Genomic DNA, 140,867 nt, shown 5'->3' with positions numbered 1-140,867 from the left:
AGGAATTTGTGATAGAAACTTTCCTCCTGGGAAAAGTACTGCCTTTCTATACTGTCATTTCCTTTCACTGTTATTAACCAAGTTCTGACGTTCTCTTTCCTTTTTCTTGCCTATTTTGTTTGACCCTAGCTTGAATGTTAAAAGGGAAGCTTTTTGCACCCTCAGTGATAGAGATTTTCTTACTCACCATTCCTCTGGCTTTGGAGAAGATTCTGTTAGGCCAGTTTTTGCTTTTGTTTATCGCTGTAACAATAAACCCTTCCTCTAAAAAACACTCAGCAGAAAGGTCTGTCTTGTCTGTTTAAAAGAGAAAGCACTTAAACATAAGAGTTCCTCATTCTTAGTTTTCCGACTCTAGAGCTAATGATTTCTAGGCTATTAACTGTATAGTTTTGAAATCAAAAGCCTGACACACCATTTCATAAGGACCCCTGGATGTTGTTTATCAAGACTTGCTCTTTTTTTGTGCCACAAGGAGTCTCTCTGGGCCCACACCAAACCTTCTTCAAGCAAAACTCAGATGTATTCTCACTATAATCATAATTCTTGTGCTTAAATTCTAAAAGAGCACAATTCCACTAAGCATGATTTAGAACTGCAAAGGCCATTATGGGGAACTTTTCAAATGGCAAAGACAAAGCATTTTGGAGTAGCTTCTGGAGAAGGAAACATACCAAATATTCAGAAGGCAATTTTTTGGATCGGTATGCTGAGGGCTCAACACAAAATTTTGATTCCATTACAGTCTTCCTCAAAAATTCTCTGGGAAAGTTAAGAACACACTTTATTCGTATCATCATATGCTGGTCCTCACTGTGGCTTCTTATGTTCTACCTGCTGTGACATCACCACTGAGACGACTCTCCTCAAGGTCTTGCCCAAAAGACTACTGCTGAATGGGTCATTCCTCACTTCAGATTGCCAGAAGGTAAATCAGTGGAAGATGAATATAAGAGTCATGTTAGAGACTTTGAAAACCACAGAAAAACCAAAATATTGCTATGGGTTTTTTAATTCTTTTAGTCATTTACTGGCCACTTGATCTTCCTCAGATAAAGACAAAATTTATTGAAAACTATCATGTGGGAAAGTTAAAACGATTTTTTAAATTCCATCATGGAAAACACTTACCAAGGCCTAGAAACAGGAAGAAAAGAAAAGTAGGTCATTTTTGAAGTCTTTCCTTAAGACTAATAGCTACCATTATAAACAAAGAAAAGACAACTCTAGAGAAGATTCTAGAATTCTGTTTCAAGAAACTTTAAAAAAATATTCTTGGGTAGACTCCCAGCTAATGTAAAAGGATCCCTGTCCTCTCTGTATAAATGCGCTGAAACCTGAAATAGGGAACTTGGTCAGAAATTTGTATAATAAATTGTAGATCCGGGGGATCTCCAATATTTGGCTGAACATTTTCAGATGGACCTAGAAAAACTGATAAGCTTAAGGCCAACAGCAAACTTATGCCATTGAGATAAAATCACTGGTCCCTGAAGCAGAAATGGAATTGAAAGGCCCTCCATCATCTAAGAATTATAGGACTGTTAATGAGGACATGTGCCGTTATAGAAGCAAAAAAGCAATGGGAAGAATCAATGACCCTCATTATTTAAGAGCAAAACTAATCATCCCTTTCTCTAGTCATTGTAATACTTCTGTTTTATCTCCAAGGACCAAATAGATACGACTGTGGCTCTGTTCAGTATTTTGTGCAATTAATGCAATAGTATACGTTGGGGTTTTTTTGTTTTGTTTTGTTTTGTTTTGTTTTGTTTTATATAGCCTCGTCCAAACAGCATAGTTTCTTTCCTTAGGTCTACCTGAGGATAAATTTTCTGTAACAGACTTGTGCTCAGCATTCTTTACTCTCCCAGGAGATAAAGACAGTCAGTATTGATTTGCTTCACTGGGGGGAGAGTTACAAAGCACTGGGACAGTGATGACTCCGGGACGTATTACTGAGCGCCATCTTTTATCTCCTGACTTTGAGACCAGGATATCCAAACAAGTGTCCATATTCATCCACCTTGATACAACATGTCGATGATCTCCTTCTGTGCTTCACTGATTGGCTCTTCTAAAACTGATTCTAAATATCTATTAACTAAATTGGTTTTAAAAGGATGCAAAGATTTTAAGGAAAAGCTTATCTGACAGCCAAAGGTAGAAGTTGTTTGGGGGAAGATTACTGACTTCAAAATTATCCAAAACTATTTTCTAAAAGACAGCAGAGAGAATTTCTTGGATTTACTGTTTATTGCAGATGATGGGGTCCCAGTTTTTCTGAACCATGAAAGCCTTTCAATGAGCTTCGCTCCTGTGGAATGCAGAAGTTAAATATGCTTTTAGTAATATCGGAATGTTCCTTCAACAACCACCTTTGCTGGGTCTTCCAGGTGATGATAAACTTTTCTTCCTGTATGTCCAGGAAAGTTCAGGCCATGGTCTAGAGGCACGAATGTAAATACACCCATTAAGGACACATCGTATAGCATCTGTCCTTTGACCCAGTAGCTAAGGTTTATTTTTCCTGCCTCTGAACAATTGCAGCTATAACTAAATTTTTTCTACTAGTGAAACTGGCCACTCTTTTCCCCTTACCCAATGACTGGGCATGTTGTGTTTTTAATGGGATTATCTATGCCCAAAAGCTGGTCGTCAGGATACCCCCTCCAAAATCTTGGTGTGATATTATTTCCTGATGGGCTTTATCTTAGAAGTGAAAAAGGTTAATACCACATGTGCTTTCTCCTTTGTCCAAGCAAGAATTTGGAAGTAAAGCTGTGTAGGTTTGAGTTGATTTCCTTTGGTACACAGCTGCATAATATACCATCAGATGACTGTGCCATACAGTTCATTATTAACTGAAGCCATAATTAGTAGAAAAGAATGAAACTAAAGGCTTCATATTCAACTACATAAAAGATTAAGATTCTATACAGCAAAATATATTTTATATTTATATATAAACAAATCAGGTACAAAATGATAGGTTGAAAGAAAATATTTACATCATACCTGACAGATAAAGGTTAGTATGCTTTTTTTTTAAGAGAGCGAGAGAGTGTGCAGGGGAGAGGGACAGTGGGAGAGGGAGAGAGAATCCCAAGCCAGCTCCATGCCTGCTGCGGAGCCCAACATAGGGCTCAATCCCACAACCCCGAGAGCATGACCTGAGCCGAAATGAAGAGTCAAATGCTTAACTGACTGAGCTACCCAGATGCCCCAGGTCAGTATTCTTAATATATTAATCACTCCTAAGAGAAAGACAATTCAGTAGACAAATTAACAAATAATATAAGGGACAATTCTCAGAAGACGAAATGTGCATGTCAAATATACTAATAATCAAGAAAACGAGAAGTAAAATAATAGTTAATAGTGAAATAACATTTTATCTATCATATTGGCCAACACTTAAAAGAATTACAACAGTTAGTGCAAGCTAAGGGCACTGGAAAAAGGCCCCATTCCTCTGCTGTGGTTGTATGAATTGCTACAACCTTCATGGAATAGAACTTGGCAGTACCTAGTGACATTTAGAACACACGTACCCTTTGTCCCAGTACATAAGATCTGTGTATCCAGACTCGGTATCCATGCTAATAAGTTGTTGCTGATGATGTGTTCTTTTTGAGACCAAATTAGTTATCACCATTAAAATATGTGGCAATGTGGAAGTAGTGTGGGATTTCCCAAAGAGGACACCACTTCTCCTAGTCTGACTTCTCACACATTATCCTGTGTACTTGGTGTTTCCCATAGCACAGCACTCAGCAGGAGCAGCAAGGAAAGAACAGAAGGAAATAACCTCAGGGAATAGCAGAAATAAATTCAACAGTCAAGGAGAGAAGGCCATGCTTCCTCAGCCCAGGATGGAGACACCCTGGAGGGCCACCTCCTGGAACTCTGGCTCACTAGTCTATTGATGTTTCTCTCAAAAGTTAATTACTCCCAGAAAGTTTGGGGTAGGGTGAAAAGAAGCCTCTGGATCTTGGAGGCAGAGGGTGAGCCCTGGTCATTCATGTCTGCGGGGATCCTGGGGTCTGGCCATTATCTGCTTGTCACTGATGGCTTTGTTATCTCACGGAGGTGGATATCCCAGTGGGTACTTCCAGGGAACTTGGAGGCTCTGGGGCAAGGTCTCAGGGACTACATCTAGCCATAGAAGACTCTGGGAGCCTTTCTTAAATCTCCCCTCGTAGATTAGAGACATCACATTGGGGATTAAGCTTCAGCATATGAATTTTGGGGGGACACATTCATTCATTCTATAGCATTCTCCCAAGGGCCTGCCTTCCACTTTCTGAGATTTCTTCCAGTAAATTCCCTATAAACACATTCTTGCTTAGGCTCTGTTTCTGATGGTATCCAAAGCCAGAGTAAGTTTATTTTTCCCTTTTTATTCCAGGGGAGTATTTCCTTTCCATTATTCCGCATTATGTGCCAATGACCTGAATGACTTGGAAGCAGATTCTTGTCCAGAGTCTCCAGATAATAACTCAGACTGGATGACACTTTGGTTTCGTGAGACCCTAAGCAAAAAACCTAGTCAAGCCTATCCAGACTGCTGACGAACAGAACTGTGTTGTTTTAAGCTGCTAAATTTGTGGCACCTTGTTTTCTCACTGATCTTGAGTCAAGGAGCAGGTTGAGAGATAGAACCTGTGCTTTTTATATATATATATATATATATATAATTTTTATTTTGTTATATTAGTCACCATACAGTACATCCTCAGCTTTTGATGCAATGTTCCATGATTCATTATTTGCGTATAACACCCAGTGCACCATGCAATACGTGCCGTCCTTACTACCCAATACCAGCCTACCTGTGCTTTTTAAGTGTCTTTCCAAAATTCATGTCCTTCTTGGAACCTCAGAATGTGACCTTATTTGGAAATAGGGTCACTGTGGGTATATAGTTAGTTACAATGAGGTCATGCTGAAGCCAAGTGGCCCCTTCATCCATTATGACTGTTATCTGCACAAGAAGAGAGAAGAGACAGACTCAAACAAACAAGGGAGAAGGCCACGTGAAGGTAGGGGCAGAGTCTGGGGTGACACTAAGGAGCACCAAGGACTGCGAGCAACACTGGAAGCTAAGAGGAAGGCATGGAGCAGATTCTACCCCAGAGCTCTCTGAGTGAGAGCACGGCTCTGTTTACATCTTAATTTCAGACAGCTAGCCTCCAGAAATGTGAAAGGGTCCAGTTCCATGGTTAAAAGTCACCTAGTTTGTGCTGCTTTGTTACGGCAGCCCTGGGAACTGCAGAGAGGACCTAAGTGTCTTCCTGCCCTTTTGGGCGGTTTCTGTTTCATCGATCAAAGCCTGAGCTTTCTGTGAAATGAAGCCTGTGCTGTAGTCTCCTTGATGCCGCCTCACCTGCTAGCCAGTAGGTCGTCCGTCATTCTCAGGTTTTAGTGAGACTGCGAGTTTTTATCCTCACTGCTGGTTCAAGAAGAGTCAGTGGGAGGTCGCAGGAAGCCACTGGAGCCTGCTATGCAGCACAGCTGTCCTCCTGACTGCTGTTGTTGATCTTGCAGGTTTTTGAAAACTACCATAAATCTTTCCTAGAATCAGGTGAGGTGTAAATTAATTATCAAGATAATAAATTTTGCTAGAAGGTAAGAGAGCACTTCGATTCAGTACATAAACTTTGCCTTGGCTATGGGGCTTTGAAGGGTTAAAAGGCCAGCCCCAGAAAGGAAAGGCATAAACCAGTCAATTTCCCTTCAATCTCAGAAAGGGAGGAAAAGAATTTATGATTGTCAAGTGGTATCATTTGGAATAACACACCTCAGCATCAGAAAATGGGTAAGCAGAGGAAATTGAAAAGAATCTGAAACATACATCAGGCCGCATCCTTGAGACATTCTATGCAGAAAAGAAAAAGTCCATCAGAATGCAAATCCGGTTCTGCCTTGTCCCTGCTTCCACCCCTCTGATGGCACCACACTGCCTTCAGGACATCAGGCCACACTTCTTCGCTAGGCATTCAAGCCTCTCCGTGATCTGTGCCCTCCCTAGCTCCCCATCCTCATCTCCTCTACTCCCCAGCATATGCTCTCAGCAGCAGCCACGCTGGGCTACGCACACCCCCCTGAATATTCCATGTTCCTTTACCCCTCTGCCTGCGCACGTTTCCACATGGCCGTGCCTTCTCCTCCTCCACCCCTCTCCCACTCTACTGGCAAATCCTTCCCTGGCCCTCCCAACCCAGGTGGCCCCCCCGCCCCCACCCCTAGTGCCTGCTGGAGCCAGCACAGGTCTCTTTTTGCACATGTCCCTATCCTATGCAGTACCTCATCTCATGGTTGACTTTTCTACTATGCAGAGAGCTCCCGGGCAGGGGCTGTGGCCCAGTGAACTCCCCCTTGGCGCGACCGGTACAGTGCCCGTCAGTGTCGGCTGACTAAGTGATACGAAGTAGAGCCCTGACTGCACTTTCAGAGTCGCATCAGAGGCGAGCGGCAGCTTGGTGTCTGTAGTGGAAAACCAGAGAGGGAGACAAAACCTCCACACATAGGCTGGGAAGGCCATGGGTACCTAACTTTTTAAGCCGAAAGAGCACATGGCCTTAAAAGTCATGCCTTTTCCATCTCTGTGACTCACGGGCACCACAGTAACCAGAGTTTATCTCCAGTATGATTTCCCAGCAAGAGGAGCTGAGATCCCTTAGAGAAAACTGAGTCCACGGCTAGAAAGGAGATCACAGTGGGTCTGGACTTACTGATAACACAAGGTGAGGATGCTTTCAAGCTGTCAGGGGGAGGGGCTCCCACTAAGGAGGATGAAAAGTCAGAATTATAATCATGATGAATTAGAACAAGTTAAACCAGTGAAAGGCCCTGAGTTAATAAAATATTTAAAAGAGTTGATATGATGTGATAAAAAAGTAGTTGTAATGTCAAAACAGATGAGTGCAATAGGATGAAAACAAATTTTTTATTTCAGTTAAGTATCAGAATAATAATATAAGGAATTTTCCCCCTCCTAATTATATGTTAGTAAAAGGGTTTTGTGTGTGTGTGTATATATACACACACACACACATATATAAGAATATACAAATACGTATTTTTTATCTAAGTAAACAGGAAAGAAAGAACAAAATGTGTTCCGTCTGGTAATGTGCAATCTGAAGGGCAAAATAGATCTTCAATAATTCTGCCACAGAGAATAAGGTTTAAAACTAGTACTTGAGTTAGCATCAGATGTTTTAAGGGAAAACTGCCTATGATGAACCTTTCTAAATTCAAGTGTGAGGTTAAAAACAAATTTAAATAAATTCACTCTTATTACTTCTGAGTAGATAATGATTTACTTACCGGACATCTTAGAAGACCTGAGTCAATACATGTGAATATTTACTAGTATCTTTCTGTGAGAATGGATACAAAAAAATACACACAGAGATGAATTATTGTTTCTTTTAAAGTAGTCGCATCAGAAAGTATGTGTTCATTGCAATGTTCCCATTACTTCAACCATTGTTAGACTGCTAATTTAGAAATTTGGATATTGTTTTCAGAGCTAATTTATAAGTTTTAAGAATATAAGTCCTGTTCCTTTACTCATTTTTCTTTTCTTGTGTCTTTTCTTTCTCTCCTCTTTTCTCAACTCCCTCCTCCCCTCCCTCCAAATGTTAGAAATGGCATTACTCCTCCCCTTGCAAAACACATCCATTGGAACCGCCATAGAGCTAGCAGGCAGAGAGTGGCTAGACCTGAGCACTTCCAACGGCAGCCCCCCAAAGATCTGCCCATGACTCGGAGGTCCCTAGAGCTGCCCTGGCTGACCTTCCTTCCTAAGGCCTAGTGGCTCAATTCTTTCTTTAACCATCTTTCTTTACTTCTCATTGGGCTCTTTTAGTTAGCCAAAGTTGGTTTCGGCAGCTTGCAGCTATAGAATCATAACTGAGACAGTTTTTACTTGTCAGTTTTGACTTCTTTTGACAAATGGGAAGACTTAGGGTCGGAGAGGAAAAATGAATTGCCTGAGGGTACATGGACATTCTACAGCAGAGCTGGATCTGGAACTCAGGACTAGTCACTCCAACTCAGAGATATTTCTCTTATATGCACTACCTCTCACATTCGACACCCTTCTTCCCTTCCACCCCCACCCGAGGTGCACCCAACCACTGAACACAGAGATGTTCTCATACGTGGGCTCTGTGACATAATTCGGCCTTTTGGAAGTGGGAGAAAGAAATGCACCAGGAAAAGGATTGCAGGAATAAGTACCAGATGAGATGGTAAGTTTATGAAATGCAGTGTTACTTAGGACTTCTTGTCCACCAGGTAAAGGTGACAAAGTACCTAGGCATTGCTCTGGGACCCCCTCTCCTGTTCCCCCAGAATGTTCCAGCTACAGGAATGTAATTGGCTTTACGTTTATATTTTAATTATAAGCATAATGCATGCACACGCTCAAGAGTCCAACCTCTGGAAAGCAAACCGCTCTCCCAGCTCTCAAGCTCTGGCATCAGTCAACCTCTACGACCTCCATTCCGCATGGGGTCTAGCCTTGCCTTTGAACCTTCCTCTCAGCGGCCTGTGCTGCACAAATTTGCATGGAGAATCCTTGAAAAGAGTGTTTCAGAGCAGAGGGGCAGATAAAAGCATGATGACTGAGGGGAGAATGCCAGGTAAGGAAAGGGAGGAGACAAGCACAGGCAGATCTTTCAAGGAGAGCAGAGGAAAAGGAGAGAAAATAGCTATGGTTTGCTTAGCCAACACTTCAGATGATTTCTTTTCCTCTTCTATAAGAGAGGGACTTACTTATCCCTCTGTGCCTTAGAAGTTATTTAATATCCAAGTTACTGTAGAAATGGAATGAGAATCAGATAATTTTACTGAAATGTGCTTAATTTTAAAAATTATGCTTGCATTTCCAAAGATGTTTCAGTGAATCCCAGCTGACTGTAAAGGGTGGCGCTAAGTTTTCAACATCTCGAGTATGGTATTCTCAAAGGAAAATACAAAGTGAATGTGGGTCAACTACCGTCTGGTTCCCATTATAGCTCCTTTGCTGCCATGCAGTGACAGTTCCAGGAAGTACAGGACTTCCGACGTCCTAGAACAATGAAAACTTTCGTGACTGAGTACTTTCTATTTTCTTTGCCCATGTGGTGCCTTCATTGGGTGGAGATATTTCTGAGCCTACGGATTCAATCCGCCGACTTGCATCAGTGGTGACCATCTCCTGGAGAGCACTTACTAAACATGTTTCTGGGTCTTGTACAAAGCGAGGCAAGCAGACCCCTGAAAATGGCATGTGGTCCATCTCTGGCTCAAACGAAAAGCCATGAGGACATCATGAAAAGTAAGTTCATCACTGAATACCTGGGTTGCTTCCATATCTTAACTATTGTAAATAATACTCACCCTTGCCCCCTTTGTTCCAGAACACTCTTCATGGCATATGGGCTTTAACCTGCATTAGTAAACTACACAGCTTTCAACATTGGAGAAAACAAGGGAGGGTTCAGGGAATTAAATGAGGAAAAGAGGGCTGGTGTTTGTAATCCTGTCCCTTCGCTGGCCGGTCTTCTGTTGGCCTGTGAGGAGACCCAGCCAACAGGGGGCAGCAACACCATTTTGTTTTATGCTCACTTCAGAGTGGATGCTGTGTCTACTGCAGGCCAGACCTGATTAAACCTTTGGTCCCATTGAAATACTTTCCTACAGATGACGTCCCCATGCTCGTCCCCCTTGTGAGCGGATAGAGGCAGCCCTGTGCCTCTCCCCAAACCACCATTCATTTTTATCACATCTTCAGGAAAAACCATAGGTCAAGACTTGTAAAATTGTCCTTGGAGTAGCAGTGTTGAACGACCAAGGTCTACCTGTAAAACACAACCTAGGTTTAGATCCCTTTGGTTCTCAAGGGGCAAATAAATCCAAATTCATGGGTGTCTGTGCTAAGATAGACCCAGGCACGGAACCAGAAGAGCCAGAGGAGTAGTAGTCAACGCTCATTCCGTCATTCTCTATTCTGGCAAGTCTCCTCTCTCTTTGAGGAGAAGAAGTCCCAAGAAGTTGGGACTATTACTTTTATTTTTAATAGCCATAAAGATGTATTCATCTCACATGATCTAGGATGGGGTAACAAGATTTTTAAATCAGACATCCAAAAGGCCATGGACCTTTTTGTCCGGTTTGACCTTAAGTAAGTTCCTTGAACTCTCTCAGTCTGTTTCTTTATCCAGACAATGGGAATAATATGTTTTAAATTGAACTGTGTCCTCCCAAAATTATGTTTAAGCCCTAATCCCCAATGTGAATGTTATTAGTAGACAGGGCTTTTAAGGAGGGAATTAAAGTTAAATGAGGTCATAAGGGTGATGCCCTAATCCAATAGGACTAGTGTCCTTATAAGAAGAGGAAGAGACCCAGGGAGCATTCTCCTCTCTCTCTTTCTCTCTCTCTCTCTCCATGCATAAGGGAGAGGCCTTACAAGAACACAGTGAGAAGATGGCTGCCTAGAAGCAAGGAAGAGAAAAACAGAAAACAACCCTGCCAGGACCTTGATCATGGGCTTCTGGTCTCCAAAATAGTGAGAAAAGTCTATTGTTTAATACATGCCATCTGGTATCTCATTATGGCAGGCCAAGCACACTAATACAATACCTAATGTTGGCACAGGATGGGGCAAATAATTTCCTTCTTGAATATCTTTCATGCTGAGACATAGATATTCAATCTCCTGTTGCACTTGTTCACCCAGATACTACCACAAACATCTCAAGATCAGCATTTCTTAAAACAAATTCATCAACTTCTTCCCCAAACCTCCTAGCTACCTAGGCTGGAAACCACCATTGTGTTCCTCTCTTGCTTGCACCTCAAATCTGATGTGTCTCCAGCCCTGTCCATTCTGTCACCACAGGATCTCTTACTTCTCACCTCCTCAGCATTCCCCACTCCAGAACCCCACTTTAATTTCTTCCTGCATGGACTATTCTAAGAGTCCTGTTGACTCTCAGTGACAGCAAGTGGTCTCCTTGACCCACATCTCTACATTTTAAATCATCTAGAAAACATTTTTTTCCAAAATAGCAACTTAAAATCTCTTCCAAAAACTTTTCAGACTTTCTAATTTTGGAGGGTCTGTTATTGCTTGGCCACAAAACCAATACTAAGAAATGTGTGTGTTTTGAAGTCTGCCAAGTCCTTAAAATGCTCTAGATCTGGCTTTAAGGTGAAAAACACAGAGTGTTGGCTCATTGAAAAGTTGGAAATGACAGTCTTCTAAAATGATATAGACTTTATGTATGTGTATTTTATAATTCAAAGAGCATAAGAGAAGAATTGGGTCATTAAAAAACAATCATCCAATTTAGGGGCAGGTGAGGTAGGTGGCCTTCCAGGTCCCATCAGACCATGAGAATCTCTGATTCTTTAAAGGTCGATGCCATTTTACACAGTTGTTTATTCATTCATTCATTCACTCCCTCAACAAATATGTGTACCTTGTACAAGGCTAAAGAATGAATTACACAATGAGCAAGGACCTCCAAGAGAACAGAAAGACTGAAGAAGAGGGATAAGGATGGCAGATGGGGGAAGAAAAGTTCTAGGTGGGACTCTCCAGCTAGGTAGGTATGGTAGCTGACAGCTGGGCTAGAAACTCCCCAGAACTAACTCCTTCCCTCTAACCTTCTTCCTGTACTTCCCTCTTGGCCATTCTTCATTAAAACTTTGACTTGAATGACTACTATAAGCCAGGAGTTCACAGTCCAGTAGGAGAGAGGAAGAATGAGAAAGATTGAAACATGGAACCTTACAATTCAGTTTAAAGAAGAGCGTGTAAGGAAGATTCAAGGCTGACTTCTTGGAGGTTTCTCAGAGTAGGTATTGGTCAAAGCAGGGTAAGTGAAGTAACAGAGGAGCTTGGAGTTGCTGTCACTCAGCGTGAAGGAGGGAACAAAAGGAGGCCCTGTAGGTCCAATTAGCCAAGTGGGTCTCTTCTGGGGGAGTTTTTCTTTTAGCAACGTGTTGCTCTGTTTCATGGGATCATTGCCTTCCAACCTATGCCCTAAAAACCTTTATGAAACTCATCTTAATGGTTTCACTCCTAAGTTGATATTTAAGGCTCTCCTGGAGGCCCATTCCAGCCGTTATCTCCCACACCTCTTGCATGAAGCTGGGCTCTCAACAAAGCAGCTACTTGCTGTTCCGAGCTTTCTTCTGTGCTTTACAGCTTCCACTCCATCATGTGGCTCTGTCTGTCCCCTCCTTGCTACCCCCCTCCCCCCATCATGCACAGAGGCTTTACATCCAGTCCAAGTGTGGTACGCTGGAAGGGTAGTGGCTTAAAATCTGGATTTTTGGTTTCTCTTGGAAAGTCAGGAGCTGGTATACCTGGGCCTGAATGTCTGTGTGGCGACAAGCGGCTGGAATGGAGTCGAGTTATCCTTCAGAGGTGCGCGTGCACCAGTTACAGCCCGGGTCTCTCTGGCGTAGCTGCCTGGCCTCTACAGCCTTGAGGATTTCCATTCCTTAACCTAGTAAATATCATCCCTTCCTTCCTGCCTTCAAGTACTAGATGTAAATTCTCCCAATCTGAATGGCAATCACACCATACAGTCATCACCTGTTTTAATATTACTTTAAAAAAATATATAACTTATCTTTTTTTCTCTCAGTCTTTTATACATGGCCAGTGCTCAACAAATTTTTATTTCCTTAACAAAATGAAAGCACTTTGCCTCCCTGATATGGAGTATAAGTATTATTTGTGGCTATGTACTTATTTGAAGAAGGACTCCTATTACTTGTCAAAACATTCGTGAATTCTTAAATTTCCCTTGGAGACTTATTAGATGGTTCTTGCCCTTTATAGGCATCCCTTTCTCTGAGAATCTTGACTCAACTGAAGTAAAAGAGAATTCACCTTTACATTTATGGGATTAATACTTTTGTCACTGACAATTTTAGATTCCATATAATAGCTTCTCTGCCTCTGGCAACCTAATAATCAGTAAATTCTGAACAATGTTCTAGGCTCCATGCTAAGCTCTCTAACTGCATTACTTCATTTAATTCCCTCCACCATTCAACCATAGGTATCTTCTCCAATTTACTCAAGAGCAATTATTCAAATTGCCCAGTTGCTAGGTAATTAAGATGTAAACCTAAGTAGGCTGACCCCAAGGCTGTCTTCATCATTAAATCCTGCCCACCCTTACCAAGGAATAGTATTTGGTATCTGACTTAGACACCCTTGTATGGAAGCACATCACTACCCTCCAGTTACAGCAGCCGCTCTCCAGCGTATCCTGGACCAGCGTATGGGCATCACATAGGAGCCTGTTAGAAATGTAAATTATCTGGCTACAGCCCAGACCTGATGAATCAGCAATTCTGGGAATGGGCCCAGAAATGTGTTAACAAGCCCTCCGGGTGATTCTGAGGCACCCTGAAATTGAGAACCACCGGGCAGAGATCCCTGTACTTGCTTTCCTAGCTTCTCAGTTCCTCTACTTGACTACTCACTTAACCAAAGTTCCTTAAACTAAGGCTGCCTTGATCAGGTTTATCTCTACCATACTTACGAAATGACTGAATAAACGAAGGTGGCAGGCAAACAGTTAACAACACCCCTTACTCATTAGTGTAATGTAAATGAAATTTCAGCAATACGTAAAAAAACCAAAACAAAACAAAAAAAACTTGGAGCTTTTATTTTCTTCCCAAGTAAAACATCCAGAGATTGTGTAAGAAAGGAGCCTGCCAGAGGAGTAAAAGGATTCAGTTTTGTAACCCTGAGTCATGATGGAAATTCAGAGTATTGAGAGGCAGCGTATTGTCATGCGAGACTGTACTCAGAGGCAGTGCCTATCAGATTCACATTCTCCTGTAACTCAATTTCTAGTAGCAGAACACATCCTTTAATCCATTAACTTAAAGCAGCTGTGGTATTTCCCTCGTAAGATGCCCGTAAAAGGAGGTGAAGGCTGCCGCAGTGCACGTTAGTGACTACAGAAGGCTACCGTGTTACTGACCTACCCGCTTCTAGTTTTAGGGCTCTGAGAAGAAATGCATACCATAGGCAAACTGGGAATACATAAAAATCTGAAGAGTATTTGCTTTACTTCTATACAGAATATGGAAGTCATTCAGGGTAAAAAATATAAATTATGAAAGCTAACAATATACAGAGGTCCTTCTGTTGCACGTTGCTGTCAAAATTGGCGAATTCTTAAAGTGGTGTTGGTCCCAGTCAGAAGTTACTCCAGACACAAAACTGCTGTAATACTGATGGCAGATCCTCGAAATGGCCCTACAGCCATGCCCCTGCTGCAGTGACCTGACTGTGATTAACAGGACACTTGCTAAGTGGTCACGGTCGTCTTTTGTAAAAGATAACTGCAATCAACTCATACTCACGAAACGCTTTGTGGATATTTTGTTGGACAACTGTTGTCAATGAGACCATCTTCTATGACTTGCACTCAAAAGCAAGGCCAAGAGGCAGGCAAAGTTCAAGCTTGAGGAAATCAAAAACAGGCAAATCAAGTGATGCTTCCAAACGCTGTGATTTTAAGTGTTGTCTATATCATTAAAACAATTTCCCAGGAGCAAAATAAGCAGAGGATAGTAGTATGCAAAATATTCCATTTTGTTTTATTTTTATGGATAACTGTCATTAATACAGCAGGAGCTGGTATGATTATAAAAGATACAAAAAAAAAATCAGAAGAATGTTAGCATTCAAGAGAAATTAAAACCTGAGCTGAAGGCTGGTCAGAAAGTCTGACACTTGGCACTGTTCTGATGAAAGTTAAGAAACATGTATGCTTGACTTCATAAATAATTCATATTAATGCAGAGAAAGTTAGCTTACATTTCAAAATCTACACACGGAGCTACAAATGCACGGACACTTGAATTAAATGACTTTCACTATTGACGAACATTTGTTTAAGATAACCAGTGTTACCCAAAACTCTCAAAGGGGGAAAACAGGGAAATGTAGATTGTAGATTTCTAATTAACAAGTTGAGGTGTGTTGGTATATGGTTTAATTATTTATTCAGGTAGATCTAAAAGGCTAGCTCAGTTTGTCAGAGCATAAGAGAATGCCAAAAGACAAAGGCATGGGGATGGACCAACATAAGTCCACCCCAACTTCTGGAAAACAAGTGACCCAGTGTAACACCACCTCAAAGAACTGCGCTTCTAAGAACAGAACTGTGGTCTAATTCAGTTCTTACTTTGGCTTCTAGAATATCTCTAAGAATTTGGTGAAAAAGAGGGAAATTCAATTCCTTTAATTAATAACTGTCCATAAGCAGAAGGGGAAAAAAACAACAACAACAAAAAGCTAACAGAGTGATGGGCTTTGTGGATTAAAAATCTGTGAACATGAATACATATTAATACGCTGAATTTTGAGTCATACTTACAAACCAATGGTTAATATACTACAAAACTTTACAAACATAAAATCTCCTCATCAGTTGCGGAACTTCCAAACTAATGGAATTAATTTCTTCTCCCTTTTAATGATGCCTTCCACAGGAAGTCCTAAAGCTGAGGAGTCATCAGAATACCTGCACTTTTACATGTGTCATCAAAACATGGTTGTTTTTGTCCAAGTGATGCAGGAAGCAATATCACATGAGGTCACGAATCTTATATTCTCTCAAAACATAGTTTCAGTTTTTTGTACTCCAAGTTACATTAAAAAAAAAAAAGATGAGAACAGCTGGACTCATAGCTTCTTTCAGCCCAATGTCATTACAGTGTCTCCATGCCAGGAAAGGGTATAGTATTTAAGTGTCTATGACAAAATATCTCCAGTTCTAAAAGAGACAGCTTTTACTTATTTATTTTTTAAAGAAGCCTGAAGCGGCGCCCTTTCCTTAGCGGAGACCAGCCACTGACTTCCTACCTGTACCGGCTTTCCAGGATGACACTAAGTGAGTTTTTGACCTGATATTTTTGCCGCGGGTTTTACGAGGTTTCTCTTCTTTGTGCACCTTCAGGTGCTGCCTAAGATGAGAGCTCTGGCTGAAGCATTTGCCACATTCGCTGCACTGGTAGGGCTTCTCCCCCGTGTGGGTTCTCTGATGTTGAATAAGGTGGGAACTCTGGCTGAAACATCGACCACACTCATCACACTGGTAGGGTTTTTCTCCAGTATGGATTCTCTGGTGCTGGATGAGATTTGAGCTCTGTTTAAACCTTTCTCCACACTCATCACATTTATAGGGTTTTTCCCCGGTATGGATCCGCCGATGCTGAATGAGGTTAGAGCTCTGAAAGAAACTTTTCCCACAATCAGCACATTTATGGGATTTCTTTCCAGTGTGAATCTTCTGGTGTTGAAAAAGAGTTGAGCTCTGACTGAAACTCTTCTCACATTCAGTACATTTATAAGGCTTCTCATCCAGGCTTCTTCTCAGTCTACTCAAGCTTGAGTCAAATCGAACAGTCATTCCCCATTTTTGCCGCTGCCGCCCTGTCTTGCGCGGGTTCTCATAGGCTTTTCCTTGGCTCGCGCTCCAAGAAATACCTCCCTTTGGTTTTCCTAACCGCATGGTGATGAGCCAAATGTATTCTTAAGAGTCTGCTCTCTTCTTCTGAACTGAAGTTTCACCTCCTAGAGCTATACAGCTCAATTTTCTGTGTAGAAGAAAATAAAAGCCAAAGCAGATCACTCGTTATTGTTATTATTCAACTTTAACCCAAATTATTCAATCTTCAACCCACTGAAATTGCATCCATGTGTAAATTAAAAACGTATCCAATACATATGAAAACAAAGACAATTCTGGGAGGAAATACTTGCAAAATAATTCTAGTAATTCCCAAGATTTCAACTTAATAAATATCCCCAAATTTTGACCAAATTTACCTATGGAATTTTTGTCTTTTGGGACAGGATAAAACTGATAATGTGAAATATAAGTTTTTATTAGGCATTATCAAATGAGTACATAACTGAAGGATTAAAAGGTGGAGACAACAAAATATCTTATGGGAATAGAAGAAATAACTCTGAAAGACAATCAAAATTTGGGTAATAGACTATCATTACATTTTAATATTTTCTCCCATGTTAAAATTCTACTTACTTACTGGTGACTATTTAAGGCATCCAAATTAGAAAGAAATGACAAATCATACTACTTTATTAAATATTTTTGTTTATCCTTGTTTCGCCATTCTACTTTCACAGCATGGATACAACTTGACTAACTTTGTAGCGTAGTTTTGAAAGTAGGAACTACCCTATAAGGCATGGCAAGTTTCTGTGAGTCAGTTCAGTAATACTTGATGAGAAAAACTAAGTGAAAAGATGATTTATTGTTTTTTCCCCTTAGATTCTAATGACCCAAGAAAGAGGACAATTCTTTGAAAACCTGAAACAAGTGAATTGTTTCTGGAGAAGAAAAAAAATTCAGAAGAACTTTTACTGGAAAGTGGAATGGCAACTGAGTAGAAACAAAGGGTGGTGAGTAAAACAAAAGAAAAGGAGGGGGAGAAAGTAAGTTTACATGCAAAAATAGGAGAGAAGTTTTAAAATACCCAAATGCTGCAAAAATTCAAATAAATTAATTTCACTTATTTACTTATAGTTATTTAAAATAATGGCCATAAACAAACAAGCCACAAACTCTAAACAGGTGACAGTGTGAGATAAGCTAGATTGAAAAAGTAATAGAATTACTGAAACTATTTTTCACATCTTGTGTCAGGAAGTAGACTTTAAAAAGGGGATAATTACCCTGGGTCTCTGCATAAAAACTTACAATGCAAATAACTGAAAATACAAATTACATCACTGTTCTTGCCTTTCCTTCATCCTTTTGTATAATTCAGACTCCAGGCCTGCTAGTGCTGAGGACTTTATTTGGATATTTAATAACTATCTCTGTTGTAATCATGGTTGAGTATCAGAAAGAGCAAACTGCATTCAATACCAATCACTGAGAGAGCAACACTCATTAACTTTAGTCAATATCTGCAGAATATCTATTACAGAATATTTATCTATTTACAGAATATCTGTTTCAAAGAGACATTTGTTAGATACATGGTGTTGATGTTCAAAAAACAGCTATAATGGGAATTATACATTGAAAAAAAATTTACTTTTTAATACTATAGAAGTCAGATCTGGTAGGAAACTCTGAGACTATGTAATCCACCGAGAACACTACAGATGAGGAAATCATACTAAGAGGCAGCCTTAGTGGTATGCCAGACACTGTTCTATGATATTTAATTCCCATAGCAGCTTTATGCGAGGCTCTCCATTTTACAGCTAAGGAAAGGCAGGCCGATTTCGACCAGGTCCCCAACCCCTAGCACCCTGATCCTAGAGTCTGTCCTCTTGGTGGTAGAACTGATGTGCAGCCACAACTTTCAACACCAAGACCAGCGCCGCGACCGGTGCTCAGCATTAATTCCTCCGCAGGTGCGGGTATTATGGTAAACCTGAGCGATGGGAGCTGTCGCCGTGCGAACGCGCGTATCCGGAATGGACCTGCTTTCTCCTACATAAAATCGGGAGGACAATAAAGCTGCGACATCGTCGGGGTGTCAGAGGGGTAAAGGAGTCAGTAACTGCAGCTCGCTCCTAACAGCCCTGTGCTACTCAAGCATTTGTTCAAAGTACTTAGTCCTGAAAAGCCCCGGGCGACGGCCGGCGTGGGGACTGCGGCCGGACTCGCAAGAGCTCCCATGCAGGCCTCCGCCCTCCCCAGGCCTCCGCCGGCCGCTCCTCGCAGGCCGGGCCCGCCCAGCTCCCTCCGCCCCCGCCCCCGCCCGGCGCCGAGCCTTCCCAACGGCTCCGGGAGCGGGGGTCCGGGTCCGTGCCGCCCCGCGGCGGCCAACCGGCGCCCGAGCCGCCTCCGAGCACCGGGCGGCGCGCCCCCGGCCCACTCACCGCGCAGCGGGCCGCCAGCAGTCTTGGCTCGCTCGCTCGCTGGGGGCCCCTCGCGCCGCCGGAAGTGCGGGCCTCGCCGTCAGACGGCGCCGCGCGGCCGCTCTAGGAACGTGGCGGGGGCGACCCTCTATGGTGCTGGGCCCACCGGAAAGAAACCCTTCGTTTCTTCTTGTTTGTTTCCCTTGCCTGCCGCGCGGACGGCGTCCCGAGGTTCCGCAAGACCTGTGGCCGGGGTCCCTTTGTGTGCGCGCCGTGGTCTCCGGGGCCGGCTAACTGCAGCCCGCTCAGTCGGGGCTTTGGAAAAGCAGCACCGGCCTGCCCAACCCCAAGACTTCATTCTTCCTACAAGTACTGAGCACTTAGTAATTATAAAGAGGTACTCTGGAGAGCCCAAACTGTTACTGAATACACTCGACTGTGTTTAAAAAAAAATTTTTTTTTAACCAAGTAAATGTCAAGTTTTGTTTTGGTTTTTTTTTTTTTTTTTTTTTTTTTTTTTTTTTTTTTTTTTTTTTTAGTTCCAGTGTAACTTACAGTACTATATTAGTTTCAGGTAAATTTTAAGATCTCAGTTGGTTTGGTTAAGCAATTCACGAAGTGGAGATGTTCCAAGAAGTTGTACAAACCGGAAGGTTTTTATAGGAAGGAGGGTGGGACAAAGAGTTATTAGCAAAAGAAAAAAAAGATTGTTACATTTTGGTGGGGAGGGAAGGAAAGGCAGTTTTTGTCCTAAGGACGACCTCATTAGTGCCTAAGGAAATTTCAGATGTTACAAGGCCACATTCCTGGGATAGGCTGAAACTGTAACTAAGTCATGGGAAGGGGGGCCAAGGGCGAGGGACGGGGGCAAACGACTCCATTTGGGGCTTATTTAACACCTGAATTACAACCAAAAGGCCTCTGGAAGATGGGAATGATCATACTCTAGAGAGAAGGAAACCAAGGCTTAGAGAAGTTTGTTCAAGTTCCCGCAGTGTTAAGTGGAAGATCAAGGTTTGGGAGGAGTCTTTTCCACACCAGAGTCTCCTGATTTTTCAGCATACTCCCTCGTTTCTCTTTAATAATGATCTCTCCTGGTTCTCCTCTCTTACAAGCTCCTCCTCCTCCACCAGCATGGCAGGTGCTGGGTCATCTGACCTCTCTTCCTTTCTCTGTGCCCTCATTCCCCCGTAGAGCTGCCCCAGTCTGATGGCTTCCAATACCATCGGTTTATGCTGAAGACTCCTGACTTGGTAACTTTAGTCTACCCCTGGGATGCAAGTATTACTGAACTCCAGACCCATATATCCAATTGTTTACTCAGCTGCCACTCGCATGTGTGATGGACATCCTGAACCTAACCTGTTCCAAGAAGGAACTTTTTTTTTTAATTATCATATGTTTTTATTATATTATGTTAGTCACCATACAGTACATCCCCGGTTTCCGATGTAAAGTTCGATGATTCATTAGTTGCGTATAACAACCAGTGCACCATGCAATACGTGCCCTCCTTACTACCCATCACCAGCCTATCCCATTCCCCCACCCCCTCCCCTCTGAAGCCCTCAGTTTGTTTCTGAGAGTCCATAGTCTCCCATGCTTCATTCCCCCTTCTGATTACCCCTCTTTCTTTATCCCTTTCTTCTCCTACCGATCTTCCTAGTTCTTATGTTCCATAGATGAGAGAAACCATTTAATTGTCTTTCTCTGCTTGACTTATTTCACTTAGCATTATCTCCTCCAGTGCCGTCCATGTTGCAGCAAATGTTGAGAAATCGTTCTTTTTGATAGCTGAGTAATATTCCATTGTATCTATGGACCACATAAGAAGGAACTTCTGACGTTCACCCAGCCTGTTCCTTCAACAGCCTTCATCCCAGCAGTTGATGGCAACTCCTTTCTTGTTGCTCAGACCAAAAATCTGGATGTCATTGTTGTGTCTGTTTTCACCCCAAACCCAATCCAATCCTGAATTCTGGTGTCTCTGTCTTTAAAATATATCCAGAATTGAGCTGCTTTCAATGCCTTCACTGCTATAACCTCCACCGAGCTGCTGTCATCTCCTGTTGGCTGAGGCTTCTCTGGGAAACCAGCCAGCAGGCACCAGTGTGCTCTTGAGCCTGGTTGTATTTGAAGAGGTCGTTCTAGGAAGAAGGGCGTACACACATGACATGGAAAAGCCCCAGCTCAGCAGGGAGCGCTGCTGCATTTGGCAAGAATGTAAGGGAGGCTGGTTACGTGTGTGGCCCAAGTGCACTAAGAGCAGTGGTCCATCTCCCACAAAGGGACCCCGAACAATGGTTCTGTCCACCAAGCCTGAGACTTTGCTTTCTGTTCCCTTTGGATTCCCTGGGAAAGGAAACTCTGGGGATTCCCATTCCTGGGTTTGCAGAAAACATCTCTGTGAAGAGCATGGCCAGGAGGGAGCAGAGCCCCACCCTGCATGTTGTGAGTCCAGGGGCAGGTCAGCAGCTGGCTTTCTTCCAGGCAACCTCAGCTTGTGGGGCTGAAACACAGCACGTGTACATTTGCTGTTTTTATACTTAGAACGGCTTGGCTCTGACTGCACTTCCTGCTTGATCACGGCTGAGGGACTGAGAGGCAGGGGGGCTGCTGCCCACCCGGGCACCTGAGAAGGATATCCCACTCCTTCCCCACAGCTGCAGGGTGCCTGCGTCCTGCCCACCGTGGCACACATTGTGCCTTGCTGGCTTCTCCACAAATCACCTGGTCAGACTGGATAAGCCTTGTGCTTTGTTTCCCTGGGACTAAAGGACCAGATGTATCCTGGGTGAACACATGGCTTTATTGTGACAGTGGGAAGGCCTTTAATCCATTTTCTGGTAAACATTCCTGCAGGTGACATAGGGTTATCACATGAGAAAAACAAGCTGTTTTTTGGTTCCTTCTGATAATTTGTTCTGGGCAAACCAGCCTGTTTTTCCCCGAGTCGAGTCCTTCTTTTGCAATCATGTTGATTTCATCCTGTGTTTATTATTTTCTCTGGTCCCTGAGATCTGGCCTGGGAAGACAATTCTGTTTTAGGAGAGGACATTCACTCATAGGAATCCTTACTTTGTTTTTGGATACTTTTATTGCCTGAGATACTAGTCGGTGAGGGAGCACATGAGAAATACGGTCAGCTCTACGGAGAGAGGAAAATAAAACTCCCACATAACCTAGCAGGAAACCACAGAGCCTAGCAGAGAAAGTCTGCAATTGCGGTAGCACGGTGAGCTGAATTAGCAGCTTTTCAAATTGCCTCTGAAAAGCAAATATACTATTGATAAAAAGATTGGCTAACTAACCCCTTAGATGACTATAGAAGTGTACATTTCTCCCTTTCCTGTGCAACTTGCTCCTGCTTTTTCTTAGCTATGATATTTGGAAGTTAGTTCTGATAATGTCTATTTCAAAAGTGATGCTTATCTGGGCAGGCCTTAAATAATATTGTAACAACTGCAAAAAAAAAAGAAAAATCCTAAACATGAAAAAACTGTAAAACAAAACCAGCGAGTGCTTTCAGAGGGCCTCCTGATCCGAAGGCTTCCCATGTGCAGGGCCCTGTCCTGCTCCTAAGCTGCCAGATGTTTCTCAGATTGGAAAGCCACCTATTCCAACCTGGGCTCAGCCTCCAGGCTTCTTTCCAGGGACCTACAACAGCTCTATCCTCTGTTGGTCCCCTGACCCTCCTGGGTGTCCAGCTTGCTTCTCTGATTGAGGATAACGCTGAACAGCTCCTGTTGAGGTGATCCGTGGCTCTTTGTCCCTCCAGGACTGAGCGCCAGCCTGGCCCAATTGCTGCTGAACGATGGATTTGCAGTTGAACTAGACCTGAGCTTGTGAATATGGGTTAGGGTGTAGAACAAGCTGGGGAAGCCGGTTTAATTTGTTTTCTACCCTCCCTGAGGTGCTACTGCCGTCCCATCTGAGCCCCGGCCTGGAAGATTCCTATGGTCCTCCTGATGCTGAGATTCTGTGAATCAGGGTGACCCTATTGCTCAACCTCCAGGCTGCCCACAGACCCCCAGCAGTGATTCTTCCTCTGTGCCCTTTGGCTGCCTTTGTCCTCAGGCCCCACACACGTCCTCAGGATATGCACTGAAATGAAGGAGTCGTGTTGGGGTCCAGAGCAGCAGGCTGTGGCTCAGCTTGGGCTCTTTTGCCAAATTTGGCCACACATCCTGTAGGATAAAAGTTTCAGAGGTTAGAGCTTGGAGTCAGGGTGGACACATACACAAAAAGAAGGCTTGGTCCGAACTCTTCAGTTCAATACAGCACACCTTTATTGAGCACCTAGGAGACTAGGAAAGGGAGGGAGGGCAGAGATGACAGATACTGACTGCAGGGGATCTCCCTGGGGCACCTCTGCACGTCTCTGTGACGATGGAGCTAGGCCGGGGAAATCCTGGCATGAAGCTTGTCCGGAACAGTGGGTCCAACGCAGCATGGCTGCTCCCAGGCTCTGCTCTTTATGGGTGTTGGGAAGGAGCCATTGCATGGAGCAGAGCTGGAATGTCTCTTATACTGGGAAGACTTTATAGTTCTTCTCTTTATATCCACTATCCACAGGCCTCAGTGGGGAAAGAATTTGGTTTAACTTGTTCTGTTTTGGACAAACACTTCACATGACCAATGTAAACTGTTGCATAGTTTTGCAAAGGCCTTCCCATTCATTCCAGAAATTCTCCATCGGTTGACAAATCCAAATTGTTCTGGCCCCAGGGAATTCAAAGCCCTTTCTCCTCAAATAGACATTTCTCCTCATTGTGCCCCTTTGATGGGAAGTGTGGAGGGTGAAAGAATAAGCCCAGAAAGGGCAAGAGGCACATGGGCACCCACGGGACAGCGGCTATGGGGACTGAGCAGTGCCTTCCTGAGCCCCTGCCTGAGCCCTGGGCTCTGCCGCACTCGGGCTGGCCTCCTTCCCGTGCCATGTGGGCCACCTCCTCTGTGTGATAAGAGTGCCATATTTTCTGCAGCAAGCTCCTTATAAGAATTCTTCAGGTCCCAACAAGAAGTTAGAAGCCAGTGCTGCAGAGAGAGGATGGGATGCTCATGGTCTTATCCCGGGTCTGACCTCTGCTGCCGGGGCGCCAGGCTGTGTGATGCTCACAGGGTGGCACCAAAGTCTTGGAGCCCAGGGATGCCATGGGAAGTGATGGCCAGAAGCAGGACACATCCCATATCTGCTGGCAGCCCCTGCTTTTCGCAGCAGAGTCTCGAACAGCAGCATGAGGTGAGGGCAGACAGGGTTCTCAGGGTTCACGTGGATGAGGAGGGCAGGGGCCTGTGGCCAGGCAGAAACTCTGAGCCCAGGCACTGGGAAAGCAGATAGAGCACACACCCCACAGGCTCGATCAGATACTGCTCTCCTGAGCAAAAGAGGTGTGGCATGAACAGGACCGGCCACGCTATCCAGCCACATAATGTGGCCAGTGCCCCAGCTTCAGGGCTGCTTACTGCCCAGGCAAGCCTCACACATAGACCCCACCAAGCAAATTCATGGCTCCTCGGGCCTGGCTCTGGGCCCAGTGAGTGCTCAGCTTGGAGCCAAGAGCCAGGGACACGGGATGCATGGTACTGAGGCAGACAGACATGCAGAAGCGCGGGGGCTAGATTCCTCAGCCGGTGGCTCTCAGTCCGTGTGACCAGTCAGGGCCCGGCCACCCGCACGCAGTGTGCACTGGCTGTGGGGGGCTGCAGGGGAGGCCGGTGCTGGCTGGCTACTTGGCCTCCACCAGCTGCTCCAGGCGCTGCAGCATCGTTAGACGCAGGGCTTGGAACCTGGAGAGAGACACAGCCAAGAGGACTCACTGACACGGGAGGACACAGGGCGAGGGGGACAGAGCCAGGGAGCGCACAGATGGCTGGGCCAGTAGACCCAAGGGGGACTAGCAGCCCCCACCTCTCCTCCGCCAAGGAGAGGGCAGACCCAGGCCCACACCCTGCAAGACCAGCAGCTCAGAGGAGCGGTCAGAGGGGCTGCAGACCCTGTCAAGCTTCGAACGCAGAATGTGCTGTTTCTATTCCAAAGATTCTCCAGTACAGAGAGCAGCATGCTGGGGGGCGGGGACAGGGTGGCAGAGCAGGGATCGGGAAGCCTGCATTCAGGCCCAGGCTCGTCAGTGACCTGTGCGGCAACCTTCCTCACCTCGGGCCTCAGTTTCCTCTCTGTGCCCTGAATGGACCGGCCAGGTGACCCCCAGGTCCCCTTCCAGCTCCCAGACCCTTCAGCAGACTGCATGGTGGACTGTCCCTTCCGATCGGGGGTCTCTGCTGACCTCCCGAATGGGGCCTCACTGCACAGACGGAAGGTTAGGGTGGGGGATAGGGGGAGGGCTGTGGCTTTCCAAAACTCATTCAGCCAGAAACCGGAATCCAAACGAGCGTCCTGATTGCAGGCCTCTCACCGTGAGCAGACTGCCTCCTTCCCTTCCTGAGGGCACTCCAACCCTGGCCCTGGCTGAGTGCCCCACATGCTCCCTCCACCCCACCCTTCACTCTGCAGAGCGACAGGTCAATCATCAGTGGATGCAGCTTGGCTAGCCTCACCCGGCCAGGCCTTGATGTAGCTTCCCCAGGAGCCAGCAGGTGACACCTGCTTGCCTTCCCACTGAACAGGTCCCCTGCACCTGAAAACCCCCAGCTGATACCGAAGGTTCCACCAGCCACTGCTTTTTGGCAGGTTCAGACCAGGCTGAATGTGCCCTGAGCAGGCCCTCTCCTCAGTTGCTCCTCCAAGGCTGTGTCACTAGGAGCTCGTGACCCTGGTCCAGCGCCCACCCGAGCTCCTGCCTGACTCTCCCGAGCTCAGTTTCAACAGCAGCGACCCTCCCGCGCTGCTGAGGTGCTGAAGCCAGATGGGGGGGTTTGCCCTGCCACCTGCCCTTTCTGCAGGCTGTCACCCCAGCTTGCCCGCACTACCGAGCAGGGGGCCAGCGGGCGGTGCTGGGGAGCCAGGCTGGGCAGGCCTCCCTGAGTCGGGCAAGCGTCGTGCCCCGGAGGGGAGAGCTGCCCAGCCCCGGCCTGGCGTCTCTGCCCTGCGCACTTGCCCTGCTGGTCAGGACCCAAGACTGGCTCCTTATGTGCGGCTTACTTCATGGTCAGTTTGATTATTTCTCTTTCTTCCTCTTCTTTTAATTTTTCAACAAAACTGTCCAGCACCGGCATTTCAAATTTAATGTACTGAGCGACCTAGAAAATCCAAGAACATTTTAATGTGCTTTAAATTAGAAGCCAAAAATGTGTTTTCTTTTCCTCAGGGCCTCCACAAGCAGCCAATTGAGCAATGTCTTATAGCCAAGGACGTGGCTGCCCTTCTCCCCACCCACCCCCAACACTCGGTCTGTACTAGGACGGAGGACAGAGAAGCCCTGCTCACCTCACAGCCTGTTATCCCTGGGAAGAAAGATGAAGCTGGATATTAGGAAAAGTATTGGACTGAGAGCAGAACTACACAGGGTGGTCTCTGGGGTGGGGGAGAGGAGCGCTGGGAACGCCATTGTTTCTCACAGTGGAATGAAGCTGCACTCCTCTGTGAATGGTCCGAGGGATACAGGGTCACTGGCCTTCCCCTTGGGTCCAAACCTTACAGGCCTTTTCTGTGCAAGGGAGTTCGGCAACATGCTCTTTCCTAGCCCAGGATGCAGGCTGTGGTGGGACGTAGCCACCTGTTTCCCTTCCATAGGCCCGGGTAGGCCCTACTTAAGGAGCACTTGTGTGGGTCTTTAGTGTAAGGACAACTAAACACGCCCTAACAGAGGAAAAGTTTCTGCCTGCCTGAGGGGAAAGCACAGGCAGTGGTTTTTAGGACCCCACTTCCGTTTTCCCTAGGCCAGCTGCTGGAGCTGGGGGGCACTGACTGACAGGAGGAGGGAGGCTGCAGCCCTCACTGTGCTGGGCCTGGGGCCCTTCAGGACTGCTGTGTGAGACATCGCTCCAGAGGGCTCTGGCCAAGCTCACCTCCAGAGCCCTGGGGAGTCCCCGATGCCGTCATCCAGCCCCTCCCTCAGGAGCAGGCCTCCCTGAGCCTCAGCCCTGACTCACATCGTGGGGAACTTCCTCGCCCAGGTCGGCTTCCATCAGGAATATCCTGGCGATCTTCTCACATGGCCCATGCAGGATTCTGGAAATCAGTGGGTACTCACAGTCTTTTAATTTTGTTCGCTCTGAAAAAGAAGGCCATTTACAAAATTCGTGGGGCATTAGGATTGCCCCTCTTTGTTCCGGGATGGGAATGTGGTAGAAAATGGATGTCCAGGGGGCCCGGGAGCCTTCTCAGACCTTGAAGAGAAGGTTTCCCTGAATGATGTGTGATTGTGACATTCAGCAAAGACAGGTCAGAGAGGAACAGGAGCCCAGGGAGTAGGAGACAGGGGAGAGTGGACACGGGGAGGCCAGGCTGCTCAGTTCCTGAGAAGCAGAACCCTGCACAGAGGGACAGGTGGGTTCTACAACAGCTCTCAGGGGTCGAGGGGCTTCAGCTCCGGCTCACAGCCCGTGATGTGCATCCCCAGCCCCTCCCAACGGAGTGAAGTCAAAGACAGTGGCTTCCCTTGTGGGTTTGGCGGGATTCTGAAAGGGGCAGCGAGTGTGCCTGGGTTTGGGCCCGGGAGAGCATTCACGGTGGCCCTCAGAGAAGGAGCATGGTCAGTGAGCTTGCCAAATGGACAGAGACTTTGGTTTTTATGATCTGGAAGCACAGGCAGACACTTACCCCCAGACTCATGAACAATGTAGAGCGCAAACTCACTGGGGCCGTTTTCCACCTGTGCGGGCAGTGACAGGAAGTCAGACCAGGGCTTTATGAGATGAGACAGGAAGGGATCCCTGGCAGGAACCACACCCCCAGTGCTGCACACAGAAGTGCCCAAGGATCCTCCCCTCTCTCTGCTTAAAATCCCAGGGACACCGCGTCAGCAGAGGAAACTCTTCTAGACCTTCTACCCAGGAACCGTAGGCAGCTTCCCCAGTCTTGGCCAGCTCCCCCAACAGGACCGCAAACCACCAGCATCCCGGGGCAAGGCCGTTCATGGCCAGACTCACTCGGAACTTGTTCAGCAGCAGGGTGAGCACGCGCACGGTGGTCATGGTGCTGTTGACCCTCACGTTGGTCACGGACCCATAGGCAGGAGTAAACACCGAGGTCTGCAGGGGGAGGTGGGCAGTTCAGAGCTGACACGGAGCTGACATCACGCAGGGTCTGGGCACACTGTCAGCCAAATGGTCTGGAGCGACAGGTGGACCTGGGCTCTGGAAAAACCTGTGTCTGTCTAGTCACAGATCCCCACACAGCTGTGCCCACATGTGGTGCACTTGGGGAAGCTGTAGCAGCTCCCGTCTTACAGAGGCCTGTAAGAAAGACGCCTCCAGAGCTATCAGGGCCAGCTCTCTGACCCTAGGGGCCAGGCCCATGGAAGTACTTCACAGGGGGTGAGGGAACCAGTCTCCTGCTCACTCTTTCTTTGGCTCAAATTGCCAAGTGTCTGTTGATTCTAAGACTGAAAGTTCTGGAATCTGTGTGCTCCTCCCCATTCTGCCAGTGGTAGAGGTTCTCAGTTTACACTGCATCAGTGTCCCACCTCTCCCCTTCCAATCTCTGCGCTTTCCATCCATTCTCCATGTTGCCGCCCAAAGGAACAACCTTTCAAAAACCTTGCAACTCCAAGTGTGTTCTGGACCAGCTGTATTAGCACAGGGTCTTGGCTCCCAGCCCCAGACTCCTGAATCAGAGTCTGCATTTTGAGGAAACCACCAGGTGATTCTCTCCACATAGTACAATTTGAGAAGTACTGTCTTCTGGCATAGGTCTAGTTAGAAGTATCTGAAGGCTTCCCATAGCCTAAAGAATACCATTGTTTCCTCCTCTCACTGTTTGCACGCGTGATACACTGATTCTCTCCATAATGCCCTGTGGTCCAGCCACACAAGCTCTTCATAGTTTGGGGGTCCCATTATACTCCTGCAGGTATCTTGCCTTTGCCTGTGAGACACCATATATATAGTCAACCGGGGCATCGCCTGAGGCTTAATAAGTCCTCAATGAGCACTAGCCGGGTTATAGACCTGCTAAGCATTTCACCTAAAATCTTTGATTTAATCCTTACAACAGCTTTTTGAAGTACCTGTCACTAGTACTCCTTTTAAAAAAGGACACAGAGTCTTGGAGAGACTTGTAGCTTGTCACGGTCACCCATCTAAAAAGGGCAGAGCCATTGGAAACCCCATGCTTTACCCCCATGGCACTGGAACCTCCCTGTGAGTCTCACTTCCCTGAGGTGAGCTCTTCCTTGCTTTCCAAAACCAAATTCAAATTTACACATTCCTCCTCTATGGTCCTAGCTCTGCTTTCCCAGGGATGTAACTGGGGCTCAGGGATATGAAAGACTTGCTCAGTGTCCCCAAGTACCAGAGTCAGGCTCAAACCCAGACCTGCTTCCTTCATAGTTGACATGCAGAATGACTCTGGGTTACACAGAAAGCCAGACTAGGCTTCCAGTCCCCAAGAAATATGGAATAGAGGAGTCAGGCTCTTTTAAGGAGAAGAAAGGTCTTGTCAACAAGACATCATTAGTGTTTCTTCTGCCTGGAGCCTTATCTCAAGATGATACTGACCAGCTCCAAGTAGTAACAAAGGTCCTATAGCTACTTTGCCATCTCTAACCACAATGGTTTCTCTCCAGTAGAACACATTTGAATCTAACAGCCAGGACAAAACAATGGGACAGGTACCAAGTTTCACTGAGTCTGGAAGTCATGCCAGCACTGCTGTGAATCAGAATAGTTTGGGAAAATGATTGAGTGAAGTAATGGTGTGCCGTTCTAAGAAATAAATCCAGAATAACAACGTCTGGAAGTCAATTCTAGGTGTTTTTGTTTTTATTTTACTTGTTGCCTGTGACTCAAGTACTTTGTCACCTGATTTCTCAGAACACTGATTCCAAATGGATTGCAAGTAAGGGAGAGAGAAGGAGCCCCTTACTCGGCCAGGAGATGGGACTCAACTGTCCAACACGCCTAAGGTACTAGTTCCCGTCCTGGAAGTTAGTCAGTTTGCCTGGAAGAATGAACCCACCTTCTTTTACTGGGAGAAAGAGCTGCCCAGACTGGAATGCAGGCTAGTGGGTTGAGGAGCCCTTCTTGCCAGGGGGGCTCCCATGGACACGAAAGGCTCCGATAAAAGCCCTCACTGTTCGTTTCTGTTCATTTCAAAGGCTACAGACCGCTCAGACATCTCCATGTCTCTGGGACATTTGCAATGACGACAATAACGTTTAATGTGCCAGGTGCACCTCTTAGAAATGAATGATTCCCTTAGCGGAGAGGGTGAATGTGCTAGAGATAAACCCTGCTATTTGTTACCTTGAGTCATGGATCAAAAGCTTCCTTTTTTAGGAATGTAGAAATACGAAGAGCCTAAACCCATGCAAATATTCTTTTAAAAATTTTTGAATAATTCCTCAAAATAGCATATACATGGCTAATATACTTACTGAACACTTTACAGACTAAACCCCTTTGGAACAAGATTTAAAGAATATTCAAGTCAGATCGTCGGTCCTTTGGCTAATCTAAACCATCCTTAATCTCTGCTTAACTTCAACCCTACACCCTCTCGGGAAACTATTCTCAAATAGTCCTGGGTTTCCGTGCACGTCGCAAGGATAACCTAGTGTCACCCATGAACACTTATTGCAGACCCAGACCAGAGTGGGGGGGAGGGGGTCCTGTTAGTAAGGCAGGGTCCCTTCTGCTTGCCTTGATGAATTCTTCACCCCAAAGTCCAGGGTACTCCAGAGCACTGGAACGGCCCCTCGCAGACCTAACCTGTGCAACTGTTCTTCAGATCTGACCCTGAGAGCTGCCTTTGCCAGGCCCCCTCCCCGTCCCGTGAGTCATCGCCTATCAAGACGGGCAGCTGCTTCTACTGGAAACCTCTGCCCCCATTTCCCAGCGCTGCAGGATGTGGCCCTGTTACAGGACACTCCATCCACGGCCTCACCCAAACTGCCACTCATGCCATTTATAGAAACAATCAACTTCTCCTTTTACAGTTTGGTTTGTTTAGGGACTGATGTCATCTGGGGAGGGAGATCTTTTCCTCAGGTCAGTACAATACATACTCGGACAAAAGGCTAAGTGCTGGGAACCAGGAGCAGTGCGGGTTCTCTGGGGCCCAGAAACACGTGCCCCTGGGCACACCTCAACCTAGGGCTTAAGCTACCCAGGGGGAAGGCCAGCAGCACATCGTGTTCCCGTGAAACCATCAGTTGAGCTCGGGTGGAAACCTCAGAGAAAATTGCCTAATTAGACATAAATTTGGCATTACTTTCCAAAGATCCATACAACTTATGAAAATGGATTGACAGTGAGTATGTGGTAAACAAAACAAAACAAAACAAAACAAACAAAACAAAACAAAACAAAACACCACCAACAAACCCAAAACAGGCTTTGGGGTCACCAGCTAGAATGTGGATTTTTTTGGGGGGGGAATGTTACTTTGCTGCGACTTTGTCGGCCATTTCTCCTCCGAGCCCCTGTCTCCGCGAGGACGCAGACAGGAGCGGGCCAGCACGCAGGGCCGCGGCCCGGCGAACGCTGACAAACCAGGGCGCCGCCTGGCCTTCAGAAGGCCCAGCAGCTGTCCCGGGCTTGGGGCCGCCTCCCTGCGGCCTCGGCTTCAGGGCCCCGGGGAGAGGCCGGGCTGGAACCTCACCTTGTGGTTGTAGAAGTGCCCGTTGATGGAGAAGCGATGTCGCCGGATCCTCTGGGCCTCGCCGGGCGCGCGGGCCCGGGGCCTCCTCTGGATCACGCAGGCTGCGTCGCTCTTGGTCCGCATCAGCTGGGGGGTCTCCTCGTCCTCCTCCAGGGGCTCTGCGGTGAGGACGGGTGAGAAGGTCAGTCCGGGCTGGAGCGAAGGGGCCAGAGCCCTGCTGTGGGCTGCGGTCGTGAGGCGCGTGGGCCGGGTCGCGGGAGCTCTGAGGTCATGCCTCCTGCAGCAGACGGGACTGCGGGTGCTGTGCCCGTGACAGTGGCTGCCGTCTAGCGTGGCTGATGCCCACTTCGCAGACGGGAGAGCCGACCCCCAGACAGGATCACCTGGGCCACCACGCCGTATGCCCGCGGCCTGGGCCTCCGTCTCTGGGCGCCCAGGGCAGGTGTTGGGCCGCCCCGCCCTGTCCTCTGAGCCCCCACTGAGTGTGAGGGGAGGACGCAAAGATGAGCCGTCTGGGCTCCAGAGTGTGAGGAAGACGCGTCCTAGAGGCCCGCAGGGCCAGGAGGGAGCCATGCCTGCTGCTGCTGTTCTCTCCTTTCTATAAAGCAGGGGACTCAGGCAAATTACGTCCAACGATGTCACCTCTGCTTCCTTTTCTTAAGTGAGGAGCAGAGGAGCGTGTCTTGTCCCGAGGAGGTGTTTAGCAAGGGCGTGAAGACAATACAGCCGCTCTGTGCTCCTCCACGCAGCTGGTCTTTCTTTTCTCTTTTCTTCTTAGAGACGGAGACAGACAGCAAGGGGGGAGGGGCAGGGGCAGAGGGAGAGACAGAGAATCCCCAGCAGCCTCCACGCCCAGCATGGAGCCCAACTCAGGGCTCAGTCTCACAACCCTGCGACCATGACCCGAGCCAAAATCAAGCGTTGGACGCTTTGGCCGACTGAGCCGGCCTGGCGCGCCAACACAACGCTGTTCCTCAGAGATGGTGGTCAGGAGCCGAGCCCCTCCTCTCCTACCCCGGCCAAGTGAGCTGGGGTCTCAGGCAGCTTGAGGGCCCACTTACCTGAGCTGTCTCTGGAACTCTCGGCCCTGTGTGTTGTCTGAGCGCTTGGCTCCTGGGCAGGGACCCTGCCATCCTGAAGAAGCGGCTCCTTTCTGAAAAGACAGCCAAGGTGCTCAGAGAGCTGCTGACAGAAAACAGGAGCTCAAGTCGCAGCGAAGAGGCTGGCTGCCTCTGTGGACAGGACACGGGCGAGAAGCAGGGCTGGCCGAGGTAAGGCTCTACTCCACACCGAGTTAATGTCAAGGATTAAAGAGCGGCAGAGGACTGCCACAGTGTCTGCTGCAAGGAGAGGGAGTGTGCCCTGCACACCCGAGCAGCTTCGTCCCCGCGGCAGACACAGGGACACACGCCCTGCGCCCGTGCGCTCCTGGGCCCCGCGCTGACTCGCTGACGGCGGCGCTGTCTGTGGCCCAGTGCCGGGCGGGCTCTCCGGGCTTCCCTCAGGCCTGAGGGCGAGTCAGGCAGGGGCAAGCTGGAGCGGCCAACCTCTGGGCTCTGGGCAGGGCGGAGTCCAAGCCCGGGAAGCTGGGGCCGGGCTGGGGAAGGCCATGAGGGCCTGCGGGAGCCAGGGAGGGGCAGGCGAAGAGCTGAACCGGGCTGAGAGGCCTCGGCGGGCCCTGCGGCCTGACTGCTCCTGCGGCCTGACTGCTCCTGCGGCCTGACTGCTCCTGCGGCTGCTTCTACCCTGGGGAGGGGGACTCACGAGTCACACCCGTCGCCTTTCTAGGAAGCTGCTCCAAACGTTCTACTCTAAGTCTGTATGGGGTGCACAGGGGGTGCCAAGGTGCTACGTGCCCTCAGAATAGCAACTTTGCTTGAATTTTTGAAGGGGAAAATGTTTTGAATTTTTGCCTCTTGGAAGGCTTCATTACATGCAGAAGCAAGTAAAACTCAGCAGCTAACTGCCCTTTTTTGGGGGGAGTCGGGGGGAGGAGGCAGATGTTTGTTAAGCGGTAAGGTAGGAAACGGTTTCATCATGATTAAAACATATTTCTGATATTAAAATAAGTCTGACATTAAGAGCTAATAAATTTATAAAAACAAATTCTGGTATTAAAATGAAAGTAGAGTAGTAGGAGGTTACATTTGTGTGAATTTTTAAGGGAGAACAGGGATGCTAAGAAACGTTTGTTTTGCCCAGGATGCTGGAAGCTCCCTGGCCACAGCTCCTTTCCTTATAGATAAGGCGGCTCCTGTGAATGTATGAGAAACACAACCGGAGGTGATGGGAGTCTGGAATATTCTCCAAGAGTGAGATGATTTGGTCATCATCTAGAAAGACCACTGTTGGCAGGTGAGGCCACGGGCTTAGGCAGTCACGGGGTGACGAGGATAAGGCTGGCTTGTGCTCTCATGTGTCCCATTTGGGAGCAGGGCTTTGCCCCGAGGCTGAGGACACCACCCCCTGGAGACCCCAAACAGTAAGCTCATGTTGAACAGGTGCCAAGGGAGCCACCTGGCCCTGCCTCAGCCATCCCAGCACTCACAGGGGGCAGCCAGGCTGGCCGGGTGTCCAGGAGGCTGAGGAGAGGTGCACTCGCTCCCTGTCGTCCTGGATCTGGAGCCGGATAGGTCGCCTCAGTCCCCAAGCAATGTTGAGAAGCCCCTCGATGATCAAAGCACCTTCTTCCTGTGGGGAACCCACACAGGTTAGCCTCTTTCCCCAGAGCAGCCCTCCTCAGGGGTCACTGCCCACCTTCCCTGAGTCCCCTTAAGGCCCAGCCTCTCCCCCATGGGACTCCCCTGATCATTCTTGCCCCAAACACACTTCTCCTCCTTGGGGTCCCGTCCTCCCTTGGGTGTAGGCACACGAGCCTCTATGTGCTCCAGGGCGTGAGGCCATGGGGCTGACCAGAGGAAGCCTGAGGCATGCCCTTCTACCGCTCAGTTCACGTCTGGTCACGGGCATGGCCTGGGACAGAACGGCTGAGTCAGGCGTCCCACAGGAACCCAGCTGCTATCCAGCAAGCACGTCCACACGGGTGAGGAAACACGTTCCAGAGAAGCATGTCCACAGTGACACTGGTGTTAGGCAGGGCTGTCTTTCCCCACCCCTCCCCACACTGCATCTGGGGAGGGGCCCCACGGTCACCAGGTCCTACTGCAAACGTGCTGAGGGCACTGGATTCCATGCCCACCAGAGCAGGGGTGGCTGCTCCTTGGAGCGGGGTCTCAGCCTCACCCTTCTCCCCATACTGCTCCCAACTGTCACAGGAGCCACTCGAGTGGGCTGGGCCCACCCTGATCTCTAAGCTGCCTTCTCTCCCGAGGGCTGGTCTTGCTTTTCTCACTACCTGCACGTTGCCAGCCCCCACGTTCCACTCCTGGCATGAACACTCAGAGTGTCTACAACAGCTTTCACTGTGTCCCCAACCAGCCTTGATTTCCCAAGGTCTGCACACAGCACAGCTACCGTGCTCCTGCCAGGCCCTGAGGTCCTAATAGACAGAACCCTCCGGAGGCACCCTCAGCCAGTTTCCCCTCCCACCCTTCAGGTCTTTGATTCTGTTTCTGACCTCTTTCAGGTTCCTATCCATGTGTGACCACCTCCAGGCTCTCTGCGCCCAGCCAAATTGCCCCACGCGTGTGCCTGGCCAGGCTGCTTTCAGAGCATCTATCTGATACCTTCTCAGCCCCACTGCCCCCAGAGCCGTGGTCCTCCCAGCTACCTGCCCCCAAGCTGCTTCGATACTAGCCTTTTGGCAATGAACGTGAAACATCATTCTCCCATTGTTATCTTATTTTTGGGCCCTGGGTGCTATACTCCCATTGCTATCCTGAACACTGCCTTAGATTCACGAATTCCATTTCTTTCTCCTTATAGGCATTGAAAGCCTTGTGAGAATAAGGGACCTCGTGGAAACATCTTCGTATCCCCGGAAGGGCTTACAGAGCTGTCCTGCAGGATCGATTTCATGGTAAGTTAGTAATCGCTTATAACACCCTATTATCCACAGAGAAAATAGTTCCACTCTGTTCAAGGTTATCAAAAATACACATAGCTTTTGCAATGAATTTGCACTTTTTGTTAAAAAAAGAAAACAACAACAATAAAAACAGAGCACTTTTTGATAACCACTGACATTACACAGTCCCAGGCAGGTAACTAACGCTCCCTGCAAAGGAAAGCCTGGATTGATTCACTGGAGTTAAAGGGGGCAGGAAGAAACCCCAAAATGGGGTTCGGTTCTTTGTTTTCTGTCTTGGCCTCAGATACCTCTGTCAGAGGTCAACACACTGAGAGAGATCCCCCCCGCCCCATCCGACACAGTCCGGCAAGCTCATTCACAGAGCCCCACTGCCTGCCAGCCCCACGCCGGACCCTGCGTGGAGGGAGATCAAGCAGTCACAGTCCCGGGTCTGAGAGTCAGGAGAGCATTTAGTGCTCGGAGGGGCAGAAGAAGACAGCGCCGCTGGGCCAGGGCCAGTGCGGCCGGACACGCTGAGGCTGGGCCTTCAGACATGCCATAGGAAGGCTCTGGAGACCTCTCAGTGAAGGAGATAGGAGGAATTGCTCTGGGTCTGGGAGCAAGGGGCAGAAACCAAGCTGCAGCCTCCGAGGTCAGGGATCAGCGACGCTGGGGTCTGCTGGCCTGATGTGACTCAGGCCCCGTGTCCCTGCACAGACAGCACATGTGCCCCCAAGCTGCCCCCCAACCACTGTTCCACTGTCCCTCAGCCTGGCCCCATCAGGGTGGAGGGGAGGCCCTGTCGGGCTGCAGCTGTGTCTGGTCAAATCAGAGGAAACTGAGGGCAGAGCAGAAGGACCTGCAGGCTCCCCACCGTACAGGTGGGGAAGGGCACGCGGGCCGGGGCAGGACTGGAATGTGGGTCCCACAGCCTCACATTTCCTTAAGTGGGGAAGTCACTCTGGGTCCTCTGACTCTGAGTCCCAGTGAACACGTCCCTTCTCACTGGGGCTCCTTACCTCTCCCTGGGCCTGAGGGGGCAGGAGCGGTGCCACGCCTCCCCTGCCCGGGAGAGTAAACATCCCCAGAGCCTCCCACAGCTCCAGGCTGCGGGCTGGGCCAAACCCCGCCCGCCAGGCTGTTTGCCTCTGAGAGCCTTCCTGTGTACTGCTATTTTTGGCCCTCGTGACAATAACTGATGGCCGGTGGGGAAGTATAAAAGCAGCTGCCAGGCCTCCAGGTTCACCGGACAGCTCGGGGAGGCTTGCACGCCGGACAGTGGCCTGTCGTCCCCACCGTCGTGCTCACCGTCCACCTCCTGGCCATTGCACACTGGACACCGGGCTCAGACTGCTGGACCCCCAACCCTCCACCCTGAGCTTCCTGGGTCTTCCCAAGGACCCTCCTTGGCTCATCCAGCAGCCCTGTGATCCCCAGCTTCCGTCAGCTACAGGTAAGAGAGAGCAACTTCCTTCTGGTTAGAGAAACGACAAAAAGGTTTTGTTGGACTTTGAGGGTGGGGACATGCAGGGCCTCACTGTGGGTCGGAGACCAGGGCATGCAGTGGATGGCAGTGATAGTGGCCGCGGAGGGCTTCGCATTCCTAGAGGGATTTCATTCCATGCGTTTCTTACAACACCCTTTCCAGGGGATATTTACAACCCTGTTTGATGACGGTCGCGGAAGGCTTGGAGAGGTGAGCTTGCCAATGGTCCCCAGGTCAGGAAGCAGCAGAGGCTGGTTTCACACCCAGGCTCCCTCTGCCTCCAGTCTGTTAGGCCGGGTTCTCTGATTTGTACGGGTTCTTAACAACAGTAACGTAGATTCTTGAGCACGTGGCTTTCAGTGTCAGCAGGAAGGAAGACTCCAGGAGTCCGAGCCTGGGCGTGGGTCTGCAGACTTCACTCCACTCTCAGGCCCGTGAATCACCCAGGCAGCCTCAGCTGAGAGAGGGGACACACGAGGGGTGACAGAATGGCAGACCCTCACCCCCAGTCCTCTGTTGATCAACAGGTCGCTGCTTCCAGTCGCCGCCGGCCATGAGGTCCCGGCTACTGCTTCCCGTGGCCCACCTGCCCACGATTCAGGAGACCCTGGAGGAGATGCTGCCCGGGGAGCCCGGGCAGGAGCCCCCGGCCTCCCCCAGCCTGGATGACTATGTGAAGTCCATTTGTGAGCTGGCACAGCCCACGTCAGTGCTGGACGTGGCCACAGCCGGGGCCCGTCCCAGCAGAAACCCCCGGCCGGCCCGGGCCTCCAAGAAGAGCTGCCCTGCTGAGTCCCTACAGGACATTACTACCCGCTTCAGTGGTCAGCAGCCGGCACCGCCCGGGGACGGCACTGTCGACCCCCTGGACTGGCTCTTCGGGGAGTCCCAGGAAAAGCAGCCGAGTAGGCGGGACCCACCAAGGAGGACTGGCTCCTCTGCGCACTCCTGGGGTCCACACAGACAGATGGACAGTGGCAAGGCCCGAGGGACCCCCAGAGGGAGACTCTGGGACGCCAGGGTGCAGGGGCACTCTCCGGCAAGACCCTCAAGGGACTGGCACCAGGACTCCTGGGCTTCCAGGCAACTCTGTGGGGCCGTGGCCTCCCCCCCAGCCCCCCGCCCCAGCAGCACCCTCAGAACTCTCTATCTGCGCCTCCCAGTGATCCAGGAGCTCTAACCCCTCCCCAATAAAGGCTTCTGTACAGAGCACGCTGGTCTGTGCACCTCCCCACCCTCCTCACCAGGTCTCTGAGAGGGAGACACCTTTCTGCAGGGGCTGCCTGGGCATTTCATAGCGAGACACCCCCGGCCCCATGAAGAGCGAGAACAGCCTATCTGGCCGCATGTGGTGCTACTGATCCTGCTTGCACTGTTCCTTGCTGGCTGGGCACCTTGAGCAAGCTACTTAACATTTCTGTTCATTGGTTTCCTCGTGGGTAAAATGGGGGTAATTAAAGGGACCCACTTTCTAGGCTGTTCTGATGAGTAAATGGGATAAAAGCCACATTCATCATGGGGCACACATTATAACCCCGCACACAGGCTTATATACACATCTGTGCAGTTGTTTCACAGGGAGGGACGTGAGGCCGGTGGCCGATGAGAAGCGGAGCTCTCAGCCACACCGGGACTTCAGAGCGAGGCCCTGCGCCCTCCCAGGTCAGCCTCCTGGCCCCCACCCTCAGAGCCTGTGCTCCATGCAGCCCAAGAGAAAACATGGGGTTTCCCCAAATGTACCTGCTGAGTTTGGGGGAAACCTGTCATGACGGCACCTGGGGTATCTTCGAGGCTTTAGCTCACAAGTCCTGTTGTGTCATTGGGAGAGTTTTGCCTATGCTGAGGCCAACACAGACCCCACACCAGCTCAGCTGGCGGGGTGCCAAACCACAGGACCAGGTGGCCCTGTCCCCACCATCCCCATCCCTCCCTCCACCCAGGGGGCTTCTAAGCTGTGGGACGAAGTGCAGGCTGTTGGCCCGCTGCCCTGCTCCCAGGCAAGTCCAGTGGCCAGGGCCTCACTCCCCTGGTCCTAAGGTCTGAGCCAGCCCTGGGTCCTCCAACCCCAGTGCCTAGAGGCATCTCGCAAGGAAGGAGATGAAGGTGAGGAATAGGGGAGGGGGGTTCCTCTTCCTCAGAGAGGCAGGTGAGGCATGAGAACTCAAAAGAATCAGGCCTGTTCCCTCGGGCCAGGTCAGAGCTGGCTGACCCCGATCTGGGCGGAAGGGACAGAGGGCAGAGGAGGACAGAGCTGGGGTCTCCACCAAGCTCACACCCTGCTTCAGCTTCCTCCATCTCCTTGCTCTGAGGATTATCAAACTATTTTCTTCCTTCCTTCTTCCTTTCCTTTTTTTTCTTTCTATTTTAAAGTTGCTTTGCACTTTAAAAATGTTTATCTGCCCTCTTTTGTGTGTATTTTGTGGGAAGACAGAACTTAAACCGTACATTTAAACATTTCAGACAAGTAATTTACTCAGTCTCCTTATCTGTAAAACGGGGACACCACCCCTGCCCTTCCCAGCCTGCAGGGGTTGAGGAATGGGGCACGTGCCCTTGGGGATGGAGTAGAAACAGCGCAGAGGAATGCCTGCGTCTGCCACAATCTGCTGGGTCTCTGGCCTGCCCAAACCCGCAGGTCTCTGACCTCTGTTGGCAAATAAGTGCGGGGCAGCCTTTAGCCAGAACACCAAGAAGGCGGCGGGGGGCGCGGACCTGGGAGCGGTGCTGGCCGTGACCGCGTGGGCTGGGCTGGCCTCACTGAGCCCCTTCTGCGAAGCTGTGTGAAACTGCCAGAAGGAGGCAACTAGGATGAGGTTGGCCAATTCCCCCCACGCTCAAAAACCACACGGCTATGTTTGGGAGGTCAGACAGGGCTCTGGGCTCCTCTGCTCACATCCCCTGATGTAAAAGAACCTAATGGCACCTTCAGGAAGTGCCAAAAAAAAAAGATAATAATAATAATAATTGAATAGAGGGCAGGAAGAAGGGGGTTCTGGCATTATTCCAAGCTTCCCATGGGACAGAACAGCCTAGCAGAAAGTCCCCGTGATGGGGGTCCTATAGAGCAGTCTCGTCCTCACTCGCCCCTGGAGTAGGGAAGGGACGCAGTGCCCTGACCAGGGGGCAGTCTGGGAAGCACTTGGGAGCTCTCAAGGGAACATATCCACGCTGAGTACTCAGCCGGGGGCCAGTGGTCGGTCAACTGCCCGTCATCCCTGCCTTCAGGCATTAAAGGAAGGGGGACCCTTATAAGAGGGAAGGGGATCCTGACTTTCTCCATCCTGGGAGAGGCAGAGACCCTGAGTGAGGGGATGCTCCTTCCCTTTCTTGCTCTGTGCAGGAGCCTGGGACCAAGCATGGGGACTGGGCGTGGTGCGCGCTCACGGCCACCAGGGGGAGCACGAGAGGCCGGCTCCCCTCCCGGGCCACACGCTGGTGCCCAACAGGAGGCTCCTACTTTCCATCACAGTGATGTATTTACCCACTGGTATTTCTGGGTGCTCCATTTTTCTTGGGAGCAACCAAACAGCCTGGTGAAAATGCCTTGCTATCTTCAAAAGGCACAGACTGCTCCAGGTTGCCCGTGCTCTCCGTTGTAATACAAGCAGAAGTGTCCCAAAGGCCAAGTTTCCGATACAGGAGGCTAGTGCCTGGGCTCCTCCAATCGAGGCGGTGAGTACGGGGAATCCCTTGCCCTTTGGAAGCTGGGGGAGAATTCGCAGGGGAACACTTGCCCCAGGGCGTGGCCCCTGCTCCCTGACACACTTCATCGTGCCACGTTTTATGGACCCCAGAAGAGACCAGGAGGAGGTGTCCCCAAACTTCAGCCCTCAGGCCACCGTCACTCGGGGGGAGGCCTAGTGACAGCAGGGAGCGTGGTCTCTTCTGGAGCCCCACACGGCTCTGGGAGGGCACAGGCGGTGCTGAGCCCCTCCGCAGCTGGAAGTCACCCTAGCTTGGTGACTGAAGGTGACAAACAGCTCCCTGCGTCCTTGAGGCCTGTCAAAGCCGCATGCTGGCCATGGTGTCGCTGTGTGACAAACGCCTGAGCTCAGGTCTTGGAGCCACGCTGGCCTCTTCCACCTCCTGCAGTGTTGTTACCTTGCAGGAGAGACTTAAACTCTGAAAGCCTCAATCTCTTTGTCTGGAAAATAGCCATTCCCATGTCACACCGCTCTTGAATCACAATAAATAACAGAGGGGCAAAGTACGTGGGGCCTGGTGCCTGTCTGCCCTGCCCTCAGGGCCCGCAGTGCCTGAGGAGAGGCCAGCCTGGGGCCCTGCGGCAGGGGCCTGAACGGTGAGTTCCCCAAGGCCCCCGGAGGTCCCGGATCTGCACTCGGAGAAACCGCAGAGGCCTGAACACAGGGTGGTGGGTGGGCCATGGAGGCACCTGGTGTCCAGGAATCAGTCATGCATTCAGCGTCAGACCTCTGTGCTGCCCAGGCCTACAGTGCCTTTGTGGTGGCGGTCACCTCCCCCCCCCAAATGCATACTCCCTTGCGCTGGCACCCCTTGGCTCTTCAGGCTGCGGAAGTTTCCTGAAAGGTACTTTTTGGCTCCAGGGAGACCAAGTCAGATCCTCATATCTTCTTTAGGTTAAGAACAGGAAAATCCCCGTCTGTGGGGCGTTAACTTCTTCCTACAGGGGACTGGTGAGAACTCCTCTTCCCCTTTTTGGGGTCTCTCACTTTTCCACGTGGACTGTCCCATCACACACAAACACAAGGCATAGGTTTGGGGCTTCCCAGCCTACGCCCCACACGACTGTTCCCGCAGAGGGGATTGTCACGGGGAATCCCAAGGGCCAAGGCCAAGCTCTTAGAGGAGCAGTTCTCAAACTTGGCCTTCATCGCAATCCCCTGGAGGGCTTGTTAAGACACAGATGGGAACAGAAGAAGTTTCTGATTCAGCAGGCCTGGGGGCAGGAGGGCCGTAAGAATTTGCATTTCCCATCAGTTCCCAGGGACCTTAGGGCTGCTGGTGTGGGGGACAATGGGTTGAGAGCCGCCAAGTCTTAGATCAATCACAGAATGGCCCAGGGCTGGGGAACGGGGCCCAGCCAGAGGACCCCAGGCCCGCCTCCAGCACAACAACTCCTCACTCAGCAGCCTAGATCAACACTGCCCAGCACGCTCGCGCTCAGGACCCATCTCAGCTTGCCGGGGCCTGTGCCTTCTGGTTAGTCACCCAACACCCATGCTGGGGTGGCACCCTGTGCGTGGCCTGGGGACGTGAAACCAGCCGGGCACTCAGGTAAGAAAAGAAACAGCAAAACCAGAGATAGCAGGGCTGTGGCATCAGGGCCCAGCTGGCAGCAGTGAGGAGCAGGGCTGCGGTGGGCTGGTGAGACAGGTGTCAGAGAGCGGCTCTGCAGAAAGAAGCCCGGGGCAGGCCGAGGGGGCTGAGCGGGCCCAGGGGATGTGCGGTGTGGGGCGTGTGCCCTTCCAGGTCATCCCAGCAGCCCGGTGCTGCCTGGACCACGCGCCAGCAGCTTCCCTCCCATCCAGGCTCCCGGGCCGTGGGACAGTAGCCTGGCCTGGCCTGCACTGCACCCATGGAAGAGTTTTGTTTAGCCCTCATGGTGTTTTGAGGTTTGGGAAATTCCACATGAAATTCCAGATATCTACACTTCTTTTGAAAAATCAGAAAGAGTCTGGCTATCTGCAGCCCCCGCTCTTGCCCAGCAGCGTCTGCAGACGGGACGTGCTCTCCCGCGTCCTCCACTCCCCAAGCCTGCCGGGCCTCTCACATTCTGACCTGCCTGGCCCTGTGAGCACCCTTTGCGGAGCTCTCCTCCATTTCAAGGCTTTCCTCTGATGTTTATTCTGACTGGCAAACACAGAGACTGCTTTCACTTCTTGTTGGCCCTGTGACCTTCAGCAAACCAGAGCCCCGTGTTGAGTTCCTTATTTGTGCTGTGGGACGGGCAGAGAAGGGACCGGGCTGTGCGGTCTCGAAGATTGCAAATTCCGGTGTCCCCTGGCAGTTCACCTAGGCAAAAGTCCCAGGTGGAAGGGGGAGACCCGCAGGTGATTATTTCCACCTGCTCTGAACTCCTGTTGAGTGTGGAGGGGATGCTCTGACCCACAGCACCCCCTACAGGACCTCCAAGGAGACGGCCTGGCTGCTGGTAACCTGGTCTCTAACTCAGAAGATGGGCGACCTCATAATTCGTCACCCAAACTGGGACACTTCTGAGAGTGAAGGGAATGGTCTCACTAACCTGGAATAACAGGTATAAACCAGGACTGTCCTCAGCAAACCAGGGTAGCTGGTGGCCTATGAATAAAGAAGAGAAACGGGCCTTACCTCTCGGTGTCTCAGCTGAAAGCTTCTGCCCTCATGGTAGCAGTTGTAAGTTTTTAGCAAGCTTAAGAGCTCCGACCTGAAAAGGTAAAGACACACATAATCGTGGGGCGTGGCAGGGCTTTGGAGCATAATGACAGATGTCTTGCCAGCTACACACAATCAGAGACTAGACTCTGCCATCAGACACACGCCTTTCAGTCTTCTAGAGGTTTCCCACGTCAGCCCTTGTGGAAGGTGTAGGGGTGGGAAGAGGACAAAGAGAAACTCACAGACGGCCCACGTAGTTGTGCAAATTGTGTGTGCACACTTTCACTATCACAGATGAGAGCTCCTGACAATCTACCTGTACTTCACCTCTGAGTCACTTCCTCAATAAATCCCCTGAGATTGGATTATTAGCCTTTTAAAGACTCTTGCTCTTTCCCCCATATTACTTCCTCTAAGGGCCTGGTGTGGCTGCTGTGGGGGCACCACGAGGGGAGTCTGGCTCTTCCTCGTCCCGCCTTTATGGAGGTATGATCGAGAGGGGACGCTGACAGCTGTGAGAGGAGATCCTGAAGGTCTGAGGGAGGCCACTCTGCCCCAAACGCCCCGCCCCCGGAATAAAGAGGGGCCGTGGCAGACAGAAGACAATCCCTGCACCCCGGCGGGGCTCTGCAGGTGCGTGCAGGCCCGCACATAAGAAATGCGAGCCACGCATGTCATTTTAAATCTTCTCGTAGTCACATTCCAGAGGAAAACAAAACAGGGGAAATTCGTTTTCAGAATGCATCTTATTTCACGACACAGTGTATCTAAAATAGTATCATGCCCACATGGAAGCAATATAAAAATGACTAATGAGATCTTATCCATTATTTTATTTTGTAATGAGTGTTCTCTACCTGTCCAGCCATACGTCATGGGCTTGGCAAGCACCGTGGCTCGCAGCTCCCCTGCTGGACAGTTCTAGAACCTCTTCAGGCAGTGCCTTTGCTGACCCTGGAGCGACCCAGGGTATGGATGAGCAACATGTGCCGTTGGTGGTTGGGCGTGCTGCCCGTTGTGGGGGCGAGGGTGCCTGACAGGGGAAGGGATTTGCCTGTGATTCAATAAACATGACGCCGTTAACACAGCAAGAGTCAATGTTGCACGTTCACTGTGCCCGTAAGTGTGTAAGTGCCGACCATGAACTTGTTAGGACACATATACGTGAAATTAATCATGTTATGCTTATGATTATGATGTTTCCCAAAGTTCTATTTAATATTATTCTTATTATAAAATTTAAACAAGGAAAATGAGGGTGTGGGCAGCCCTGGCCATGGAATGCCGTCTGTTTTCCTAGGTCTCTGAGAGGAGGACCCTGGAAGGAGGACAGTGAAAGCTAGGAGACTGGCTTGTCTTCAACGTGGCAGATAGGAGCTGCTCAAATTTAGAAAATATTTGGACTCAGGAGTCAAAATGCAAGATAAAATTTAAAAATATATACTTTTCTTTAGTTCAGAAATGAATTTGGAAAAGTATTCTGAACACTTTTTATGGTAAGACAGATAGTAAATAAAATTAAAAGTAAGCAGAGCTAAAAATCATTATCAATAAAATACACTTTTTTTCAGTAAAAACTCCAAACCTGTATTGAGTTTTTTTTCCCTTTTTTTCTCCCTGAACTGCTTAACACGATAAGAATGTTAGAATTTCTCTAGCTTTTGAATCAATTAAATGCCATCTGTGCAGAGTCACAGCGGACATTGGCATGCCTCTCCTGCGTTTGTGGGGCTGAGGAGGCAGGGGTCAAACCCACATCCCAAAGAGATCCTTGATCTCTGAGGAGACAGGCTTTGAGAAGTGCCCCCCATCAGTGTCCCTGGGGCAGACACATCGTCCTATCTATGATAGGTGCCCAGAATCCCTCCACCCAAAGTCTGTCTGTGGCAGGGAGTGGCCACAAGAAGATCCCTTCCCTGGACGCAGAGGCTTACTTCAGGATGGACTTGCAGTCGCTGATGGGGACATGAGAACTGGGCGGACAGTCTTCCTTCATCTTCCCCTCTCGTCTGCAGACTCGGAAGTTACCTGCTAGGAAGAGGAAGAAAGACAGGTGAGCCTGGAGAAGTGCTGGCCAGTGCCATGTCCAGAGCCCTGGTGTGCCAGCCTGTGGCTTCAACCTCACTTCCCACCTCCCATCCTGCCCGCACCCCTACTTCCTCCACTCCTTGGCACAAGGTGGCCACAGCTGAAGGACCAGGCTCAGAGGACTTAATGGGGCCCCACACCCTCCCGGGGCAGCCAAGCTCCCCTGGTGGGTGGGAGGGAATGGTCAGAATCGCTGAGCTAGCTGGCTCCCAGGACCCGCCCTGTCAGCCCCTCTCCCAGAATCTCTCCATAATCCCGAGGGATCTGGATCAGTCTCGTAAATGTTTCAGACCACAGGCTCTCTTCCCTCAGCCGGGACACCCTGAAGGATGGTTTCTGCCTCCATTGCTCCTCCAAACCCCAAAGCACCCTGGGCCTTTCTCCTCCATTACCATTGAGCCCAGGCTGGTGGCCCCATCACTGCCTCTGGAGCCAGCCCACCTGGCCCAGCTCTCCTAGTGATGGGTTAATCGGTACTGTGGTCACTACATGCGGGAGACTGTGTTGAGCATTTCTATGAGTTATCTTATTGACTCCTTACAACAACAATATGAGGTAAGTACTATCCTATTCCCATTTTATAGATGAGAAAACAGGGACAGAAGTTGAGTACCTTGCCAAAGATTCCCAGCGAATCAATGGCAAAGTCAGTATTTGAGCACAAGCATTTAGATCCTAGATTCTGGCCTCTTAACCCCTTCCCTGTATTAATCTTGCACAATGACTTAAACCCTCCAGCCTTTTCTCAGCTACGCAATGGGGTGATCTCTGCCCTATAGGATTGCTAGTCGATTCACACATGAAACTGTGTCTTCACAGCCTGGAAAGCTTTGTGGAGCTGCTGAACCCTCCCGGGGAAATCCACTAGAGCTTTCTCTAGCTTGTGGCTACCCTGCACAGATTTCTACTTCTCTCCCTCTCCAACTTACTCTGGCCAAGAACTCTCTTCTCCAGGCACGCCATGTGTTGGGCAGGGAACCACAGCTTCCCTCTCTCTCTCCCCAGTCGTGGCCCTGTCTCTCCTCTTCTCTCAAGTTGCCGCTAGGACTCCGAGGGGTTAAGTCACACTGGGAAATGGCCCAGACAGGGCACACAGCTTGTCCTTCACATCGCAGAGTGGCTCCTTCACAAAACCCCAACGTCTGTTCACAAACACCTGGCTCAGTCAGGTCTTCCCCACCTCTGTGTGCGTGCACCTGTTCCCGGGAGTTCAAGGTCAGGTTCCACTGCTGTTGCATTAATGTCCTCAGAGCGCTCCGTCCCCTTTGGCCCTGACTCTGACCAGCCGAACACCCTCTCCTCCCACCTGTTTGACACCATCCACAAACAAGACAAGCCTGCCTTCTGTGATGGCATGAGGCCTGAATGAGCATTTGATTCTGGAAGCAGGGAAACATGGAGAAGGGGGATGAACTGAGACAGGTGGGCTTCTCGGAGACCTCAGAATCCTCCTATAAATACCTCCGCTCCGCCTGGGTTTAGAGGGAGGCAGAACATGGCCTAGAGAGAGGTTAGGCCCCTGGCTGTCGCCACGGCGAGGCCCTACCCTGCAAGGGCGCAGGGTTAGGCACCACAGGGGCCGGGTGCGGGGGCCTCGTTGTCGGGCAACAGGATTTCAAAACCGGGTTTCAGTTCCTCAGCTCCGCAGTCTCCAGTGGAAAAAGTGATCAGCCAGGCTCCCTGTCTGGGGAGTTCCTCACACACTTCCACGCAGAGCTGGCTTCAGCCCAAGAAAAGTATCTGGCTTTCTCACTCCACGTGGCTTCTGTGGGCCCATGGCACAACTGTGTCTTGCTTCCTGCAGGCTCATGGTGGCAGGGCCAGATTTGCCCAGAAGTAACAGCAGGAGGTTTTTTCTCTCGCCTCCTCTGTAGCCAGCTTCTCTCCCACCCTCCTCACTCTCTGCTCTGAGCGCCAGCCTCCCTGAGCTGCCCTCATTTCTCCTAACGGGCTTTCTGCTTTGTCCTCCTTCCGGGTCTTCACGGTGCTGTTCCCTGTCCTCCCTGCCCTACACTCTGCTGTGGGCTCCACCGGAACCCCTGCCACAAGAGCCACCTCCTCCAGGATCGGGAGACGCCTTTCCGGTCCAGCCCTGCTCTGGGCTCCTGGCTGTGCCGGGTCTACATGGCCTGACCCGTGTGTGAGGGAGCTGGGGGGGGGGGGGTAGGTGGGAGGGGAGGTTGAAGCTGTGGGCCTCCACACCAGGGACAGGACTTTTCTGGCTCACCTCCTGTTTCCAGCCCCACACCTGAGCCTGACACCCAGCAGGAGGTCCACGGTGGCTGTGAAATTATTGGATGACTTTGAGAAGCCTCACGGGGTCCTCCAAAGTCAACGTTCCCAGAGCCGTGCCTATCCAGCTGGAATAAAACATGTAAACGTCTCCAGGGGTCAGGGAAGTGCCTCAGCTGAGCCACTGGTCAGTGGAGTCCACGGGGAATTGGGGGACACATTCCTTCTCTGGAGTGCCATGAGAAGCCAGAAGTCTGGATGCGCGCGGGCTATATTTCTCTGTGTAAAGGTGGACGCTGTGGCCGAGACATTGACTGCCCCCGGAAGTCTTTCCAGGGGAATGACCTGTGATGGCTCACGTTCCTCAGCCCCCTGTGGGGCCATGTGACTAGCACGTCACATGTCACATACAAGAAGGGTGGTGTGTCACTCTCAGGTTAGTGCCTTCGAGCCGTGTGTGACCCTGTTCTCTGCCATGGTGACCCAGAAAGCCACATGTCCCAACTGGTGCAGCTTCCAGATGGTCAGCCTGGGTCTCCGAGTGCCTCTGTGGACCAGAGTCCTCGGCCAACCCACTGTGGAGACGGACTGGGAAAGCAAAATCATGCTCTGCTGGGAAACGCTGCTGGTGCCCCAGGGATTTGTTACTGCAGCATAACCTAGACTATCCCAACTCATGCAGGAAGTTATTCAATTAAAAATATACAGTTAAAAATAAAATGTAGCCAGACAAAACCCACTTGCAAGACAGATGTCTGTAGTGGGGCTCCAGAGTGGGACTTCTGATTCAGCACAGGACCCAGTTTACAACACTGATTCTCCCACAGCATGTGGGGAATATGCCGACACTGCTATGTAGCAGGAAAACTTGCAAGTGGGGCCTCTGTAAGTCATGCAATGATTAGTGATTAACATGCTTCCTGAAGAGCTCTGGGCCGGGAGTGGCTGAAGACCCTCATGGCTTCAGTTGTCGGCCTTTTCCTCTCTGTGCCTTCATTTTCCCATCTGTACAATGGGACTATTGATCTCCAATTTTCTCAACCGTAGAACTTTTTGTTCAAATGGAATACTTATGTAAATCAGGTTAAAGGGGGCTGCTTGGGTCAACCGTGAGGTGAGTGGTGGGGAGCCCCATCCAGGGCTTTGCCTAAGACTCTGGATAGTATTATTTGTAAAGCACAGTACTAAGTAACACGTGAGACCTTCCCTGCACTGACCTTCCAGAGAGCTTTACTGTCTAGAATCTGCTCTTTAAAAGGACATGACCAACATGCTGAGCGACTCCAGCTGGGGTTGGGTGGCACCAGCGGGGGAAGGAGTCAGGAGGAAAGTGAAGAATGGTCTGGGATTATAGATGGTCAAGTGAAAGGAGAAAGGGGAAGGTGACCCATGGGGCTAATAGCTCAGCTCAGCAGGGATGGAGAAGGGGGCATGCCATCCCAGGGGAGGGCAGAAGATGGGTGAGCAAGGCTGCGGGGTGGCAATGAAGGGGACACGTCAGCAAAGAGGGTCTCTTCCAACTTGCTGGGCTGGGTCCAAGCCTTATGGGGTAAGAAACTCACCACCCTGGAAAAACAGTCTCTTCTTGGAGACACGTATTTCAGTGTCTTCTGACCATCATCTATCTCTGATTCTCACATGACCACCCTTCCACCCCAAGTAGACAACATCTCCACGTCCCTGAGTTCCAGAGCTAAACTTGGGGGTCACTCGCAGACTTCCCCTGCAACTCTGAACACCGTGCATTTGGGCCTCCTCTACCAGACGGACTCGTTCTGATCATCCCTGCGTCTTGGAGAGATCTCGAGTGAGGTACACTTGTAACTCGGAGGCCATTAGAGACAACTGCGGAATGAGAGAGCTGCAAGGCAGGGAGAGAGAGGCAGGGAGGGGGGAGAGAGAGAGCGAGCAAGCACCCCCCAGGAAGAAAGCAAACAGAGATCCCTCTGTGTTCAGAACACGCTCCCCAAACTGCCCGTTAAACATTCACTCTCCTCATGCGCTGGACAGGGCCTTGGAGAATCTCCCAGGGAGCGCTTTTCAACCTTTAATAAAACACACAATCTTACTTGTAAAGGCAGAAGCCCAACGCACAAGCAGATGAAAGCAAAGCTACTTTGGCTGGGGCGGGAGTGGGGGAGAGGACGGGCTGGAGCCGGCCTGCCACCCAGGCGCGGTGTAAAAACCCGAGTGACAGACGCAGCTGGACAGGCCAAGCCCTGCGGCTCTGGGAGGCCAGCCCTCTTTGTCCCGGCCTGCTCCCCTCCCCCCTGGCCCCAGGGCTCGGCTCAGGCCTCCCTGTTTTCTTCTCAGGCTGGAGGAGGCTCTGTTCACAACCGGAGGACTCAGAGTGCAGCCAGGGCTCCTTGTCCCCAGAGAAGGGGCCCCAGGGCGACGCGCCAGCCACGGTTACCTGTCCCCAGTGAACAGACAGTGAACTGTTTCTGCTTTCCACGTCAGTGGCTGCTCTGCCGGCCGTGCAGAGGGGCTGCTGGGGACGGGCGGCACCACAGCCTGCCCTGGCTATTGTCCCTGGCCTTTGATTTGGGACAAAGGACACTGAAGCCTTTACAACTGCTCGGCTTGGCCCATTTTGCCCCTGTTTGTGGTCATGGAGCCGGTTATCACAGAAGAAGGCAGCTTTGTGGCTCTTCGGTCACTGCTGCCACCCCATCCTGCTGGCCAGGGGCAAAGGAGAAAAAGGCTAAGGGAGTGGGGTTCTCGTGAAGCCAAACTGAGTGCATTTGAAAGCCTTTGCTGTCGGGACTCTGTGCTGCCTACTTTTCCAAACTCTTACAATGCCCTCTCTTTTCATAAAATGATGGCAAAAATAGATGGTCATTGTCCTCCCTTGGCCAAATGGCAAATGCATCAATATCCAAATTTAAATGTTCTGGGCATGTCTGGGAGACCTGGTAAGCTCTAATACTTTACACAAGGATGATGCTTATTTTCTTATTTAGGCATGATTAAAATTGAATGTGTAAATAAAGTGACGTGGGAAGCGAAAGAAAGGAGGGCAGAGCTGTGGGGCCCAGCTGGGAGCCTCAGGCCCCGGCTGCTGGGACTGGAAGGAGGCAGGAGGCTCAGGGAGAGAGGGCAGGTGCAGGGACACTGCCTCACATTCCTAAGAAGCCTGAGTTCCCTGCTCAGCAGCCCATGACCACTACTTCCAAAGGCCAGCTGGGGGGGGGGGCAGCAGGAGGCACTGAAAACAAGGAGCCTTAAAGGCACCCCCCACCCCCAGCACCTGTCAGCCAGCAAATGGCAGGAGCCTGGCCGGGGAGGAAGCAGCGGTGCCCGCTGCCCGTACCAGCTGCCTCTGCGAGGGGCCTGGCGGAACACAGGCTGCCCCTCGGCAGCACATGTTTGCCGAGAAAGCCGGTCTGGGGATACGGATGACAGGCAGCGACTCAGCAGCTGCTGCCCCTGCCCCTCCACGCTGCCGTCCTTACCCTCCTCTCTGGTTCCCACCCCCCCCCCATCTGCCTCGGGCTCAGCCCCACCCCTCCCTGCCTTAGCCCTATAGCTAGGAAGGAGGATGGGGCGGGGCGGGGGGTGACACACTGTGCACAGTCCAGATGGAGGTGATGGGGGCTGAGGGAGAGCAGGAGACCTGGCTGCCGAGCTGCCAGCCACCTCCCCCACTGCCTTCTCCTGGCTGACTCAGGGACCCCAGCTCCCTCTGCTGCTTGCTTCCCACCCCCACGGTCCTGGGCTCCCACCCACAGGTCTCCCTGAGCCCATCCTGGCACACAGGCCTCCCTGACATTGTTGCCCTTACTTGGAGGAGCTGGGCCCTCTGCGCCTGAGCGGGCTGGCCTTCCTCGAATGTTCCAGACAGCCCTAGCTGGGACGCAGGGCCTCATGCAGGCCCCTGCGGCAGGATTTCTGGTTTCTGCTCTGGCTTTCAAGGCATGGCAACCTCAGGCAGGAAAGGCATTTCCCAACCTCCTGCTCCCTCTCTCATACACACCTGTGGCCAGAGGGCCCTTCTTGCCAAAGCCAGGCTCTCCTCTTGCCTGCGGAAGACGGGATCTATGCAAACAGGAATCCTCTCAGCCATGTTTTTTTGGGCCAAACAGGTGCTCAGAATGACCAAGATCCTGAGTGCCAGGGGCCAGAGGTGGGGGCAGTCTGGGGGGCAAGCCCTCCAAGAGCTCAGTGCTGCCGCTGTGGGGCTGCCCCGGGGGCTCTCCGTGGCTGCCCCCACCTCCGCCGGCCACCGCACCAGGCCTGTGGGCTGGCGGTGCTTTCTTGTGAGACATTGTGTGGCTCAGAATCTTCTGGGCCACAGAACCCTTTGGAATCTCTTGAAAGCGTAACACATACTCCCCGGGAAAATGCACATATGTGCATGAGTGTGCAAGGATGCACACACCAAATCTGCATACCACTGCCGGGGCCTCAGGCCCCTATTCACGTGCCCCTGGATCCCCAGATGCCAGGTTAAGAACTTCTGCTGAAACGTGTCACAGTGAGAGAGAGCAGGCGAAGGGGCCTCCGGGAGGGAAGTCTGGGGGTGGGGTTTGCTGCCACATGCACCTGGCCTGTGACTCCAGCATGTTGCGCCATCCCTTGGGCCTCAGTTTAGCCAGGATTGTACTGGCAGCTGGTCCAGAACGTCCTCAGGGCTCTTCCCAGCTCTGCAGCTATGGGGCTACGTGAGCTCCCTGCTCTCACCCCCAGAGTCAGGCGGGGCAAGCGGAAGGGGTTCCGAATCTCTCCCTCAGCAGTGCATCCTGGGGAAGGAGGTCAGGCAGCCAGAAAAGAAAACTGAGCAAAATGTAAGTTCCCCTTTAATAAGAGAAGAGGCTCTGGGAAGTACAGCCACTTCCTATTTGATCTTAATTTACTTTAAAACAAGTCCAAAATATTTCCTTCAATGTACTCTGTGACCAGATAACCACCCAGCCTTTACAAGGATCTGGGTTTAAAGCTCTGCTCTGCGATGCGTCAGCTGTGTGACCTTAGACAAAGTCCCTTTCTCTCTCCGAACCTCAGATTCCTCACTAGCTGAATCACGGACTGCTGTGAGATGGGCCTCACATGGAGCTCACCCCTAATAAACCGAAGCTCCCACGACAGGTCGCTATGGCACTTGGAAGAGATGGCAGGGCTCTGGAGATGGGGATGTGGGACTCAAAGAGGACGGCAGTCCTCCCAGCTGCAGTGGCTGTGAACAAGGACATATGGCTGAGTTTACTCTCAAAACCAGGGCCCAAGTGCCCAGGGGCCCGTCTGGAGCGCCTTCTGGTAGACCTCCTAGTCAGGGTCTCCCTGTGAGGCTTTGCGTTGACAGGATCTCAACTGCGAAATGCTGAGTTCTGCTCATGTTCTTGGTTCTCTGGCATTGTCCCTCTGACCTTGTCCCAGGGGGACCCTGGACCTTCACTCTGTTCTCCACCTCCAGGCCACCCACTGGAGTCTCAGGGTGGAAACAGGGCCTCCCTTCCCACTTTCACAGGGGCTGTCTAATCTGTGGCCTCAACCCCACTTTCACTGTCAGGTCTTGAACCACCGGCACCACACACAGAGAGAATTATGACAAGAACTACTGCAAATACATTTCACTGCTGACAAAGTGCTGAAATACACCCCATTACAACTTCCAGCCAGAAATTTTTTGACCTGAATTCAATGCATTCCATCATCTTCCCTTCTTTCCCTTCCCCTCTTCTCCTCCCTCTTCTTCTCCTCTCACTCCCGCAATCTATCCTTCCTCCATTCCTCCCTCTAGCACTTCCCACCCTGGTGGTGGCAGCTCAGGAATTAAACAGGGGAGCAGGAGGCAGGCAGACCTGCGTTCACCTGTTAATTCTACCAATTCATTTGATTTTTTTTTTTTTTTAATCATAGCTACTGGCGACAAAGCTTGATTGCACCCTGAGTAGTTTAAAACTACAGAGAAGCTAGCAGGGGTTTCTTCTGCCAGTGCAGGTGTGTGGTTTTGGAGTCTAACCTGCCTGGTTTCATATTCCAGAATCCCGGCCCCATTTGCTACAACTATATTTAATTTGTTTATGAAGTGAGGTTACTAAAGATCTCCTTATAGTGTTTTAAGAAAGCACTGGCCAGCCCTGGCCTTGCACTGATGGTGTAAGAGAAGGCCCTCCTTCCCACAGGGCTTTGTCACATTGCACAAACTCTGAAGCATCAGAGTTCAAAAGCATCAGAATCAGAGAGGCAGGAGCATGGGGGGAGAACAAGATGGTGGGCAGGGTGAACTCTGAAGTCAGTGGGTGAAATGAATGAGACCTGGCACAATGAAGTCTGAGTTCAAATCCTGACTCCAGCACTGACTCATTTGGGTGAAACTGGACAATTCCATAATTCTGTAAGCCTCAGTCTTCTCATTTGATAATGGGGATAATGAAAATATCAGGGCTGTTGAGAAGTAGGTGCCATATTGTGCTAATGCCCTTTGCACAGGTCTGGGAACCAGGCAAATCCTTTATAAATAGCGTGGTGAGGCAAGCCCCTCCTTCTGCTATTATCTCGGCGCCGGTTTTCCATCTGTGAAATCTGAGAGTTGTGCCAGAGCCTCTTTGAGCCTCTCCCCCCCCAACTAAGATGAATGCCTAAGATGAAAGACAAGGTGAGCAAAGGTGTAGCCTGCGGCCGCTCTCACCTGTGGTGCCAGGTTTGAGCCCCTGAAGTGCCTTCCCCCTGGAGAAGGTGCCTGGCGCAGTGCCCACTCTCAGCGATGGGCCTGAGGCCCAGGCTGCGCCAGGCTGGCAGGGGGAGGGAACTCTGCACGCGGCAGCCAAGGGGCACCAGTGCCCAAGCTCCAGAGTCCATGGCTGGGGGCGGTCTCGGGCTCGGGGATGGCGGAGACGGTGCTCCGCGGACGCCCCCAAACTCTTGCCTGTGCATCACTCACCCTCCACTCATCGCGCAGTCCAGAAGCCGCTGCCCTTGCTGTGCCCTCGCCCGCACCGGAGCTGTGTCCGCAGCGGCTAAAGCCCCAGGTCCCCGGGGCTCGGCGCATAGGGCCCGCCCCTCCCCGCCCCTCCCCGCCCCTCTCCAGGCGCTGGCCAATGGCCCGCCCCATCTGTCCCTCTCCGCCCCGCCCCTCCCCGCCTCCTCCCCGCCCCTCGTCTCGCGCAGGCCAATGGCGCCGCCCCGCTCGTCCCGCCCCGCCCCCGGCACACCGAGAAGGGTGGGCTCCGGGCGGTGCCGGAGGGGCTGCGTGGAAGGTTCGGGGAGTCAGACCCGAGAGATGTCCCCGTACCATGACGAGGGCGCCCGGAGACGCTTGGAGGAAGCAGCCCAGACTCTGCCGGGAGGGTTCAGGGTGTGGGCGGAGTCCGGACCCTTGGGTGACCAAGACCCTTGGGTTTCCAACAAAGGCCGCTGCGTGGGCGCCGAAATTACTAGTGAGCACTGGGGAGGACGTTTTCAGTTAAAGCCCGAGCATTGTCATCTTTTTTACTCACGGGGCACTGGTGTGTGGTCCTGCTGTTTGATTGGGCGTGGACTCTCAGAGCTCCACCGAGTTTTAGAAATCGGATCCGATGGTGAAGAGGAGAGGAACTTCTTCTTTCAGTCGCTGCCGGCTGAAGGAGGATTTGCCTGCACCGAGGCCTTTCGGAAGCTCAGAGACTTCAGTGCTTCTGGGGTATGGGGGTGGCGGGGGTGGGGTGGGGGGCGGGGAAGAGGCTGATGGAAACACTTGCAGTTTCTGTTTTGTATCACCATCCCTAGTCCTGACCTCTGGACCTCCTCTCCCCTACTCTCAAAAGAAATCATTTTGGTGTTATTCGATCTGTGGGTCTTAATCTTTGTAGAAACAGATGGTTGTTTTAGAACCTGATATGTACCCTCTAGAAAAATGCAGGTAAAATCAGCCTGGGTTTTGAGTTTATGGGCCTCTGGTCCCCTCTTGAGAGGGGCTGTGCTAATCATTGTTGTCAGGGCTGTGGGATTTGGGGTCAAGAGATTGGGCTCTGCTGTCTATTTCCTGCATGACCTTGCCATGTTGCAACTGCTCTGGGCCTCAATTTCCCCACCTGCAAAAATGAGGGGACCAAAGATGACCAGAGATTCTTCAACTTGGCCATTGCATGAATCTGTGGAGAATAACCCATCCTTGGCCAGCTCAGGGCTTCCCTGTGGTCAGGAACCCCCCACTCCTGCATAGCCCACAGGTCTGGTCATCAAAGCCGAGGCCAATAACTGGTGCTTCTTAAAGTTTTTCAAAAACAGTGGGCAAAATTCAACATAGCCCTTAACCTCTGAGTATTCATTCCATGCCCAACGGGATAAATAAACACAGCACCAGGGTAACATACAATTTCCCTGGGGCTTTCCAGCACTTGAGAATGAATCATTTCTCTTATCTAGTTGATGCTATGTCTAGGACCAGGACTAGCCTGGAGTGATGATTGTGTTTGAGGAAGCAACTGATGTGCCTTGCCCTCCCACTATGTGCCGTGCGCTGTGCTAGTGCAATACGTTGGGGATCCCACACAATCCCCTCGACACCCCCAGGGAATGGGTATTTCCACCTGGATTTTACATGGAACACAAGTGTCCATCATCAGGGTCCTCAGTTTCCTCGGGAGGAGAACCATCTTTTCCTTTAGTTTTCAGTGAAACTGTATTTGGTCTCCAGCTCATTTATGGTGGGTGTTTCGGATATTATTAGTTGCCAATCCATTATCCATTGTCTTCATTGGGAAAAAGAGAGGAAGGAAGGAATGGAACTGAAAAGGAAAAGAGTTGGGGTGCCTGGGTGGCTCAGTTGGTCAAGCGTCTGCCTTCGGCTCAGGTCCTGGGATCGAGTCCCGCACTGGACTCCCTGCTCAGCGGGGAGCCTGCTTCTCCCTCTCCCTCCGCTCCTCCCCCTTGCTCATTCTCTGTTTCTCTCTCTCTCTCTCAAATAAATAAATAAAATCTTTGAGAAAATAAAAGGAAAAAAGTTGAGAGAGAGAGGGAGAGCCAGCAACTTGTTTGGAGCGTGCCATGCCAGCCCTAGTGACAGAACATGACCACTTGCATTTTTCATATGGTGCTTTGCAACAACCCAACCCTGAGTCATGAAATTAAGTTAGTGGATGATGTGACTTGTATTAAAAATAATGGAAGAGAAAATATCAGTTGACAGCACACAAAGTAAGTATAAGTTGTGTCTTATGAAACTTTTGTTTGCATTATGTATGTTTTGGTTATATGCATTAGGCTGATATGAAATGTGTTTCTCACTGTGGGCTATGGTCAAAAGTGTTTGAAAGCCACCAGGTCAATCTTGACAATCCTTTTCATGACTTTCCCAGCTTCCTTTGAAACTAGCAGGGCCATATGACCCACTTCTGGGTGAAGAGACAGGGAAAAGTGTTCTCGGGGTGGGGGCGAAGTACACTTTTGCTTTCCTGGTAGAAGGAACAGATATCCCTTTCACTTGCCATTCTGTCTCAAATGTGGATATCACGTGTAATTTCTGGAGCACTGGCAGCTCTTTTGAGATCATGATAAAACATGTCCATATGCTAAGGTTGGTGGACCATAAAGATAAAAAGAGTCTGGGTCTTACTAACACCATGGAGCTCTTGTATCATGCCCGCACTGCCTCCTCTAGACTTGTCATGGAAAAAAATAGCCCCCTATTTGTTTAAGCCAGAGATTTGTGTTTTCAATGAAGGGCCAGATAGTAAATACTTTGGCTAAGTGGGCTAAATGGTCTGTGTTGCAACTACTTAACTCTGCTATTGTAGTTTGAAAGCATCCATAGGCCACATGTAAACCAAAGGGCTTGGCCATGACTCCGATAAAACTATTTACAAAAATAGGCGGTGGGTCACATGTGACCCTAGGCTGTAGTTTGTTAACTCTTTTCCTAGATCATCTCGCCCTCTTTATTGACTCTCTGACCTCATCTCCTCCTATTTGCCCTCCTTCTCTCTGCTCTGGTGATACTCTTTTTCCTGCATAGGCCCATCCCACCACAGGGCCTTTGCACTTCCTGTTGCCTCAGCCTGGAAGGCTCTTCCCCCACATGTCCACAGGACATGTTCCTTCACCTTCTTCAGGTCTTTATTCACAATTCACCTTCTCTTCAAGGTCTTTCTTGGTCCCCTAACTAAAATGCTTCTCACTGGCTCGTACATTCTACTCTCTGGCAAGCTGTGTGTTTCACTTCTTTATCATGAGCTCCTGGAGGGAGGAGACTCATTAAGACTGTTTCTGTTGCGTTAGCTATTGACTCTGCCTGGAATGGGTAGTGTTTAACCAATATCTGGTGTATGATCCCCGCCCCCCCTTTCTGCCAGATTCAGGAAAGAAAACAGACTCAGGGAGGTTCAATACCCCATCCAAGGGGACACAGTGAATAAAGTGGTAGAATCTGGGTTTGCACTCTGGTGGTCCCAGGGGGTCATGTTTGTGCCACCAAGGAGTGAGGGTAAAACAACACCTACCTCTGTTGGAAGGTCGGACCTCAGGGGAGCTGAGGCCACACAGAAGTCTCTGCAAGACTTCTCACCCTGGTGCATTGCCCCAGTAGAGGGGGCCGGTGGGAGTCCACTAAGGAATGGGGCATTATCCTGTTCGTCTTGGCAGTTTCACTTTTTCTAGCATTCTTGCCTCAGAAAGTCTTTAGAAAAGTCATTATTTTGTGGACAGTACAGACTGACTTGTAAGATCCATAAAAAGCCAAATGGAAACACTCACGATCCAACATTTTTAGTCAAGAAAGAACGACAAGAATGAATTTGTGTTTGAGTTGCAAGGGGTTACATGTAAAGGAGCCCGCGTCTGATAGAACACACGTGACTTCTTGCACCAGATAAGGCTGCCACTGGGGACGGGTGCAGGGCTCTGCTTTTGCTCGTGGCTTCTGGGCACCAGTGTCCTGTTCCAAGAAGGCTGAGAAATTACCTTCTTTCCTCCGGTGCCTCGAGAGGCAAGTCATGAGAATGCCAGGGTATAATCACATGTTGTTGAGATGTAATTTAGGTTTCTCCGAGTCTTGAAAAATAGGTTTATATGATTTAACATAAATGCTATTAATAATGAGGATCATTTTCAACGCCATTCTCTGAAAACAGTAAAGGGGAGTTTGAGTGAAAATTGCTGGTTAACTGCCTGGATGACTTGGTATGATTTTTTTCCCTTGACTGTTTCTGACATAAGATTCAGAACAAGTGAATTTTAAAGCAGTTTTTCAAAGCCTTCATGATTTCAAATGTATGTTCTTGAGAAAACAATTGAATGATTGCACTCGACTGAGGTCTGTAAGATCCAGTTTAAACCAAACAGCTTTTCTTTGCCTTTAATGGGCTCTGTTTTATGAAACCCACCAGCAGGAAGAGGCCACTTAGAGAATGCTTCTTGTACCACTTGCTTTGATGGAATCCTTGGGTAGTGAGGTCATGCCATTGCATAATGTTGATACAGAAGGATTTGCCGTCAGTTTTCAGATGACTTCTCAAATAAGCCGCACACCATCTCCCCTTCTTTCCTATGTGAAATGGTTTTCATTGACTCCATTTGTTAGCATATAAATAATAACTTCAGGTTAATATAGGGAACTCTACAACCCATGCAGGCTGGCTGAAAATGAGAATTTATTCGCCAAACAGACATCAATTTGTGTAACGTATGCCACATAACTGACTTCTGGTTAAACGGACACATACATAGATGCACATATACACACACGCACACGTGCACTTTCCCTATGACGTATTATTTGTCCTTTATGGTTAGGTTTTGGAAAACTTTCATATCCCATGTCAGAAAATTCTTAAGGGCTTAGGCACAGGGTTTTCTAGGAGGGAGAGAGCTTGCTTTAAAAGGTGAGATAGCTAAAAATTGCTCCTGAAACTTCCTTTTGGGGAAAAATATTGGCTTAGCTCAAGCCCTTTCTCTACTTGGTCTTGAGAAAAGGATGTCACTGTCCCTAAGTCTGCTCTAAAGACATGTGAGGACAAGGATGTCATGAACATCTCTAGGCAGAGAGCATAAGGAGGTCTGGTTTGTAATGGGTCAAAGGTCTTTCCCTTCACCTTTTCTTCCCTGGTTTCCTGACAGTGAATATATATACATATAAATATGATTTCGGTTCATCCAACAGTACAAACCAGAAGGCTGAAGAAGGGACATCTTTTCCCTTCCTTAGGCTTTCGCTGCCTTCCCAGGCCTCCCGCAGATCTATGTCACCTCGCCACCCACACTTCACACACCTTGCCAGCTTCTACTTGGCTCTGCTCCTGGAGGATGCTGACGATGTGGGGCTGCCAGAAACTCGATGATCATGAGTGGACATCGTAATGGCCACAAGTTGCTAACATCTCAGAAATAAGGTAAAATAACTATGACAATGCAAGATGTCTGAATATATTAATTGTCAATGCAACTCAAATTTCAATAACAGGAAATGACTTCATGCTCTTCAGTATTTCGATTCATTTAAGAAATGGCAAGACTATGGGGCGCCTGGGTGGCACAGCGGTTAAGCGTCTGCCTTCGGCTCAGGGCGTGATCCCGGCGTTATGGGATCGAGCCCCACATCAGTCTCCTCCGCTATGAGCCTGCTTCTTCCTCTCCCACTCCCCCTGCTTGTGTTCCCTCTCTCGCTGGCTCTCTCTCTCTCTGTCAAATAAATAAAAAAAAATAAAATCTTAAAAAAAAAAAAAAAAGAAATGGCAAGACTGTTGGCCGGACACGGCCTGACACAGTACAAGGGCAGGAGGGTTTATGAAAGGACAGTGTCTCCAAGTATAACGTCTTACGTAAGGATTTCCCTCTACAGAGAGTCTGGTGCTGCTTGGGAACCAGAATTCCTATGAACAGCCAGATACCGACTGAGATCCAAGGCGGCAAAATAATAAACGATTAAGACCTTCCCTCAAGCCAGGATATTAAACAGCCAAAGGAAGTGGAGGCTTTCCAGATGGAAAAGAAAGGAACCTTGAGAGAGAGAGAGCACAGAGCATTTGCGCAAACAAGGGCCATTTGTCCAGTTCCTGGGCTTTGTATTTCAAAGAAGACCATCCTCAGGGCACTCTGGGGAGACTCCCCAGCCAGAGAATGTGGCTGCTGCTGTGTTCTGGAAGGAAGGACAGCCCTCTAGCTCTTCTCCCAAGCATGCAGTTTCTAAGGAATGTGAAACATCCTCAACGGGAAAGGGGCGCGCGGGCCAGACTTGACCCGTTAACCTTGTGTTTAAAAAGATGTTTCAGCGGGGTTGGCCTCACCTCTGAACCTGCCCTCAGAGCCACCCCTGTTTAGTTCTTGGTGTGCCGGGGGCTAGCTTCCCCAAGTTTCCTTCCCAGCCTCTGGAACTGTGAACTCGAGATCTGTGTGTCTAAGGCAGGGTCATGCCCTATAATAAACGTCTTAGGTTTTGTGTCCATTGGGGAATCGTCTCTGGCATCTCACATTGGAAACTCCCTCTCGGCATAATAAACAGGATGTCAACCTTACAGCTGGGACAGAATTAGAGCAATCAGTGTATTTGTCACAGTTCTCCAGAGAAATTGATAGCCAGATAGATAGATATGAGAGAGAGAGAAAGAGAGATATTGAGATTTATTTTAGGGAAGTGGCTCACGTGATTGTGGGGGCTGACAGGTCATAAATCTCTTGGGCAGGCCGGCAAGCTGGAGACTCAGATAAGACTTGATATTGCAGTCTGGAGTCTAGAATCTGCAGGCTAGCACACCGGAAGCGCAGGCGGGGGTTCTCCGTTACAATCTTGAGGCAGAATTGCATCTTTCTTGGGAAACCTCTGTCTTTCCTGCAAGGCCTCCAACTGACTGGGTGAGCCCATCCCGTTCTGGAGGAAGGTAATCTGTTTTACTGGAAGTCTACTGATTTAAATGTTAATCACATCTCAACAAACACCTTCACAGCAGCATTTAGACTGGTATTTGACCATGGAATGGGGTGCCATGGCTTAGCCAAGTGGACACAGAAAACTAACCATCACAATCAGTGAGTTTGGCCAACAGTTTATACCCCATCTTGTCCTTCTGAGGACAGACTCTGTGGCAGATACTGGGCATTCGAAGACTCTTCAGGATGTGACGTGCCTTCTTTCCCAGGGATTTCATGTTTTAATGTACCTATGTAATCTGTGGCGATTTTTGAGGAAATTTGCTTCTCTATTGGCCAAATTGGTCTAAATTAGAAGTTGGCAAACATTTTCAGTAAAGGGCCAGAGAATATCTATTTTCGTATTTGTAGACCACACCATTTCTCTTACCACAACTCAAGCTATAGATAATCTGAAATGAATGGTGTGGTTGTGTTCCAATAAAACTCTATTTAGAAAAACAGGCAGAGGGCCGCCTGATTTGGTCCATGGGTAAAGATTGAGTTTGGGGTGATATTAGACCTTTTCTCCCTGCGAAACCTGGCACAAGGGGTGGGGAAACTACACCCTGGGTTGAGATGCTTTCAGCTGTGAGGAGTAAAAAACTCAAAGTGGGTTTTAACATCTCATATAATAAAAAAAAGCCCAGGAATGGGTAGTTCCGGGGTTAAGTCTAGGTCCCAAAGGCATCTTCAAGAACCAAAGTTCTTCCCACCTCCGTACTCTGTCATCTTCAGCATATCGGTCTAGTTCTCCCTGGTATTTGCAAATGGTTCCTATACTTCCTGGCAGACATGACCACGTTCAATGGAAGAAGAAAAAGGGTGTGCTCCAGTGCAGCTCATTTTAGTAGCAAAGAAGCCTTTTCCAGGAGGTACTGGGCCATCTCCCTCAGCTCCCACTGGCCAGAATGAGGTTGTGAGCATGCTACCGAGGTTGGACCCTCTGTGACTGGCTGGGTGAAACGCATGGTGGCCAAGGGGATGAAGGTCGATTAACCATGAAAATTCAGGCTCTACCAGCAAGCCCGCCATTAACGGTGTCCCTGGGAACAAGCCCAGTAATGCTTACAGTCACTGCCGAGCCCTAGAAGAAGCCAGCAATGCCTGCGGTAAATTCTGGGTCTATCACAAGAGGGGGGCCGAGAGGGGGGCCAGAGTGGGGGCAAATTGCTGCCGTGTGATAAGTGAGCAGAGTTTGAAAGGAAAGAAGGAGGGAAACAGTCTGGAGAGTAATTCAGGGGAGCGGGTTTCCTCTGTGAAGTGCCACGTAAAGGGGCTGGGTGGGCCCAGTGGAGGCTCTGGTTAACTGTGAGGGAACCCTGGCTAGAGAAAGGGAACCCCCCAAGCCAGAAAAATGGGAACTGAAAATGTCCCTGGAGGAATGAAGAGTGCCCAGGGGACCTGCGGTCAGCAGGCTCCCCTCTCCCTCACCCGGTTGCTAGGAAAGTCTAGGCCAACAAACTCCAGGCTCAGGGGAGGGGCAAGAAGCCCTGGGAGGCTGTGGGGCTGGTGTCAAAATGACGTTGTCTTAGCTATTCCTCCTTGCGTGGGGGGGTGACCCTGCCGAGGCTGGGGTTTTTATTCTGGATTTGGAGGCAGCCCATGCAGGAGGGCTGAACACAGCTCCCAGGCTCTGCTGGGCCTAGCTCTGCTCCGGCCCATCAGCCACCAGGGAAATCCAAAAACTGCCAGCACCCACCCTCCCCCGTGTGATAGCCCGATGCTGATCAGGTTGGGGTGCGGGGTGCAGAAGAGCCCGTCTAGCCCTTTCCTTCCCTTCCCTTTCCTTCCCTTTCCTTCCCTTCCCTTTCCTTCCCTTTCCTTTCCTTCCCTTTCCTTTCCTTTCCTTTTTTTTCAAGAAAAATTCAATTGTTTTTTAATGATACACGATAATGGATAATACACAAGCTTCATTCTTATCTATAGTTCTATCCGGTACCATAATTCAATTTAGACACACTGCGTAGGATGTGACAACAATCATATTAATAACCAAATAACCTTCGTGACTTTGTTTGGATGACAGTTTTAACAGTGAACTCCAGGTCACAACACAGTAACCATCACCAAGGTTTCGGAAGACAATGGCTTCTCTGCCCAAGCAGGTTGTAAATACGTTTTGAATGGAACTTGGCAGCCCCTGAAGGGATTCTAACTGTTGGGATCATTTGTCAGGACAGCTTCAGAGCGGACTGAGTCTGCGGAGGTGAGGGTGCTTAGTGCTCAGGAGAGAAACCACGCCCAGGCATGTGAGCGCAAGGGTGAAAAATGAGGTAAACCGAGTCACAACCAAAGTGGGGAGCTGGTTTTCTGCCTTGATCCACTTGACTCGGTTCTCCCCACTCTCTGACTTTCTTGACCCCTCCCTGTCCCTTGCCTCCTCTCCTTCGATCCCTGGGAAAAATTAGTTTCAGATGACTTGATTGGAAGGGATCTTAGGGTCATCTGCTCCATACTCTTCTCATTCAGAAGATGAGGGGGGAGAGGCCCAGAGGAAGGGGCACGATCGAGGCCATGGCCGTGAGGTCTGTGGCCAGTCTCAGACTTTGGTTTCCTGATGTCACTGAGAATTCAGGCTCTGGAACCTGAAATGGATGCTGGCTCTACCGAGTCTTAGCTGTATGGCTTGTGCAAGGCCCTAAATTCTTCATGCCGTGGTTCCTCGTCTGTAATATGTGATCGTAACAGACCCTGTCTTAGACGCTGTGAGGATCACAGGATATGAAACCTACAAAGAACCGAACGCCTGGCACACACTCAGGTCTCAGTTCTCTCAGTCGTTCCATTCATCATTGTCGACGCCACTCTTTGCCTTATACTCTTTCTGCTGCACAGAAATCTCCTTTGTTATGTTTGGAAAATAGACCTACAGGCTTCAGACTCTGATGGCTTGGCCACGCTTCCCTTGTCTCAGGATGGACAGTTACGTGCCTGATAATATTCTAGTCCTACTTTTGAAGCTCAACACAGATCCACCTTCATAGATCTCCTTCTGAGTTCATCTCCCACGGCACACTGTGTGCAATTTCATTGTCATGCTTATATCTGCCTCGTGTCAGCCACACTTACGGTCCATCGATGGGATCAGACAGCGTGCCTGACTCACTCCTTCAGCCCAGAACTTTGCATGGTGCTTGGTTCACCAGTAGGTGCTTAATGAGTATTTATTGAGTTAAATTGACTTTTGTCTCTAGCAACCTATTTCTTAAGTTTCTGTTGGTGCTGCTGGTTTCAAAGACAGGAGCCGTGTTCCACTCTGGAAAGAGGAACCCAAGACTTCAGGGCTATGAATATCTCAGCGAGCTTCCTGGGAACGGGAAACTGAAGTGATAGCGAGCTGTTGCACCCTCGTCCCACTCAGAGCCATGTGCAGCCTAACACAGAAGCGGCTGGTTAGGGACAAATGATTCATCACAGGCATTGCCCGTCCACTTTACTTGTTATCTTCTCTTTAAAGGGAAATGTGATTTGAGACTCGCAGAGGCTTTCAGTATCTATTAGGTGGTGAACATTCCATCGGAGGGGCTCTTGCACCTGCCCCAGTATATTCCCAGGATACTTCTCTGGTTCTAATGCTCCCCTCTTTCCCATATCATTGTCCTAAGAGATTATGCAAATTTCCAGAAGCCCTCACTGTACAAAACATTGCACAGCCTATCTTTAGACTCAGAATTGGATTTCCCTTGGGCCTGCTCTGAGGTCTGGGCAAATGTTCCCTGTGAACGTGCACAGCTGGGCGTCTCTCCCTGATGGAGCCGGCAGGACTTTTGGAGATGACTTAATTCCCTCGGGCCCCAAATCTCAGCAGAGCCCCATGGGAATATACTCGTGGCCTCCTGGAAGCTTCTTTCTATGAAGCTGTTTTCACCCTTGTCATAATATGAAATTGGAAGTATGATGTTTCACTTAAATGAAACTTGGCTTCTCCAAATTCCCCTTCTCTTCTGTGCAAAGGTCTTGACTTATCAGTTCTTCCTTCTTCTCGGAACAATGATAAGATAACCAGCCAGGGAGATCCCATGGGAGCAGCCCCTATCCAGCCAATGGGGACAGTCCCCCCGTGTCTCCCAAGAGCCTGACGTTGCCTTCCCTCCCGGGGTGGTCAACGAACTGACTCTCCACCTGCCAGCCAGCAGCTGTCGAGACTCTGGCTGAGCTTCAGGCTGGATAACTGACCAGTTTACAGAGAAAGCTTGAAAGTTTGTGCAGGCAGGGAATGGAGCAAGAGGTTTTCCCATTTGGACTTATTAATGAGTATGTTTCCTCTGAGAGATTAGTAAGGAGTGGGATTACATAGGACCCCAGGATTTCCTAGGATAAGCATGTCATTGGCAAGGGATAGCTCTAGGCTGAGCTGAAAGGAGTGGGTGGGACTGACAGCCCCCAGAGAGAGCTGCCTCCCAGCAGAGTTGACCAAGGAGGGAGCAGAGGATACCAGAGCCCCTGCAGGCACCCACGTTCCAGAAAAGGAGCATTCAAGGGGACCAGGGAGCTGATATTTACTGAGTCCTTGCCAGCTACCAGCTAATTCTTGAAAGTAGGTGCTATTATTATCCCCTCTTTACTAATGGGGAAGTAGAGGCTCAGAGGGGCTTATATGAACTCTGGCCACATAGCTGGTGAAAAGCAGATCCAGGGTTCAAGCCCAGGTCCTGTGCACTTGATGGTCAACGTTCTCATCAGTGCATAACGTTTCTTCAAAGTATGGCAGAAAAAAGTCAGGAGTGAGGCTTCCGGCAGCTTGAGGAGCCCAGGGGAGCCTCTCCCTTATGAAATAACCACTTAACTAGAGAAAATTGTAAATATCAATTATTTAAAATCTCTGGAAATTGTCTTAAAAGCTTACAGCAAATGGAGAAACACTCATTTAAGAATATCTACTAAATCTTGGTGAGAACAGGGAGGGTCTATGGCATATGAACCATGACCTGCTCCCTTCTCCCCTCTCAGCTCCATCTCATGGAAACTCTATGCCGGTACTCTACCCTGGGCAGGTATGGCCGATAACACAGGCCATACCTCTCCCTCGGATTCCCAGTCTAGGTTACAGTTTTGCCCCCAAAGGGGCAAGATGCTGGTGTTTCTCATCTTCACAGCCCTGTGTTGCAGAAGTTCTATCCTGAGGAGGCACCGCCAAGATGACCCAGGCTCCCTTCTTCCACGGAGTCCCCACTCCCCTAGCAGAAAGTCTGCTCCAGGTACAGTGGACTGAGAACACTGGGACCTCAACTGCCACACCCCACTCACTCCCCGGATGGAGGCTCCACGCTGGGAGAGGCAAACTGAGAGTACTGGGGCTGTCTCATCTCAGCACCTACTTGTAGAATGGGGTGTCACTCCGGGGAAACAGATATCTGTACCCATCTCTGGCTCCTGAGCCGTGGTACAGATGTTCTATCCAGGGAGAAAGCAGACAGTAAGGATGAAGAACTCACAGGTCTGTCTCAAGGGACAGATTTTATTTAGAACAGAATGTGGAGAATTCCATGCATGGGGGGAGGGGAGCAATTGAAAATAATGGCGATCTTGGTAGAGAGCGATTTAAAGGATGCTCATTACTCCACGGCATTAGCAGCAACAAGCAAAAGAGAGGAACAGCTAGGAGTTTGCTAGAGAATTGGGTAAAGAGACAGCCAAGAAGAGCTTTCTTGGGATCTCAGTCAAGTCTGGGAGTCAGGAAGGCTGTGTGTATTTCTTAGGCTGCTCCCACTCACACGATCATCAGGGGGTGGGGCAGACTTGAAATCACTTCCCCGTTCACACACAGATCCATCAACAAATGGTAGATGCCTCACTGGCACGAAAGGCTTAAGCACCAAATGCTGGGCTAGTAGCAACTCCTAGAAAGCCAGGCTCACAAATATAGTCACACATAGGCCTGATAGCCTGGCACACAGCTTTGTGTGTCCAAACGTGTCCCCTCTCAGGAGTGGCTGGGGAGGAAACATCCAAGCTACTGTTTCCTGGCTAAATGTGGGGGGAAATGTAAATTTCTAGAACTGTGATAGAAGTCTCCAAGTCTTACACACACACACACACACACACACACTGGTGAAGGGTAAGTATCTAACTGGTCAAAGGCACTTAAGCACATCTTTTGACCAATAAATGGCTTATGCTGACCCAGGCGAGACTCCTAGGGAAGGTGGCTAAAAAATCGAACACAAGGAAAAGAAAACCTGAGCAGGGACCTAAGAGGCTGAACACTGGGGGAAAGTGGATTGACTTCACAGAATTAGCCCAGCCAAGTTAGTAGGCAAACACTGACAAGAGATAAACAAATGAATAAACAAAAACGAGAGACTCAGGCAGGGAAGGAGGAGAACCAGTTTCCAGGGTAGTTATCGTAGATTACCTAAAATGTCCAGTTGTTAAGAAAATCACACCATGCACATGTGATACACAGGGGGAGAAAGCAGGCAATAGACACAGTGTTTGAGGGGGTCCAGAAGTGGGACTTGGTGACAAAGACTTCCAGGCAGCTATTTATTATAAATATGTTCAAAGGAAAACATGGAAAAAATTGAAATCATACCAAGTGTGTTTTCCAACCACAATGAAATTGAAATTGAATTAGATTATGTGTAAATTAAATAACATATTCCTAAAGGGCCAGTGGGCCAAAGAGGAAATCAAAGGAAACTAGAAAATACTTTCAGATGAGTAAAAACAAAAACTCCACATATTAAATCGTACAGGACTCAGCTAGAGCAGCACTCAGAGACAAATGTATAGCTGTGAATGTATACATTAAAAAATAAGAAATACCTCCTATCACAACCTAACTTCTACTTGAAAAACACAGAAGAGCAAACTAACAGCAAAATTAGCCTAGGGAAGAAAGGTGAAAGGTTAGAACAGAAATACATGAAATAGAGAATAGAAAAACCATAAAGAAAAATCAATGAAATCAAATGTTGGGTTTTTTTAGAAGTTCAAAAAAATTGACAATCCTTTAGCTAGAATGACCAAGCAAAACAGCGAGAAGACTCAAATTACAGAAATGAAGGTGACTATAATGTAATATTACGAACAACATGACGCCGACAAATTAGAGAACTCGGATGAAATTCCTAACAAGGTGACAGATGTGTTCATTAACTTGACTGTGGAAATAATTTTACAATGGATATGTAAATTAAGTCATCACATTGTCCACTTAAATATATGTAATTTTATTTGTCAATTGGACCTCAAAAAAGCTGAGAAAAAAAGGAAAACCATTCCAGTTACAAAAGCATGAAAAAAATATAAAATATTTAGGAATAATTTTAACAAAGAAGGGTAAAGCTTGCACATAACATTGAAAGAGATTGAAGACGATCTAAATAAATGGAAAGGCACCATATATTGGGTTGGAAGAATTAACATTATGAAGATGGGAATGCTCTCAAAATTGGTCTACAGAGTCCATGAAATCCCTATCAAAATCCCAGCTGGCTTTTTTTTTTTTTTTTGCAAAAATTGACAAGCTGATCTTAAAATTCATCTGGAAATATGAGGGACCTTAAATAGCCAAACCATCTTGAAAAAGAATAAAGTTGGGGACTCACACTTCCTAGTTTCAAAACATACTTACTACGAAGTTACAGTGATCTGAACTGTGGTGAAGTCAGAAGGACAGATACACAGATCAACGGAATAGAATTACAAGTGCAGAAATTTTTGGTCTATAAATTTTCAACAAAGGTGCCAAGACAATTAAATTCAACAAATGGTGTTGGGACAACTGGATAGCCACAGGTAAAAGAATTAAGTTAGACTCCACATCACACCACGCACAAAAATTACCCCCAAACTGGGGGCGCCTGGGTAGCGTAGTCGTTAAGCGTCTGCCTTCGGCCCAGGGCGTGATCCTGGCGTTCTGGGATTGAGTCCCACATCGGGCTCCTTGGCTGGGAGCCTGCTTCTTCCTCTCCCTCTCCCCCTGCTGTGTTCCCTCTCTCGCTGGCTGTCTCTCTGTCACATAAATAAATAAAATCTTAAAAAAAAAAAAAATTACCCCCAAACTGATATTTCTAGGTTTAAGGACCCAAACTATAAAACTCTTATAAGAAAATATGGGAATAAACCATGACCTTTGGTTAGGCAATGGCCTTTTAGATTTGGCCACAAAAGAATAAGCAACCAAAGAACAGAAATAGATAAATTGGACTTCACCAAAATTAAACCCTTTGTGTTTCAAAGGAAACTATCAAGAAAGTGAAAAGGCAACCCACAGAATGGAAGAAAATATTTGTAAATCATTTATCTGGTAGGGTCTAGTATCTGGAATGTGTAAGAAATTCTTACGACTCAAAATTGAAAGACGACCAAATTTTAAAAAGGCAAAGCGTTTGAGTAGACACGTCTCAAAGAAGATACTCAAATAATCAATAATAACATGAAAAGATGCTCAAGCCCGTGAGTCATTGGGGAAACGCATATCAAAACCGTAATGAATGGATGACTGTAATAAAAAAGACGGGCAGTAGCCAGCGTCGGCGAGAATGTGAGAAATCAGAGCCCTCATACACTGTACGGCAATGTGAAATGATGCCGCACCTTTGGAAAACAGGTTGGCAGCTTTGCAAGAAGTTAAACGTTGAGTTACCGTTTGGCCCGGCAATTCCACCCCTAGGCGTATGTCTAAGAGAGATGAAAATACATATCCACGCCGCAGCGTGAAAGTTCCCGACAGCATCGTTCATGACAGGCGCAAAGTGTAAAGAGTCCAAGTGTCCATCAACAGCTGAATAGATGAACACAATGGGACGTACACGTGTAATGCAGTATTATTCAGCCACAAAAAGGAGTAACACAGGATACATGTGACAACAGGGATGAACCTTAAAAATAGTGTGTTAACTGAACAAAGCAAGTAACAAAAGGCCACATATTATATGATTCCATTTATATGAAATGTTTAGAATAGGAATATCTGTAAAGACAGAAAGTGGATTAGTGGTTGCTTTGAGTGGGGTTGGGGTAGTGATCGCTAATGGGTACCAGGTTTTTTTGGGGGGGTGATGGAAATATTGTGAACTTAGATTGTGGTGAACTTGATTATGAATATACTAAAACCCATTTAATTGTACACTTTAAATTGGTGAATTTTATGGTGTGCGGATTATATCTCAATAAATATATTTTAAAAACAAGAAAAGAAAAGAAAAGAAAAGAAAAGAAAAGAAAAGAAAAGAAAAGAAAAGAAAAACATCCCTTAAGGTTGATGGGGGACAGAGAGGACATACTGGATGGCCCCCAGAGCCCGGCTTTTCTTGATCGAGGACCCACTGGGGCTCTCTGTGTAAGCTGGAAGGTGGTGGCTATGCTCTTCCCAGGCTCAAGCCCTGGAATCTGGAGGGAAGAAAGGAACTCTTGGACCTGCACTGGCCTTGCTGCCGAGACATATTTTGGTGGTGTTTCCTCAGGGCTTCCTTACTTTGGGACCTCCTCACAGTGCACCCACACACAGCGTGAGGCCCCATGGTGATGGGCACGTGCACCCACCTGGGTGATCCGTAATCTAAACAGCACTTTCCCCATCCTTCTCGGTTGAGTCATTGCACCAATTCTGAGAGAAGTGCTGTTATTCCCACGTAATAGGGGAACCTGAGACCAGAGAGGTGGAGAAGGTTGCCCAAGGCCAATCAGCATGTTAGGAGCAGCGCCAATGATCCCAGCCCAATGCTGTGTCTACTTCCCATCGCTCTGTTCCATGTCTACGCAACGTCTGCTCACTTTCTGCTGAGAAAGGGAAAAGGACAGGATAGGCTCAGCCCTTCTGGTCTGTGTTTCTCCTCAGGGATAAGGGTCATCACCACATCTTTATAGAGATAACAGTGCATAGGGATGTGGCTGTAGAGTGTCTTCGGCCGAGGATCAAATGGGGACACGTGGTGCTCACCTGCTGATCAGGACGTGCCACTTTCCTGTCTGCTCTACCGACAGAGGTGAGGGCTCCAGGCTGTTTAATGATCCCATCCCAGCTTTGCTGTGGCCGTTGTTGGCAGCAATAGCATGTTTGAGAGCTTTACTTTGTAAGCTGGGGAAGATCATAACTGTCCGAGCCTCTAATGCAAAGCCAGCAAACTCTTGCTTAACTGATGATGGGTACCCGGAAGCCCGATGTCTCAGGAGGGCAGGCACATCGTATCACCTGGAACTCCCAACGTGCGCCTTCCCTCTAAGACCCATCCCAAACAACGCTCTACTCCTCAGGTTGACAGAAATGTTTATTAAACAGCTCTGATAATACACTTCGGTATTTGCTTCTTGTGACCTGGTCAGCCGTCTCCACTCTGCTGGCTTGGGTTCTGAGAACAGAATGGAAATGTTGGGTTCCCCAGAAACCTGCCATGCCTGTGCCCATCACAGTCCCCTTCTGCATGTGACAGGTGCAGGGCCCCTGGCTCCTCTCCACGTGGGCTCCTTCTGTGCACAGGGGGCCCGCCTGGGACGCCTGGCCCATTAGGAATTGGGTGCGTTCCCGTCTACCAACACCCACATCTGTTCTCCACTCTCCCCTGACGGTGGGCCCTCGGACTCTGAAGCTCTTCCTTGGTGACGGTTCACCAGCTCCACAGCTTCTGTCATCGACTGCTCATGCGGACATATTTATTTATTTGTTCTCACTTGGTTTTACAGGAGAACTGGGTTATCATGGAAAGAGGGCTGCTCATTTGGGATACCTGTTGGATTTGGGCCCCAGACTGATCATCTGGGGGGGGGTCCTGAGTCCCACACATTTGCAAAGTAACTCCTAGGGGATGTTGAAAAGTGTACAAGAATGAACACATTTCTTCTCTAGACCTTAAAGCATGTGCTCTAAGGTTGCTCTGCGGAACCTGGGTGCTTGCACACACACACACACACACACACACACACTCTCTCACACACGCACACACACACACACGCACAGGCACACACAATGCACCCCCACACACTGGGAAACAATAAAACTGTCCCTTCAGATTGCCTGTTCATTGAGATTGCCTATGAAGAATCACTTGTCTGCTCTTCCTTGCAACTATCCCATGGACCAGAGGACACTTTTTAGAAACAAATACCATTTTGCAAATCTTTGAAGGAATATCTGATTGAAATTTCTTTGCTCTTTGTGGGTTAACTGTCACTTCCCTAGCCAAGCTAGCTGCCTGCCCACTTTCCTCCTATCCCTCCTCTTTCCCTCCTCTTCCCTCCCTTACATTTAAAACAAATGCATATGTATCACCTATTCTGCCACTGGGCTGCTGAGCATGGCCGAGCTGCCTCTCTGTGCTGTGTGTCTGGGGAGCACCGCCTCCCTGGTCCCCGCCCCCACCCCGCACACTGTAGGCGCTGTGTGCTGGGACCCACGCTGTTGGATCCTTGTCGTCTTCCAAGATCTTTTGGTTGACATCATCTGCTTGGAATCTCGGGAAAGTTCATGTGGTGGGGATGCGGGAAGTCCTCAGCGATGCTTCTGGAATGAGCCTGGCTTTCCCCGCAGTAAACACAGAGCGGCATTGTTTCCTGAAGGGCTCCGTAACTCCGGCTGCCCAGCGCCAGCCCCAGAGCACGCAGAGAATGCGGCCCATGGCTCCTGCTGCTCCCGGCCTGAGGGCTCGCTGCCTCGCCTTCCCGACAAGGGGAGCAATCTCACCTGGGGGGGCGGGATCTAGGGCTACCTTCAACACCTGCCTCGGAGATGCTCAAGGAGCCAACACATCCTTGGGCCTTCGGAGCTGGATTGCTGCATCAGAGATGGATGGACCATGAGTCCTTGCTGAGGGCTGGGCCCTCGTGTCAGGAGCAAGAGAAGCCCATTGGCTTCCGGGCTGAAGCAACCTTATGTGAAATGGGACTGATGGTCTCTTGGGGAGAGTGCAAGGATTTCCCCGCTCCGTGTCCAGGAAGGAGGAACGTCTGCCGGCTTGAGGCAGCATGAGCTCCACCTGTGCCTTCCTCAAGGCGTCTGCAGGATCTCGATGGCCCAGCAGCCTAGCTACCATGGGGATGTCTGGTCACCCCTTGAAGCCCTAGCCCGCGAAGCCCCCATGCTCCCTGGAGTGGCCTCAGATATCAGGAAACTCCAGGCAGGGCCGTCAATCTCTGCAGACCCTTTTCTGAGTGTCCCCCAGGCTGGAACAAGGCATCAGAATAGGTGGGTGTCTGTGAGAGCAGACAGGAAGATAGGGGCTGGTGGGGGAGGGATGATGGGGGTGGTGTCAGAGGTGGTCTCCTCTGGCTCGCTGTCCCCGTCATCCGCGTCTTCGGTGAGAGACGGGATGATTCTGACCATACTGTCTTCAAAGTGCACCTGCTTCTTCTTGACCAGCGAGTCGGCTGGCTCAAGAGTCAGCCCCGTCAGGGTGTCTGGGCCCTGGGGGGCACTGGGCTTCTTGGTCCCCTTCAGGATGCTTTTCATGTGGATGAAGAGGGAGCCAGTGCCCTCCTTGAAGGCCCCGTGGAAGGTGTAGGTTTGCTCGGTGTCCCCGGAGCCGGTGGTGCTCACGGCACTGCTGGAGGGGTCCGTGTACTGCTCTGGGGGAGCCGGCACCTCGGGCTCGGCTTTGCTCTTCTTCCGCTTGCTCAGCAGGAAGTAGGCCAGGGCAGTGATGATGAGCATGGAGCCTGGAAGGGATGCGGGAGGTCAGGATGCTGGGCATGTGCTGGGGAAGAGCCAGAGGCTGTCTGAGCCCGCTCTTCCAAAGGGCAACTGTGGCACGCTCAGGCCCTCTGGGCTCCAGCCGGCACATCGAATCATACACCCACTTCAGATTCAGGGGACAGGCCTGGTGTGTGGCTGAGGGATGTCAGTGGGGCCAGTGCTATGCTGGGTCTCACCCTGCTTGGCAACACGACGACCCTGGGCCTGAGTCCCCCTGCCTATTGACAGCCGACCCTGGTCCGTCTGCCTGGCCTCTCATCACCATGCTTGGCCGCCCTGTTAGGACCGCGTGCTGGGGGGCACCTGCCATAGCTGCAGTGGACCTGCACCCTGTTTTGGATACTGGGCTCCAACTGCTGAACTGGGCTTCCTTCCCTTCCCAGAAGTGGGTAGATGCTCCTTCCGCAGCCTCCCCAGTAAACATGGAGGAAAGTGTAAATCCTACTGGGTGGGGTTGGCCTAGCATGGGTCCCCCTCTTGGGTGCACCCCCCCCCCCCCAGTCTCCAGGCCAGAGGTCCCTCTGTCTCAGGCTGAGACTGCTGCTCTGGGTCTCCTGCCAGGAGACACACTCTATCCAGAGGAAGCCTCTGGGCGTCTCTCGCTCTCCAAGGAGTGGGAGGCTGTGGCTCACTCTGGCCTCGGCAATGCTGAATCCTCCCGAGTGCACCAAGGGCCATACGGAGTGGCCCTGAGATGCTACGACAGGCACATTTAAAGAAACCACCGGAAGGAAGAGGAGGCTCTGCCTTTCCACTTTGTCTCCCTGCGCGGTCTGCTTTTGGCATTTTCGGCGGCTCATGAGGAGGGACACAGCTAGGGAGCGGGGAAGAGGAGGGTTCTAGCAGAAGAGGTCATGGGCAAAACCGAGGGGTGGGAGCTCTGAGTCCTGGCTTCCTGCCGACTAGCACAGTCTGCGAGTTGGAGGGGAAGATGAGGAGGCTTTGAGGGTCTGCCAGGGGTCCCACCATGGCATGCCTTCCAAACCAGGCTGAGGAGTTTGGACCTGAATGGGTAGGCACAGGGGAGACATGGAAGGGTTTGGATGGAGAAGTGACCATCTCACACCCTCTGAAGGCTCAGACCACACGTAGGCATTGGAGGAAAGTCTCTGTGTGCAGCCACTAGACCTACATGACGGGACATTCCTGCCACTTGATCAGCATGACAGATGCCTGACTCTTCCTTGTCCCCATGATCTAGGCCAGAGAAGTCCATGGGGCCAGTGGGGGCCCTGGAGCCAGTGTCACCGAGGCCTGCGAGAGGGGGATTCAGCCCTTCCTGCTCAGAGCCCACCTGTGGTGGGGGCTCCCTGCCTCCACTGACTCCTGGAGCTCCTACCTGGGATGGTCACATGCCAGACCAGGACAGGGTGGAGAAAGCAGGCCACAGACAGCAGCATGTAGGCCAGGAACTTCTGGAAGCAGCCCAACCAGCGGGCTTTCTCCCTTGCTCTGTAGGCCAGGGACTGTTGTCGACATCTGCCAGGAGGAAGTCCAGGATTAGCAGGAAACAGGAAACAACCCAGAAAAGCCCCAGAACATGGAAAGCTATTGGAGTCTGGGATCGGGTCCTGCTGTGCCCATTTCTACTTAGTGGCCTCTGGCTAAACTCTCCCCAGGGGCTGGACTCCTCATTATGGGTTCCACAGTTAGGGGTCTTGCCTGAATCTTTCTAGAGGGCCCTCAATTTTTCTGAAAGGCGGCCTGGCCCTGTCTCTCTGTCAAGGGTGATGGGAGCTGAATGACACCAGGATTCAGCAAAGTTGGGGGAAGGAGAATAGGAGACTCAGGAGCCTGTTGGGAGGTCCCTAGGGGAGTGGAGAAGGAAACAGCTGGGACAGCTGTGTAGACTGTGCACTGTGCAAGCTGAAGGCCACCTGAGTGAACAGGCCGGAATCCAGCGCCACCTTGCTCACAGAGCCCGGCCTAGGCATGAGATGTTAGCAGTCCAGACGGGCTTCTTTTTAAACCGGCTCGTGGGGACCCCACAGGGGCCTGGCGGAGGCCTGATGCCGAGCGGGTTTCCTCAGCGGTGTTGCCTCTGGGTTTCAAAGGAGGAAAGGGCTTGCCTTTAGGTTCATCTCCTTCATCCTCTGCGTTGGTCTGGAGCAGGTCTGTGCAGGCTAGTTTGGGACAGTGGCGGGGGCTAGAGGATGATGCTGGTCCGGAGCACAGCCCTCCTTCCGCACACCATAGCCATGGCTCATTGGTGCCCTCTGGTGGACACTGTTTTGTGGCGGACCCTGGCTGGGAGAGGAGGGAGTCCAGAGCCGGGTGAAATGCCCCTTTGGATTCAGGGCTCCTTCCTCCCCTGTCCCAGAGAAGTTGCAAAAATCCCTTGGCAGTGCCACTCATCAGAAAGGAGGAAGCCTGTTGCCTCAGGGCTGGTGACCTTGGGAGGCAGCTGATGGCCTTGCAAGGCCCCGGAACAGCTGGATTTGAGGCCTGGCTCGTTCTCTGACTACCTAGAGACGCAACTGTTGAGGTTCTGAGAGCTGTGTTCCAGGGACAGCCCTTGGCCACACTGATGACAGCTTCTGTGAACGGTGCACTGCCGGACAGCAAGTATGAGCCTCCGTGGCTTCCCAAGATCCTTGCAGCCCCTGACTTGTGCCTGGGTCCTAGCAGGAAGAAGAGCCAGTTCTCAAATCTAGCTCGGCTTACTCCACGACCATCTGGCCTTCCGCAGGGTCCTCGCCTCTCCATGGGTGCCTTGGATGGCGGGTGCTGCTACGGGCTGTTCTTGGAGGTGGGGATGGACTCTGCTGGGGCTTCTGGGTGGAAACGGGCCCTGTGCATATGCTTCACTCACTCCCCCGGTTGGGAGCAGAGAAAGGGGATCATTGGGCCTGCAGGACTGAGCCCATGTCTGGGCAGGGGCTGGCTGCACGGTGGGGGGGAAGCTATCCGCAGTACTTCATGTCACCTGGGCTGTGGCCTCACGGGTGGAGGGATCTGGGGGTGTCTGGGGCCACGAGGTGGTAGAAGGGCTGCTCTGGAGGCTACTTACCGGAAGCAGATGGCCAGCAGCTGAGCCACAAAGTAGGCCCCTTCACACACGGAGAGGACAGCACCTACAAACCTGTGGTGGAGACAGGGAAGGGAGGTCTGGTGCCATCGGATCGGCCCTTCGCTCTCCCAGAGCCTGCTTTCTCACAGCATCTGGGGCTCCTGGCCATCTCCAGCCAGCAGACTGACCAGGAGTTTCCTGGCCTGATGCTGCCACCCAGCCAGCATCTGCCGGGAGCTGCGTCCAGGCCAGGGCTATGCTGGGTGGGCCTCAGTGGAGGGGTGCGAGCCGGGGCCCAGAGATGGGTGATGGAGTATAGGCCAGCAGGGGAGGCTGCCTTGACCCCGGTCCCTGTGTGACCACTGACAGTCACATCCTTCTAGCTACTCGTCACACTAGCATAACAGCCACTGCCGGCGGTGTGAACCTAAAGGCTGGATCTCTTCCAGACTCCTTTCCTTCTCCCTTTTGCCACTGTCCAAACAGTCTGAGTTTGGGCACTGCCTCCTGCCCTCCCCTCTCCCTCTCCTGCTCCTCCGCTCTGTCCCCACGGGCTGCCCTTAGGGCTCCTTCTGCCACCGTAGTCTTCCCAGTCCAGATTGCTTCAAAAGCTCCTCACGTTCCAAGTGTGGTCCAGGGAACTTGCAACCAGAATCTTCTGGGAAATATGTGAAATCATAGATTCCTGAGCCAGCCTCAGACTTCACATATCAGAATCTTCGGGAATGGAACTTACGTGTTTTATTGGAGGGTCTTACCGGCCTATAAAATTGAAATTTCTTAGCATGCCTTTAAAGCCTTACATGAACATTCATAGTCCTCTGACTACACAGGAAACTACCAGGTGCCACAGGGCCTTTGCCCAAGCTAGCCCCTCTTGGAAGGACTCCTCTTTCCTCCTTTTGTCTGTCTTGGGACCTCTTGCTTCTCCCTGTTTTACTGTGTGACCTGGGCTACCACTCTGTAGATTCACTTTGTCAGTTCCCTCCCTAATTCTTCCCCGCAGCCCAGGCCCACTCTGGGAATAGCTGATTGTGAAGTGCCCCATGGACATCCCTGGAGTGAATGAATGAGTGAAAGGAAGTGCTACCTCCCAGGGGAAGGTGGCTTGGGGCCACAGTTTCCTCAGGGACCTGGGTCTTGCCCCCACTACTGAACGGCTGTGTGCCTAGAGGCAAGGGGCTGGACCTTTCTGTGCTTCCGCGCCCTTGTCTGTAAACCGACAGTAATGACAGTGCTTCAACAATAAAATTGTTATACGGACTGAATGAGCTGATATTTGTAAAGCCCTTCAAACGTGGCACAGAGTGTTCACTATATAAATATTGTTATATTGTTAGTTATTATCATTTTTCTGTCTCTCTCCATGAGCATTTAGTACTTAAGCCCTACTTTCTCCTACTCTCCCTGTCTCCCAGTATCTCCCTAGCCCCTACTCCTCAGCTTTTAAATTGAATAACCAACATTTATATAACGGGCCATGTGCCAAGCGTGTTCTAAGGGCTTTACCGATATCAATTCGTTTAGCCCTTCTAACAATTTTATAATTGAAGCACTGTAATAACCCTCAGCCTACGGCTAAGAGCATCGGGGCACAGCAGACCAGTAGCGAGGGCAAGATTTGAGCGCAGCCCTCAGACTCCAGAGCCTGTGCTCCTAGCAAGCACCCCAGCGCGTGTGCTTTGTAAAACAAGCGTCATTGGCTTTTTCTACATCTCGGGATGGGGGACAAGGAGGAAACTGAGGCTTGGGCAGCAGAGTGACTGGCCAGGTGTCCTGTCTGCTGCCATAGAGGCTGTGTTTCTTGAGGTCAGGAAGGTCTGGTCACTCAGGCGGGGCAGCGAATCCACGCCGAGAGCCCTGCCGTGGTAGCAGGATCCCACAAACCAAGGCCTCTTCCCCGGGGTGCCACACCAGCCACGCAGACCCTTCAGCCAATGGTGTGGCTGCTGTTTGTGGGTGAGTGTGAGGAAGGCAGTGAGGGGCCTCACGGGAAGGAAGGAGAAAGATGCGAGAGGAAGCTGGTGTGCAGAGAAGTGGAGCAGAACAAGGAGAAAGCCAATGATAGCTCAGTGCCTACGGGAGCCTGCTCTGGGCCTCGGCCAGTGCCAGGTCCCAGGGACCCAGGGGAGGGAGTGACAGTGTCACAGCGGTGTGCTACCATCGACCAAGGCTCTGAGTGTGAGGGTACACAGAGGCAGGAGTCTGAGATCTGTAGGGGAGACTGCCTGTGTGCAGGGAGGGCGGCAGAGGGGAGGAGAAGGGGGGTGGGGTGTTGCCATGGTCCCTGAGGAGTGAGTGGGGGTGAGTGCAGGGGGGATGGGCCAGCGGGCAGTGGCTCCCATCCCCTGGGGCTGTGGAGCAGAGCTCGGTGGAGAACACAAACTAGCTCACAGCGAGGGGCGGGGGGACCTGAGGCTGGAAATAATATCTTCTAGAACTGGGCCACAGAGTGACCAGAGGGGCATGGTGTCTCCTAGGGACAGGCACAGAGCAGGCAGGAAGGGGCAGGGCTCTGGGCAGAATGCAGTTTGCATTAACTGGCTATGGAGCTGACCTGTTACAGTTGGACTCTTACTTGAAGTGACGTTTGTGGATAATCTAGGCAGAGAGAGAGGGGGAGAGGAGGAAGGCCAGGCTGGCTTCTGGATTCCGGGGACACAGTGTGCGGTGGCCAGGGACAGGCTCAGTAAGACATGCAGGGAGTTGGAGCGAAGAGAAGTCACTTGCAGGCAGCGGGGCTCCGGGCTCAGGGCAGGCTTCCCAGGGCAGAATGCCAGGAAGGAATATCGGGCTTTGGGAACGTCGAGCTTAGGGGGTCGGGTAAGTCACCCTGGGGGGCTCAACGGGGTGAGCAAGAGCTCGGAGGTGAGGTGATGTAGGTGAGTGTGAGAAAGAGTCCGAAGCTCCAGAGGTGTAAATTGAGTGACAAGAAATGAAACGGAGACCAGGAGATGGCAGAGGAGTATGGCCTGGAGGCAGTGGCAGTGGCTGAAGCTTCTGGAACGGCCCTCCGTTTCTAGGTGGCTAATTTCGTGGCACAGTGGAAATAGGCTAAAGATGGTTGGGAGACGGTGGGTGTGATTTATGTAGCAAATTGAAGAGCTGCCCTGAGCAGTGAGGCAGGGAGGAGGGTGGACGTGGACGGGGAGGAGGCAGCCTGGTGATCCCCACAGGCCAAAGCACAGGGGTACCTCATCCCTCAGGATGGGGCTGCTGAGAAGCCGCTTGGTCAGAGCTGGCGGGGACCCCAGGCCGTCCTCCCTCTTCAGGCCACCACTGCACAGTGACGTCCTTCCTGCCGGCAGGCATCTGTGGAGGTGGCTGGCAGGCAAGAGAGGGCAGAGGCTAGGGAACTAAACAGACCCAGGCCTGAGTCTGGGCCCTGCTGCCCGTGTTTGTTGACACGGGCTGGGCTGCTTACTCCCTCTGAATCTTCTACTCTGAAAAATTAGGACAGTATGCCCTTCTCCGGTGCTGTCAGAGCTAAAGGACACAACCTAAATAAAACGTTTTTCTGTGCTTGGCATGCAGAAGGCTCAAATATATAGTCTTTGGAGCTGATTCTGCTCTCTCTAAAACAAGCTCAGTTCATGTTTGCTGAACAAAGAGATGATTGAAAAGATGGATGGGTGGGTAGATGGCTGGCTGGATAGTTGGTGGCTGGCTGGCTGGCTGAGTGGATGGATGGATGGATGGATGGATGGATGGATGGCTGGGAGGATGGGTGTGCAGGTGGATGGCTGGAAGGATAATTGTTTGATTTATGGGGTGATCTGACCAAAACCCTGCTCAAACCAGAGAATATCCTAGAAGCCCCCTCTACTTCGTCCACCTGTGGGATGAGATGGAGTTAGGGGGAAGGGGTGGGGGCTGCGCTGTGTTAGTCGACAGACTCAGAGCAGAGCAGGCAGGCAGGGAAGGGCACATGCACACATACTCACAGCAAATAGAAAGCCAGGCTTTTGAACTGCCCCTGGAGGAAGGTCTCAGTGCCCACGCCGATCAACACTAAGAGGGGAAGAGGAGAGGGGAGATTGGGCCCGGGTGCTCCAACCACATGGTGGCCCTGTGGGTGGTTCCCTGGCTGCGGAGTGAGCCTTCTCCCCCCGGGACTGAGAGCCAGGGTAGGCTCTTCTCCACGTGGCACGGGGATTGCTGGCTGGGAAAGTACAAGCAAGCAGGGAGCCTTCTGGATCGGTCTCTGGAAACCAGAAGGGTTTCAGGCAGAACCCCAGAGGTCTTTAATGCCAGCCCCCAGAGCACAGATGCCTTCCCTTCTCTGCCCACATTGGTCGTGCCACCACGCCTCATGCCCCCAGAGACAGCTGATGCTCACAGGCCACCAGCCCCTCTGCTCCACAGCTGTCCTCCACGTGTCATGGCCTCAAGGGGCCTCACTGTCCTGCAGGCCATAGCCGTATGTGCCGTGTGTCTGGGTTCAGTGCTTGGCTGTGGGCGGGACCTCCCCAACCCCTGTTCCCTTGCCCAGATCACTGTTCTAGCTGTTTCTGTGACTGTGTGTTCACTTGCTGGTTTGGTGGCTGTATCACACCCTCCTGGCTCCTTGCTTTGGACCCAGTGCTGGTTAAGCCCCTGAGGGTTTGCTCCGGCACAAGAAGCTGATCAGCCTCGTTCCTCCTCTCACCGCTTCTTGGCAGTTGGTGTTTGTGCTCAAGAGCCTGACCTTCCCTTTGTCCAGGCTGAACGTTGTCTTGGACCCAGCTTTCCAGACTTGCTGGCTCCGGGCTGTCTCCTCACAGGGATTCCCTGATCTCCCTGCTTCGCTCAATGAGCTGTGGCTCAGACCCCATCCGCTCACGGATGGAAACATTCCATAGACAGCACTGAGGTGTCCTGAAACCTTCCTCCAGGGCCACATGGCCCACTCACCAGAATTCTTTCTGGTCCTGATTACACTGCATGCATCCTACATTTCTCTCTGGGCTCAGGTGACACACCCTGGTATGGGCCAAAGTGTGGCTTCACCTTGTCTCCCTCCCAGAAAATCAAAGTTGGCAGGATTAGGCTGTCGTAGTTGGCTGCCTGTGTGTGGCTCTTCGTCTGTGCTGTCTGGGAGACTGCCTCCCTGGGTCTGACGACTCCTCTCCTCCCTGGCAGAGACCCTGGGTAAACTTCCCTCCCCGGTGTCCGGAGCCCTTTGTCCACTGTGGAAATGCTGCCTCCTGAGAAGCACTGGGCCACCAGCGCCTACCCCTCACGTCTGGGGGACTGGATTGTGGAAGTACTTCAGGGAGAAGGGCACGGAGCGTTTCAATCTAGGAAGGGAAGCGAGGTGCCTAAGTATGCTTGGTGAGGGAGGGTTCCAGCACTCCCCTGGGCTTGGTCTAGAGCCGTGGAGGACACTGCCTCTGCCTTCTCCAGGTTCTAGATGGTCACTGGCTTGTACCAGGCGAGGGGCTGGGAGCGTTGGGCAGCCACACACACTTCCAGAGCGTCGGCATAAGCTACGGAGCACTAATGCTTTCTACGCAATGGTCACGCTTGTCCTGGTCCCTGTCCTCTCGCAGCCCGAGACACAGGGAGATCTGTCCTTCCTACTTTACCAGGAGGAAAGCCAGGCTCAGGCAGTCACCTTGTGTAGTTCTTCCAAGGACACATCAGAGAGTAAAGGACCTGCAGACCGAACTTGAGACTCTGGCTCCAGGTGGCAGACAGTTTCCTGGTTCCCGCTGTCTATCAGTGTGTGTGCGTGTGTGTGCGTGTGATGTGTACCTGTGTGCGGTGTGTGTGTGCACTGCAGGCAAATGCCATCTATTTAGTTTTCAATGTGTATCCTGTCCTGTTCTTGGCATTTAGCATTTATTAACTTTTTAAATCATCACGACAGTCCTAAGTGAAAGTATTCTGTTATCCTCATTTTACAGAAGGGAAACTGAGGCACAGAGCGTGTAGGCAAAACCAACCTACCAACCTGGGTCATTCCAGCATTTCAGTCTCACATCTGCTAGTTAATAGCTGAGTCCCTCAGTCTTTCTGAGCCTCAGATTCCGCCTTATCCCTCTTGCACATAATGGTTAGAAGGATTTAATTAGCTGACTGAGGCCAAGCACCTCACAGGTACTAAGTCCCTTGCTCCCCTTCCCTGGGCAATCTTTGGAGATTTGCCTGGCCTTGCAGTGAGTGACCAGCAGGTGGCAGGAAAGGGTCTTGGGAACTCAGCCCTTTTCCCTGATTTGTTTGGCGTGTGGAGAGTTATTCCGGTGCCTTTTGATGGGAACAAAAGGTCTATAGTCAAAGGGGCATTCTAGGAATGCCATAGTGGCAGCCCTGGTTTGCAGTTAAAAAAACAAATCGATGAAACAGCTGAGAAGAGAGAGAGGTGAGTTGGAACCCCTTTTTGTGTGTTCTGACCTTGGCAACCACGGGTAAGTGCTTTGCACGGAAGGGGGCAATGAGCAGTCCTCGGGCAGAGGCGGGAGGGTGGCTCTTTAAATACCAGCCCCCGCAGCATGGCCAGGGGGGGCCTCGAGTGTTGGGGAGACTGAGCCACGAGTTCAGATTGCCGTTCAGAAAGCGACCTGACCTCGGGGCTACAGGTGAGAGGCTTTGGTGATACTTGGCTGAGATGAAGCGGCAGACAGGAGGTGGTGACCGAGGGGCAGGGCCACGCTCTGGGTGCCCCAGGCCGCCCCCTCTCCCAGCACACTGGTAGCCACTGCTGGTCCTGGCTTCTGAGGGTGTGCCCGGGCGACCGTGTTCACCTGCTTAATACAAGGCTGCTGTAGGCACAGGAGCTCAGGACAACAGGGCTGGTTCTGCCCGGGGAGGGCACACAGGTAGGCTCCCCAGGCACAGAGAACGGCCTGTCTTGTCATTGAGGCCTGGTTTTTGTTTTTTTCAGGGTAGTGCAAGGCGGAAGCGTGGGACCAGAAGGCGTCGGGGTTTGGAAGCCCCCGGGTGTGCCAGCCCAGCGGCCTCTCGAGGAAGTCCCAGCACGTGCCACACACTGCACTAGCCCCCCCCCCAAACCCCCTGCACGCATCCCTCAAGGTGGGAATCATCAACCCCATGTTATTTATGGAAACATCCCAGCAAGGCTCCTGGGGTGCAGCCCTGTGCCCACAGCGTGCTGGCGGGAAAGGGCAGAGGGCAGCCAGAAGCAGGGCTGATTCCCAGGGGCTCCAAGAAGCAGAAGAAGGACTCTGGTGGAAATGGTGATGGTGGGGAGGACATTTACTGGGGGGCTCATGTGTATGGGGGGTGTCACATGGATGAGACCCTTGTTGCTATGGGCAGTGGACCACTGTGTCCCCCAAGCCCAGCTGTGAATGGGTTTTTGTAACGTCTGCCACAGAAGGAGTCAGGAAACGACCTGCCTCAGGGACCGGCCTGGTGCCTAAGCTGCGGGGGTGTGGTGACCACCCGCCCGAGGCCTCTGGCGAGGGGCCTGCCACCTGAGCAGAGTTCTCTTCTGCATGTCAGAAGTAGCCACAGCCGAATCTCCGTGCCCAGGGCAGTTCCACCCAGCAACCCCAGAGTTGTTCTGGTAAGCCAGGGTCCAAAGTCCCCAGCGGTCAGCCTGCGCCCTCGTTTATGGCACATTTGGTGCGCCAGGCCGATGGTCGTGGACCCAGGAAATGAAGAGCTGTGGAGGGTGGGAAAAGGCCCCAGCACCCTGCGACCCGGCCGAGGGCAGGCTCCATTCCGTCTGGGAGCTGAGGACAGCCCTGCAGAGAGGGAAGGCCCCGTGGGGCCAGGAGCACGGAGCAGCATGAATGAGAGTCCGGAGCAGCTGTGGCCGTGGTTCTGTGGGCTTCTCTGTACAGTTCCTGAAACCGGGTAAGGTCACAGGTTCTGCCCTGGGGCAGTGACAGTGTGGCTTCCTGGGCCCACACCCTCAAGTCTTTTTGCACCTTGCAACTTCCTTCTATCCCTCCAAGGGAGCCAAGTCCACTGAGAAAGCTGTGCCCTGTGGTGCTGGGGGAAAGCCCTGTTCCCACAGTTTGGGTGCAGACAAGTACCCTGGGCATTAGACCTGCTTCTGCAAGAACTTACTCTCCTCCCTAGCCCTTATCTCCCCAAAGGCCTCCTGGGCTTCTGAACGTCACACCAGTTGCAATGACTAAGGAAAGGGAGCCAGGAATGGTCTCCTCGTGAAGATATTCCTGCTGATCCCTGGGGCAGCACCACTCCCAGAGACCAGACCTGGTAAACCACTTGCTGGGCTCTCTGGCAGAAAATGGGAATCGACCCCCATGTACTTAACACTGTTAGGTGAGGGAGACACCCCTAATTATAGCAATGCAATTTGGGGTTTCTTTGTTACAATAGGATGCATTAGATGGAAGCCACCCACAAAATCTTTGCAATTCCTCTCATCAAGAGGTGGAGTCTAATTCCCCTCCCCTTGAACATGGGCTGGACTTAGCGACTTGCTTGCCCCGTAGAATGATATAGACTTACACTGCTGATTCGCAAAGAGCTTCCGCCCAGCCCTCTTCCAATGCTTGTTCTGGGGGCAGCCACCCCCCACGTAAGAAGTCTGAGGCTCCTGACCACCATGTGCGAGGAAGCCCTAGTGAGCCATGTAGAGAATGCTAGAGAAAAAGAGAGAAAAAGAGAGAGAGAGAGAGATGCACAGCCATCCCCCGCTGGCTCAGCCCTCTCCACCAGGCATAGACGTGTTCAGTGAGGAAGTTTCTAGACGACATCCCAGCCCCAGCACGTACGAAGTGGAGAAGAATCAATGAGCTAAACCAGCAGTCAGAAGCAAAGCTCCAGACGTTCGGCCCTAGATGAGCCTTTGCAGCCACCCCACCTGAGCTCCCAGCCCTCATGCCGCTGAGATGAGCGTCTCCACTGTTCTCTGCCTGAGCTCCTGAGCCACAACATTTCAATCATAATAAAATTGATGTAGCCTGAAGTCACTAAGGTTTGCAGTGGTTTTATTATGCGGCCACAGATAATTGGAAAAGCAGCTTATCCTATTCTCTTAACTACCTGGGATTTTTGGCCCCGAGTCCCCGTGTCTGGTCTGGTCTGTATATTGACTCTCAGCAGGGAGCCTGCCCCCAAGGCCCCTTGGGCCTCTGGCCCTTCTCACTGGTCCCCAGCTTGGTTGTCAGAAAGCCAGCTTGCGGGCTCCTAGGTCCTGCAGCACCTCTCCCCCTGCTCAAATTCAGGCACAGCCTGGGAGACGCAGTCCCCCAGGAGTGGGGTGGTGTCTGGGGACTGCTTTTGGGCTGTAGAATCCTGTTGGTGGTATGATATCTTGGGATTTCATGCAGGATCAGTGAGGCTCTGCCTCATAAAGCAGCTTCCTTCCACAGAGTCATGTCACAAAGATTCCCAGCGGAAAAGTAAGGAAAGCAAAACTTGAGACTCCCTACCGCAGGAGAAATTTGTGAACCGAATCCAGTACTCACCCCAGACAGCCGCCGCGGTCATTGCCGTGGAAGCTCTCAGCCTGCTGTTCTCACTGACCTGTGCTGGGGACAAGCTGGCTTGGGAAGGACCAGAGTTCCACGTGACATAGATACAGGACTCCAAGATGCTTTGAGTGAGGGTCTGAATTTTCCTAAATGTTTTTTCAGGGGGCTAGTTTCCAGAACTGGGGTATTTCAGAAGCCAGGAAACAAGCATGAGGTGCGGCCTTGAAGTGGAAGAAGGAGCGGTAGGTGAGAAACGGGCCTGGTATGCGAGAAGAGGTTCGGTCATCCTGTGTCCTGCGTGTCCGTCTCCCCAGGACTGCATGGGTAGACTGCCTGCTGTCTCAGAGGCCTCCTGTCGACCCCATGGATGAGAATGGGTACAGTCCTGGCTTTGTGGAATTGGGGACCTAGGAACTCGGCCCCGTTTCCAGAGTTAGGCAGGGCCGTCTGTAAGACACAGAGACGTTATGGCATCCGGCAGAGCCAGGACGAGGGACAGGTGAGCAGGGCACCTGGGCATAATATTTAAAGAGGCGCTTACTCTAAGTTCAAGAAGGTGCTTATCGTAAATTTAGGGAGGCACACCCCAAATTTAAAGAGGCGCTCAACCTCCACGTAAGGAGGCGTTCACTCCCAGGGCCACGGAGGGGGCATCACTGGCTCCCTTGTGATCACAAGAATGAGTGCCTCCAGCCCTGGCCTCTGGCGGTGTTCGTGGCCCAGGGTTTGGGAGCCTCTAAGCTACTTGTGGGATCTGGCCTGTACTCTTGGCCTCCTTCCTCCTGACCAGGTAGCCTGGCTGGCAGCTCTGACATCCGCCTTCACAGGGCTCTAGTTCCGCGTGACCTGGGCAACCCGTATCAACAATTCTCTCCAACAAATGACCCTGAGGCCTTTTCACAGAGCTGGGCATGAAGATAGGAGCTGACAGTTTGACGGTGGAAACAAAAGTCAGACATGTTCCCAGAATCAGGGCTTCATTATAATCTACTCTCCGTAAGAAGGAAATTGCCCGCGAGAACAGGCTAGGTTCCTAGATGTGTTGGACTTTGTGGTGCAGGTGGGAGGGGTGCCCGGCAGAGCTCAACGTAACCACCTTTATACCACCATTAAGCTGCCCATTGACTGCTTCCGTCTGGCCCTGTTATCTGTCCCCTGGGGTCCTGTGACTCCTCGACCCAGCCGAACAGAACCACAGTAGGAACCCAGCCCAGTGCTGTCCGCCCCACCCTTCTGTCTTACCCCTCCTGCACACCCCCCGGGGGCTGCTTCCTTGGCACCAGTTAGAGCCCACTCTTCCTCCACAAGCATTTATGGACAAGCCTGGCCTCCTCCCCTTGTCCCCTTCCCTCCCGTCGCTGCCCCTTGTGTCTGGGCCGAGGCCCAGCATTTTCTTCTCCCAGGGGCCTGGGCTTTCTTTGTGTAGCTTTCCGGAGTGTTTTGTTCTCGTTCAGATTAGCAGGGATCAGACGTGTGGGACCGAGACCCCACGGCGCACTGCCTTCTCCCGGGCATCCCGAAGCTCCAGTCTCAGAGTGCAGGGGGGAGCTGTGAGGGTGCCGCGCTGTGGCAGGGAGAGCACGGGGCTGCATCAGGGAAGCTGGGTCCTGACTCCTCCAGCAAATCATCACTCTCTCCTCTGCTTCCTCTTCCGGAAAATGCAGATAATAAAAGCATGCATAAATGGTCGTGAACATTCAGTCTTAGTAAATGATAGAGTGTTGTGCAAATGTAGATGGTGGCTAATAGAATTATCAGGAGAGGAGGGTTGTTCCTGCCTGAGAGAGGCAAGTGCTCTCAAGGGGAAGAGAGGCTTTATTCTCATCCTTTCCTTCCATTAATACACATCTTTATGGTGGCTAAAGAGCTCTTCTCAATACACCGATGGCTGTTCATTGATTTTCCTGTCTTAGGTCCCTTCTGCAGGCCTGGCCGGGGTTTAGTAGTCCAAAGCCCCATGCACTTCAGCAACTCTTGCGTCATGTCCTCTGTGCACCTGCTGGGGAGGCCAAGGGCTTAGGGCCAGTGTGCTCACGAGGATGTGGCCTGTCCGTGGTGCTGACTGCTGAGGGGCTATCCTGGCGGCCTCTGGCCTTGGGCTGCTTTTGTCCCAGGACTGACCTCAAGGTTGGCTGTAGGTTGTCTGTTCTGACTCCATAGCTGGGTTGAGTTTTGATATCTGTCTTACATTCAGTGCAGTGCCCTGGGGGCCACAGAGGTCACTAAAGGTCACATTACCTGGTTTTCCATGCCAGACAGTGCTCTTGGCTCTGGATGCCCGGGAGGAAGGATGAGAATGTCATGTTCATCATTGCTGAGGGCAGCCTCATAGCTCACCCTGTTATAATTACTGTTCCTCTTCATCTTCAAGTCTGGTGTGTCTCCTACTGGTCTTAAGGTCTGTAAGGACATGTCAGGTAAGGACGGTCCAGCTGATGACAATGGCTGGGGATGGTTTACGTGCCGAAACCGTCATGGCTGATTGTAGAGGTAAAAGCTAGATTTGCACCATTTCTAAGAACATGAAGATGTTGGAGGCAGTTGCTAAGAACCCATTGAGAAAAGAAGGTAGTAGCTGTAGGCTTCTTAACTCAGGAGAAGCTGTGGCAGAGTCTAAGCCTGGCAGGGAGGTTTACCTATCTGTTGAGAGGAGTTCAGTGGATACATAGGAGCCAGGTTTCAGAGACACTGTGAGAAAGGACCAAGATTTTACAGTGGAAAATTCTAGATATTCAAGTAGAAGAGATTTTAGAGTATAGCGTGGCACTCAGTACGCCTCACACCTCTCCCAAGCCTGTGTGGGGAGAGTTTCCTGAAGGCAAGAGAGTGCACCAGTTTGGATTCTCTAAACTTGATTCTCTAAACAGGAGTTATAGACCAAAGTTGACCAGCTAGGAGGTCTACTTTGTTTGGCCTTCTAGAAGGCCTGGTGGTAGATAGCAATAATGCTCCTGTCTGTGTCCACACTGGATGTTACATGACTTTGCAGTCCTCCACACTAAAGTGAAGTCTGTTCCCCTCCGCCCCCGCCCATGAACCTGAGCTCAGCAATGTGACTTGCTTTGGGCAAGAGGATGTTACCAGGCCTCACGCAAGTGGAGATACGAAATGGGTTCGTGAACCGGGCCTGCTGTCTCCTGCCTCTGCCATTATCATGCACATCTACCTGAGCCAACCTGCCAGAACATGAGGAACATAGGAAGCAGAATGGCCCTTGTTTCCTTGTAATATCACCTTCCTCCCCTTCTGTCCACCCCCAGACAACCACTGATCTGCTTTCGGTCACTAGAGATTAGTTTGAATCTTCTAGAAGTTTATAAAAGTGGAATCATATGGTAGGTACTCATTTTTGGCTGTTGACTTTCACTCACTATAATTATTTTGACATTTGTCCACGGGGTAGCATGTATCCGTAGTTAGGCCTTTCTATTGCTAAGAAGTCTGGATAGGCCTTGGTTAGTTTATAACTCATCTGTTGAGGGGCATGTGGGTTTTCTCTAGCTTCTGGCTATTACAAATAAAGATGCTATGCACATTCACGTACAATTTTTGTGTGGACATTTGTTTTCTTTCCTCTTGGGTACAAAGAGCTGGGAGAGGAATGGTTGGATCATATGGTAGGCATGTGATTAATGTTTTAAGAAACTGCCAAATCATTCCCAAAGCGAGTGCACCATTTTACATCAGCATCAGTGGGTCTGAGAGTTCCCCCTCCTCGCCAACACGCAGCACTCGGTGTGCGGGGTCTCTTTATTTTAAGCCATTCTAACTATATGTAGTAGAATTTCGTTTTACTTTTGATTCGCATTTCCTGGATGACTGATGAAGTGGAACACCTTGTCACGGGCTTATTTGCCATCATATCTCTTTGTTAACTTGATTTCTCATTCCCTTCACATCGTATTTCAAAAAGTGAAGTTTTTAATTTTGATGGCATGCAATTTATCCATTTGTTCTTTTATGGATTGAACTTTTGATATTGTAAATAAGAACTATCTGCCTAACTCATTACACAAGTTATCATTACTTTTAGATAACAGGATAAACCTGTTTGTAGTTTTAGGAGCGTGCCTGGGTGGCTCAGTCCGTTAAGTGTCCGACTCTTGATGTAGGCTCGGGTCATGATCTCAGGGTCGTGGGATTGAGCCCCGTGTTGGGCTCAGGCTCTGCACAGAATCTCCTTGTCCCTCTCCCTCTGCTCTTCCTCCCACTCCGTGTCGCTTTCTTTCTCTGTCTCTCTCTCTCTCTCTCTCTCTCAAATAAATAAATAAAATCTTTAGGAAAAAAAAATAAAAGTTTTGTGGTTTTAGGTTTCACATTTAGGTCTATAATCCGTTTTAGTCTTTTTTGTGTGTGGTACAAGGTATAAATGGACATTCATTTTTTGGCAAATGGATATTGTTCAGTACCATTTGTTGAAAGAGTTATTCTTTCTACACCAAATCGTCTCTGTACTTTTTTCAAAAGTCCGTTGTTTATGTATGTGTAGGTCTATTTCTGGACTCTATTCTGTTCCATTAATCTATTTGTCTTTCACTGTGTCAATACTGTATTGTCTTAATTTCTGTGGCTTATAATAGGTGTAAAATCAGGTAGTGTTAATGTCCTTGATCTTTGATTATAAAATTGTTTTGGTTGTATTAGGATCTTTGCTTTTCCATGTCAATTTTGGCAACAGCCTTCAAGTGTTAGAAAAAACTCTGTTGGGATTTTGACTGGGATTGCATTTAGACCATACAGCAGTTTTGGGAAGAATTGACGTCTGAACAATGTTGAGGCTTCTGACTCATGAGAAGGATGTATTTCTCCATTTATTTAGGCCTTTTGACTATGTCTCAGCATTTTTTTTTTTTTTTTTTTTTTTTTTTTAGTTTCCAGTTTACAGGTTTTTATTTACACTTTTGGGGTCAGGTTTATCCCCAAGTACTTCATATTTTTGATGCTTTTATAAATTACACTTAAACTGTCTCATTTTGTAGTTTTTTGTGGCTGGTATGTAGAAATATGATTGGTGTTGTATATGGATTTTGTCTTCTGCAACTTACTAAACCCTTTATTAGTTCTAGTAGCTTTTCTGGTAGCTTCCATCAGATTTTCCATAGATGACCATGTCATCTGTGAATAGCAGGTTTTTCTTCTTCCTTGCTGATCTGTATGCATTTTATTTTTTTCTCTTGCCTTATTGTACTGGTTAGAATCTTTAATACAACGTTGGCTAGAAATGGTGAGAGTGGACACCCTTGTCTTGTTACTAATTTAGGAGAAGGACATTTGATCTTTTACTTGTAAGTAGCTGTAGGGTTTTTTGGTAAATGTTTTTTATAAGCTGAGAAAATTTTCTTCTCTTTCCAGTTTGATGATAGTTTTTGTCATGAAACGATGTTGAATTTTGTCAAATGCCTTCTCTGTACCCATTTTCATAAGAACATAAGGTTTTCTTTTGTAGTTTGTTAACGTGGTCAATCACATTAATTGATTTTCAAATATTAGAGCAACCTTACTGTTTCCCTTGTTTAGGATATACTATCCCCTTGACGTTTATTTTTTTGATTTGCTAAAACATTATTCGGACTTGTACATCTGGGTTTTGAGGGATATATGTCTGTAATTTCCTTATGATGCTTTTATCTGGTCTTGGTATTAGAGCAACGTTAGTTCTACAGAATGAGTTGAAAAGTATCCCTTCCTTTTCAGACTTCAGGAAGGGTCGTGTAGCCTAGATGGTATGCCAATATGCTACTTGGTGATGATATCATTTACACAGCCCTGCAGGGTTCACTAAGACTATTGAAGATATTGCCTCTACCACAGAGTAGCATCTTTCTTGTAAGGAACTACAGGGGAAATTTCTTCTAAGTCTTGATTTCAAGTCGAAGTATTTGCCCAAGGTATTTTCCTCTTATTCTTTCTCACGTTCAAAAAAGAATGCATCTGCCCACCCTTCCACACGACAGCTTTCCTGGTGCCAGAAATAATGACCATACCTCCAGATATGTCCATCCATGCCATATAAGCCATGCTTCTTCATCGGACCTTCTCCTGGCCTCTGTAATCTAGGAAGGTTCAGGGGGAGCCCACGGAAGTCTCTCTCTCCTCAGCATCTGCCACTTGTATTTAAGGACAATCCTTTTTGATAATAGCCCTCTTCAGATGGTTGTTCAGAACTAAGGACAATTTTAAGAGAATTGTCAGCCCATAAAAACAAACAAACAACAAACAAAAAATGAGGCTACCATCTTCCTTCTGATTTGGTCACTGCATGTAGTATAGAAATAACCAAATCCTGTGGGCTGATCCTAATGACCCAACCTCAAAATGTGAAGGAAAATGTTACTCAGGAAAAGACTTCATGTTCTAACTCTTTCCTCACTTTGCAGCTTCAAGGGTCATAGATTGCCTGGTTCCTTTCCTCTGGTCTTCCTTCTTTTTCCATCCTTCAGGAAGAGCCCATCACTCATGCTATGTGGTCCCTGGGCTCTCCACATTCCTCTAAAAATTCACCAGCACTGACTGAGAATCTACGTGCCAGGCAGTTTGCTGCTTTAGTCACTGTTTCGTTCAATGCTCACAACCCCAGAAGGTAGATACGCTCATTATCCCCATTTCACAGGTGAAAAAACTGATGTTTAAAGTGGTTAGGTAACATGCCTAAGGTCACACACCTAGTAATTAGTAGAGAAGGACACAAATTCACCCCTCAAACTCCACACTGCAGTGCTTCATGCTAGGATGTGTATTTTTGGCTTGTTTCCTTAGTCAGACCATGTGATTCTTAAGGGTAGGGGCCACAGTATCCTAATCTATGTGCCTACATTGTACAAAGTGGGAACTCAGCAAATGTTTGCTGAATAAATGAGACCTAAATGGAGTTACAGATTCTTTGTTCTAAATCTAAGGAAGACACGGGCATAAGGAAGTAAAGAAAAAATGTTTGAACCAAATCATATGATCTTTCAGTGGTAGAAGAGTGGAACAGAAACAGGGATATTTCATTTACTCATCAGGACAATCAGATCAGAAAAGAAAAACATTCAACATCCATTTGGAAGATCTGAAAACAATGTGGTCTTGCTTAGGTAATAAATCCGCTTGTGGACATGTTGAAGTGCATGAAGCTTCCTTAGATGGCAGGAGATGGCCACGGGGATACACATTTAAGAAGGATGGAAACTAGCCTGGAGAGCCCAAGATGGCTGTCTTAGAAGCATTAGTTTTTTATTTTTATTTTTATTTCTGAAGGCTTTGATGGGGTAAGGTCAAACTATGCATTTGCTGTACTCTTTAAAAAATAATGAGAACATCTGGGTTTAAATGCTTCTTTTGTCTTAGGCTATATTAATAAGCCAAATCTCCATTTTGAACTGAGTGTTGGCAAAGAATGGGGCTGTTGGGAATGTGGCTCTGTCCTTTATGTAGAGAAGAGGTTAATGGGTCAAAAACCTGGAACAAAACAAAACGCCTAAGTGATTCCAGGTTGATCTAAAATCGTTGATTTGTGAGAAAGAGCACATTAGCCTGACAAGCGGGGCTCATTCAAAATGGCCTTGCCTCGGTGCCAGCCCATTTCCTTGTTGGCTGTGTGGTGCCCTTCTCTTTGGAGCAGTGTGCTGACAGCCCCCGGATGTGCCACCGCATCACTGCCCTGGGAGTGGGCAGACCGGACCGCCAATACCAGACCTGCTGTCTCCTGGCTGTGCGACCCGCACCAAGCTCCTTGAACATTCTGAGCTTCAGTCTCCTCATTGGTGAAATAGGCCTGAGATCAGCGTTTGGCCCCCATAGACACTGGTGGGGCTTTAGCGAGGCCATGACTTTATCTTACTGTTGCTGTCAGTTATGCATCTCTGGACTCATAGATGGAAGGTCCTGCTGTGATAGTTCCCTCTGGAAATGTGAGCAGATCTGTCTGTCCTCTGATGAGGTCCAGGAGTGGATTTGGCTGGATGGTTATGGTAGTGCCAGTGAAAGTCTGCACGGCAATTATTCAGAGAGAGCAAATGAGCAACCGGATCAAATGTCGGAGTCTTTAGATTTAGGAAGTGTTCGGTCATGCTTACTGTGCTTCGGTGTAACTGTGCCCACCTTCACCATGACCCCGCCTGCCTGAGCCGTGTATGGTACGGCCTCAGACAAGCCTCTCTCGTACCCTCTGTGTGTTTTGTATCCTGCATCTTGGGGTTGCCGAGCCATAGAAAGACGTGCCTTTTAGCCTGATTTAGGTGGAGGACACACTGGTTAAGAGAAAGGTCTCAGGAATAGACCCTCATCAGTTAGAATTTGCCTCTTTGCTTCCTGGTTGTGGGACCCTGAGCAAGGTGTGTCTCCAAGCTTCAGTCCCCCCCCACGTACAGTGGGGGTGACGATGGGCATGATGATGCTTCAAAGGCTAGTTATGAGGGTGAAAGGAAATACCACATTTAAAACATGTAGCACAGAGCTTGGTTCACGGTAAATCCTCAAGCAATGTTTATTATCAGCTATGACCCCAGGGTAGAGCTGGAAGAGTGAAGAAAGCCCTCAAGCGCTGGCAGTGAGAAGCCCCGATTTGAGCCTCCTTGTTCTGAGGAAAGCTGCGGGGGTCTCCACAAAGGGCTGACACGGTGGGCTCTTTCCATTCTCTTCCCCACAGACGTGGGGCCGGGGCTGCGGAGTGGTGAGGAAGCACATGGAGATTCTCCCTCAGGGATTAAGAGGATTGCAGAAGGTCAAAGGGAAGCCAATCCTGCTCTCCAAGAGCAGGGATGCGGACCGGTCCTGTGGGACAGAGAAGGGGCACCCTGCCCCTCTGTGCTCCCATCTCGGTAAAACGCACTTCCCAGCTTCCCTTTCCTGATGGTTGGTTTGTAATGACAATAAATCACGGGGCCGAGCATCCTCTGGGGCCTGAGTCTCTCAGGATGTCATGGCCCTGCCTTTCTGTGGACAGAGTGAGAACCTGCTTTGAGGGTTGGACAAGTGGGTGCCTGGCATCTGTATGGGGAGGTGTGGAGCACTCACAGTCTGCGTGCAGTTCCTCAGTTGGGTTTGCTTCTTTGGGTGACGCCTGGAGCCACATCTCAGCAGGAGAGACATCAGTGGTCACACACATACGCACGTGCGCACGCACACACACACACACACAATTTCAGCTGGTACTTTCCATGCCTATAAGAATCACCTGATAATTTCACACACACACACACACACACACACACACACACACACACACACACACACACACACAGAGCCTTCCAAGCCAGGGAGGTAATGCAAATGAGTGAAGCTAGCCAACTGTAAGACACATGTTGGGGAGAAGCTCTGTGATGACCTGGAAACCTTATAAGTGGCTCAAAGTCATTAAGAAAAGTCTCATAGGAGAGAATTTTCTAATTTTAGAAACATTTCAGCTGGGTGCTGTCTGCTTGTGGCCTGCCTTCCCCTGTTTGGCAGTGGCAATGCTTGGTCAGTGCCCACTGGTGGTGTGGGGCTGGGCATGGGGTGGGGCAGCAATGGCCCGTGGGACCCCTGGACATCCTGATGAAGCTTTATTCTGAGTGGCTGGGAGGAGAAGACGAGATGAACTTAGCCAGCCAGGCCACCACCACTGGGCCTTGCCATTCTGGTGGGGCCTCCTGGGGTCTGGCACCCTTGGAATCTCTAGAAGCCCGAGATCCCATCTACAGAGAACGGGATCCAGGGAAGAGGCTGCTGGACTGGCAGCTGCCTGGTCTCTGCAGGTGACATTCTGAGCAGCCTTGGGCCACATGCTTTTCCTAGCTTCTGGAGGACCTACATTTCTTCTCATAGAAGGACCGGGGGCTACTTTAGGTCTCCTGGGCTTTCTGCAAAGTGACAGCCCTTGTCTCAAGTCTTATTTCCTTTCTAGTAGCAGTGCTACTGTAAATGGGGCCTGGACTTCTCAACAGAGATTTCAACAACAAGAGGCTTAGGGAATAAGGAATTTGCAAATCCTAAACACTGGAAATAGGCCAGGAGTTTAGTGACGCTGGAAGAAACTTGAGATTTGCCCAAGAGCACCAAAGCCCCTCTCTCTAGCTTCCCACTTGCTCCCAGCACTCTAGAAAGCTCCAACAAGATTATTGGAAAGCCTGGCCATTAAAAGGCATCTCATGGCCTATTTTTAGCCTGGATCCTATATCAAAACCAAGTGGAAGGCCCATCTTCCGCATTAACAGCGGCCCTCCGCACAGAGATAAGAGTTGTGGTTAAGAGGAACAGCGTGTGTGTGTGTGTGCGCGCGCGTGTATGGCTGCAGACCCTTCCACTGGCTGAGATAAATCAGACATTTAAACTGTCTCTTGCTAGGCTATTAGAAAAATAGATATATCTGAAACCGGCTTCCTGACAGGAGGCAGGCCTCAGCTCTGGGCAGGATGCAGCAGGGGGAACCATCACCAAGTTATCTGACAGCTGGGAAGGGTACATCTTACCGATCTGGAAACCAAGGCTTAGAGGAGAGCAGGGTGGGCTCAAGATCAACAGGGGTGAACCAGGACTTGAACCCCAGACACAGGAACCCTATTTAGGTTTACCGTCCTCTCCCCAGCGTGGGAAGCTGTATGCCTTCACAGTCATTCCCTTACATGTAGGTGACAAGTTGGTTCCGGCGGAGGCTGGAATGGGCTCCCCCACCAGCCCGTTTACTCGGGGCCCTCAGCAGAGCAATTTCAGACCCTTCCTGGTGTCCACTGGGTAGAGTTTCCTACTCTGGGAAGCAGGGAGTTCCTTGGTCAGAGTCCTGGTCTTTTTAAGAGTTGAGGCACCTGGGCTCCGGACCGCCTGTCCCTCTGATCTGCAGTGTGACCTTGGGCAAGGTCGCTGTCCCTATTTGGGCTCAAGTGCTCCATCTTGCAACAGGAGGAGTATCATTAGACCTTCTTCAACAGTTAACTTCCTGTGCTGAGGACCTAGACTCTAGAAGAGCCTGCCGGCCAGCCTCCCCACCAAGCTCTGAACCGGGTCATGCGGGTTTCCCCCAAGAGGTGCATGCCCTCAGTTCCACTGAGCTCTGCTCAGTTCGTGCATCCTTGACCCTCCAAAATACCAGGCTAGCAGGTCCTGATCGGAAAGTGCTATCCTAGAGGGGCCGGGTGGCTCTCCCAAGGTCACATATCAGCAAATGACAGGGCAGGGGCTGGAAGAAGCATGGCTGAAGTCTGAGCTGGGGGACACTTCCTATTTGCCAAGACTCATACTGGATTTTGTCCAGTGGCAAGGAAGGACTTGGCGATCGATGTGTGTCTCTTCCTTGTTCCCAAGGGACAGTGGAGCCTAGAGCTGAGAGCTCAGAATCCTGCCTTCTCACTTCCTGCACACAGACTCTGACCATGCGGGGGACCTGGGGGTCTACAAGTTGGGAGTCTGCATTGGGGAGGGGAGCAGGCAGAACTCAGGATCATGGCTGCTCTGGCTCTGCTCTGAGAGTCGAGCTGCCCTGTGATCAGGCTGGGTGAGGGTGAGGAGTCCAGCATAGGGAACCGTTTCGACCCCAGACCCACGGTGTGTTCCTATAGTCAGACCACAGAGAGGGGGCCTGGGTTGCTACAGGACTCTCTGTTAATGGGGTTAGAGTGGCCAAGGGAAGCCCAGGATCTCCACATCCAGTGCTAGAGCTCGGCCTGTCCCTTGGGACAGGGAATTCCCTTTCCATGAGATGGAGCTGTGGTTCGAGTACCACATGATGGGCTCTGTTGCCCATCTTCATAACTACACAGCGAGGCACCCGATTCTCACATTTGCCGGGTCTTTCATGCCTTCAGCGTCAGCTCTCACCTCCACCTCACAATAGCCCTCAAGGAGGAAAGGCAGACCCTCTCTACTCATTTGCCAGATGAGGACGCTGAGGGCTCCCAAGGTCACATGGGTGGTGGCTCGCCAGGTGCACATTCAGCACCAGGCCCCCTCACCCAGGCTCAGCCCACTGCACCTGCCGCTGCCCTGCAGAGCAGTGTTTCTGGAGGCACTGGGAAGAAAAGTGAGGGCAGATGTGGCCGGATGTGTCCATCTGTCCCCAGCCGGCTGGCTCCCACCCCTTGAGCAGCCTTGTCTGCCGTGCCCAGGGCATAGGGGACCGCAGCTGGGAGGCGGGGTCTTACCTGCCGCAGTGGTGATGCCCAGGAGCCGGCAGGTGTATTCCAGACCAGTCCAGAACATTTGCAGCTTCATGGTGCCAGGGTTGAGGGCAGGGTCCCAGTAGGGTAGGCAGCAGAGGCTCCGGCCTGAGATGCTCCTGGATGCCCGTGTGCAGGGGGAGGCTGTGGCTGTCGGCTCTGGGCCCCCGTGCCCTGGGGCCCTGCCTTCCAAACCAGTCTTGGCCACCACAGCCTGGCTGAGGTGTGAATAGGGCTCACCTTCCCGGCTCTGCTGCCTGTGCCCTTGCCAGACGCTTAGCTTAATCATTACCTTGGAAGAATGCCCCTGCCGCTCCGTGCTGCTCCAGCCTGGCCCGGAGCTGCTGAGCTCCAGCTCGGCCAGCCGCTTGAGATCAGGCCAATTAGGGCTGGGCTGGAGGCAGCCTGGAGCTGGCAATTAACCATTTCTGGGCGGGAGGAGAGAGCCGAAGAGCCAGCCCAGGCCCTCCCTTCCTGGTCAGCCCTGAGGAAGTCACACCTTCACCTCAGGCCCACTGGGTCTAGGACATCGGTGCCTAGAGGTGACAGGTCCGTGTGTGGGAGAGAAAGATGTGTCTTGAAGTTACTAGCAGAAGCAGCTTGTGACATGAGTTCCAAGCTTCTATTCTTCTGCATACAGGTGGAAAGCTTTGTAGTCTGTGGTGTATTTGGACTCGACCAGACATACCTGTAGCTCAGGCCGACACCACACGTGGACCCTCCTTTATCCCTGACGTGCTTCCCTGACATGCGATGTGGGAAATCACTATGACTCTTTGGGAGTGGACTTCCTATGTCAATAATTAACTGGGTGACCTTGGGGAAACCCAAAGACATTTGTGAGCCGTACTAACTTTTGCAGAAAATAAATGGGAGGATTTGGCTGGACTGGTGGTTCTCAAAGTATGTCCTGAGAGCCGTTCCCAGAAGCCCAGCCTCTGAAAGTTGACAATCGTGGGCTTTTACTAATTCTCAATTTACTCATTGATGCAAGGAATTGAATGATATCAAGTTCTAGGGTTTCTCCCAGGCATTTTTCTGAAATCTTTTACCCCTGTGCTCAAATGGGATAGACAGCAAAACAACCAAATTAGGTAAACAACAACAACAACAAACCCCACCCAAACCAAATTCTAATAGTGACGAAAAACTCAGGCATAGTCTGTTTTGCTTATTGCTTTGTGGGGATCATACACCCTCATATAACGAAGAGATATTTTTCTCTATTAAAATTCTAAGTTTCCAGTGAAGGAAATAATCAACAAAACTAAAAGATAACCTACTGAATGGGAGAAGATATTTGCAGATGCTATGTCTGAGAAAGGTCTAGTATCTAAAATATATAAAGAACTGATACCACTCAACACCCCAAAAACAGATAATCCAAATAAAAAATGGACAGAAGACATGAACAGCTATTTCTCCAAAGAAGACATCCAGATGGCCAACAGACACATGAAAAGATGCTATCACTCATCATCAGGGAAATGCAAATCAAAACCACAAGAAGATATCACCCCACACCTGTCAGAATAGCTAAAATCAAAAACACAAGAAACAACAGGTGTTGGTGAGGATCTGGTCAGGATGCATGATTGGTGGGAATGCAAACCGGGGCAGCCACATTGGAAAACAATATGGAGGTTTTTCGAAAAAGGTAAAAATAGAACTACCCTGTCATCCAGAAAGCACACTACCCGTTATTTAGTCCCAAAATACAAAGACACTAATTCAAAGGGATACACGCCCCCCTATGTTTATAGAAGCATTATTTACAATAGTCAACCTATAGACGCAGCCCAGGTGTCCATCAACTGATGAATGGGTAAAGAAGATGTGGTGCGCACACACGGTGGAGTATTACTCAGCCATAAAAAAGAAGGACATCTTGCCGTTTGCAGCAGCGTGGATGGAGCTAGAGAGTATTATGCTGAGTGAAGTAAGTCAGTCAAAGAAAGACAAGTACCATGTGATCTTGCTCATACGTGGAATTTAAGAAACAAAACAAACGAGCAAAAGAAAAAAGAGAGAGACACAACCCAAAAAACAGACTCTTAACCATAGAGAACAAATTGCTGGTTACCAGATGGAAGTGGATGGGGCGATGGGGGAAACCGAGGATGGGAATTAAAGGCTTATTATGATGAAAAAAAAATAAAGTTATTCTGATGTGATTGATTAATTTGATCAAGATTTCATAATATTCCATAAAGGCTATCATTTTTTTTCATCTCCCCCCTTTGAATGAGTTTGAATCTCTGTGTTCATGGATCTTTAAGATCAAGTTTAGAACTGTGTGGTTTGACACATTTATTTCTCGGGTCAGCTGACTGTTTAATAGTGGACTGTGTTTATTAGCTCCAGTTTCCCAGTTTTCCACAGGTCTTCGCAGCTGCACATCCGTGCGTCCCCTCCCCCACACGCTGGTACCTGGGTCTCTGCGGCAGATGCAGACTGCACAGATGTTGTTGCTGGGGGCCGGGGGCTGCAGCCCTGTGGAAGCCTGTTCTCTCTGAGCAACTTGGGAAAGTCTGGCCAGCCCCGCAGCATGCCTTGCTTCCTCCTTGCTCACAGCAGCTGGTTTTCCTGGGTATCTGACACCTGCCTGCACAGAAGACATAGAGTCCTTCCAGGCCTGGGTTGACGAGGTCTATTTAGCTCAGTCCTGATTATAGCCTCCCCTTCTTAGTGCCTTTGTTTTAGGAATGAGGATGAAACCCAATTCTGGTCAAACAACCTGGAAGGGGCATGTGCTGACGGACGCACTTCTGGGAAAGCATCCATCACTTTTAACAAGGGGCCTGAGGATGGGCGGGGCTCCCCCTCTTTGGTTGCACCTGTATTGGGACGGGCAGCTCCGTCGTGTTGAGAGGGTCAAGGCAAAGGGCACAGTCGGCACGTGGAGTCTGGCCAGTGATGTGGCAGCAACACTGGGCACCGGCTGTCCTTAGGGAGCTGCTAAGCTTACCTGTTCCTTATCGTTACGGCAGTTGACCTAGGTTTCGGTTACAGCTCAAAGCGTTTTGCCTGACATGGTGGGTCATGCCTGAACTGAGTTCTTGCCAAGACTTTTCCTGAGGAAACTCTTTCCTGCACACTGGGCTTAGGTTTGGGGCTCAGAACCAAAGAGCTCTACCCCAGAGGGCACCCCTGTTTCACGGCGTTGCTGCAAAGATGGACAGAAGTGGGGTGTTGGGCTGGTGGTGGAAGGAGGGTACAACCTGTTGCAAAAGCACAATGGGGAGGAGCCCCAGGGTGTGTCATGTCGAAGAAACTGCCTGGAGGACTCTGGCAGAGTGTCTGGCCCCTCTTACTACCATTAAGCCATTTGTGGAGCTCCATGGGGAAAGGAGAAATCTGGCTGGCAGACAAGGTCCTCAGACATCTCAGAATTCAGAGAAAAGATTTCCAGGAACCAAGTGCCAGAGGCCCCGAGATAGAAGCTGACTGTGAAGGTGGTGGAGCTCTCAGACATTGTCGTCACCAATTGGCCCAGAGGAAAAGGACAGGGGCACCTTCCTGAGAAATCGGGGGACTGCCCAGGGAACTCTGCTTCCAACAAGCTTGAGAAAGGATGGAGGGAAGGACCCAGACTGTGGATGGCTGTGAGGGACCTGCGTAAAGAGTGGAAAAGTACCCCAAGGAACAAGAAGGGAGCCTCAGATTACAGCAGTATAAGAAGCAGGGACCCCGTTGCTCCGTTCAATGGTGTGATGTGGGTATCACACAGAGAAAGCACACTTTCCACTCCGGTGCATTGGAAGGAGTCTAACCTTACACTCATGGGTGGGACGTATGGGGAGAAGCTCATGGGAGGGGAAGGTGTTCTATCCATCTTTTCCTCACTGATAGGATGGGCTGATGCAGGAAGTCATGAACTCCTTGGAGCCCCCAAGCACAACGTGTGAGAGTGTGTGTGTGTGTGTGTGTGCGTGTGCGTGTGAGCACGCATGCACATGTGCATAGGTGGGGAACACTGTGAGCCATTCTCAGGCACTGACTGGATGATTTGGACCTGGGAGTCTGTAATACCAGATGGCTATGGTTCCTAAAAAAATCCAGACAGGTGCTCTGAGAAGTGCCAGGGATGCACCGAGAACTCAAAGGAAGAGAGCCAGGATCTCCTACCTTGCCTAGTTCCTATTCTGTGTGTCTGTCCACAGTCCCTGGGTGTCCGTCCAGGGCCAAGAAGCAGTGTAGAGAGGGAGAGGGGATGCCAAGCTCAGATCCGTGATTAACAGCTGTGTGGCCTGGGACATTCTTTATCCTCTGTCAGTCCTCACTTCCTTATCTGTCAAATGGGTCTACGGGGTGTCTCACTGAGTTGGAAGTATTGTGTCAAAAGTACCTGTCTAAAACAGATGCCAGAAAATGGGGTCTAATATTAAAAGTGAACAAAGAAAACTGTCTGCACTGTTGACAACCTTTTGTAGGTGTTGTTACAACAGGATTCCACCCAGTGAACCGACAACACTTCCGATTTGGGGCACAGCCTCATGAGTCCTGACCTCATGGAAAACCAGGCTAGAGGGAGTAGTTGTTCTTTGGGACGACAAGACTCACCCGGAGCTTTATTTACTATATTGGTTCATTTCACTGCACACTAACCAGAGTTCCTATGTGTTGTAACCATAGGAAGGCAGCCGAACTCAATAAGCTTATAATCATTCAAGCGGCTTGGTAATAAATGTCCTGCCTCCAGGGCTGTGAAAACTGGTGATAATGTCGGTGACAATGATAATAGCTAGTGCTTGCTCAACATTAACTGCATTCCAGGTGTTGTGCTAAGCACTATATATACAACCCTATTCTTATTATAATTCGCATTTTACAGATGAGAAAGCAGTCATGTTAGATTAAGGGCATTTACTCAAGATCACACAAAGCAGAAACGAGGAGACAATGAATCCAGTGGCCTCAGCTGGGCTCCCTCTGCTGTGCCCTCTGATTTTCCAGGTGCTTCCATCATAAAGCTGCCCAGTGAGAGGAGCCCATCCCAGCAGCCCCGAAGACCATTCCGGAGGGCTTCTGTGAGAAACTGGGTGTTGACTTCCTCACTGGTCTCAGAGTGGAGGAGGTGATTGTGGACTTGGGAGAAGGAGCTCCTCTGTCTTCACACGGTGGATCATGGGAATGAATGGCCCCAGAGGCTGGGCTACAGCTGCTCCTGGCCTTGTCTAGAACTTCTGTGCATTGCAATGTATGGATGCTTCACAGATACGCCCTGCCATATGGGATGGTCATAAATTGTGTGCCATTAATAACAGCACAAAACTTCTAGATGCCCAGGATGGCTCTGGGGAGCGTGAGAAGTCAGGAAAAGATGAAATGTGGGTGTATGTTAATCTTCATCTGTTAGGGGGTCAGGAAGCTTGCACAAAATAGTAGGAAGCTCATGGGCATAACTCAAAGCAAGTGCCTGGCCCTGGAGACAGATCCCTGGAGCTGGTCTAAACCTTTGACCTCCTTAGACCCTCATCTCAGCATCCGCAGAAGACAACAGAGATCCCCAGACCTGCAGGTCCCCGAGCAACTGGCCACATTGTATTACCATTTGCTGACGGAGTGTTGGCCTCTTCCACGTGCTGGCGAGATTTCTCGACGAAGGGATGGCGGATGCTTGAATGAATGAAGAAGTCTTGCCCAAGGGAACCCTTTATTTATATTTTAACTCTTTAGGATCAATTTAGCCAAAGCACAGGAAGGAGGCAAAGCCACATACCCAACAGTTTAAAAGGTACAGTGCGTGCATTTTCAGGTAAACTCCTCTTTGCCCTTCACCCCTCTCTCTTTCTCTAACTTTGGTGCCATCTGTGTTTGCTCCCTCACAGGGCAGGGGTACTAATTCACCCGTGCAAGGCCCGCGTTATGGTACGGGGTTGTGTTAACAATTTCCCCATGAGTCTTCAGCTCCTGGGGAGGCAGAGCTGCCCAGGGCCCACCAGGTGTCGGTCTGTGCAGGGCAGGGTGAGACACCTTCTCTGGAGCAGGGGGAGGGCTGCTGAGCCCCGTGGGTCCGTCCTGCTGTAGCTCAGGCAAGGGCTTCGCGACGGTCATTTTCCCACCCTGGTTCTGGCAGAGGGGATGGTGCCGTGGTCTTCAGGCCAAGTTACCTGGGGGCGAACTCCAACTTGCCTCTAAAGGTCAGCGTGAACCAGGACAGGTCGTGCTTCTTGGGCATTGGTTTTCCAGTGATTATAAATGAAGCAGCTGGACCCTTCAGATCTTTGCAAGTCAGTGAGGCTGTGGTCTTTATAACCCTGAATCCCATTTCAATTAAGCTGTCTTGAAAGAGTAGACTGACAGCGTGAGCGATTGCCAGGCCCGATGGGGCCTGCCACGGGGACCACCTGCTCTGCCGAGCAAGCCTCGTCGGACGTGGTCAGATGGCCCTGCCGGTGCAGCGGGCTCTCCGGGGACCATCCGTCGAGACACAGATTTACGGTGCGCGGCCACGGGAGGTTTTAAACATTTCACGGGCTTGGCCCTCTTGATGACCACGGATTTCGGGAAATTGGTCTCTGACATCAGTCCTCCCAGGGGACACAGCGAGACTAAATACCTGTCCAGGTTTGTAGCATTTAGGAGGTTAAACTCCCAGTGCTCTCAGGACTGAACTCTAACATGTGGAGGAAATAATATTTTAGTCAAAGGCGCCGAGTCGCCTCAGACAAGGTCCCCCTCTGTTGTTGCTGTGAGGAAGGGGTTTCCTCATCAATCAGAGCCCCAAGGGGGGCTCGGGAGAAAGAACGCAGGCTCCTTCCTGAGGGTCCTGGCTGTGATCTCCCAGAAAACCACACCCGCCGTGAAATGTGAGGGCAGGGGTGAAATTAGCAGGGAAGCTACAATTTCCCCTCCGCGTCAGTGCTTTTCGTGAGAGTGTCTCTGAACGGATTTGATTTTTTGGTTGAAATTAATTCGGAAAAGATGTCTAAGTCTCTGTCGGGTGAATCCTGTCAGTGAATTTTGTTCGGAAGTCAAGCAAGGTCATTTTAACTTCTGTAAGTGCTAAAATCATGTTTTACTCGTTTGATTCCTTTCACCCACCATCACCCAAAAAAAATTTTTTTTTTCTGATATAACTAAAAAACAAAAAAACACCCAGGTTCAGTTTGAAAACACGGGGGCTTCCAGATGAATTTTTTTTTTTTAAACGATAAGCATTTAGCTCCTCCCCACTAAGATGGAGGGTGAGAATTTAAAAACTGTTCACTCCAAGGACACAAGACAAGAACAGATGGGGGAAATTCAAGTGCAGGGGGATGGAGGAGCGGCAACCGATTTTGCAGAACATGGCAAGTTGGGGGCTACTTGGCTGCAGGGGTATTTCCCGTGAGCAGTGTCTCACCCTGCAGACCCCTGAGAGGCTCAGCACCAGGGCACAGCACGGACCAAAGAGCCAGGGTCAGGCTGGGGGCTCAAAGTGGGGGAATAGTTAAAAGTCTGGAAACTGAGAGGTTGGTCTCTCAGGTCCTTTCCCTACCCCGCACCATCCGCGGGCTCCCATCCCTTCGTTCTGCCCTGCTTGTCTCCTCCTCCTCCCTCCAAAGGAGACCAGAGGTTTATTGTCCAGAGGAACCGAATGGTGACGGGTCAGGCTCTGGGAGGTGAGGCAAGGCATTGAAGGCAGACGTGTGTTGAACTGTGGGCTCTTCAGCTCTTTCCCTGATTTGACTGTAGAACAGAAGCAGGCAGCCCTGTGTCCCAGGGAGGCAGGCAGAGGATTTTTCCTGCAGAGTGTGAATAGCCCCAGAGAAGACCTAAATATTAACTTGTAGGGGACTGAAAAGTCTCACGACCTTCTGGTGAAACCCCCAAGTCCTCGAAGTCTCCACATCACGTTTCCAATCAGTTTTTTAGTATCTTATTGTAGGTATAAGTTAGTATTTGAGGAGAGGCTCCAACATGACAGAGAGAGTCCAAGACAAACAGTAAGAGGAGCCAGAGAGAAGGTACAGACCTTGTAAGACACATAGAACATTTAAAAACCATAAACCCTATAATTCCAATCCTGAGAGATATATGAGAATGTATTATATCTACAAAACAAGGACAGAATACACTGGGGGGAAAAAAAGCAAAAGAATCTCAAAATGAAAAACAAAGTCCAAATAAAATATTAAAAAAATAGAACAATTAGCAGCTAAAATCCAGTACAACAAAAAGACAAAGAAAGGGAAATAGGTTATGTCTACTGACCTAAGGGAGTTCCAGAAAGGCGGACAGAGGGGGAAAAAAGTATGGAAGATGTAACACAAGAAAATTCCCGAGAACTGAAGAAAAGGCGTATCCACAATGATTTTATTTTAGGAAGATGGAAGGAGAGGTAGTGATGGGGAGGCCAGAAGCCAATGCCTACAGCTGATCAATCAAAAATTGCAACATGAATATATTACCAAAAAATAGGACAGTGAGTATCAGAAGAATTGACAATGTTTCTCTTTGGAGAGTAGAACTGGGGAGAGGAATCGGAGAATAGGGGACAGTTTTGTTTTATTGTTTTCGCTGGATTTGCTGCTTGAAGCCTCTTATCATCTCTTGAAATATTAAGCTTGGTTCGTTTTTTAATACTTGGAAAAAAATAAAATACATCTGGAAACAGGAAACGGGGTAAGAATTAAGAAAGTACCCCTCTGCAGATGTTACCATATTAGAGTGTCGTCTTCTAGATACACTCTTATGCATATGCGGAAAACATATTTTCTACCACAGGATAACGTGCATGTTGCTAAATAATCGATTTTTTTAAACTTAAAAATATACTGGAATTATGCACTCGCCAACAAAAATATATAGAATGCTTATATAAGGGAGGCCTACGACTTGGTACCGCAAAAGAGAATGAAGCTGTATACAGCTAAAAAGTGTAAAACCTGAATTTAGCTATAAAAAATGAACTCAGTGCCAGGGGAGAGAAACCACAGGGAGGCTTCTTAGAAGAAAGGGTCTAGAAACACTGCAAGCCACAAATGTGGAGGCCTCGGTGATGGAGAAGACATAGTGTCCCAGGACCTTGCCAGCCCCAGGCCAGCCCCGTGCCATCCATAACCACTGAAGCCCACGCCTGCCACTGGCTGGAAGGTTGGGCCCACATCCGTCATGGCTGGGGCCCAGGTAAAGGCTAAGGGACAGGGAACTCCCAGCTTGGTTACAGGGAGCTCTGTCCCCAGCTGGGAAGGGGGTGAGTGGGGCAGGCACCTTCTGCATCTCCGTGATGGTATTCAGCACACGCAGCAAGTCTCCCACGGGGAGCTCTCCAGTGATGAGCTGGGCTCAGCTCGGTGAGGTCCCATCAGGGGAGGTTTCCAGGGAGAAGCCATGTGAGGGCAGTGAGGATGCCTGCAGAATCTTCAGCTTGGGATAAAGTCCCTCATTCTGACGGCCTCCTTCGTCAGCTCCTTCTGTGTCTGTTCTCTGCTTTTAGAAGCCAGTCTCCCCTTTCTTGTCTTCTTTTCTGGTGATAGCTCATCCCTCTGCTCCTTCCACCTACAGTTTCTGCCTGGATAATTCCCACCTGTTTTACCTGATCCAAAGACTATCTTGGAACGGGGTTCTGGAAGCTCTGGAAGGAAGGAGACTGCAGCAGGGCACACACACAGGACAGAGGCAAGGGCAGCACACAGGGAGGGAGAACCGTAGAGCTCTGAGCTGCAATGGGACTGAATCTGGTGTCTGGGCTCAAATCAAGGTGTAGCCTCTTTCCAGAGCCTCTGTGGGAGGACCCGTTTCCTCACTCATTCTGGTTATTGGCGGAGTTCAGTTCCTTGCAGCTGTAGGACTGAGAGCTGTCTCCTTGCTGGCGGTCGGCTGATGGCTGTTCACACATTCTAGAGGGCACTGACATTCCTTAGTTTGTGGCCTCCTTTCTCCATCTTCAAAGCCTTCAAAGGTGGCCTCATCCCCCTCACCTTCAAATGTCTTCCTTCATCTCATCTCTTTCCCAGATGTTGGGAAGTGTCTCCTCTGGGCACTGGGTGCATCTGGATCTCTGATTGTGTCTCTATCTCAGGGTCGGCCCCTTCGAAGCCTGATTCCACCTGCAACCTTACTTCCCTTTTCCATGTAACTCATCCTTCATGGGCCCCAGGGATTAGGACACTGTCAGGGGCCATTATTCTGTCTGCGATACTGTCCATCTTCCCTCTGCAGACCCTGTTTCCCGCAGAAGATTGGGGCAGGGAGCCTAAGCACAAGAAGTTGGGGTACTTTATTTAGCCTTGCAGAGAATCCTGTGGGAGGAAAAGTAGGAACCAGCAGCCTTTGGATCGGCGGTTTGCAGAGGAGACTCTCTGGGCCAGCAACATTAGTATCACCAGGGAATTTGTTAGAGGTGCACGTTCAGGGGTCCTGCCCACACCTACCGAATCAGAAACGCTTGGGGGTGGGGCCCGGCAATCTGGGGTTTAGAACCCTGTTCCAGAACAGTCATCGTTCCCTGCCCTCATTGTGGATGCCAAGGTGGTCCATCAGGGTGGCCTCAGGCTGAATCCTCCTCTCTGCACTGTGCTCAGCTGGGGGGGCATCTTCCTAGGCTTCCGGTGCTCCCCAGCCACTCTGGGGCCTCCTTGGAGAAATGGGAACTCGATTTCCTCAGAAGTCAGGCTGCTAATGCTCCACAAAGGTAACATGACCCAAAACATCGACCAGGAAGAATTACAAAGCCTCTGACAGGGTCCTCTGGGTAAAGAGCTGGGCTCCCGGCTCAGACAGGGATGCAGGAAGTCAGGCCAGCAGCGGAAGAGCCCAGAGACAGCTCCAGGGCAGGACGCAGGCCGGCCTGAGCTCTGGAGTGCTGCTGGAGGCGTTCTCTGGGTGCGGGATGTGTGAGGAGTGGGTGAAACCAGAGATTCTGACCCCAGAGCATGGTGCGGGTGGGTCCCTGTGGGGTGAAGCTCCCAGGGGATGGGGTCTTTTGACCTGAGAAATCCAGACTCCCTCTTTCCTTAAGTTCACTTCAGACAGTGGGTCTTAGCTTGACTGCTCATAGGACTCACCTGGGAGTTTAAAAATCCTGAGGCCCAGGTCACACCTCCAACTAATGCAATCAGGATGTCTGTGGGTGGGACCCAGGCTCCGTACCTTTTTTAAAGCTCCCTAACTTGAACCCGCAGGTAATGTTGAGAACATGTCTCACACAGTGGCTCTTAATCCCGACCACACATTAAATCAACTGGGAAACGAACAAGCAAAAAGCAGGACCCTCAGCACCATAAACTAGTCTCTGGGGAGCCAGCTTGGGTGCTGATGGTGTTAGAACTCTCCAGAAGATTCCGGTAGGATGCAGCTGGAATGAAACCCCCGGTCTAATGAGAGCAGTGCTATCTCTTGCAGGTTGTGTGTGGTCTTGAGGTTCAGCTGAGTGCCCCCCACCAACTGCCCATTGTGGGGTGGGGTCCTCACCATTTAATTTCAAGGTATGCAGCACCTGGTCCAGCCTTGGCACATGGCGGCACTCAGTGGAGGTTCCTCTGTCCTCTATTAGACCAGCTCTTCCTTGTGTCCGGCAAGGAAACCTGTATCAGAAGGAAAGCTTGGGCCCCACAGGAGACCTGAGAGGTGTCCCAAGGTGACCCATATAATCTGAGATTAGTTTTAGTCAAAGCTCTTTTTTTTTTTAAGTGAAGATCTAGTACTTATATTTTGATGGATTGCAAAATGGTTTCCCTCATTTTCCCTTCTCTACTTTTCTGTTCTGGCAGTTCTATATAACGTACACAGAAACCTGACAAAGAACAGAAAAGATGGCTACTCCTCAGGGATTGCAAGTATGACAACTCAGAAGCCACGCATGCCTTCCTGGTCCCTGTCTGGGGAAGGAGGTGTCGTGGCAGGAGCTAGAAGCCCAGGTGCCAGCGCTCCTTTCTTCCTGATGGGCAGCTGAGAGTCTCCCAGGGCTTTCTTCTCTGGAGTCGTCAGTGCCCAGGGTTCATTCTATAGCCGCCCCAGTCAGGAGGCCATTTTCCTTCAGCTACAGGCACCCAGGGTTAGTGTGCTTGATAAAAGCAAGGTTGATGGGCAGTTCAGGGTTCAGCTTCTTACTAGCTGTGTGGCCCTAGGCAAGTTACTTAGTCTCTCTGGGCCTTTGTCACTTTAGCTGTTTTTGGTGAGTACGAGTGTTGGTCCATAACACTCAAGGAAAAGAATTATCACATTTTTCTCCAAGGTCAATCACCTGTGTTAGCTTCTAATGACTAAGCAGGTGGATGATGCATTCTGTCCGGTTGGAGGACCGCCGTCTCCAAAGGGTTGAGCAAGAGTGTCGGGGATTTAAATGTCCCAAACACTCAGAAGAGGCCCTCTGGTAGTCATTCCACACTAATCCCCACTGAAATTCTCTTTGTTCAAACCCTCAGGTTCCTCAAAGGCAAGTGGCTGTAAACCATCTGGACCGTGTCACGGGGGTGGTGGCAGAGTGCAAGAATGGCTACAGTCCTGCACTCCTTCCTGGACCCGTGCTCTTTGCAACGTGCCTTGGCAGTTCCTTCTCTTCCTCCCAAGTCCGGGCTGACCTGTGTCTTGCTTTGGCCAACGGAATGCAGCGGAAGGGAAGGTGGGCCAGCGCTGGACCTTGGGGTCTCGCACGCTTCCGTGTTCTCTCTTTCTCTCCCTTTCTCTGAACTCGTCCGGTGTTGGAACCCTCATCTGCTGCTGTGGGAAGCTGCCCAGGCCAGTGTGCTGGAGGACAGGAGCTGAGATGAGCTGTTCTAGCTTAGGCCATCTCACACCAGCCAGCCCCCAGCTGCCCCCGCAACAGGAGAGGAAATTGTGTCGCTGAGCCCAGCCCAAGCTGCCAACCCACAGAGCTGTAAGATAATCAGCGGTTGTGTTTTAAGTCACTTAGTGACGGGGTATTTGTGAGTCAAAGCTGACCAAGCGGCCTTCCCCACTCTGGGACTCCGGGGTGAGACAGCGCCGCGGCTACTTGGTGTAGATATCCAACTCACGCCCAGACTCGGGAGACATTTGCCCCCCGCGCTCTCTCTGCGGGTTCCCCAATTCCCTCCCAGCCTAGGCCCGAATGGCAGATCCTGCCCTTCATAGATCTCGGTGGGCATGCCAGCTTTGAGGGCCTGCCGGGAGTGACAGGCTTGGGGCCAGCTTCCCTTGCATAAACCCTGGCCATGATGATTTCATCCGTATGATGAGGTGACAGGGTCTTAGGGCCACAAACATTCTTCCAGCTCTGACACCTGGAGATTGTAAAACGAGGTGAAAACTTGCTGAGGAGGGGGACTGATCGCTAGCCAAGGGCACGGGCATCTTTCCTCCAATCTCTGCCTAGGCCCTGCTGAAGACCCTACAATGCTCACGTTCAAGACCTGACCATTTGGAGTTCTTAGGAAAGCACCTTCTTGCTCGTTGTTCTTTTTCAGGCCATGGAGAGTCAGCATATGAACAAGGTGGGATGTATATTCATAGAATTGACCACAGTTTGGCACTTGTTTGGATTTTGAGATATAAATTACTCCTGTGTCTTCTGCTCCAGGACCTGTGTTATTTATTGTTGGAGGTGAAGCTATGTGGAGGATCAGATATGGGCAACCGGTCAGCCTGGCTAGGGACGATTTGCAGGCTTGCATTATTTCCCGTTTATCCACTCATTGGTCCTGGTCATGTTGAAACTGAGCAGTGGCCCATAAATACGAGTGTGAAGGCTGTGTGAGTTGCCCTTGGTCCTGCCGTCCTCCCAGGCACTGGTTTGCGACATGCACAAGGCTGGCGGGGGGAGGGGGGGAGGGAGAAGAAAGTACCAGAACTGACTCCTAGACTCCCTAAGTCTGATAGGGACACATCACCAAGCTTTCTGACAGGCTATCAGTCCTATCACCACTCTTGCTATGGAAAGAAACATAGACACAGTTATAAATTTGTTGAGACTACTTTTGACAATGTCTTAAATTTTCCATATGGCACAGAGCACATAAACTGGTATATACAACCCTGCACAAAAACGTGACGTATAAATAAATTACGCAGAGAGCAATGGAGGCATGGGACGGGCATAGCTGCAGGACGCTATCTGACGATGATACTTCACTGTCATTACATAAAAGAGAGCAAGAGATGACATCCGTTAGCATGGCTGTTACTAGAGAAATGGAAAATAGCTGGTGTTGCCGAGGATGTGGAGAAATGAGAACCCTGGAGCGTTGCTGGTGGGCATGGAGAATGGAGCAGTGTGGAAAACAGTTTGGCAGTCCCTCAAAAAGCTAAACATGGAATTATCATATGAGCCTGCAATTCCACTTCCAGGTGAAGCTAAGGGAAATGAGTCCAACACGAAAGGACACATACTGTAAGATTCCATTTGTGTGAGGTAACTAGAAAAGGCAAATTTATAGAGACAGAAAGTAAGATGGGGCTACCAGGGGCTGGGGGCGGGGGGGATGGGGACCTGAGGTTTCATGGGTGAAGAGTTTCTGTCTGGGATGAGGAAAAGCCCTGGAGGCGATGGTGGTGATGGTTGCATGACGTTGTGAATGTACTTAATGCCTCTTAAAAATGGTTAAAATAGTGAATTTATGTACATTTTCCCACAATAAAAAGAAAAAGAAAAAGAAAAAGAAAAAGAAAAAGAAGGCAAAAGCATCTGTGGTTGAATTCAGCTCATTCACCCAGCGCTGTAGCGGACAGCAGCAGCAGGTGCCATCTGCGTTTCACCAGAGGGGGGACGTCAGTGGCCACGTCAGTCCCATTTTATAGATGAGTAGACAAGGGCCCAGGGCCCAGGGAATTTGCCCAGGGTTTACTATTCTCCTTTAGTTTCTTCACAGCACATGCATCCATGTTCTCATTTGTGTGCCTGCTTACTGTTTGTCCCCCTCCACTGGGTATGCATTTCTCTGGGCAGGGACGATGGGGGGCCTGCTCCCCTCAGTACTGAGCTGTGTTTAGCACATGAAAGACGTTTATGCTGAATGGAGGAGCAAATGATACCGTTAGCCTGGGCTGGTCCCAGAGCTGGCAGGGAGCAGACACATAGCATGAGCCTCGTCCTCTGGCCCCGGCTCCCTGTGTTTTCCATCATCTCAGGCTGCCTGGATGTGTGAGTGGGAACCCCATAAACGTGAAGGCCTCTCAGACTCCCAGCCAGGGTCCATGGCCTCCACAGAGCTGCACTCAGAGCACGAGCACTCTCTTGATGGCTGCGGGGCTCCCCCCTTGGGGTCACCCCATTTTCTCAGCTGCAATTCTCCCTGGTCTCCTGCCCTAGCCTGTCTTCCCCAGCCCAGCACACTTCCAGCGGGGTCAGCCTTCCCCTCCCTCTGCAGTGTGCCCTCAGCCCCCTTGCAGCAGGCTTCTCCCCGCTCCCTCTAGTGCTTTCTCCCCACCCAGAGCCCCCGGGGCAGCCATCACTACTTCACTTCATCCTGTCGAGGTTGACTGCAAATCAGGTTTCCCCCGCTGAAAGGCAGGTGGGGTCCCTGAGAGACCCTAGTCCCACCCCTGGGTTTTGGGCATGTTGGGTTTGCAGGGGCTACCGGGGAGTGACAGGTTTGGGGCCTGCTTTCCTCCCTTAAGCCCCTGGCTGTGATGATCTCATCTGTATGATGAGGTGACGGGGTCTGAGGGTCCCAAACAGCCTTCCAGCTCTGACACCCTGAGATTGTAAAGTGCACTGAAGACTTGCTGAGCAGTGGGGGGGGGGGGGGGTGAATCTCTAGCCAAGGACACAGACATCTTTCCTCCAATCTCTGCCTAGCCAACACCCCAAGTTCATGATCATAGGGAACCACCCATTGCTTCTGCTTCACAACAGCTCAGAGGGACTCCTCTTTTCCCAGTCCTGGTCCTCCGTTGAAGCATCCTTCTGAGAATTCTAACTTGGCCGATGACATCAGTATCTACGGATCATTCAGGCTTTAAACCTCAGAGCCAGGGGCGCCTGCCTGGCTCAGTCACTTAAGTGTCAGATCTTGATTTCGGCTCAGGTCATGATCTCAGGGTCCTGGGATTGAGTCCCGAGTCGGGCTTTGCACTGGGTGTGGAGCCTGCTTAGGATTCTCTCTCTCCCTTCCCTCTGCCCTTCTCCCGCTCTCTCTAATGGAAAAAAAAAAAGAAGAAACAAAATCCAATTTGAACTCTGACCTATCTGACTCCAAAGCCAGGGTCTTTGGACTATAAGCACACCTCCACTGAGCGAGGGGTTTTGAGGGGTATGTGATCTGCCCAACTTTAATTTAAAAAGCAAATAAATGAAAACCCAAAAAACCCAGAGCCAATGTTTGCTCCTAGCTCTCTTTCAGTCCTTCCCGGTGCAGCATAAGCCCCGCCGTTCCCAGTTCCCCCGCATCGCTTCTGCGAGCCTCCTTTCTACGGCCCCTGAGGCCGCGCCAGCTGCAGGGCCTGCCCGTCTAGCCCGTGCGGTGGGCCGTGAGCTGCTGGCTGCTCGGTTCCGCGGGCGCCTCCTCTTGCCATTCCGGATGCCACGCCGCAGCCACGGGGCGCGCTCAGAGACGCAGACTGAACCACGTCACTCCCCAGCGTAAAATCTCAACACGACACGCATGCGGCCCTCAGCAGGCTCGGTGCTGGCTGGTCAGTGTTCAACGACAGTCATCCATGGAGAAAAGCCCCCTTATTTATAGCACTGGCTCTACTTCTGTGGTGTAAATGCTCCCACGTGGCTGCTTTCGAGCTACCAACAGGACGCTGTGGCCTGCAGAGCTGGGAAGGAACACCCCGTAGGACACCATTACGCCCTGTTTCCCGGCTGCCACTCCAGCGGCTGCTAAGGACTTCAAGAACAGCCATGAGAGTAAGATGCCATAAATTAATTAGACTGATGAGTTTCGAATATTTGTTACATTTCACTATATATGTATTGACTATAATTTAATTTTAAATGGTGGCTTTAACAATGAGCTCTTTAAAGACCTGGAAGCTTAACCATTAGCTCTCACCAGACAACACAAGTCAGCTCTCGCCCAGAACGGCCTGCGACCCAGCGGGTCTCTGTCTTGACTGGGGCCAGAGTGACGGGCTATCTGCTTGGAAGTGGGACCTCATCAGCGTGCTCATGGATTCTTCCCTGGTTTCCGATGACCGAGGTCTACCTGGTTGGTCTTGTTCTCCTTCTGGGCTTGTGCACACCTGGGAAAGCTGTACTCTGCTTTGGAGCCAGACAGAAGTGAGTGCTAGAGGCATATTCCAGAGTCTGAGAACCTGAAGGACAGATCATCCCGCAATGTCAGAATGGAGAAAGCTATCTGTGGAATTGAGATACAAAGCTTCACATACTCAATATTCAAACTGTAACCCACACATCCCTTTCATTTATGGAAAATGAAGAGCAGATGGCATTGGAAAGCCCCTGGGATCTGATAGAATGCCATTCGCCATCATTCTGTGGCTTTTCATTATGTGAAGTCCAAGGGATTGGTGAGATTTAGGTATGCCATGTAGGAGGGTGTCACGGAAGGGTCATTAATAGGCGCTCCCAATTGCTGAGCTCCCACTTCAATATTGGATTTATAAATGGTTGCTTCATTACATTCCTATCACCTGAGTGGATGGTATGTAATTCTGCCCTGTTTTTGGAATCTAGTTCACTCGACACTAGCAATTTTTGGTATTTCCTAGCCATGGAGATGTTTCCACGGTGATGCTGGTAACTTCAACCTGACCTACCCGAGGGACTTATCTGGGGGGGTCCATCTTGAGGCCAATGGGTCTAAAGCAGGAGTTATAAATCTCCCTTCTATCTCCTTGCACTTCAGTGCAAAAGAAAGTTGGAGAAAATAGAAGTGAGGTGGATGAAGAAAAAGGACCTCATTTTTGCTTTAATAAATCACTTCACAAAATACATATGTAATTGTTCCCATCAGCACGGCAACATGCTGGAATTTCTTGCAGAGAGAGAGGGAGGGAGGGAGAGAGAGAAAAGCACTGTCCCATTTGTCTGCTCCCCTTAGAACACGATTTCTGAGTGATTTGTATTTGCTGTCTCTTTAGTGTGTAGCATGAGGAGAAAGTTATCCTGCTCCCACCAGAAAATTGTATACTTATATGGTTACTATTGTCAATGAATGTTGACAACCTGGGTACTTAAACACCTAAGATTGGGCTTTCTTTCTTTCTTTTTTTCTTTCTTTTCTTTTTTTTTTCTTTTTAAGATTTTATTTCTTTATTTGACAGAGAGAGACAGCGAGAGAGGGAATACAAGCAAGGGGAGTGTGAGAGGGAGAAGCAGGCTTCCCGGCGAGCAGGGAGCCCGATGCAGGCCTCGATCCCAGGACCCTGGGATCATGACCTGAGCTGAAGGCAGAAGCTTAACGGCTGAGCCACCCAGGCGCCCCTAAGACTGGGTTTTCTGAGTCATCCATAACCAACCCTGATAGTGACTTAGTGCAATTCAGTATTTATAGAGTACCTGTGGTTTGCTATCCCCCACCAGGCATGAGGGATATAGAGATGGGTGACACACCTCACTGTGTCCTGGGAGTTTCTGGTTTGAGGGCTTGGACTGAGGGAAGCAGGCAAGGGTCATAGACGTTGCTTCTGGAGGATTCAGGGAAAGGCAAGGTTAGACCCACATTCATGCAGACCTTGAACCTTGGAACCTTTCCTTAGCAAGTCCCCAGCACCTAATGCAATTCTGAAATTCAGGGTTGGGACTGTAGGATTAGACAGGATTTTTCCTGTATAGCCCAGGGTCCCCTCTTCCCATGTAGAAACAGACTTCATACAATTCTGAGGCCCATGATCTTCATTTAGAGGGCTTTAAACTTTTCTTTTCTTTTTTTTTAACTGAGGTACAAGCAATAGGCTGTAAAATGGAAGATTTTAAGCTTTCAGTTTGGAGAATTTTTATAATCATATACACTGTGTAACTACCACTCAAAACGCTTTCAGTCCCCAAGAGAGCTGGCTCATACCCCTTTCCAATCAACTGCCAACAACCACGTCCCTACCTTGGTTTGTTGAGATTCGTTTTCATTATTCTAGATTTAATATAAATGGGATCATCAAGTATGTGCCCTCTTGGGTCTAGCTTCCTAACATTTTAAGATTTAGTCATTTAGGTTTTTCTATCAGTAGCTCATTCCTTTCTATTATACGACAATTCATTTTCCGTTCACCTTCTGTTGCTAGGTTTTTTCAATTATTATGAAAAAGGTGACAATGACTATTCAGTACAGTTCTCTTCGTAGACATAGGTTTTTATTTCTCGTGGTAAATACCAATGAAAGGAATTGCTGAATCATAGCGTGGACATCTGTTTAACTTTATGGAAACTAACAAACACGTCTCCTTAGTGGGTGTGCCAACCTACACTCCCACGGGAAGGCGAGCTCGGCTGGCTCAGATTTGAGCACCCCTAGTGCTTGTGAAATGGTATCTCATCGTGGAGAGTTTTAACCTGTTGGCTGCACTGGTTGGCTCCTTTCACGCAGTCCTCCTGGATGCGCACAGTGTACCTGTTAGGTAGGTTTGAGGATATCTTGGGCTGCTTTCAGCTCCGGAAGTTGATGCTTGCTCAGGTGGCCAGGTAATACAAGGCAGCCCCAGCTACGGCTGTGTGGTATAATAAAAACTAGACATTTGATCTTTGTCCCTGGTTCCTGGCACAGAGCTCCTAAAATTCTTGGAATTTCCTGAGTGGTAGGAGTGTCTTTTATTATTCATGAGTCCCTGCTTTTGAACTTACCTGAGTTTGGCTCAAGGAGGTGAATCTTGGCAGTTCTCTAGAAAGCCTCAGGATGCGGGCTGGTTGCTAGAGGAACCAACCACAGTGGGGTGGGGGGGAGGATTAGTGGATTAGAATTTTCAGCCCCACTCCCTGACCTCCAGGGAGGAGGGAAGGGCTGGAGATTGACTTGAATCACCAATGGCCATGGTTTAATCATTCATAAATTTAAAAAAAGTAAATACTTGGATTAAAAACTCTGGAACAAAGAGGCTTACAGAGCTTCTGTGTTTGTAACTACCTCAGGTGCAGGGAAGGCAGCCCCTCCAAAGAAGGCATGGAAGCCCAGCACACCCTGTCTACATACCTTGCCCTCTGCGTCTCTCTTCCATTTGGCTGTTCCTTTGTATCCTTTATAATAAAACTATAACTGTAAGTAGAGTTGTTTTCCTGAGTTTTGTGAACCATTCTAGCCAATTATCAAGACTGAAGGGGCATCGTGGGAACCCTGAATTTATAGCTGGCCAGGTAGAAGTGCAGGTTGCCTGGGGACTCCATTTGCAGGTGGCATCTGAACGAAGGACAGTGGGGTGGGACTGATCTCTTACCTTGTGGGGTCGGCCCTAACTCTGGGTGGTTAGTGTCAGAATTGAATTGAATTGTTGGATCCCCAGCCGATGTTGGAGAATCTGAGACGTCAGTATGGAAACAGTGTTATGTTACGTGAGTAAAAACCCCACAGGTTGACCCTTAGCTACCCCTCTGACTGTTCCTCTGTTTTCTGTGGGCACATAATACTAAGGTGCCCTTGAAAGGGTGGGACCTGCCAGTGTTAGGACTGAAGAGTGAAGAGAGGGTCCCTGTGGAGCCCTGCGAGAAGCGCCCATGCTTGTGTTAAGACCGTTCTTATGAGAAAAGCGGAGCTCTCCAGGGATTTGCCAGATGCTCTTTATCTGGCTTCTCGGGACCGGCTCTTAAAAGGGCTGAATTCCAGAATGTGTCACAGAGCCAAGGAGGAGAAGCAGACAACATAAACTGCCAACCACGCATTGAGGAAGATGACATGGAGAAGCCTTGTAAGAATATTCTCATAGGAATGGAAATGTCATCAACGAGAAACACTAAATGGCAATGGCAATGGGGTGACGCTTAGGGATGTTTTGTGAGGGTTTTTTTTTTTTTTTTAATATTCTGTGCATTTTAAAGTAAATAACAGGAAAGGAGGGACACTCATAATTTTTATCTCTCATTAAAAATGTCCATTAATGTTATTTAGACTATTTGCTAGTTTTAATTTTTCCAGAAATGATGTTTTCCCAGAAGGTCTAGGACTTCGTCTCTCTACTGAGTTGTTGAGCCTGGCGTCTGTCGCGGTTTAGGCTCTGAAGCGGACTTTATCACCAGGATATCTAGGTCATGACCCCAGGTCGCTAAGGCAGCACTTCCTGTCACGTGCCCACGAAAGCACCAGGGGATGCCCTGGTGCCTTGAGACTCCGCAGGTACATACGGGTACGTACAGAGGCATGTACTGCAGAGACCCACAGTGTCGGACTCATACTTCTGTAGATTTTTGCAGCAAACGGCCCTATGCATCGTCTGTTTCCACCACTCACTGGTAGACGAGAAACTAAACCCGGAGACGTAGAGTACTAGCGTTAGGTCTAGCTGGTCACCAGTGAAAGCGAGGAGGAGAACCCCATCTCCTTGGGCTTTTGCTGCTAGAAAGAAAGGCAAAGAGAGAGTAGTAATGTCTAGGCAAATGAAAACTACAGTCTGTGGAGCATTGACTGGTGTCATGTCAATGCTTTCCAAATACCTAGCCCTAAGGAGAGAAGGAAGCCGAGCCCGAGAAAGGAGAGGTGAGTCCTCTAAGGTCAAAGGTCAAGCGCATGGGCCTCTGCCCTGTGCACAGGCTCTGCTAGTGCCGAGGCCCAGTGTAGTAATGCTCCCTCCCTCCGCTTCGGACAGTCTCCCTTATCACCGGCCAAGCGATGAGGTGATCTGGGGCCTTTCCAGCCTCAGTATTCTAGAACGCGTTGGCTGCTTTCTAAGACTGGTCCCTGATCACCCGAGGACCGCTCCCTCTTGTCCTTGTGGGGGGATGCTCAGGCTGGTCCTGAATTACGCGCCTCCGTTTCTTCTGGGCTTGACTGCAGCTCGGGAAAGTGGATGCCACACAGGGAGCACTGCCGTTTTAGGGTGACAGCAGTCATTCATGCCTTCCACTCACCCTGGTCTGCTCACTGGCCCCGTTTTGCAGTGACTGAAGAACATGTACCTTCTGTTTCATCGAGGGCTCTGTGTCCTCCACCGAGTCTCCTGGACCACATGTGGGCCTGGGAACTGCGTGCTCCCCCAGACACCGAGAAGTCTTCCAGGCTCAGGCCGCCGGCCTCAGAAGGCGACATCCCTGACTGTCAATGAGACTTTGCTCTTGTCCGGAGTCCTTCCTGTTCCCACTCTCAGAGACCAGAACAAACCTGTCTTTAACCAGACTTTCCTTGGCTTGGGTTTAAACCTGAGAATGAGAGAAAAACAGTGGATCCATAAGGACTTGGAGGCCAGAGCAAGTATCTGACGAGCTTTTGCACTTAGTTGAGAAGAGAAAGAAGTCGGTGCTACATGACTCCAGGTAGGCCAGACCCAGTAAAACGGTATGACGGCACTGTGTGGTCAGGCCCGCAGCTTCCTCCTCTTCCTCCCTGTAGCCCCAGCCCTGGTCTAACGCTGTTGCTCCTTGCCCATGACCTGACTTGCTTGCAGGACCATCTCTACTCCCATAGCCCACAGGCCCTCCCACATTCATCGTTCTCCCTGTGGGGAGGGGGAGGAACCTTTCTCTCCCCATTCTGCAGATGGGCAGACTGATGCTCAGAAGCCGGAAGTGGCTTGCCTTTGAGGCCACAGAGTGGTGGGGATCCTGACTTGAGGCCAGGCCTTCAGGCTTCTCCTCTAGGGTTTCTGCCATCTCACTCTGGCTCCTTGTCCAACCTCAGCACCGAAGTTCCCCACCAGGCACCTGCGCTGCCCTGGGAGCCCAGGCAGGAATATCTCCTCAACAGCCTTGGCAAATAATCTGTTCTTGGGGTGATTATCAGAGCCATACAATCCACTGCTCCTGGGGTTCCTTGCCTGGGGGCTCTACAGGCAGATCGGTCCCTGCTCCTGAAGCAGGTCCTATCACCTCCCCCTCCCTTACCTGCTAACTTGGCAAGAGCCCCACCTTCCATCCAACACCCTGACCAACAGCCTGGGGGTGGGCTCATCCTCCACCTGATTCCAGGGTCCTTGCCTGCTTAATGGCTTTTTAATCCACCCCCTTCTCTGCACACACGCTGCTCCTGCCTTGGGTTGGGCAGTAAGCGTTCTCACTGCTACAAGTGGAATAGATTCAGACAAGGTTGTCCTGCCACTGGTGTCCTGGGTGCCTTGCCCGCCCTCGCTCTTGCAGGGCAAGTTCTTTGGCTGGAAGCAACGGGGCCCTATCCTGGTAACTTAAACAGGAGGGAGTGCATTTGCCCACAGGATTGAAGGGAGGGCTGGCGAGCCAGGCTTAGAACAGGAATGCTGAGGTTCTCACTGGAGAGAATAAACATGTCTCCCCCCACTTAACTTCTGTAAATTGAATGTCCACTATGGTTGCCAACTGTGTGATAGTGTCTAGGAGGTGAGGGAGCAGAACCTGTCGAGGCCATGACTTCCCAGGGCCTGAGTGAAGAGTTAGGGAGTGAGGGGATGAGACAATGGGCAGTGTCTTTGGGAGTCCAATGAAATCAAAGTTTGGAAGGCCAGGCAAAGAGTCAGTCATCAATGGAGAGGCAAGGCAAGGGGAGATGGGGAGGGAGGAAGGAAGAGGGACAGAGAGAGAGGGAGGAGAGAGGGAGGGGAGAAGAAATGAAGGAGGAAAAAAGAAAAGAAGATAAATGCACAAAGAGAAAAGAAGGGAAGGCAGGAGGGGAAGGAAGGAGGCCACGTGAGATGTGACATGTGGCTAGAACCTAGGAAACCCAGACTGACGTCAGAGGTTTGAAGCAGAGGGTGGGAGGTGGTTCCTGGGGAACATTCTTGAGCTGCAGGGAGTGGCCTCTGGAGCTTTATGAGGGGGATTTGAGGCCTCAGTGTAGGCAGGAAGAGATTCTCGGAGGACACTTACCTCAGCCACGCTGGGCACAAGGGGAGTCAGAAGAATGAGGCCCAGACCTACCTTCAGTGCCCCAGGCTGGCAGGGCCCCTGAGACAGGCTAGGAGATGTGACAACAACCGGACAGGAGAGGACAAGTGCTAGGCTGTTCCGGGTCCTCTGTAAGGTGGCTGTCACTGTCCCCCTCACAGATGAGGATGTCAGACTCAGAAGGATGGAGAGCCTTTGTCCGTGTCACAGCTAGAAAGTGGGGCCCTGGGATCTGAGCACAGAGCTCTCTGCTCCCCCCCGTACTATGTATGCAGCCTCTCTGAGGGGCTGAGGGGAGGTCGAGGACTTGGGCTGGTTGGACAAGGGGACGTTTGCCCTGGACAGAGATGTTGCTGCATCAAGGCGACTCTCCCACCCAGCCCAGGCCCCTTCGGACCTCCCATGTCTGCAGCTGGGTGCGCGGCGTGGGCGAAGGGGGGGGGGGGGCTTCCCTGCCTTGTCTGAGCTGGACTTTCAATGTCACCAGGCTGCTCCCTCCCAGGTTTCTAGCACATTCCCAGCTGTTGATTGCTCCAGGGCTCACAGGAATGGGTCCTGTGACCTGGCTGTTTTCTCAACCCGGCACGGTCACAAGGGGTTGTTTTGTTTTCGGCACTGCTATTAAGGCAAACCTTGCTGTGCGGCGTCTAATTTTGGCCTTCAAGCACCCTTGTTTTATCTCATTTCCAGGCCTGCCTCCATTTGTCATACCCTCCAATATGCCATCTGGAAATCCTATAACCACTCTGAAAGACAAGGGACCTTGTTACTTGGAATTTGCTGCTTGTCCCCTAAACAGGAGTCAGTGGATCAAATACAAACGAGCCATTAGATCAGTGGAAAATGCCACGTTCGGATGGATCTGTTTTCATCTAGGTATTTTCTCGATCTTGGCCCAGCCCTGCAAATAAACACTGGAAGATGATCCAGGTACTGTTTGCTGTGGTCAGATGGTCTCTCACAAATGATAATTCGGGCCTCAGTGCAGTTTTAGTGAATTCTCTGATTTGCCTATTGCTGTGGTTAAGAAGACAATCGCTAGCTTTTCCTTCCTTTTGGGAGGATCCTGGGAAATGCCAACTTTCTCTATGCCTTTGAATGTAACAAGGAAACAACTTGTGACACGGAGCACCATGGAGCATGGGAGCACTGCTGGAGCGGGTCTCTGCTCCCATGGTCCCCTCTGCCATGCGGAGTGCGGGGCCTCTGGGGACTAGAGAGAGGAGCTGGGAGCCTCACAGGCACCTGCTTAGTGCAGGGGACCATTTGGAGCAGAAGCCTTTCCACCTGGGAGGTGACCGTGAGCGGCAGTGCGCAGAGCTGGGGTTGAGCCCTCGAACTCTGGGCCACAGTGTTGGGGTGGGGGACGAGAGGGGGAGCAGAAGGAAACAGCACCCCACCGGCATGGGGAGGCGGGAGTTGCCTTGGCCGGGTAGCGTGGCCCCGTGCCGCGGCAGCACGTCCACAGACACAGTGTGCTTGTCTGTAGTTCGTGCTCGCATTCTGTGCACGGTTTGCTGCCGTGTGTGCAGTGAGACCCGCCCGGTCGATTCTCTTGCTTTTGCTTCGCCATCCCTGTACTTCAAGGGAGAGACAAGGACTGGCCACAGACCACGGGTGTTTCTCAGGCACCGTCCTGCAGGGGAGGCTGGGCCACCTTTCCTGCAGGTGCCATTTGCAGCTCCATTTCCAGGCCAGTGCCTTGGCTGGTGGCCCACCGCTTCCATCTGCCCCTTCCTGGCCCTGCTCAGGACCGTGGCGCTCCTCTGCATTCTAGAGGCTTGCACCCTGCCGCAGCGCCGTTTCCACCCCCCTCGCACCCCCAGTCTTTCCCTCTCTCCCCCTATGGTCACCGTACTGCCTGCATGAACATGGGCTCCTGCTGGTGTGTTTCTCAAGTCATATGAAGAAGCCAAAGGGCAATTTCTAGACAAATTGGGCAGATGTGGAGCTGGGAAGTGGGTGCGCCGTAAGGACGTGGGTATGGGAAGGGAAAGTCGTGCCTTCAGGGGGTGAGCTGAGCCTCAGTCTCTGGGGACAGGGGAGGGAGAGGTCGCCAGAGCCCAGTTACTGAGGCCCAGACACGGCTGAGCACCGGGGTGGGGCCAGGCCTTACCTTAAAGCTGGATGAAAGCTCTGGTTTCCTGCAACGTTGGCAGCCCTCCCTCCCCCAGCACATTCATGTCATTGTGAAGATAGGGCTCATCTGACAATGGCTTTCGGTGTCATCTAACAGTCCAGGAACACAGGAGAAGCCCACCCTTCTTCTCTGTGCTGGTCTCTCCATTAATTCACATTTGCCGACCCTGCCTGCTGGAAGAGCAGAGCTCAGAGAGACGAAACCACTCTCTCTAGCGAGACGTGGCCGTGTGTACTTAACTGACACATATGTGTGTGTATGTCTACATATGAAGATGAACGTGCACTGAGGTCTCTGTGGGAGCGTGCCACCATCCTACATGACCACAGGGCAGGCTCTGATGTCAGAGTTTGTCCTTCTCTCACGTGGGCCGGAGGAGCCAGCATGTTCCCGTCGCCTGACACCTCCCAGCCTCCCTTATCTGCTCTAATCGGACATGAGACTCTTAGACTCACTCTGCTTAGGAAGAGTGACTGTGTGTTCAACATTCAACACTGCGGTGGGAACAAAGTCTCCGCTTTGCCTAATACATGGGGTGAGAATGTACTGAGTATTCACAACTGTTTGGAACATGCTAGACTGTATAGGAATGTCGGCACTGCTATGATCATGGCACTTATACGTGGGTATCCAGGAAGCACCGCCTTCACCCTAAAAGGACTCCGACATTGACTCTTCTTTTATGTGAACACAACCAAAGACTATCTGGGTCTGCTTGCCTGGCCTTAAGGTCCAGTCTTAGCACTGCAATGAATCAAAAGAAATGAGGTTTTAATTCCAGAAGCATTGCCAAGTAGCGTAAGACTTGAATTTAGTCTTTTGGAGACTTGCAGGGAGCACACCGTGCAGCAGAAGGTCTCCCAGCTGTCTTTAGGAATACTGCTTCGTTGCGGTCCCTGTCCCCAGTGCCTGCTTCCTCACCCCTGTCGTGGACCACAGTCCCTCTTCTGGTCTCCAAGCTCCGGCCAGCCCCCCTTCCGTGAGCACTTCCCACCTCTTACAGCTATCCTCTGGGCTCCCCGGCTGAACGTCACAAAAGATTTAGGATCGTGCTTGTACTCATGCTTCCGCTGAAGGTGACGGAGGGAGAAAGTTAGGAACATTTTATGCCATCGGCTCATCTTTGTGACATATGCTGTAACACCCATTCGAGCTGGGTCTAAAGCTTTCTTGGGACCACATGTCCTGTAGGTCTTGAACCCTGGTTACCGGGGAGGAAACGAAGGTGTGGGGCGGTGATTTGACTTGCCTAACTCACAGGGTCCTTGAAGGGTAGAGCTCGGTCTTCAGCCCAGGTCTTCTGGCTCCGAGTTTGAGGCAATGGCCACTAATTCTTAGAACGCAGTCACTGAGTCTTAGCCCTGTGTGTGGTACAGTGGGAATCACAGCTTCCGGTGGGACTGAATGTCATTTGGTTTTGCTCCACAAACTGGTGACATTTCCAGCAGCGACACTGGCAGGGGGATGAGCAGGGCCAGGCTGAGACGGGGTGGGGAGCCGCCTTGGGGATGCTGCTGGCTGACGGTCATCTCACTAGTGCTGCGTGAGTCCACCCCGAGGAACACCATGGCCTGGCCACCCTGATGGGGCCCCACTGAGACAACCGGTTCCTCAGCACCCAAGCCGCTTTTCTAGATGGAATGCAAACCCTTCCCTGCCTGGGGCCCTGCCAAACCTCGGCAGGATTGAATGTGACATTCAGTTCCAGATTAATCCAAGTTGAAACAGTTTTTCTGCAGGTGTAGAAACCTTTCTTTCTTTCTTTCTTTTTCCTTCTTTCTTTCTTTCTTTCTTTCTTTCTTTCTTTCTTTCTTTCTTTCTTCCTTCCTTCCTTCCTTCCTTCCTTCCTTCCTTTCTTTCTTTCTTTCTTTCTTTCTTTCTTTCTTTCTTTCTTTCTTTCTTTCTTTTTCTCTCCTCTCCTTTTCTTCCTTCCTTCCTTCCTTCCTTCCTTCCTTCCTTCCTTCCTTCCTGTCTTTCCCGAAACCCTGAAACAGCTTGAACATCGTGATTTGGGGTTTCTGCACATAAGCTGCACGAGCACGACTGATATTTTTATAACGGTGTCCATAATCAGTCCAGTAACAATGGCACCTTCTTATACTTTTTTAAGGTGCATTTCTTTCTTTTAAGCTCCATCCCAGGAATCTGGGCTGGAATTCAGGGATTCATAGAATTCTACAGTGTGAGAGGGGAAGATGTTTCCAGTCTGCTCTCTGAATTCTGTGTATGAAATTCCCACCAAGTGTCCTCCCGCTTGGACTCCCCCATTCACGGGGAAACTCCTACCTTACAGAGCAGCCCATTTCCCCTCCAAGAGCACTAACTGTCTCAGTGTCTGTATTGAACTCAATCAAGATGTGTAAGACCTGGGTGGAAGAGCAATTAGGTCTGGAGAGACCTGGAGGAACCAGGAGCTCTGGCTTTGATCAGTTTTCCAAACTGTGAGTCCCATGACCTTGGCCAACCCAGGTGTCCTGACACTTGATGCTGTTCCCCTGCATGTTGCCCATGTCTGGGCCTACCAGCAGGCATGTGTCTCTACTGCTTTGGAATAAGTTAAATAAATTTAAGTTAATTAAATTATTAATTAACTGATTAGAGATATGTGAGTAGTCTCATAACTTTTTTTTTATATATAATCATATGGGGGGCTCAGGGCTGGGTGGACATTTTTCTGGGGGTTAAGAAAATCCTTCTTGAAAACTTAAATGTTGGGAAAACTTCTAATAATTGTTATTATACAGAGTATACAGATCAGAAACATACATTTCGGTAATGATGGTTTATGATGCTTCATGTCGTCAGAGCAAAGTAGCAACAGGATGCAACAGGGGTTCTCAGTGTGGTCCCAGGGCCAGCATCATCAGCATCAAGGGGACTTGCTATAAAAACAGCCCCACTCTATGAATCAGAAGCTCAGAGAATAGGACTCCATGACCTGTGTTTTCACAAGTCCTCCAAGGGATTCCCATACATGTTAAAGCTTGAGATCCACTGTTGTACAGAATATTGTCTTCCTGGTCTATGTGTGATGGTTAATTTTATGTGTCAACTTAGCTAGGCCATGGTATCGAGGTGATTGGTCAAACACCTGTTCAGTTGTTGTTGTGAAGGTATTTTCTAGATTTAAATCAGTAGACCTTGGGTAAAGAGATTACCCTTCATAATATGGGTGGGCCTCATTCAATCAGTTGAAGGGTGTAAGAGAAAGGACTGAGCTCCACTGGAGAGGGAGAAATTCTGCTTCTAAATTGCCCTGGACCTCAAGATCCCGACATAAACTCCTGCTGGAATTTCCAGTCTCCCGGCCAACCTTTTCTCTCTTTCCCCCTCTCCTTCCTCTCTTTCTTCATCTATCATCCCATTGGCTCTATTTCTCTGGAGAATCTTGACTAATACAAATGGCATTAGAATCCACTCTGCAATCTTTCTCTCTTAGCCCAAAATCAGCTGCACAGTTTTCCTCAGTACAACACTGTGGACAGCTGTTTCCATGAGGCGGGAGTTAGGACATGCATGAAACTTACTAGCCATTCGGGAATTAAAATATTAACTAGGAACTTAAAGTTTTGTAGGTATACCTGATTGGACAGAAACCATTTGGTTTGGGTCATTCCTTGGAAGCTTCTTTATTGAAAAAATTCCAGCTTTCAGTGAGCAGTTTAAAACCAGGTGGATCCGATTTTGAGTCCCCACTGTTACTAGATGACCTCAAGCAAGTCACATGTGAGCCACGTTTTCCTAATCAGTGAAACAAAGTTACTAAGATTTTTTTTCCTTTGATGGCTTTAATAATGCTGCTAGCAAAGCCAGAACACCAGTTTATGTCAGGTTTATAGTACGCATGCAGTGAATGATATCTAGTATTATTCAGGTGGTTACTTTTAAAAGTGAAGGTATCCTGGAGAGCTTTTACCATCAGCTGGGAGTTCTAAGCAACTGTTCCCTGTTTAATCCTGGATTTATTGTAATGTAGCATAGATAACACTTCCAGTTGTAATCACTACATCAACGTGGTTATTTGGGCAATGCCCTAGGTGCTGAATGGGAAGGGATAAATCTTAAGAACATGGAAGACCTAGTAGCAGTCTTTGGTGCCATGAAATACCAAGGCAAGGAAGAAGAGTGTGAAGGATTCATCTATATTTTACTGTAGAAAGAACACAGGCATGCCATGGGTTCTTGAAATTGCTACTAAAATAACCTAGACTTTCAAAGGAGGACGTAGGGCTCACAATCTGTTGGAGACATTATTAGTTGTAGACAATTCTAGAGATATGTATGAACGTTATCAAAGAAAATGATGTTGTTTCCACCTGCGAAGAAGGCTGGCGTATGCAAATAAGCATAGCTTGGTGAGTGAACGTAGCACCGCCTGGAAAGGCTAACCCTCCTGCTCCTTGAAACACTCACTATACATTATGTTTAATTGTGCTAACAACTAATAATTGTGCCTCTATTTTTTCTTTTTTAATTGATAAATGTGGTGAGTTACACTGATTGATTTTCAAATCATAAATTGACCTTGCAGTGAATGAAGTTTTAGAAAAATAAGGGCCAAAATTGGTTCATGAAGAAATGACAAAAGTTATAGAAACCAATTATTAAGGAAATTAAAGTGGTACTTAAAGACTTCCTATCTTTATTTATTTTATTTTTTTAAAAAGATTTTATTTATTTATTCGACAGAGATAGAGACAGCCAGCGAGAGAGGGAAGACAAGCAGGGGGAATGGGAGAGGAAGAAGCAGGCTCCCAGCGGAGGAGCCTGATGTGGGGCTTGATCCCATAACACCAGGATCACGCCCTGAGCCGAAGGCAGATGCTTAACCGCTGTGCCACCCAGGCGCCCCAAGACTTCCTATCTTTAAAGCCTCAAGTCCCAATGGGTTATAGGTGAGTTTTACAAACCTTTCAAGGAATAGTTAATTCCCAATTTTTATAAGTGATTCCATCCATAGAAAAAAAAAGAAAGTTTTCTGGCCTGTTTTGTAAGTCTAATGTAATTTTTAATTCAAAATTCAGATAGGAACAATAAATGTAAAGAAAACAGTACTCCAATTTTACTTATTACTGTACAAGGAAAAGCTCAAATCTTAGCTAAGTGAGTGAAATAATACATTAAAAAATATATCATGATCAAGTAGGATGTAGCCTAGAAGGGCAGTTCATCGTCTGGAAAGTTATCATAAAACCTTTGGTAAAACAATGTTAACCACTTTAAATAACTTATTTTTTTATTATTAACTTATTTGAGAGAGAGAGAGAGGGTGTAATTGGGAGGGGTAGGGTGAGGGAGAGAGAATCTCAAGCAGACTCCTGCTGAGCTCAGAGCCAGATGCAGAACTCGATCTCAGGACCCTGAGATCATGACCTGAGCTAAAACCAAGAGCTGGACACTTAACTGACTGTACCACCCAGGTGCCCCCACATTAAAAGACTTCTAAAGAAAATCACATGACGATTTAAATTAATATAGAAAGGTATCTTAGAAAGTTTAACTTTTATGATTAAAAAAACCAGAATACTAGGAATGGGAGAAATTTTTCTCAACTTGGCAAAACTTATATTCAAAAACCTACAGAAAACTAATATTAAATGGAGTCATTAGACTCATACTCTTCAAAATGAGGACCAAGATCAGAACGCCCATGGTCCCCGTGTGTTCGATGTGGTGTGTGGGTCTCTGGCCAGTGCTGTGAGCAAAGAAAAGAGAGATGGCAGGGCTGATATGGAGGAGATGTTCTGGCTGCCGGACAGTTCAGGGAAGGGAAGGGGAGAAGCTAGGGGATCAGAAAAGAGGCTGAATAATCCCAGTGAGAGGTAGTGGTGGCTGGGGCCAGGCTAGCAGCAGTATCGGGGGTGAGAAGTGGTCGGATTCTGGAGGAATTTTGAACATAGACTGATAAATTTGTTAAAGGATATGGAATTGCGGTGTGAGAAAAAGAGAGCTGTTGAGGGTAATTCCAAGTTTTTTGGTTTTATTTTACCGGAGCAATGGTTATTACTAAGATGGGGAAGATGGCAGAAAGAGCAAGAGTTTGTGGGGAGGAGTCAGAGCTAATTCTGGAGATGCTAAATTTGATGGAGGTGCCTGGGTGGCTCAGTTGGTTAAGCATCTGCCTTCGGCTCGGGTCATGATCCCAGGGTCCTGGGATCGAGCCCCACATTGGGCTCCTTGCTCAGGGGAGGGCCTGCTTCTCCCTCTCCCTCTGCTGCTCCTCCTGCTTGTGCATGCTCTCTCGCTCTCTCGCTCTTTCTCTCTCTCTGTGTCTTAAATAAATGAATAAAAACTTAAAAAAAAAAGAAAATACTAAATTTGAGATTGCTGTTAGATATTCCAGTGGTTCAGGGAGGAGGTCTGAACTAGAGAAATAAATTTGAGAGTTGTTGATGTATGGATGCTATTTGAAGCTACGAAATTGGATGAACTCACAGTAAACTTTTTATAGAGGTCCTTTATCAGATTGAGGAATTTCCTTCTATTGCTAGTTTTCTGACAGTTTTTGTGTGGAATGAAGGTTGGATTTTATGAAAATGTTTTCACTGTGTCTACTGAGATCCTATATGTTTTTTTCTTCTTTTTTAATTGATAAATGTGGTGAGTTACACTGATTGATTTTCAAATCATAAATTGACCTTTGCCTTCCTGGAATATATCACTTTTTATATCATTGGATTTAATTTGCTAAAATTTTGTTTGGCTGGGGTTTTTTGGTTTTGTTTTGTTTTGTTTTGTTTTGGTATCAATTTTCTTAGGGATATTGGTCTATAGTTTTCTTATAAAGTCTGTCTGGTTTGGGTGTCAGGGCCACACTAATCATCCTCTTAGGTTGGCTTGGGAAGTATTTCCTCCTTTACAATTTTCTGGAAGAGTTATATAAAATTGGTATTAGTTCTTTCTTAAATGTTAGGTAATGAAACCATATGGACCTGGAATTTTCTTTGTGGGAATAAGGTATAAATTTACTTTAAAAATAGATTTTAAGGCTCTTTCAGATCATTTGTTTACTTTTTAGCGGGCACTGATAACAGCTTTCGGGGAATTTGTCCATTTCATTTTAGCTGTTCACTCTGTTGGTCTCAAATTTTCCACAATTTCTCTTTTTTTTTGTAACAGCTGTAGAACCTATAATTATTATACCACCATTCCTGACATTAGTAATTTGAGTTTTCTTTTCTATTTTGTGATCAATCTGACCAGGGGTTTATCAATTTTATTGATCTTTAAAAAGAAAAAAACCCTCCAGCTTTTTAATTTCACTGATTTTTCTCCTTGTTCTTCTACTTTCTATTTCATTGATTTATGCCCCGCTGTTTATTACTTCCTTTCTCCTGCTGACTCAGGGTGTAATTTGCTCTTCTTTTTTTATTTTTTTAAGATGGAAGCTGATAAGCATAGATTTGAGGTTCTCCTTGCTTTCAAACAAGTTAGTGCTGTAACTTTCCCTCCAAGTGTGGCTTGATCTCCATCCCACCCATTTTGATGTGCTGTGTTTTGGCGCTCAATCCATTGCTTGAGTCTTCCTCTCTGTGGGTTCTTTTCCCTGCTGCTTTGCATGTGTGGCCATTTTTTATCGATTGCTGGACATTGTTACTTTGTATCATTGTGTTTTGGATATTTCCGTTTTTCTGCATGTTTTTCGGAGCTTTGTCCTGGGGTGTAGTTAAGTTACTTAGAAACTGTTTGATCCTTTCAGGTCATGCCTTTAGATTTCTTAGGGGGGTTGGGGCTGTGTTTACTCTAGGGGTAATCATTCCCTACTCCTGAAGCAAGATTCCACCTAATGCCTCAGGGTTTGCAAAGTTTTCAGCCTGGCTTTTGGTCCTGTGTTCTGGTCCTGTGTGAATGCTGGGTACCCCTCCCTCTGCTGTGGACAGGTAGGTCTTTCCTGGGCTCTGATAGTTTACACACAGGCTGATCAGTACTCTGCTGTAATCTTAAAGGGGACCCTTTCTCTGGCCTTCTCTGGAGTTTCAAGAATTTGTGTGTCATCCTTACCCAAGGCCATTCTAATCTCTCTATTGTTCCAGTTTTAGTGTTATGTGCTGCCGAAGTGAGCACGGGACTTCTCTGAAGTTGTCTCTTTTTGCAGGTCTCTCTTGCTCCAGGTCCTCAGTATTTGTCTCGGTTTCTTTGGACTCTCAGCTTTGTCTTCTCAGCTCATGGAGTCTGCAAGCTGGGCCAGGGTCACCTCCTTGTGCTGTGGGAACTCTCTGGTAAGTGAGATGGGCAATTATGGGGATCGTCGGTTTCCTCTCTCTCAGGGATCCCTATACCTCGTGTCTGATGAGCCGCGTGCTGAAAACTGTTATTTCAGATATAAGGTCAATCCCACCCCCCCCCACCCCCACCCCCACCCCCGCCCCGCACACCCACATCCCCACTCCCAGAGGTTCTTGCAGGGGTGTGGGGAGGAGGATAAATCTGGTCCCTGTTACTCCAGCTTGGACATTTAAACCTCATAAACATCTTACAGGACGTAAGGACTAGTATTACCCCCACTTTACCAATGAGAAAACTTCTGCACAGCTGTTTTCAATAACTTCCCAAGGTCACCCACTCGAAAGTGGAGAAAGTGTCAGTGTCTGCGGAGGAGCCCACATCCAGCCTGCTCTCCTGGTGGTGTCTGCGCTCAAACGGAGGAGGAGGTGGTGCGGCCAGTGTCTGCTAGAGGGCGCCAGAGGTCCAGCATTGTTCCAACAAACCTGGCGGCTTCCCAGCACCCTCCCCCCCCCCCCCCCGCCCCCATGCCGCCTGTGGCTTCTTTCGCTTGATCCTTGTTCTTCGCTCCTATCCTGTCCCCGCTTTCGTGTCCACTCCTAGTGATTTCTCAGCTTTAAACTTTGTTGCCTGCAGCTTTGCTTTCTTGGATGGTGGGCTGAGATGCAGCCCGAGAAACACCCTCCCCGGGAGTGGGGTGTCGGGGTTAGGTTAGGAGCCCTGGGCAAGGGGGCCAACCGCAGACGGCACGGGGGTGGAAAAGCTGGATTTTCTGCTGCCCTCCAGTGTCATTCATACAAAATCGTGTAGGGTTTTAAAGCATGTTTGCAGATTTTCACAAACTAAAACCTGGTCCCGGCTTCAACAGGGTTTGGCCGCCCAGTGGGACTCCAGCCACCCCCACTCCCCAGGTACAGCGAAAACAAGGTGGGACTGTTCCTCCGCTTATTAAAAAAAAAACTTTGCTTTCCAAGACCTTGATGAAATATATAAAAATATTTAAATGCTGTCAACTCAGTCTTTAAGTACGCTGTTCAAGGAACTGATATCAATTGGTTACTCTTGTTGAAAGTTCTGGAACTAAAATAAGCCATCCGCTGAGTCTTGACATCTGGGAGTGGTCTCCTTTCTGGCATTGCTTTTCCTCCAGGCACAAATATGGATCCTAGAGGGCCAAAGGAGGCAGAAGTCACCAGAAACCTTAACAGAATGCAGCTGCACGGAGACCACCAGACCCCTGTACATGTTCACGCCTCCTGGATGTAGGCTCCTGGTGGGCTCACCTTTGTACCCCATGGAGCCCACCCAGCTCAGAGTCCGTGCCAGTATGCATTCTTTAGCAGACTTCAGGGATTTGAGCTGCATATATTCTTTCCCTATACCAGGCATCATGATCTCAAAGGCTTTTTGACATTTTCATCTATTTATTCATTAATGCATAATATACGTATAGGCCCCGTGCTGGTACAACAGTGTGCAAAACAGACACATTGCTTATTTGTAGAGCTTGACATCCAGCAGGATGTTCAGTGCACAGGGTGCGGCGAGCATGAAGCCAGGAGACCTAACTGGGTCCTCGGGTGAAGAAAGATTTCCTGGAGAAACGAGCTCTGAGCCCGCCTGCAGGTGGAAAGTGCTAGGCATCAGGGAGAAGCTGGTGTGAGCAAGATAGCTCCTGCAGAGGGTGTGCGGGGAGGAGAGTGGGTGGTGTCTCCAGCTGGCAGCGTCTCGGACCCTGTGAGCTGTAACTCAGGGGCTTTGCTCAGGGATTTGTAGGGAAGAAAACTGTACCAGGTCATCTGAGTAGAGAGAGGTTTAACCTGGGGAACCGGGGGCTTTTTACCATGGGAGAGCCTGGGGGGTGGAGGCCAGGAAGACTTCCTCGGGACTTCCAGAACAGAAATCAAAGGAAAGTCATCACCAGTGACTCCAGGGCCTGTAGTACGAAAGCAAGTGTGGCCAGGAGGCCGCCTGGAGACCCGAGAGCTGCCCGTCTGCAGATGTCGCCTCCCTGTGGCACCCAGAGGCCAGGGACCGCAGCCTCAGGACAGAGACACAATTTCTCTAGTGCTGAACTCCACATCCCGGTGTACGTGCTCACAGACTGACCTAACCTGGACCCAGGGGGCAGTGACTCTGGGGCTCCAGGCATACCCTCGAGAAGCAGAGGACAGTGCAGCAGGGACAAGGAGATGCTGATGACCACAGACAATCCAGAAAAACCCAGAAGGAACTGGGTGTGTGTCTTGCCTCTATCACTTACTGGCCATGTGCCTATGTCCCCAGGTCTCAATTTCCTTCTCTGTAAAGTAGAGCGAATATATTACCTGCTTAATGTGCATTATAAAACATCAGCCACGGCCACATAAGTCAAGTTCTTAGCACGGTACTGGGCATGCAGGTTTCCAGAATTTCAAATCATTGAAATTACAAACATTATTATTGTTAATGATGTTTTTGCTATTGTGTGTTGAAAAGAAAGTTGAGAGCCATCAAAAGATTTAAAAAGCAGAACAGAAAGATGCTCATCTTTGAGAAAAGTTGCAGTGGCTTTGGGGTGTCAGCAGGGATGACAGCCACATGTGCCAGGACAGCCAGGATGAGGCTCCAAGCGCATCCCACTGGGCCATTCAACTCCCACACCTTTGTCAACTCACTGTGAATCTCGACACATTCAAATGGGCCACGTGCATCCTTCATGTAGAGTGGGCGGGATCATTTCCTCACTTCTGGCCCAGTGAGAATTTGACATTCTCCAGGGGCCACTGTTTTTAGAACTCTGTCCATGGAGTTCAAATGGCATAGTTTGCTGAGCCTGAACCGTTTCAAGAGGTTGCTCTGGCTTGCTTCTTTCTCCATCTGGAGATGGCTTGGGGCCACAGGAGCTTCTGAACAGGGTTTGCACTCTTAGTCTGGAGGATGGTAGCTATGCAATTCTGGAAGGATCTGTACTGTAGAAACGGCTCCCGAACAAGAATGGGAATGAGACAGACCCCTGAACTGGGGAGATATGGAGTCAATGCTGAGCCAGACAAGCTGGGGGTCCGAGGGCAAGGTTAAGAGGCCCAACAGGGAACTTTCACTCAGAAAACTGAAAAAGGAACCATCACCCAGGGGCCCAACAACACAGAAACTTAAAGGCCCAGGCCACTAAAGTCTCCGGGCTCAGTCTGGCATGTGGCTACTGGTGGGCACAAAGCTCCAAACCTCCTAATGGTCTGCAGATCTTGGGGGTCTGAGCCTGTAGGAGGAGGGTCTGGAGCTCCTGCCTCTCTATGCCCAAGGTGCTGTCCCAAACCCTGTTCTGTTCTAACTATTTAATCCCCACACCAACTCTAGGAAGCAGATGCTATCCTATCTCCAGCTACAAATGAAACCGAGTCTCAGAGAGGGTGAGGCACCTGCCTCAGGTCACACAGCTAGTGAGTGGGCCGGCTACGAGCCCAGTAGCCTGGCTCTGGACACTGTGTCCGGCCCCCTGCCTCTCCACAGATGTGCCTGTGCGCTTTCTCGTCGCAGGTTCAGCGGCCCATCCTGAGGGCAGCTGGGACACTGTTTAGTGCTCTTCAAAGCCGGTCTGCAGAATGTGTGGGTATTTAAACCATTCATTCATCATAAAAGACAATCCGCCCAGAGAGGGGGGTATTGCTTTGTAGGAAAGAACGTGACTAAGGCAGGGCCAGAAATAGCTCAGTCCAGTCCTGGGAGTATTGTGTGTGTGTGCGCGCACGCCTGTGTGTGCACGTGTGTGTGCACATGTGTGTATGTGCACATGTATGTGTAAGCTCAGGAAAAGGCAAGCTCCAATTAGGTCAAACCCTAGACGCTAGAAATGCAAACATACTGAACCCCTTCTGTATTCATGTGCTCTTTACCATTTCAATAGAGGCAAGGCTGCCTCTGAGGCAGTGAGTTTAGAAAGTAAGCCTCTGTGTTTTGTGACTTTACTAGCATTAAGTAACCAGGAAACTACTGTTCACAGCTACGTCCTCAGACACACACGCTCTCTCTCTTGTACTCATGACAACAGACAAATAGAATCTCGGCATCTCACACCTGCAAAGGGCCTGGACGACCTTCCCTCTCCAGGAGCTCAGAGGGGCTTCCTGATCGGGCCGCTTCTCAGGCTTGCCTCCTGGCTCCAAACTTTCTTTCCTCATACTTCTTCTCAGAGCATCTGAGGGTTTACCAAAGGAGCGTGCGTGGAGAGCATCAGCCCGGCGTGCATGTCCCTGGCAGGCCACAAATGTCAGCTCACTTTACCATCCCAGTTGCCGACAGTGTGCGTGTTACTCTCCTAGGACACTCGTTAGCACAACTTGGCTATTGAAAATCAAAAGTTTTGGCTTTTCTCACTATCGTCTAATTTGTGAGTTTTAAGACCTAGTTTATGGGTTCAAAAAACTGAATATTGAGTATTTTATTCCCTTGTGTTCCTGCTACATTGCTCCTAATTCTCCTTCCAGCAAGACAGACTACAGGTGTGGTGGTATACAAGCATGGGTGGGAAATAAATACACACATAACATTTCTCTCTGTCACCTTACTCCTCCTTTTAGACTGAAGACGCCCGTATATGTTAGGCGAGCTGATCTACGCCTTGAGGGAGGTGGGTTTGCAGTTGTCCCCCAGCAGCCCGCGGAGGCCCAGATGGCAGGTTCAGAGGTCCGGGGATCCTGTCTTCTGTCTCGTAATCTCTCTGGCCACTCTGGCCTTTGGTGTCAGCTCTGTGCAATCAGCACTAACCCACAGTCTAACTTTCCCTGTTGTTTCCAGGGATGTTTATAAAACCAACTCAGACCAATGATAGCTTTTAAAAAACCTCATGAAGAATTCCCACAACCTACCCATAACCGCTACTGCGGAGTTCGTAAGTCCGCAGAGGGCAGCGTCACACAGTGTGGGCTAACACCCGCCTGGGGTGCTGCCGGCCTGACCCAGCTTCCTGCCTTTGCCCCCGACTCTGCAACCATGAACATTGCAGGCCTTGTTTGAGCTTCATGGTCTCTCTGTGCAGAGCAATGGTCGTCCAGTGTGGCTCTGCTGGATTCGCAGCACTGTTTTAAGGATTCACCCATCGTAGATGGCAAATTCTTTGTGAACTGAACAGCGCTGGACCACTCGTCCTTTTATTCATCATCTCCTGGCCCCCGCTGAACGACTAGGAGCTCCCCTTCCTCACCTTGGCACCTGCCCCCACGTGGTTCGCTCTCCTGACCACAGAGGCCGGCTCCAGACTAAGGCTGAGTTCGGCATGCAGCCCAATTAGCTGAACAATCTGTAGTCCCGCTGGGCAGAGAAAGCCTTGGGGGAGCGCAGAGTGTGACTCACAGTCCCACTTCCTGATAAAGGGGAATGTTTTGAGAGTCATTGTAGCGTTGTAGCCTGGGGTCACGCAGTCCAGACACTCGGCTTCTCTTCCCTCCCCAGCAGTCCTCAAGACTTTTCTTTTTATTCTCCTCCCCCACGCAGTGCACCCATGGGCTTAGTCAGAGTGTGGGATCAAGAGTCCGCCAGAAGAAAGGCTCTTCTGTGTCCCTGCGGCCCAGCGTCAGGCTCCCTCTTCCCACGTGGTCCTGGCCGGACCCGGGGTCTTTCTCACAGACACATGAAGCAGCAGGATAAAAGGGCCCGGGCGGAGCAACGAGTCCAAGGGCTCTGTTTGTAGCAGGGTAAGCTGTCCCTCTGCGGAGCTGGAAGAACCTGGGAGGGATCTAATCCAGCTTCTAGGAGCTTCGGGCAGCAGATTAAAGGCATGCTTTGGGCAAAGGGAGTTTTGCTCTTTACCTTCCAGAGAGACAACTTCCTCCTTTGATCATGCGCTCATTCATTCATTCATTCATTCATTCATTTACTTGTTCCCTTCCTACTACTGCTTGAACCCAGGATGAAGTCACAAACTGGAAACAGTCTAAAGACAAACCAGACGTGGCCCCTGACCTCAGGGAGCTTTATTGTCTGATGGGAGAGCAGGGAAGTGAAGAAGGTACTGGAAGCTGGTAGGTCATGTGAGACCATGCCAGGCCTTCTGGGCCACGGGAAGGAGTTGGGTGTCTAGGTCAAAAGCAATGGGGAAATTATGAAGGGATTTTAGGGTGTGAGTGACACAATCGGGTTTCCTTTTATGTTTTTTTCCTTTTTTCCTTTTTTTCCCAAGTGAATGAATTCAGAGTCAGGACAGGAGGCCTGGAGAGCATTGCAGGGGTCCTGGCAGGGAGGAGGGCGGCTGGGAGTAAGGTGCTGGCAGTGGGAGGAGAGGACGGGACAGATTGGAGGGCGGGATGTTAGGAGGTTAACATCTGCCAGAGGATCTGTCCAACTGTTGATGGTCACCTAAAAGGAACAAATGCTGGTCCTCAGGCCAAGGATAGACCCGCAGGCCTGCGGGCAAGGGGACTGGTGTGGGGCACGCGGCAGTCAGGTGCAGAAGCTGATGCCCACTCATGGGAACCACACTGGGGCCTGGCGACGATGCCTGTCCAAGGACCAGGCACCTCCTTGGGGGCTACAGGTTGGTCCCAGGGACAGCGGAGGAGAGGAGCCTGGTCTCCAGCCTCCAGGGCACTGAAGACCCGGGGCCCGGAGTCTGAGGGCACCTGGGCAGGTGAGGAAGAGTAGAGGAGGGGTCTGAGGGTGGGGGTCTGCATTCAGCCCTGCCTGCCCTGTCACTGCCCCTACGACACTCGCTTTAGTCAAGGACTTGAGAGGCCGCAGGGTGGGGGATCTGAGAACAAGGGGCACTTGATGGTTCTGGGGGCAGGACAGATAATGAGATGCAGGCATGAGCCCAGGGGGCTGTTTGAGGTCCGGCTGCCCCCCTCGTGGCACTGAGGGCAGACTTAAAGGTCAGGAGGCCCTTCCCTCAAAGTGCAGTTCCTTCCTTGGGGCTTGTCGGACGTCGGACCCTCTCGTGTGGGGCTCTCCTGGCGGCCCCGTCCCTCCGCGCTCTTGTCCCCGGCCCCTGCCTGCTTCTGCCCGCCCCAGCTTCAATGCGGCCCTTGTGGCAGCAGCTGCCGCACTAGAGGCTCTCGCTCGCTCCCTCTCGCTCGCCCTTCCTTCCCGCAGGCCCCTGGGGGACGCTGGGCCCCGGGAGTGGAGAGCTGGGCAGCTTCCCCCTGGGATCTGTAGCCCCAGGCCTGATGGCGGGGTTTCTGGCCTCTCTTCTCCATTCTGGGCTGGTGGCTTCCTGTAGCCTCTTCCCTCTCCTGCCTTTTTGGAGTGGATGCTGGGAGTGAGGCAGGAGAACTCTGCCCGCTGGTGGACATGCAAGGCCTCCAGGATCCACTTTCTCCCCTCCACAGAAGCTTCTTGCCTGTATAGATCCTTCTCGCAGGGTCCACATTGGCGGGAGGATGATAGCTCCCGAAGAGGAGTGCTGTGCTTTCGGTTACAGAGGGAGAGTGAGAGAAAGAATTTTTAAAAGAGACCACCTTTATTCTTTTATTCTCCAGGTGGGCTATACTAATCCTGATAAAGGAGTCCTACGGTTTGAATGGCTAAGTTGTTCACTTTGGTATGGGACGGAAATTCCTCTCTAACACTGCTGTGGGTTGTGGGATTCCAGAAGATCAGGGAGTAAATGTCTGAATGAATGACCAGGGCCACACAGGACATACTCAGTTCAGACCTCTCCACCCCACCCCCCTACCTTTCACTATAATCCCAGTAAGTTTAAGTTCGTATAATAAGGGATAAAGCACGGTTTGTTTTTGTTTCTTTTTTAAACCATGAAGATTCATGAAGAAGTGGGCGTTTGAGCTGGATGAGGGAGGCTGCCTCAATTCATGGCAGCCATGTAAAGTCAACCAGCTGGCCACGCAGATAGGCCAAACCAGCTCAACATGCTGGAAAGAGGGTTTGCTCTCCGTCCCCTGCTCTAAGCCGCCGGCAGACTCCTGGAGCCAGTGCGCCCGCAGAGGAGGGCTGGGGGCTGTGCTGGGGGATCTAGAGCCCCAGCCACAGTGCACACCTGAGGAAGGCTGGGTTCCCCAAGGTTCCTC

The 140,867-nt window shown here is 50.0% G+C and overlaps 4 protein-coding genes and 1 long non-coding RNA gene across 14 annotated transcripts; 2 read left to right on the top strand and 3 right to left on the bottom strand.

The window, feature by feature from the left end:
* Positions 1-13,681: 13,681 nt before the first annotated feature.
* ZNF22 (zinc finger protein 22) lies at positions 13,682-19,278 on the bottom strand. 4 transcript variants are annotated; one of them, XM_026481575.4, is made up of 2 exons: positions 18,914-19,278; positions 13,682-16,644 (listed from the first exon to the last, which is right to left on the bottom strand). In XM_026481575.4, the coding sequence occupies exon 2, from the start codon at positions 16,557-16,559 to the stop codon at positions 15,882-15,884; it is 678 nt and encodes a 225-aa protein (XP_026337360.3). In that variant the 5' UTR covers positions 16,560-16,644; positions 18,914-19,278; the 3' UTR covers positions 13,682-15,881. The 4 variants fall into 4 exon arrangements, with proteins under 4 accessions (XP_026337360.3, XP_044233963.3, XP_048074953.2 ...); XM_044378028.3 differs by lacking the exon at positions 18,914-19,278 and adding an exon at positions 18,644-18,746; XM_048218996.2 differs by lacking the exon at positions 18,914-19,278 and adding an exon at positions 17,803-18,744.
* A 3,880-nt stretch (positions 19,279-23,158) lies between these two features.
* Positions 23,159-54,739, bottom strand: RASSF4 (Ras association domain family member 4). 6 transcript variants are annotated; one of them, XM_026481578.4, is made up of 11 exons: positions 54,615-54,739; positions 45,346-45,439; positions 43,385-43,460; positions 34,165-34,307; positions 32,678-32,769; positions 31,617-31,774; positions 27,944-28,045; positions 27,615-27,666; positions 26,945-27,066; positions 25,995-26,092; positions 23,159-24,682 (listed from the first exon to the last, which is right to left on the bottom strand). In XM_026481578.4, the coding sequence occupies exons 2-11, from the start codon at positions 45,405-45,407 to the stop codon at positions 24,622-24,624; spliced, it is 966 nt and encodes a 321-aa protein (XP_026337363.2). In that variant the 5' UTR covers positions 45,408-45,439; positions 54,615-54,739; the 3' UTR covers positions 23,159-24,621. The 6 variants fall into 6 exon arrangements, with proteins under 6 accessions (XP_026337363.2, XP_057164459.1, XP_026337361.2 ...); XM_057308476.1 differs by having other exon boundaries at positions 45,346-45,442; positions 54,615-54,720; XM_026481576.4 differs by lacking the exon at positions 54,615-54,739 and adding an exon at positions 46,429-46,758 and having other exon boundaries at positions 45,346-45,442.
* DEPP1 (DEPP autophagy regulator 1) lies at positions 36,940-39,540 on the top strand. Its single transcript, XM_026481583.4, has 2 exons — positions 36,940-37,039; positions 37,600-39,540. Exon 2 carries the CDS (start codon positions 37,626-37,628, stop codon positions 38,250-38,252), a length of 627 nt encoding a protein of 208 aa, XP_026337368.2. The 5' UTR covers positions 36,940-37,039; positions 37,600-37,625; the 3' UTR covers positions 38,253-39,540.
* LOC113243129 (uncharacterized) lies at positions 52,358-61,429 on the top strand. Its single transcript, XR_006408015.3, has 3 exons — positions 52,358-52,518; positions 59,853-60,036; positions 60,486-61,429. It is a non-coding gene; the product is annotated as an uncharacterized LOC113243129 (long non-coding RNA).
* Positions 61,430-71,751: 10,322 nt separating this feature from the next.
* TMEM72 (transmembrane protein 72) lies at positions 71,752-99,016 on the bottom strand. 2 transcript variants are annotated; one of them, XM_026481584.4, is made up of 5 exons: positions 98,687-99,016; positions 81,141-81,207; positions 77,197-77,268; positions 75,526-75,665; positions 71,752-74,149 (listed from the first exon to the last, which is right to left on the bottom strand). In XM_026481584.4, the coding sequence occupies exons 1-5, from the start codon at positions 98,988-98,990 to the stop codon at positions 73,671-73,673; spliced, it is 1,062 nt and encodes a 353-aa protein (XP_026337369.3). In that variant the 5' UTR covers positions 98,991-99,016; the 3' UTR covers positions 71,752-73,670. The 2 variants fall into 2 exon arrangements, with proteins under 2 accessions (XP_026337369.3, XP_057164456.1); XM_057308473.1 differs by lacking the exon at positions 81,141-81,207 and having other exon boundaries at positions 98,687-98,757.
* Between the last annotated feature and the right edge of the window lie 41,851 nt (positions 99,017-140,867).

This window comes from Ursus arctos, unplaced genomic scaffold (genome assembly GCF_023065955.2).
Source record: "Ursus arctos isolate Adak ecotype North America unplaced genomic scaffold, UrsArc2.0 scaffold_7, whole genome shotgun sequence".
In the NCBI taxonomy this organism is placed as follows: Eukaryota; Metazoa; Chordata; class Mammalia; order Carnivora; family Ursidae; genus Ursus; species Ursus arctos.
Note: the sequence above shows the minus strand (reverse complement) of the source record. Positions and strands in the feature narration are given on the sequence as shown.

Excerpts from the sequence above, each read along its gene's own strand:
- ZNF22 (XM_026481575.4), bottom strand. The coding sequence starts at position 16,559 with ATGCGGTTAGGAAAACCAAAGGGAGGTATTTCTTGGAGCGCGAGCCAA.
- DEPP1 (XM_026481583.4), top strand. The coding sequence starts at position 37,626 with ATGAGGTCCCGGCTACTGCTTCCCGTGGCCCACCTGCCCACGATTCAG.
- RASSF4 (XM_026481576.4), bottom strand. The coding sequence starts at position 46,462 with ATGGCGTGCCTGGAGAAGAGAGTTCTTGGCCAGA. Across the intron at positions 45,443-46,428 it reads GAAGAGAGTTCTTGGCCAGA|CAGGTAACTTCCGAGTCTGC; the intron begins GTAAGTTGGAGA and ends TCCTCTTCCTAG. Across the intron at positions 32,770-34,164 it reads GGCCAGCCTGGCTGCCCCCT|AAAGGAGCCGCTTCTTCAGG; the intron begins GTGAGTGCTGGG and ends CTGTCTTTTCAG.
- TMEM72 (XM_026481584.4), bottom strand. The coding sequence starts at position 98,990 with ATGATTAAGCTAAGCGTCTGGCAAGGGCACAGGCAGCAGAGCCGGGAA. Across the intron at positions 81,208-98,686 it reads GGGCATCACCACTGCGGCAG|TGTTGATCGGCGTGGGCACT; the intron begins GTAAGACCCCGC and ends TTCCCCTCTTAG. Across the intron at positions 75,666-77,196 it reads CTGCTGGCCATCTGCTTCCG|ATGTCGACAACAGTCCCTGG; the intron begins GTAAGTAGCCTC and ends TCCTCCTGGCAG.